The sequence below is a fragment of the Physcomitrium patens genome, chromosome 15 (assembly GCF_059467195.1).
Source record: "Physcomitrium patens ecotype Gransden chromosome 15, ASM5946719v1, whole genome shotgun sequence".
Lineage (NCBI taxonomy): Eukaryota > Viridiplantae > Streptophyta > Bryopsida > Funariales > Funariaceae > Physcomitrium > Physcomitrium patens.
The window spans coordinates 7,301,002-7,445,180 of NC_143424.1; the positions used below are offsets into that span (position 1 = coordinate 7,301,002).

Below are 144,179 nucleotides of genomic sequence, written 5' to 3' on the forward strand. Positions count from 1 at the left end.
AAAATACGTAATTTTGATATTTCTCTCATTCAAATTTTTAAAGATTTGCTTTATTTTCATATTGTTTTTACAAAGTAGTGTCATTGTCCATAGAAATCATCCTAAATTAATTTTTGATATTTTAGAATTTAATAGTTACCAAAGGTATTAAAATTAGTCAAAAAACTACTGCTTAAAGAAAATATACATAACTAATATTTTTTATTAAACTTTATTACACAAAAACTACATAGAATTTTTAAATTTTATTATAGAAGATACTTGGTATTTCTTTGAGAACACTCATTTTAGGTGTAATTTTGTATAATAAGTAATTAAGTTTTATTTTCTTTATAAAAATAACATAATCACAATACACATATCAATATATGTATATATATGTGTGTATATATATATATATATATATATATATATATAATTTTCAATGGCTATTTTTTTGAAACATCTTTTCTACACACAAATAAAAGTTTATACAACTTCAAACTCTTTTAAAGAATAAATCTGTGTGTTCAATATTTTTAACATAATCAAAGATGGTATAGATGGTGGTGATGGAAATGATGTCAGGTCAAGGAAGTGGGGTCGAGGTTAGAAATGGGGTAGGAGATATGGAGCTTGTACTAAAATAAATCATGAGGTAGAAAAGGAGATGTGGCTTTAATGAGTTCCTATTAAAAATATCAAATAATTAGTACTTATAGAAATGTATTTACATATTTTAGAAGTTATGTTTTAAACCAAAAACAATATCTCTAGTTTAAGAAAAATCTTAAGACTTGTTTGTTTATTAATCTTCTTTTAGAATTTAAAATCAAAATTGTAAATGATCAAAGCTAATATTTGTATTGTAGCTACTCTTAGCTTAAATATATGAATAATTTTTTAAAATAAAGAATCAATATGATTTTTCATCTCTAACAATAAATTAAAAATCATAAAACCTTAGATTTGAAATTGATTCTTTAGACAAACATTTGAACAGTTTAAATCTTAAATTAAAATTTAAAAGACATGCTACAAGTTGGTACTTATTGCTACATATCATATCAAAGTCATTAAATATAATAACCCTACTTCATTCAAATTCATCCAAATCAAATATAAATCGATACTATTCTCTCATCTCTCTAAAAAGCACCCACCCGCACACACACACACACATATATATATATATATATATATATGAACATAAAGCTACTAATGATTACATAAAAATTAAAAATAAAATCTTAACAAGTAATGCAAAGAACATATTTGAAATCCATGGTGGCGTGTTTGAACTATCTCATGCGATATTTTCACCTCAAATTATCCTACAAAGTGAAACCTCCATTGCACGGCAGAGGTCCAATCAATACATTAAATGGTATTACACTAGGATGGTTTGGGCAAAATGTGATATTCTGTTTGATGCGGTAGCTTTACTCCTATCCGAGTGTCGATGAGAACTTAGTGGATGACATCAGTATTCTTTTACTATTAACAACATGCCACACCATCCTATTTTTGAAATCATGTTTGTAATACTGTAAGAAGTCCTGGATGGGCTCTAAAATATCCAAACAAAACTAAATAGAGCAGTAAGAGTAAGCTACCAGTGCATACATTACAAGGTTGAGAAGTACTAATAATCAACTATATTATTTTGGGATCTAAGCAGCCAAAGCGAAGCCCAATCGCTGGTTCCCGAAGTCGAACACCGTATGGTAAGCCCCCATGAACACATCTCCAAGAATCCTAATCACGTGCACAGGTTTCACAATTCAATTTTGAAAAATATTCTATATTCGTGAGAGAATAAAGGGAAACGCCTTGCATGAAAAGAAAACAAACGATTGAAGACCGCACTCAATTTTCCGACTTCGTGGCATCCATGATCTAGAAGACATTTACTTTGCTATTCATTCTAACTCCTAAATGTCGTTATTCATAAATACAAATATTTCAATGGAGATGATGCATACCACAACGGTCCAGCTGGTGGTGGAATATCAATTCCAAGGAAACCACTTGTGCATTGCGCATCATCACCTTCGCCCACTTTCAGAACATACTGAAGAAAATCGCGCATCGTCAGCAAAAATGACAACATCCAGTTTGTGGGAAAAGAAAAGAAAATGCGTCATAAGGGAAACTGTGAATTATGATTGTCTTGAACGATATCCAAGTAAGTGAACCACTCTAAGCGGAAATGGCAATACTGGGAATCTTGTGGATCACCTTTACGTTCCTTTTACAAGGTTTCATCTGGCTTTAACATACCTGCTCAGGGGTAAGCTTGAATGTCGTGCCAGAAATGGTGAAACTAACATCCGGCATTGATGATAAACTATTGCAATCCACCATGGATTCTCCATTTGGATTCGGAAGACGTTCACAAAGCTGCAACAAATGACAATGAAGAGGTTGCATATCAAATTGCACAAGTTCTGCACTGTGCTTCATCCGCACCAAGTATCCGTCAATAAATACTGTGTTTGGTGTATTCAGTTTTCAATCATTTAAAATTCAAGAGAACTTTAGGATACTCTGCCTTTCCTGACCTAGTAATATCTGAAATAGATTATTACTATAACAACTTGTATTTTAGATTGATACCTGGTTCAAGTGTTCCTTGATTTGGGCTTGAGTACCATTCTTCCTCAGCTGATTCTGAGCCCAGATGACGACCATCTCGCAGAAGACACACGTTACTCCATTGCCCAAATCATTTTCATGCTTTTCAAGCACACTAGCAATGTTCGGGTTCCTGGAAGAAGAAAATTCAATTATTTTTTTTGACAGTCAGTAATTATGGTTTGAATTAAAAAGAAGTAAAATAAAAACAAACTAGCACTTCTACAGTTCCAGTAACTTCAAGGCGAAAGAAGTAAATAAATTTTCCACCTGTTTGTTCTCTCTTAATAAGGTTAACAAGTTAATAGACTCTAACTGCTTTCTGGAACTGCGTGATGACCCAGAAAGCAAACGAAAACCTTTGCACACACCTTGTTGAGGTTCCTTCCTCTACAAGGCACGCTCCAGCTTTGGCACATATTTTCAATGGAGTAAGAAGCTGCAAGGAAAAAGTGGGAAAGAATCAGCACATACATGAGAAGCACGAATTCCCGCCGATTGGAAATTGAATGAAGTAGTTACGCTTCATGTGCAACTTATAAGTATGCAAAATTACTCAAGTATGAAACAACATACATAACAAGACAACATTCTACTCTAATTCGATAGTTGTTATAGCTAAATGACATTATTTTATCAATCACCTTGGACATGAGCATCTGGATGATGAAATCCGCATATTGGTCAACGACTAACTTGCACTCCCCGCTAATGATGCCTGTAGCACCAATAGCATAATTGATCTCAGCTACGATACCCTATCAGACAACAATCCCAGTACATAAGCACTTATTAGAGACAAATTTTCAAGTGGCATCACTTAGAATAGTAGGCAACATCCATATCTGCATTCAATCGGGAGAGCACCAGTTGTCGCGACCATGAAATACATTTACTTTGGCTCTGGGCAGGAACTAACCGTAGGACCAGCTAACAGAGAAGTTCCGGAATCTGCAATTGCAGCACATCCTCCAGCACAGAATCCTGCAAAGAGATTTAAGATAACTCCTAATCAGATGAGATCTATGGACTATGCACTTGTAGTGATCAGGTCAGATGTTCGATGCGACTCTACATCATAGACCAGAAAATCCAACATTAGAATGATTTGCTACTTGCCTCATACACCATGGACCAAGTGAGTTGTACGTTAAAGATGTATATCGGAGCTATGAAGTACATTTATCAAAAACAGTTACTTTCATGTTATATTACTGGCTCATAGAGAAAGAAAAAGAAAACTCACCAGTGCTCTGTCCATCTAAAAGTACGTCACCCATGTCGAACTGCACCAAGCGCAACGAACACATTTAAGAATCCAAATGTATGTCAATGAGACAATACTGAACTAGGAGCTTACTGTGCACTAAGGAAAGTAGTATTCCAATGAAATCTATGATTTTAAGTTTTCATCTTTCATAGCTAATGATTTCAAACCAGCAGAGACGTCAGTTTAAGAAAAAATGATATGTAAAAATCGTTACAAAATGTACCTGCCAGTATCCTAAACGGGTGACAGGTGTGTACGTGTGGTTGCCTTTAAAATGATGCGGATCCACTCCGCCCAAGACAAGCTCCCCACCTTTCTCTCCTTCTACATCCCGATTCAACCAAAACGAGAATACAGGTTCTTGGACCAGCTTCTGGTACAACATGTTGTACCTAAGGCATGCCACTGAAAAAACTTAAACTGTTGCCACTAAGTCACTTTAACAAAAGAATTATTATAAATACGCATTCAATGTTGTTCACAAAAAAACTCTGAATCATGTCAGACACCTTCCCCTCTTGTAATTCTATGGTCAACAAACAGACTCAGATATTAGAAAATAATTACACTTCCAAGTATCACTCCGTTCTAAAACAAATTAGCTGCATGAACGGAAAGAGTAATGTTAACAACAGGTAAGGCATGACAAGGACCAAAGGACCAGGTCAACACATGACAAGACTGCATTGCTTTAGTGAAGAAGCATGTTACTAAAATCCCCTGAATTTAGCAGTATCTCAAAGAAGAATCAACATGAATGTCAACAATAGAAAGAGTTGCTGATGCGAATCTGTAATTCGTCCCGTATTGGCTCACCACACAGGATTTACGTCATTGACTGAAATCTCTTTAAAGCCTAGACCAAGAATTCCATCCATTTCAGCTGCCAGAAAAGTAACGCCCGGCTCTTTGGTTGCTTCGGCGAACACCTAATTTAATAATTGAAACACAGCACCAGTTATGAAATTGTTTAGTTGACATCCTTCCAGTCCCTATATAAGAGTGATAAAAGCCTAGTACAGGAGCAGAAACCCGAAGCTGAAGAACATAACACGCAGTTGTAAAAGAATTTAGGAAATACTAATGTACCTGTGCTTTAACGGTGAGGTCACCGAGGGTCACATCGTCGATGCTCAAGAAACCTTCCATGGATCCTGTGCCATATTGGATGGCAAATGGTGTACCTATGTAACATCCACCACAAAATGACAACCAGTTACATTTAAAATTTGTATGTATATTCATTTCAGAAACAACCAGCTTTGAAATTTAACCCTCGGTTAAGACATTCTACAAAAAGACCACTGGTACGCAGACCTGAAGTCTTCCACGGCAGGGTAAGTTGCAAAAAGATCCTAACCAGTATCATGCACTAATTGGGAATAATGATAAGCCCAATTCAAGGCCAAAAGTTGTCCCAAATTAGATTAGACCAGGTAACAAGCGCCTGATGGGTACTTCATGTTAAACATCAGCCTTAAAACGCATGACAATCACATGCAGGTGTTCAGGGTTTTAGATTTTTGCCGCCCATCATAAATCAAAAGGAATGTGAAAGCATAAGACGTACCATCCTGTTTGTACGTACTGGACTTTCTTGCCTTGTACCTGTGGTGGAAGAAACACGCCAACTGCAAAATCCACAACGCTGATGTGATTCAACGACAAACAGGCTAATGTAGCCAATCGCCCACTGGGGAAACCAACCGCTACACACACACTGAAACATCCTAAGAGCAGGATCGGTGGTGAGGTACACAGGAATTCAACCTGGTCTGACAACCTCACATGTCTAAGTTGAATCGTTACCCCATCACGAAATTCTAGATACATACAGGTCAGCGCTTATTTTATCTTCATGAACCATGAAACACTCACACGTAAGTGGCGTCACAAACATGTCACCTTCTCAAAGTAACGTAATCGAAAAAGATCATTGTCGAACACGCAACAATTCAATGCGGTCATGGTACGGGTTCGCTAATCACTGCCTGCTAGCCGACGAAATATGTGGTTAACACTTCCATGAAATCGGTGAGAAGAACAGAAATCGGCAATTGAGCGAAATTGTAGCGATGAAATACTGCCATACCGAGAGGTAGCACTTCGCCGACGGAACCCACAAATTCGAGCTGCCGGTATCGAAAACCACAGTGAACTCTTGCTTTGGGGTCCCGATCTCAATCACCCCATAGTACTGCGCGTCCAAGTAATTCACCAGCGCCACTTCATCACCACCACTTCCAACCCCTTGCCCTCGAGTCCCTCCCCGCGCCTGCTGGGCTCGCATCCGCGACGCCCAACTCGCCTTCCTCAATTGTTGAAGACTCCATCGCTGCTGCTTCAACAGCACCCTCCCCTCCCTCGTGGCTGCGTCACTCACCCCCACATACAGCGCCACCACCACCAACAACAACAGCAACCGCACACAACGGCAGCCCCACAACGACGCCATGGACACGACGAAAACACAGTCCCCCCCCCCCCCCCCCCCCCTACTGCGCGTCCATCATGCTCATCCCGCATTCCCCTCGCCGACTTTCCCTTCACGCAAGCAAGCCCCCGTTTCTGCGCCTCGGGCACGCTTCTCCACGCCGACACACGGTTATGGGTATGTACCGTGACTAGTGCGGTGGTGGGTGTTGGCACCCACGGCTTTTGGTGCGGCGGTGGATATGTGTGTGTGGGTGTGATCACGGCGATGGGTGTCTCTGTTCCTCTCACTCACTCCCTCAGTCAGTCAGTTAGAGAAAGGAGGATGCTTGGATAGCCAGTCCCCTGCAATGAATAGGGCAAGACCCATTCTGTCCTTCCTTCCCACTCATCTTTGCAGTTGCTTTCTATGCTCTATCTTCTCACGCAAATGTGGGGAATGTGGGGAATGGGTATGTGGTTTCAAGTCTTGCATAAACCATAACAACAGTGGAAGCATACTATGATACCATGTGTTATGATGAAGTCACTGTTTGTGAATTGATTGCAATCATGGGTACTGATGATGATGCATATGTTTTCCTTATTCTAACAAATCGTGTTTTTCTTGTTGTCTTTTATTGACAAACTAACATCTACTTAATCAAATAAATACGTATGTATGTGCTAATAATTGTGGCACGAATATAAATGAATGAAAAACTCTAAAAGATTTTCCTTCAAATTTTATATTTATATATATATATATATATATATATAATTCTTTAGAAAATATACTTATTTAACTAGATAGATAAACATCCATATTCTTGAAAACAGACCTTGGTTTTTTTTTTAAATGAATAAATGTTATGTCTAATTGTGTTCAAGATTGGTTCTTGAAATAGAATAAGATATATGAATAAATGGATTTCCTATTAAATAATTGCATCAAAGATTATTCATAATTATGAGCTCTTTTATAGTTGACAACTGTATAATAATTTTTTGGCTCATACTAAAATACTATAATTTATTGCTCTTTTTATCAATAATTACAAAAAAATTATTACAACATTGTTACCAAAAGATATAACCATGTTATTAGAAAAAATATATATATTACTTAATATTTGAATTTGTATCTTAAATAGAAAATTACATAATTACATTTTTGGAATAAAAAATATCTACTTTTGGAATAAAAAATATCAACAATCAAGATATGTCTATTATGCTTTTGGTATAGCAATAACCATTGTAACCACAAAAAACTAAGATATAATTCCTATCCACCCTTGTCACAACCATTCTTTTTACCATCATTGCTTCACTACCATTACCACCATTATCTACCAACAAAATCAAAATTATTTGATTTACTAGTACCACTAATTAAAATGGTATTTAAATCAAATCTTCAAATCGTTTATTGCTCCATAAGATCTATCCTTTAGTTAGTTGATTGTTGGATTTTTTAATCTCGTGATTATTGATGTAAGTTCTAATAGTTATTTATGTACATTTTTTTATATTTCTTATTATAAATAATACAATTAATTTATATAAATTCTAGGATATCTTTCATGTAGTGCTATTATTATGTTTTTTGGTGCTACCTTTGTGGCAAGCATCAGAGTTATTATTTTATATTTTTTTGGTTGAAGTTGTCAAATAATAGAATGACCTATAAGTGATGTTGAAGGCTTGTGATTACAATGACTATTTTTTACTATAAAGTGCAATTATATATTACCTTGCAAATAACATAGATGCAATTCAAATGGACACCCAATCAATTAATTTGTTGTATTTTTTTGATAGATAAAATTATTTTGTTAACTAAAATTTTTTCCATTGTTACATTTACAACCTATCTAATGCTTGTTACAATCTTGTTTGCAAACCACATATCCTTAAGCATATCTAAACTTTTCTATGTTTTCTTTTATGTCTTCAAAAAATTTAAGAGACATATGCATTTTTTTTTTATTTCAAAATGAAAATAATGTTAGAATAGAAAAAAATTTTCTTTTCTTATTATAAATATATATATATATATATATATATATATATATATATTCTAATAGTTATCTAGATAATGTAGATAGATAGAAGTAGGTAAAAATAGATTAATTTGATAATATCTTATAGGAAAGCTTAATAGATGTTGTTTCACCTTTATATGTGTAAAACAAATAATCAATTGATAAGCAAATAAATAACATTGTATATTCTTTTTATTCTTTTAATGCATGTATGAAAATATCTTTTAGATATTTTATTTTTTTTTAATTTTTAAACAATTTTTGTAATATTAAAAATTATTAAATATATTTTGTAATATTTGTAATATTTTTCGACTCTTAACTGTTGTTCTAAATATCTTACATGTCTTTGGTATATATATTTTTTTTAAAAGAGAGGTATGTAGGTGTAAATCAATATATATATATATATATATGTACATAGTATTTTATTTTTTTAATACTATGAGAAAATATGTAATTTTTGAATATTCTATTGCTAATAATATTTACATTGAAATAGAATTTTAAAAAAATGAATTTCATCATGCAAAAGGATCTTGATTTGTGACTATTCATAAATAATGTTGGAATTTGTTTTATTTACTTTATAATTAGCACACTATATATTACTATAAAAGTAAAAGATAAAGTTGTATTGTTTCTATAAATAGCATAAAAGAGTAAAATTAAAAATCACAAGTCATATACGTATGTATATATGTATGTATGTATGTATGTATGTATATATGTACAAGAAATATTTAGTCATGAATAGATCATGGAATATTCTATCCTATTCTATTATTTAATTTTTAAGGAATACTGCATGATTTACAATGCAAAAGTTTATAGTTGATTAAATGGATGCAATGATGAATAGTAGAATTTTGTACATGTATAAATAAAATATCTTCAAAAGTAAGAAATGGGAATAAATAAATAAATAAATAAATAAATAAATAAATGAAAATAACACGATATTATTAGTGTACACTTTGATTGATTAATTAATTAATTATGTCTTTTTTTTTTTAATTCAGCTAAAGAATGAAATAACACATATGTATATTTTGGTAATTTATTTCAACTTTAAATAATATTTATTAACAAATTCAATGTATTTGTTCATAAAAATTGATTTCAAATATATTTTCAATGAAAATGTTATAAGCTTGAAATATTATATTACATTTTTCTCAGAAAAAAATAATTCAAAGTATAAGAGAATAATTTGCAAGATGGTCAGTGCGACTAAGATGTTTAAGACAAGATGAGATAAGTTAAAAAATAAATGGAATATATACAGTAGGATTATTTATAGCTCTTCTGCAATCACAGCTATAAATTTTTAAAAAATTACAACATACACAATTTCAAATACCAGAATAATTATAGAAGTCATAATATATTGAGAGAGAGAGAGAGAGATATATGAAATGTATTTCATTACAGTGAAATTTATAATTTAAATGTTGTTGGCTAAATGATATAAAAGATTTACATACAAATGTGTTTACTGGTGACGTTGATCCGATCAAAAATTGAATCGTGCATTTGTTTTCTTATGTTTGATGAACTGTCACCAGTAAAACATATGTTTATGATTTATACACAAAGTTGTAAATTTCAATGCTTAATTGTTTGAAGTAGGACAAAAAAGTCACAAATTACTTTTCCACGTCATGCAAAAAAGATCTTTATACCCCACAATGTTTCCAAAACAATTTCAAAGATCTTGCAAAATCTGCGATATTTCAACGAGTGTGTTGACATTTCAGAAACTAAGGGTCGTGTTGTCGTTATTATTATTATAATTATTTATTTATTTATATACAACATTTGTTTTCTTTCATATGGTTGACGTTTCAGTTGGGGCAATCGAGAGAAAAGGTGACGACATCAAACCCGGCATTCAGATTTCACGGAACCCCACCCTCACCCCCCACGGGAATGAATGAATGGTGATGGGAATAGGGTTCACCATAACAGAACCTATCACCACGCATCAGTTGCAGGAATCTATACTACCACGTCCATTGGCAGATGTCGATGTGGCCACCTGGCCCGCGATTCTCCCTCTCCCCACACTCTCCCCCCTTTGGTAAAAAAAATCCCAGGTCTCGCAGTGGCGCCCATCAACAGGCATCACTTCTCACCGCCCATCGGCAACCGGTGACCGATCCAGCGGGTGGAGGCGGTTACAGGACCACCCCACCAGCCAGCCATGCTCCGACGAGGAAAGGAGGGAGGGAGGAATGGGACACCGATGATTCTGGAAAGGGAGAGGATGAAAGGCGGGTGAGCGGGGCAGGACCCGTGATGAGTCAGTCCCGGCGCAGGAAAGTGGGCCAATGGGGTGGTTGTCCACGAGGGCCTTCGTGAGATGAGGACCCCTGCTTTAGTTTCCTGCAGGCCAGCTGGCAGTGTCCTCTACTCCTTCCACCCGACAAGTGGACTGGCTCTATGTAGGTAATATCCTCCTCCCTCCTGCCACCCGGGCGTAAGCAGCAGGAGGCATTAAAACCCACTTTCAGACCCCATCCATTCACACATTCATCCTTCCATCCATTCTATCCATCCAATGGGGCTACCATGGTGGCATTCTGGCATGGGTGGAGTTTGTCTTGTTTGTCCTGTTCCCCCTATCACCATCATGGGGCCCCTCTTTGTTTTTCACCCACCCCTACATTTCATTTTTGTTTTCACTCCAATGGGGGTTCTAAATATCTTTGTATGATTCTTCTTCTACTTTGCGTGGTGGAGGTCAAAATACTAATGTGTGTGTGTGTGGGAGGGAGGGGATGTCCCCAACTAATGGGCAGCCATGCCCAGCTCTCACACTTTCTCGTTAGGAATAAGGCATTATTCCGCTGGTGGGGACTTTGCAGTGAACATGGGCCAAAAACCATTGACGATATACAACAACAAACCACCCATTTGGTATCTCGTACTTCTCCACAACTCCAATGGGCGAAACCGAACTGATACTGTGCATTCTGGAAGTCCTTATTTAACAACTAATCTAGAAAACACTAACATGCTAAATTAATTATATACAGATATTCCATTTCCATAGCATTGGGTCAGAAGAAAAATAGAAGTGGGTTTTGCATGGATTTTCGAGTTAGTAATGCGAGGCATTTACTTTACTTTACTTTACTTTTATTTTATTTCTAGCCTGAAAAGGGAAACGGGAGAGGTTTATAGAAGGTTTATAGAAGGGTTTATAGAAGGTTTATAGAGGTTTATAGTAGTATTATTTGTTTCCGACCTCCAAGGGCGACGGAATGTTTTTTTTGGGTCTGAACCTCGTTTTTCGTTTACTTTTTAAGTACCGATTCTTGAGGACGAGGATCGCACGTTCCCGCCAGGGCAGAGGTAAGAAAGTAAAAAATAAAAGGTAATGCAAGCGCTGGACGCCATCTGCTGGACGTCGAGAGCCGAAGCGCGGCGGCACTGGTCTCCAAAAGCCTTCCTCGCGTTGCAGCGATTTCCATGGTTCTCATCTCGCTCGGCCTACCGGATCTGTCTCAACTCACTCACTCACTTACTCACTCTTCGTTTGAGTCACTGAGACTCACCTCCTCGCCCTTTGCACCACAACCCATAATTTCTCTTCGCTCGTGTTTGAAGACCTTGCGGAGATTAGTAGTAGGAAGACAGACAGGCAGTGAGTGCGCTTCGGAGGAGGAGGAGGCGGCGCGGTACAAATGATTTGGTGCATGTCTGTGTGCTGATTGAGACCACGTTTGTGCGTGCAGATATTCGTAATACTCGCTGCATTTCTCCGTCGACTGATACAATTATCGTTATTATTGTTTTTCGAAGACTTGTTGAGGAGTGAAGGGGGAGTGTGAGGAGTTTGGAGGAGTGTTCTTTGGCGACTTGGGTGGGAGGATTGTAGGTTTGGCAAGCGGAGTTGATACAGATAATTGGAGGTTTCTGTGGCTCATGAGAGGTTCGTTTGTTGTCGTGAGGACGAGGATGTTGTGTGTTCTCTGACCCAGATTCTTCAACTGCCGTGAACTGGTGGTTACGAGGTCGTAGTGCGGTCAAGATTGCTGGGACTGTAGCGAAGTGGTTGCTTTTTCGAACTGTGAAAGTAGGCGTGGTAGATTGTTCGTCTCAGGCGTTTACAGGCGACCTCAAATCTTTTTTTAGGACAACTTGTTGCAGTGTTCAAGGTCTTTTGGTCCACGATCCTACATGTCAAGCGCTTTGTACAGCCTCGCTTGCGTGAAGGGAGCGTCCTCCCCGTGCACTTCATATGGCTCTCTTGCATGTCAGTCGCAACGCCAGGGAACGAGGACTATCAATGCGGCGGTGGACAACCCCCTGAAGCTGACCAGTTTATCCTCTCCTCGACTATCTTACGCAAGTAATGGAATATTTAATCCTTTGTGTCTTCCCGCAACCAGTAATGGAGTTCCATCAATTCGCGAGGGTCGGTCTCGCCGTCCTTCTTCAGAGTTGTCGCGCCAAGATTCGTATCCACATAGGAGGAGGGGAAGAAGTATTGAACAGCCAGTGCCATCAACCAGTGGGAGGAAGGACGTCTCATATACGAACTCCAGTAGAAGTGCCTCGTTGGGGCTGTTTGTTGAAAGAACAAAGAATGCGATTCTTTGGAGTTCGAAAAGACCCCGTCCCCGTGCAACTGTAATTGAAAAGAAAATCAGGCGCTCTCTGTCTGGTGATATTGAGAAGACTCTTAAGCGTCAAAGAGATCTCACCCAACTCAATCCAGCTCCAGGTTCGTAGTCATGTTTGCACAAGTTGTTGGGCGTGAATTTTGTTCACTTTGTAGAGCTTATGAATCTCACTCACTTGTTAAATATTCTGTGTGTTTGTGTATTAATTGATTGTCATGGTTTCAGGGTCCTTGAAACAAAAAGCGCCCGCGGCACCCGTACCCGCATGGCAACTGTCTTTTCCACACGTTGCTGTTGCAACACTTACGTCTGTTCTCTTTGGCTACCATGTCGGGTGAGTTTGTACATGCACATAGACTAAATAGTAAGTATTTGCTTAGGTGTGGTTTCTGGTGGTTGGTAGCATTATGGATTTGGTGTATTTCTGAAGTTGTAAGCATTTGTGTTACAGGGTCGTGAACGTCCCTCTTCAATATATAGCCAGTGATCTTGGTTTCGCCGGAAGTGCCCTCATTCAAGGTACATATTTCATTCCGACTTTATTTTCCTAATGTGAGCTTGTGGATGTATGAAAATGATTTTTTTCTTCTATGTTATATAAATTGAGCTGAATTTAAATCTTGTTTTGTAATGTGCAGGGCTTGTGGTGAGCATATGCCTTGTTGGTGCATTCATTGGTTGTGCACTGGGCGGTTCTGTTGCTGATAAGTATGGAAGAAGACGAGCTTTTCAACTTAGTACCATTCCTATGATATGTGGTTCCATTGCCAGGTAATTGTTTTTGGACAACTCGTGCATGTTTATGTTTCAGGTAGTATTTACGAAAAAAGTGTTGAGATATATTCAAGCGATGTTCTGGTTAGGTCGTGAATCTTTTCCTTCAGTGCTGCTCAATCATGTTCAATAATTCTGACCAAGTTTCATTTTTTTCGCAGTGCTCTTTCACCAAATGTCTTCTCCATGCTCTTAGGACGGTTTCTCGTTGGAACAGGATTGGGTCTCTCTGGCCCAGTAGCTTCTCTTTATATATCTGAGGTTTGTTTTATGCCCACTTTTCTGGGTTAGGTTGCATAAGAAAATTCGTGGATTTGGGTTGTGTTTGACGAAAGTAGCTCAGAAGCATGCTTGCTTTTTTATCATGCATGTCATTTCAATTTATATCTGTTGAATTCATTGTCTGTATGTTGGTTTTTGTACAGATATCCCCGACTCACGTCAAAGGAACAAATGGCAGTCTTCTACAGATTGCGGGTTGTATTGGAATTCTTGGTGCACTAGTAGCTGGATTGCCTGTTGCGCATGTGGCCGGATGGTACATACCAAACTTGATAATTATGTGCCTAAATCTACAGAAAGAAATATTTCTACGATATGACATTTTACAACACATAATACCTTCGTTAGTTGGCGTCGACGTTGTAGGACTTACAACTTGTAATATCCAATAATAAGTGCTGTGCAATATGTTATGTAATATCTTATCTAACACAATCATAATTCTCGTGTGTAGGTGGAGAGTATGTTTTGCTCTGTCAACCATACCAGCTGTTGTGCTTGCCGTAGCGATGCAATCATGTGCTGAAAGTCCCGAGTGGCTCTTTAAGGTAATGAAACATGTGTTATTTTGACATTCCGCAGATGTCAAGAACGAATTAGTTCTTCTAACGTTTACATCGACAAGTTTGATTCAATTCTTGAATTTACATTTTTCATGTATTGGATGTTTATTTGATAGCATTATGATGCGGATTGTTTGATACTTCCTCTTTTACGCAGCAACGCAAATTGTTCAAAGCAAAGAACGAATTTTCAAGGTTGTGGGGCGCTGAGCACGTGAAAGCTGCCATGGTTGATCTTGCTCGAGGTGAACAACAAAACAAGGGTGGTTCATCTTGGAAGGCTTTGCTTGATCCACGGTATATCAGAGGTACGGTTTGAATTTGTATGAATATCGGAGACTTTTGTCAATCAGGAAATTCGATGTATGATTTTTATTCATGATGATTGATGAGATAATTCATAATTTAGAATAAGCTCTCTGCCCTCATGAAGAGAGTAGTTCTTATGTCAGCAATAATGTGGCTACTAACAAATCGGTTTTGCTTGTACTTGCAGTTGTCACGATTGGGGCAGTACTATTTGCGTTCCAGCAATTTGCTGGCATAAACGCCATTTTCTATTTCTCATCAGCAGTTTTCAAAAGTGCTGGTATTACGTCAGAAGTGGGAGCAAGTGTTGCCGTGGGAGTGGTGAACTTTATAGGTTATCATCAAATACTATTACCAGTGTTATTCTTTTCTGATAAATGGATGTTGCTGTATAGCAGTCCTGCACTCATTGAAGCGTAGATGTTTTGCAGTTGAAATTTAACAAATAGGATTAGATATTATCTTTGATTGCAAGTTTCTTATATTAGTGTTTATTTTGCAGCTTCATGTTTGGCTTGCTACTTGATGGATAAAGTTGGTCGACGTAGTCTTATGATTTATAGTTTCACTGGAATGGTAAGTTCATTCCTCTGTTTATTATGTTGCTGAAATTTGGTGTAGTTGTAAGATTGTGCGGTTTAAAGTTTAATGTATGATTGTACAATTATTTATTTATTGGAATCTTAGTAGATTCCTGAGGGAAGATAGTTTTTTCTCTGTACATTACAGTTTGCACATGTTTGCATCACTCAAATAGTGAATATCACTTCTACTGGCAATGGAAATCTTTTTCGCCAAATTCCAATTCTGATTACGGTACACAGGAATGGTTGTAGTTTCTAAATTACTAAATGAATGCCCATCGTGATGCGTTTAATCTGAAATTTAAGCTTAATTTTTTATTTGCAGAGTTTGGCTATGGCAGCACAAGCAGCTACAGCAACTATACCTGTATTGAGCGCAGCCAAAGGAGCAGTGGCTCTTGTGGGCACTTTAGCGTAAGTTTTCATTAACACTTTTTTGTTCTGAACTGTTCCTCTGCATGTATTTTAAGTTACGCCAGAAGAGTGATGTGTAAATGAAATTTGGATATTGAAATGAAATTTGACAATCTCCTGGGTTTATTTGGATGCAGATTCGTGTTCATGTTTGCATTAGGTGCAGGACCAGTGCCAGCATTAATTTTACCTGAGCTTTTTGCCAATCAAATTCGAGCAAAGGCCTTATCAGTCGCTATGTGTGTTCATTGGGTAAGATTTTGATTTCATACTGTTTTTCTTGGAATTTACTTCGATACCAGCTTTCCTCTGAACTTGAATGTCATTTAGTCTTTGAACTGTATATAACTTAATAATTTGAAATGATGTTTAGTATACTAAGTCAATACAATCTTGAACCTACATACTAACTACTTCAAATTTTGTATTATGCAGGTAGCCAATTTTACAGTCGGATTGACATTTTTATCCTTGTTGAAGAAGTTGGGAACTGGTACCGTATACACCGGCTTCGCAACCATTTGTCTTGCTGCTGCCCTTTTCGTTAATAGATTTATTTTGGAGACAAGGGGTCGGTCACAAGCGGAGATTGAAGCTCTTTTGATGGCAAACATCTAGGCATCGGATCTAAGTGTGACTGGCAGCAAGCACACTTGGATTATTCCTTAAATTTAAATTCTCCTCCTGTTGCAGGAAGTTTCAATACGTTTGGTGAGTTTGATGCACTGCAACTAAATGAAATGGATCAGGGGTATCTGAGAAGTTGAGAGGATCTATAGACTAGTTCAGTATCTCAAAGAGACACACTAAGTCTAGGAGCCTAGTCATTTAGCAATCTCTTACAGATTGACAACCAACTAGAAATTTGTACGACTCGAGATGAGATTTTTTGAATCAATTGTACAGTTTTGAGATGATAGACTGTATTATATCAAGTGGTAAGTAGAGTATTCAAGCGAGTGCAAACAGCTGCAATACAATGTTGTAGCACTTACAAGTTTTGGGTTGGTGTAGATAAACCCAATGAAGAGTAGTGTTATCTATATATTTGGATTCTGAAGATGAACTTTGGTAGAACTTTTGAAAAAATGCTTCTTAGGTTTTACCGAAGCATCTCACTGTAATTTTTGATCTGAAAAATTTGGCACCACGAATGAATTCTAGTGCCAATTCAAGACATGGTGTAATGTGAACAACGACCTCTCTTCAGTTGATTTCTACCAATTACTTATTTAACTTGTGTCATGCAATCATTTAGTATTTACTTCAATGCGATTCCACAAAACAATTTTATTAAAATAATGGTTAACTTTTTCACATGTGTACATTCGCATGTGATGTTTGAATGAGTATTTTTACACAGAATAACTCAACTGATTATGTGTATGTTGTTACATTATTTCAAAACCTCAAATGCTTAAAACAATGATCTTGTGCATTGATGTATTGATTTCTTATAAAGGACTTCTTCTCTTCATAATTTAATCCTAGATGTATACTTCATTTTGCCAAACTTCTAGCAATTTATTGCTCTTAAATTTGTACAATTTTAAATGCATAAAAAATCTTATGCTTACAAGAGATATTATTTTAATTTAAGAAAAAAACATTCAATGTTGGATTGCATCACTGCAAAGAATCTATCTAATAATAAATCTGCAAAATTTGTTAATAATTTCTTAGAATTTATTTGCACCTTAATGCTTCTAATAATTTGTCTATTGCAATAAAATTAGTTGATTTGGAAAACAAGCAAATTATAAATTGATGAATAACAATGTTATTTTGCATTAAATTCAATTTCATTTTTTTTTCTATAAAAGATATGATTTGTGATACAATTATTATTTATTTTAAAATAAAAATATGATAAAATCAAATGTAATATTTCAAAAAACTTGAATATATTTCAAAGTTTTTTTTAAACCAATGAATGTTTTACAATGGTATTAATAAATAAAAATATTAAAGAATTAAATGAAATCAAGATAATTTATTAATTCTAATACAAATGTAATTTTATAGTTATTTTAATAGAATACAAAGTAATTAATAGAAGAAAATTATTAAATATTATTAAATCGTGAATTATTTTTTAATTTTATTTATTTTACCATATTATTTTTTATTTATCAAATCTAGAATAAAATAATAATTCCAACCTTATTAGAATATTATTCAAATTTACAAAATACATTTTGTCAAGGATGCAAATCTCGAAGAAAGAATTCTTCAATACACTTCAGTGTCATTCAAAAGAACTAGAAAGTCATTCAAAGATGATAATATATTGAATTAGAATGGCTATTGCCAAAAACAAGAAGACTAGAGAGTCTTGAAAGTAGACTAAGAACTATAAAGGCATTGACAAGAGTGAGGAAAGCTTCACTCTTGCCTCCATATATACTCTTAATTAAAAGCTATGTGGCAATGTCTTATAAGACCTCCAAAATGTGTTGACTTTGCAGGACATGTATCTTAACTTGCAAGTCAAGTTTTTTATATGTACGCCACATAGTTAACTTGTTCCGCAAGCTACTAACATATAGTTACTTGTTGACCAAGTTTCTATACTATCAATCAATTACAAACACATATAAAGTCAAAACAATGTCAATGAAGCTTTTAGGAAGCTTTTCTAGAAAGTATTATAAAATAAATCTACTTTTATCTACTTCTACTTAATCATATTGATAAATATTAAAATAAATATGTATATCGGTGATATTACCTCCTCTTTTAGGGATGAGTTCCATGAGGAGAGGTCATCATATCTTGAGGAAATTCAAGATGCGGCAAATTGTATTTCCCAAATACTTTGATCTTTGTTTGCTTTGAAGATGGTTGATAGGTCGTCTTAGCCATCAATAGTATTCCATACTAGGATAGAAAGACCATCTTGTTATTTGATTGTTGTTGAGGCCTTCATAACTCTTTTCAAATAAAACATTTGGAACATTATCAAGGGTCATTCCTACGTCTAATAAAATCACCAAATATTGGAAGTTTCTCCTAAAGTCGTGATATCAACCATATTGTATCTTGCCATCTATTTGAAGAAGGATATGTTGTTCTTGAGAATCTTTATCTTGATAACATTGTCTTAAAGGTTGTGACAATTACAATGCCTCATTTGGTAATTTAAGAAGTATAGCTCTTGAGTTGAATCTGTTGGTTGTTGGTTTTCCATCTCCTTAGCGTTACAAATAGACAAAAGTTACAAACAAGAGTAGAAGGTATAATACTTTCTTTCTTAGATCTTATTTCTTTTATAAAAAAGATTTGTTATTCTTCATTTTGGTTTTGATGGATAACATCAATAAAAAGCCTCAACCCTCTTTGCTACATTTATAAGATTCTTTCCTCGTTTCCATGTGTGTTCACTAATATCATATTTATGCAAATTAAAAAGATATTTTAATCTATTTTGGCATTGCTTTAAATCTAAGACTTCTTCCACATCAAATTCTTGATTATTATCCATTTCTATAAGGGAAGTTGGCATTTGTCTTTTTCCAAAGATATTTACTATCTTATATGGTTAAAAAAGAAATATATGGAATACGGGATGGATCTTCATAGATTCTAATAGATGCAATTGATAAGCAATAAAATTGACTTATTGATTAATAGAAAAAGGTCCAAGTCTATGATAGTCCAACTTGTCACAAGGACGAGTGGTCTTGATATTGCAACAAAGTAACTATACCGTGTCACCTATATTGAATTGTGGTTGTTTCTTGCAATAGGCATATGCATTAATCTTTTGTCGTTCTTGATCTTCTTTTAACTACACCTTCATTGTTGTATGTAGCTCTGACAAATGATTTGCCAAATCTTTCACCATAAGATTATCAACTTTTAAAAAGTCAAAAGTATCAAGTTGTGAATGATAACAATAATTGGTAAAAAAAAAAAAAATTTTGAATAGAAAAATATACCAAATTATTATATGCAAACTTTGCCAATGATAAAAGAATTGTCTAATCACCTTGATGATGGTTGATGGTACATCTCAAATATTGCTCCAAAATTTCATTTACCTATACCAGTTGTCCATCAATTTGAGGATGAAGAGCCAAAGAGAGCTTTATATCCACCTTTAAAAACTTGAAAAGGATTTTCCAAAATCTTGATATAAATTGAGTCTTCTTATTTGATATAATATCTTTAGGTAATCTGTGATAGTGATAGATGTTGTTAAAAAAAAACTTAGCCATTTATTTACATGTGATAAATTTTGTATATAGTACAAAATGTGCCATCTTAATAAAACAATCTACTACCAAAAATATAGAATCATACAAACCTGAGATTGAAAGATCTGTGATAAAATCTTTAGAAACAAAAGACTATAGTTGTTTTGAAAAAAGCAATGGCTAAAGAAGTCCATAAGGTCAATGGCGAGGAGTTTTGAATCTTCAAAAAATAACACATGATTATACAAAGTCTTTGATTGCCTTTTATATTTGAGGCCACCAAAAATTTCTTGATAATAATTCCAAAGTCTTATTGTATTCCAAATGTCTAATTGTTAGAAAGTCATGAAGAGCTTGAAAAATACGTAATTATGCCTTGCCTTCTGGAATGTATAATCATCTCTTGAAATAGAGTAGGTTGTTCTTGAACTCAAACTTAGAAGCATCATAAGATTTAAAAGAATTATTCTTGATATCATGAAAAAAAAGATCAAAGAACATATTTCATTGAATTTGCTCAACAAATGTTGAATTAATAATCAATATTAATTTTATTGCTCAAAAGTGAAAATATTTTAGCTTCAAGAAATTTATTCTTTGTTGATCAAAAGATACATCTTCTTCTTTTGGTCCAAGATAAAAACATCTAAAAAGAATGTCTAACAAATCTTATTGTTTTTGAAGTTGATAGGTAATCTTAAAATCAAATCTTGATAAAAGACATGCTCCAACAAATTTGGTGACAATTCAAAACACTTACCATCATAAAATACTTGAGGTTCTTGTCATCTATATACATGGTGATTAAATTCAAGGCACCTTTTAGATAATAACACTATATTTTGAATGAATCCATGATTGTAAAGAATTTTTTGTTGTGGATCTCATAATTAAACTTGATTGTTAAAATTTTTCTAAAATGTAAAGCTTTTATATGGAATTTGTCATCTACTCCCATTTGTGATAATACTGCACTTAAGGCAAAATCTGATGCATCTATTTCCATGAAAAATATCTTAAAAAAGTCAACACAATATAAAATTGGTATAGAAATAAACTCCTTCTTTAAATCATCAAACATTGCTTCAGCTTCTTTATTCCTTTCAAGTTTTCTTTTACAAGTCAAACATGTAAGTAAAGCTATAACTTGAAAAAATTCTTAATAAAGATCTGATAGTAATTGGCAAGCCTAAAAATTATTACACATCTCTTATTATTTTTGAAATCTTCTAATCCATGATAGTTTGGACCTTCTTCAAATCCATTATAAGTCCTTTGTTGAAAATGATATATCCTAAGAAGTCAAATTGAGTAGTATGGAATATATATATTTTTTTAAAATTTGACATATAATCTTGAATCTCAAAATTTTTGTAACACAAAACAAACATAAAGTTCATGCTCTTCTGTATTTTTAGAGTAGATTAAGATGTCTTCTAAATAAAAAATCACAAAATCATTAAGAAATTCACAAAAGACATCATTCATTAGATGTTGAAAAGAAATTGGTACATTTGTGAGTCCAAAAGGCATGATATTATATTCAAAATGTCTATACATGGTTCAAAATGAAGTTTTCTATTCATCTTTTTTTTAATACTTACTAGATTATATGCTATGAAAGTCATGAATCTCGAAGAAATAAAATTCTCAATACACTCTTGTATTATTAAAAGGAACTAGAAAGTCACTCAAAGATGATTTAAGATTAAACTAGAATGGCTATTGCCAAAAATAAGAAGACTAGAAAGACTTGAAACAAGACTAAGGACTAGAAAGGCATTGAAAAGAATGAAGAAGGCTTCACTCTTGCCTCCATAAATAATCTTAACTAGGAGCTACATGGCAATGTCTTTTAAGACCTCTAAAACATGTTGGCTTTGTAAGATATGTATCTTAATTTGTAAGGCAAGTTTTATTTATGTGTGCTATATAATTAGCTTATTTTATAAGCTACCAATATATAGTTAACTTATTAATCAAGTTTCTAATCTATCAATTAATTACAAATACATGCATAGTCAAGCATCATCTATGAAGCTTCTAAGAAGCTTCTCTAAAAGGTCTTATGAAATTAATCTATATTTACCTATTTCTACTTAATCATATAAATAAAATTTGAAATAAATGTATATGTCCGTGACATTACCCTCCCTTCTAGGCATGAGTTCTACGAGGAGCAATCATCATCTTTCATGGATCTTTGTAATTTTTTATCTTGGTTTTGATGGATGTCTTCAATGAAAGGCGCCAACCTTCTTTGTTGTATTTACAATATTCTTTGTTGGCTTTCAAGTGTATTTATTAATATCATATCTACACTAATGAGCAAGATATTCTAACCTATTTTGGTGCCGCCTTGAATCTAAGACTTTTTCTACTTCAAATTCTTAATTATTATCTACTTCTATAAAAAGAGGTGGCATTTGTCTTCTTCCCAAAATATGTATTGTCTTATATGGCTTAAGAAGAGATATATGAAATATAAGGTGGATCTTTATAGATTTTGATAGATGTAATTGATAAGCAACAAGATTTATTTGTTCACAAATAGAAAAAGGTTCCAGCTTATAATAGTCCAACATATCACAAGGATAAGTAATCCTGATATTGTAACAAAGTAATCATATCTTATCATCCATATTGAATTGTAGTTTCTCCTTACAATAAGCATCTGCATTAGTCTTATGTCATTCTTGAACTTCTTTTAATTATGTCTTCATTATTGCATGTAGCTCTAACAAATGATTTACTAAATCTTTTGCTGCAGGATTATCAACTTTTGAAAAGTCAAAAATATCAAGTCGTAGATGATAACTATAACTGGAAAAAAAAGGTATTTATTGAATAGAAAAATGTATCAAATTATTGTATATAAACTCTACCAATAGCAAAAAAATTATCCAATCATCTTGATGATAGTTGATGGTACACCTCAAATACTCCTCCAAAACTTGATTCATCCATTTCGTTTGTCCATCAATTTGAGGATAAAAAGTCAAAAAAAGCTTTACATCCACTTTTAAAATCTTGAATAGGATTTTCTAAAATCTTGATACAAATTGAGTTCTCCTATCTGATATAATATCCTTTGGCAATCCATGATAGCGATAGATATTGTCAATAAAAAGCTTAGCTATTTCTTCACCTGAAATAGATTTTTTACTTAGTAGAAAATACACCATTTTAGTAAAGCAATCTATAATTATAAATATAGAAACATATAAACTTAAATTTGGAAGATCTATAATAAAATCTATAGAAATAAAAGACCATGATTGTTCAGATATAGGTAATGGTTGGAGAAGTCCATAAGATTGATGACAAGGAATTTTTGATCTTGAATAAATTTTATATGATTAGACAAAGTCTTTTACCACCTTTTACATTTGTAGCCTCAAATGTTTTTCAGATATAAGCTCTAAAGTCTTGTTGTATCTAAAATATCTTATTGCTGAAAAGTCATGATAAACTTGAAAAATATATAAATGTGCTTATCTTTCTGAAACATATAGGCATCCTTCAAAATACAATAGGTTGTTTTTGAACTTGAATTTTGAAACATCATGAGACTTAGAAGAAAGATTCTTGATATTATGAACAAGAAGATCAAAGGACATACTTAATTGAATTTATTCAATAAAGATCAAATTAACAATTAATGTTGATTTCATTGCTTGAAGATGAAAATGCTTTGGCTTCAATAGAATTATTTTTCATTGATTAAAAGATACATTTCTTTCTTTTGGTATAAGATAAGAGTGTCTAGAAAGAGCATCTGATAAAACTTATTATTTTCTAGATTGATATGTAATCTTAAAATCAAATCTTGTTAATGACATACTCCAACGAACTTGGCAATGATTCAAAACACGTGTTGATATGAAATACTCAAGGTTCTTCTAATTTGTATATACTATGATTGGATTTGAAGTACTTTTTAAATAATGATGCCATTCTTGAAATGAATCCACAATTGTAAGAAGTTCTTTATCGTTGATCTTATAATTAAACTTGGTTTTTAAAAATTTCGTGGAATAGAAAGCTATTGGATGGAATTTTTCATCTATTTCTATTTGTGACAATACTACATTGAAGGCAAAGTCTGATGCATCTACTTCCTTAAAAAATACCTTGGAAAAGTCGACGCAATACAAAATTGGTGCAGAAGTAAATTCTTTCTTCAAAGTAATAAACTATGCTTTGGATTCTTTATTCCACATAAGTTTGTCTATACAAGTCAAACATGTAAGTGAAGCTATAACTTGAAAAAAGTTTTTGATAAAAATTTGGTAATAATCGACAAAATCCAAAAAATATTGCAAATCTCTTACTGTTCTTAAGATCTTCTAATCTATGATAGTTTGGATCTTCTTTGGATCCATCATAAGGCCTTCATTGGAAATAGTATATCCCAAAAAGTCAACTTAAGTAGTGTGGAATACATACTTTTCTATCTTTACATACAATCTTACATCTTTTAGTTTTTGTAATACACAACAAGCATGAACTTCATGCTCTTCTATGTTCTTAGAATAGATTAAAATATCATCTAAATAATAGTTAATAAAATCATCAAAAAACTCATAAAAGACATCATTTTTTAGATGTTGAAAAGCAAGTGGTGCATCCGTGAGTCCAAAAGGCATGACATTATATTCAAAATATTTATACCTAACTCAAAAAGAAATCTTCCATTTATATCCTTTTTTGATGCGGACTAGGTCATATGCTCTTCATAGATCTATTTTTGTATAGATCTTTACTTGATATAGTTGATCAAGAAGCTCTTAAATCAAAGGTAAAAGATACCTATTCTAGATGGTGATCTTGTTAAGTCCTTGATAATCCACATATCTGTAAAGATCTATTTTTTTTTTTACAAATAAGATAGAAGTGCCGATTAGAGATTTACAATGGCGTATAAAGTTTTTAGTCAAGTTTTAATCAATGTATTTTTTAAATGCAACCAACTCATTTTGTGATAGGCTATAGATTGGTCCAATTGGTGGTTGAATTCGTTCTTGAAGATTAAAGATACAATCATAAGGATGATCCTCTAAAAGAATATTTACATTTTTTTTTTTCAAAAACATATCGAAAATCTTCATACTACTTGATATTTTTCACTATTAGCAATGAGCATGGCATATATAGCAAAAGATGGCCCTTTATTTGTGACATACATGAAAGCTCTCTATCATGAATATACATAGATATTCTAGTAAATACCTTTATAATTAGGTAGGAATAAGTAAAAATAGATAAAAAATACATTAATTTTATAAGACCTTTTAGAGAAGCTTCTTAAAATTTTCATAGATGCTACTTCATATTACATGTATTTGTAGTTGATTAAGATGTTAGAAATTTACTCAACAAGCTAATTATGTATTGGTAGCTTGTAAAACAAGCTAATTTTGTTCGGCACATAATGAAAACTTACCTTACAAGTTTAGATAAGAGTCTTGCAAAGTCAACATGTTTTGGAGGTCCTCTAGGACATTGCCTTGTAGCTCCTACTTAAGAGTATATGTAGAAGCAAGAGTGAAGCCTTCTTCATTCTTATCAATGCCTTTCTAGTCCTTAGTCTTATTTTAGGACTTCCTAGTCTTTTTGTTTTTAGCAATAGCTATTCAAATTTAATATTACATTATCTTTTGAGTGACTTTTTAGTTCTCTTTAGTGACACAAGAGTGTGTTGCAGATTTCCTTTCTTCAAGATTCATATTCTTGATAATTTGATAAGAATGCTAACATATTATTTTTGTCTTGTTTTAGAAGTGAGTGGATTATCCCACTTCTATTGTTGTATTTTGAAGGTTGCAGACTACCTACCTTTAAACAAAAAAATTTATTTACTAATACTGATCTTTTCTTTAAAGAGAGTGGATTATCCTTCTTTTTGGAAATTTTTATTAGAGGTTGCAGATTACCTTCTTCTAATTTAACTTTTTGAATTTATTTGAGTTGTCTATAGAAGGAAAAATTATGGATTCTACTCTCAACAAAAGTGAGAATATATTTGTAACTATTGTAGATCGTCATGAGCTTGTCAACACTGTAAAAGTCAAAATCTTACATATTTCTAACATGAATCATGGAGATACTATGTCTATGCCTATGGAAGAAGTTCAAAGTGTCTAACAAGAAGTTTTACAGTTGAAGGAAGTAAGTAGATCAACCTCATAACCAAATCTAGGGAGTTTTGCTTTCACAAGTATGATAAAGACAAGGATTAGTATGCCTAAGAAGTTTGATGGAACAAGATCAAAATTTCAAGGATTTTTGTAATAAATCAAGCTCTATTAAAGGTTGTATCTTTTTCAATATTATGATGGATTTATTCAAGTCAGATTCATATATACACTTCTATCAAGAAGTGCTCTTTCTTGATTTGTACCTTAAATAGAAAAAGATTCACAATTCCTTTATGATTTGAATTCATTTTTAGAAGTGTTTATAGCAGCATTCAAATAAAGTGATTGAAAAAGAGTAGCAAAGACCAAGCTCTTATTTTTATAGCAAGGATTAGCGTTAGCTACCATATATGTTGTTGAATTTCAAAACCTCACTTGTGACGTGGATTGGAATGACAAAACTCTTATCAATCAATTTTAATATGGATTGAAAGATAATGTTAAAGACTTATTACTAACAATGTCAAAGATAAAATCTTTGAAACAATTTATTGCTCAAGCCATAGCATGTGACAATCGATCATTTGAAAGACATCAAGAACAAAGATATGGTTGAAGAAGAGCAAAACAAATAATAATGGCAACTTCTAATTTTTCAAAAACTTATTTATCAAAGCCAAAACCAATGTAAATTGATATGATACGTTTTAAATCCCTCATAGGGTAAGAAAAGAGTCGATAATGACAAAAGGACTTATGCTTATATTATGGAAATGCTAAACATATTCCTCAACATTATCCAAAAAAAATAACACAATTACAAAATGAGAAGCACGATTGCCAAAGAATGTGTTGGAAATTGAGTTGCTCTTGCTACAGTAGGAGCCATGCGGCTAAAATCATGTGCAACATCTAGCAAAGGTCCTATTCTCTCTTGTGATCCATGGCCTTGTTTTACAATAAAAGTCTGTTTAGGACCAAAAAATCACAAATTCTTAGCTTTAATGGATTCAGGAGCCTCAGCTTATTTTATAGATGAAGACTTTGTCAAAAAATAAGATATATCTTTAGTTAAGAAAATCAAACTTGTGCATGTAGAAGTAATAGATGGACGTTCATTATCTTTTCGGAATGTTACACATGAATTTATTTATGTAGAAGTAGCAATTATTGGTCACAATAATTTAGTAATATTTAATGTGATTAAATTTCCTTATAATTCAATCATTTTAGAATTATCATAGTTAGAAAGATATAACTCTTAGATAGAATGGATTTCATGTAATCTTGATTATTTTCATAGTTTAGTCCAAGGTCCTGCTAGGCAAGTAGAAATCCATAAGTCTAGTATATCCAAACCTTATTAGTAGGTACAAAAGCTTTCATACATGCCACAAATAAAGGGCCATCTTTTGCTATATATGCCACATCCATTGTTGATGGTGAAAAGATATCAAGTACTTATCCTAGCAAGTATGATTTTTTTTAAGATATTTTTGAAAAAGAAAATACAAATATTCCTTTGGAGAATTGTCCTAATGATTGTACTATTGATCTTTAAAAAGAAATTCAACCACCAATTAGACTAATCTATAGTCTATTACAAAATTAATTGGTTGCATTCAAAGAGTAGATTGATGAAATCTTGGCTAAGAATTTTATAGGCTATTAAAAATCTCTAGCCAATGCCCCTATCTTATATGTGAAGAAAAAAGATGGATCTCTACGAATGTATGTAGATTATCAAAGACTTAACAAGATCACCATTAAGAACAAGTATCATCTACCTTTGATTTCAGGATTTCTTGATTGACTAAATGAAGAAAAGATCTATATAAAAATAAATCTATGAGGAGCATACAACATGGTCTGCATAAAAAAAAGATATAAATGGAAGACTACTTTTCAAACTAGGTATGGATATTTTGAATATAATGTGATATCTTTTGGACTTAAAAATATACTATCACAAATTTAGAATATTGATTGGAAATCTAAACAAGAAGCTCAAGAAGAATCGGTAAGAACTAGATTAATCAGATGAATACAAGAACAACAATAGAGAGGTGAGCTAGAGCTCCAAGAGGTGTATTGTCGAGATTGAAGATCCGCTTAGTCTCGGCTCCTATATATACTATAAGCTAGGAAGCTTCTCAAGTAGCTTCCAAAATTTAAGAAGCTTCTCAAACAGCTTCCACAATCTATGAAGTTTTTCAAGCAACTTCCATTAGCTAAGAAGCTCTAAGCAGCTTCTACAAACTACAAAGCTTCTCTAGAATCTTCTAGAATCTTCTACAACTTTCTAATATATGTCCTTGATATTGTTAGGGACATAATCCTTAGATTCTTCTAGAGACAAGTTTCTAGAACCTTCTAGAAGCAAGTCTTTGGAACCTTCTAGAAGCTTCTTAGTTGGTAGAAGATATTAGGGACATAGTCCTTAGAACCTTCTAGAGATAAGTTTCTAGAACCTTCTAGAAGCAAGTCTCTAGAACCTTGTAGAAGCTTTCTAGTTGGTAGAAGTTGCTTGAGAAGCTTCATAAATAGAAGTATATATTGGAATCGAGGTTGAAGAGTTCTTCAGTCTTGACAACACATCTCTTGGAGCTCTAGCTCACCTCTCTGATATTGTTCTCATCTGATTAATCTAGTTCTTGTCAGTTCTTCTTGAACTTCTTGTTAGATCTCGAGTCTGTATTTCTGTATCAGTGATAGTTTGTCGAGACTGCACTCACCTGAGATATCAGAGCTAGTTTCTTCTTTGTTAGAGTGTGGATTACCCCTCTGCTTGGAAGTGTACTAGTATTTTAGAAGTTGCGGATTACCTTCCTCTAAACTGATACTTCTTTTGTTACAATATTGGAGTCTTATTCTTCTTAGAAAGAGTGGATTACCTCTTTTCTTGAAGTTCTTAAGGCATTTTAGAGGTTGCGGAGTACCCTCCTCTAAACCAATATTGTCTTCTTGTAGAGTCATTTCTGTCCTTCTCTTAGAATGGCCGGAGGCCAAGACATTAGTATGACGAAAAGTTCGGAGTCCAAATTGGATGCTATCATGAATGCCCTTGCTACATTATCGCAAAGAACTGCAGAGATTGAAGGAGTCATGGCAAGGCTTCATAATGATAGAGCATCTAGGATGGCACAATCTAGGTTGCACCAGCCTCAAACTTATGCACTTGGAGAAGCAACTTTGCCTCTGGTTCGACAGGCACCGCTGGTTCTACAACATAAGGAGCCTCGAGTTAGCCTTCCGGACAAGTTCGATGGTACACATTCTAAATTTCGAGGATTCCTCAACCAAATCAGGTTGATAACAATTTTACAGCCTAAACGCTATCTAACGGAGGAGTCACGTGTTGGGCTTGTTGGAACCTTACTTACAAGACAAGCTCTATCATAGTTTGCTCCTTTGTTTGAGAAATGATCATCCATACTAAACAAATTTGAAACCTTTTTGGAGGCATTTGTGAAAGCATTTGGTGAACACGACAAGGTTTGATGGGCTACAACAAAGATCCGGTCACTACGACAAGGGATGCGCTCTACATCAGTCTATGCATTGGACTTTAGGCAATTAGCATGCGACATCAATTGGAACGAAGAAGCACTGACGAGTCAATTCTATTGGGATTTAAGGGACGATGTGAAGGATTTGCTGTTAACTCTTTGTGATCCACAAACGCTCAACGAAGCTATTAGCCAAGCTGTGAAGTGCGATAACCGCCTATTTCAACGCCGCTAAGATCAATGTTCAAAACAACATATGATTCGTCACACCCCAACTATATCTACAAGCAGCATGAATTCACATTCAGAGGTAGAAGACATGCAAATTGATGCGATACGTGTCAAATCCCTTACTTTAGAAGAAAAAAAAGCAGCGTATGGAGGAAGGTCTATGCTTGTATTGTGGTGAAGAAGGCCACAAAGTTGAAAACTGCCCCAAGAAATAAAATCGACATATTGTCAAGACTAGGGGTGCGTTTATTCAGGAAAACGAGGATGCCCAGCCACAATAGGAACCGTGCGGCTGGATAGTGAAATATCGCAATAACAACCAGGTTCCTTTCTTTCCGCTCAACCTGCCCTTTATTTTACAATCCCTTTGCTTATTGGCCCTCAGAAACTGAGAACCTTAGCATTATTAGATTCAGGAGCATCTGCTTGTTTCTTAGACGAAGAATTTGTAAAGCATCATAAGATCCCTTTAGTATAAAAATCCAAACCTATTCACGTTGAGGTCATAGATGGGCGACCTTTATTGTCTGGTAGTGTCACCCATGAATCAGAACCTATAGAAGTGACGTTTAAGGGCCATAGTAGTCATATTATTTTCAATATTATTAGAACCCCATCAAATCCTGTTATTCTTGGTCTTTCCTAGTTAGAAAAGCATAACCCATCTATAGATTGGAAGTTGCGGAAGATGACCTTTCCCACAAAACCACCCAAGAGCAAGCCTAGTAGAAAATCCCGAATAGAGAAATCCTTATTTATTGAAGCAAGAGCGTTTATAAGATCGTCCAAAGAAGGCACACCGTTTGTCATTTATGTGGCTCTAACTACCAAGGAAAAGATCTCGACAACAAGTATACCGGAGCAATATAAGGATTTTAAAGACGTGTTTCAAAAGAAAAATACCGACATGCTACCGGAACACAGACCATATGATTGTGCCATAGACTTATAGGAAGGAGCATAACCGCCTTTTGGCCCAATCTATAATCTATTGCAGACGCAGTTGGTAGAATTGCGGAAGTACATTGACGAGAATCTAGCCAAGAACTTCATCTGTCATTCAAAATCGTCAGCTAGAGCATCCATCTTATTTGTGAAGAAGAAAGATAGCTCATTGTAGATGTGCGTGGACTATCAAGGCCTCAACAAGGTAACAAAGAAGAATCGTTATCCATTACCCTTGATTTCTGGTCTCTTAGAACAACTTGGACGTGCAAGGATTTTTACAAAAATTGATTTAAGGGGAGCTTACAATCTCGTACAAATCAAGGAAGGAGATGAGTGGAAGACAGCGTTCCGTAGAAGATATGGCCATTTTGAGTATAATGTCATGCCCTTTGGTCTTACCAATGCTCCAGCAATCTTTCAACATATGATGAATGACATTTTTCGAGTACACCTTGACAATTTTGTTGTCATCTATTTGGATGATATTTTGATATTCTCCAAAAATGAGGAAGAGCATGAAAAGCACGTTCGTTTGGTCTTGGAGAAACTACACGAGCGAGGACTATATGCCAAGTTAAAAAAGTGTTTATTTCACCAAATAGAAATGGAGTTTTTGGGGTTCGTTGCGACTACGGAAGGCTTGAAGATGGACCCCAAGAAGGTGGAAGCAATCATGTCCTTGGAGGTTCCAAAGACGGTGAGAGACGTACAATACTTTCTTGGCTTTGTCAACTTCTATCGGATCTTCATCAAGAATTACTCTCAAGTTGCTGTTTTTCTCTCTCGGTTGATATGCAAGGATAAGCTGGAATGGGGACTTCTAGCGGAGAAGGCGTTTCAAGACCTAAAAATCGCATTTACTATGCCTCCAATCTTGGTACATCCAGACTTTACAAAGGCCTTTTATTTAGAAACTGATGCTTTGGATTTTGCTTTGGGAGCTGTACTTTCACAAATGGGAGAAGACAAGAAGCTCCATCCGGTTGCATTCTATTCTCGAAAGTTCTCTGCTGCTGAAATCAATTATGAGATCCACGATAAGGAACTTCTTGCTATAGTGGATTCTTTCCAAGAATGGCGTCATTTTCTTGAAGGAGCTGCACACCTAGTGACTGTATATACAGTTCACAAGAATTTGGAGTATTTCATGTCGGCTCGAGTTCTAAATCGACGTCAAGCTTGGTGGAGTATGTTGCTATCTAGATTTGATTTTGTTATCACTTATCGACTTAAAAAGCAGCAAGGACTATCTGATGCCTTATTGTGGAGATCGTATCTTGTACCAAAGGCTGGAGAAGCAGCGTTTGATCAACAATATACGACATTGTTGAAGCCAGAGTAATTTTAGCTTTGCGCTACTATTATGCCAATTTATGCTGACTTCCTGAATCAGGTACGTGCCGTAACTATTGAAGATTTAGTAGCCATTGATATTAAGGAGCGTGCCAATGACGAAAAATTCAAGGTGGAGGGAGATCTTTTATACTTTGAGGAGTGATTGTATATTCCAAAAGGACCAAGACGACTCCGAGTTCTTCAATCTCGCCACAATTTTCCAGCTCTGGGACATTTTGGATTCAACAAGACCTTGGAGCTTATTTCTCTAGATTTTTGGTGGCCCCAAATGTGGAAGGATGTGAAAGATTTTTTTCTCTCCTACGACATCTGTTCAAGATCCAAGAATCCTCAGCATTGTTCTAATAGACTCCTACAGCCATTGTCGATTCCACGTCGACCATGGTCTTTAGTTTCCATGGACTTTATCATGGACCTTCCATCATCAAACTCATTTGACAGCATCTTTGTCGTGGTAGATCCGCTTACAAAGATGGCGCACTTTGTTCCTTGCAAGAAGACATTGTCGAGTGAAGTCACAGCAAGGCTCTTTCTCGATAATATGTATCGATATCATGGACTATCAGATGATATCGTATCAGATTGAGGAACCCAGTTCGTATCAAAGTTTTGGAGATCTCTCTTTGAGATACTGAAGGTGGATATCAAGCTTTCTTCGGCTTTTCATCTTCAAACTGACGGCCAAACGGAACGGGTGAACCAAGTCTTGGAACAATACTTATGATGCAGCATCAACTATCAGTAAGACAATTGGACCACATATCTGCCGCTAGCCAAGTTTGCATATAACAACACCCTCTATGCGTCGACTCAATACACACCATTCTTTTTCAAATATGGATATCATCCGAAGCTTGATTTATTGAGTCCATCAATAAATAACAATCTAGCAGCTGAAGGATTTGCGAAACAACTATCAGAGCTTCAAAATACGTTGAAGCTTCAATTACAATCTTCTCAAGAATCCTACAAGGCATCTGCAGATAGATTTCGGAATCAAGCACCTACTTTCAAAATTAGAGATAAAGTATGGCTTCTTCGACGGAATATCAAGACCAAGCGACCATGTGATAAGTTGGACTATCGAAGATTGGGACCATTTATCATCGAGAAGCAAATTAATCCAGTGGCATACTGTCTGAAATTACCGGCTTCTAAGAAGGTACATCCAATCTTTCATGTTTCTCTGTTAGAGCCTTATTGAGAGTCATCTTTTCCTGGAAGAGTACAATGTCTACCACCTAGTATTGAGATCAAGAACCACGAGGAATACGAGGTTGAAAAGGTACTGGATTCACGGCGAAGGTGGGGCAAGTTGGAGTATCTTGTTCATTGGTACGGCTACGACATTAATGAGCGAACGTGGGAGCCAGCTGAAAATCTCGCCAATGCGCCACAAAAGGTACAGGAGTTTCATCAACAACATCCTCATAAACCTAAGCCGGTTCGACGATAGCTTCCTTCTGAAGCTTGCTCACCCAAGAATATAAGAAAGGGAGAGAGCACCACCAAAATTTGTAGTTGATGTAGTTATTTTCTCCAAAATAAAATAGAATTTTTTCAGTAGCCATAGTTTGGTCTTCTGATATGGATAGCCAAGAGATAGATATTATGCTAGTCAGATTATCTCAACCGACTAGCTCACGAAAGCAACCCCGAGATGAAAAACCGCCTATACCACAACGACGACGGAGGATACCAAGTAACCGATCACTGGTGATTGTATTTGAGTACGAGCCTACTTATGATGGTCAGTCAAAAGGCGTGTTTGCAAGACAATTTCATAATGAGGACACAGAAGTTCATGCTTCGTCAGAAGTTGAAGGAGTAGGCCACTACTGTTGGCTTCAAGGACCGATGAAGCACTTGCCTCGTGAACAACAGTTGGAATTCATAGCAGATGTTATGCGACAGATCTTCACTTTCTTGCATTGGTACTGATCAACAACATTGCTTCTCAGAGACCTCAAAGCTAAAGGAGGGGATGATGTTAGGGACATAATCCTTAGAACCTTCTAGAGATAAGTTTCTAGAACCTTCTAGAAGCAAGTCTTTGGAACCTTCTAGAAGCTTCCTAATTGGTAGAAGATATTAGGGATATCTTTAGAATCTTCTAAAGATAAGTTTCTAGAACCTTTTAGAAGCAAGTCTCTAGAACCTTGTAGAAGCTTCTTAGTTGGTAGAAGTTGCTTGAGAAGCTTTCTAAATAGAAGTATATATTAGAATCGAGGTTGAAGAGTTCTTCAGTCTCGACAACACATCTCTTGGAGCTCTAGCTCACCTCTCTAGTGTTGTTCTCATCTGATTAATCTAGTTCTTGCCAGTTCTTCTTGAACTTCTTGTTAGATCTCGAGTTTGTATTTCTGTGTCCGTTATAGTTATCACCCCCCCCCTTTTAGCTTCGAGGTCTCCAAGAAGCACTCCTACTGCGAGTCAATACCAACATAAGAAGTTGAAAATTTGTCACATAGTGTCTGCAATATACTCCAATTATTGTTCGCACGGCAAGTAGTTCATTGGTCCTTGTAACCAACGATAGTGTCTTACGCCTTTGATTTCCAACCCGGTATGAACTTTCGTGTCTTCATTGTAAAAATGTCTTGCAAACACTCCTTCGAAAAGATCACCATAGGCAGGTTCTATTTCAAATTCAATCACTAGCGACCTGTTATTAGATATCCTCCGTCATCTTTGTGATACATGCGGTTCTTCATCTCGAGGTTTTCTTTGTGAGATACTCGGTTGAGAAGACATAACTGGTATGGTATCTATCTCTTAGCTATCCATATTATACCAAAAAATACAAGCACTAAACATGGAAGAATGGGTTAAGGTTACAGATTTATAGTCTCTAACTATATCTTTTAGAGGTTCCTTCTCCCCCTTCTATATAAGGCCAAGGATTAAAAAGCTTCAAGGAGAAAGAACTTCACTGAAAAACTTTCATCAAAAGGGTTTAGGTTTCTGAGCATAGCATCAATGAAACTCATGTACCTTTTGCAATGTATTGATAAGATTTTTCGCTGGTTCCCATGTATACTCATTGATATCATAGCCGCTCCAATATACTAGGTGCTCCAATTTTTCCTACTTACGTTGTAAATCTAGTACCTTTTCCACCTTGTATTCTTCGTAGTTCTCAATTTCAATACTAGGTGGCAAAAATTGCACTCTTTCAGAAAAAGATGACTCTCGAGAAGGCTCCAACAAAAAAACATGAAAGACTAGGTATACCTTCATAGCAGTCGGTAACCCCAGACGGTACACCACTAGATTGATTTGCTTCTGAATGACAAATGGTCCCAATCTTAGGTAGTCCAACTTATCACATTGTGGCTTGGTTTTGATATTCCATTGAAGCAGCCATACTTTATCTCCAATTTTGAAAGTAGGTGCCTCATTCAAAAATTTGTCTATGGTGTCGTATTACTCGTTGTTTTGCTCAGGAATGCACCGGGTACTTAGTTGTAGAAGGTGAGACTATGTTTCACAAATAGCCAAGAAATCCTAATAGGTTTCACAAATGCGAGAAGAATATAATCTGAATTTCAATTCAAAAGTGCTTAAAACACTATTCTTAGTAGTCTTAACCATACATAAATCCCAATTACCTTGTTACTTTCATATTTAAGCAATTTAGATTTTTTCTTGTAAATCCCAATCCTAATTAGTGAGCTTTAACAAGCTGTAACATCCAATCCGACCGTCCACTTGATGTGGAATTTTGCATGCAATTGTCAATTCAAGTCTTCTAAATGCTTAAGAATTTTTAGCCCAATCCAACTTACAGATTATGAGGAAACCTCCAAAAATTGCACCAATGTCACTCAGCCACCAACATGAAAAACGAAGTAGAAATCCCAGCAATGATTTCTCCTTCTCCAACTATTAAATTTGTTTCAAAATTGGTTTTTAGCTTGATATTTAATTCTTCCAACACCATGCCAATTTTCACCTTAATCCGACCAATAGATCTTCAAATATCATAGAAACTCTACCCAACCTCAAACTGCCACCTTCCAAAACCCTCTTGTACTAAAAACTAGATATCTCTAAACCACGCCGTTAGATTATTACAAAATTTTGTATACACTTAGCAGACCCAATAATCCAAAAAATTTCAAATTTTCAACCGTAGATGTCATGCCAATTGTACGAACTAGCCAAAATTTCTAGCCCTAATTATATTATATAAAACCCAAATCACTGATACAAATCCTGACTTTGAACAACAATTGTTAAAAACTCCAAAATCCTCTCAAAACAATCCTTATGTCTTTAGAATGAACTTCAAGCTAGCTCTCAAATCCTACTCTTTGAACTTCGAATGAAATCCTATATTGCCCTAGGTCATCATTTTAGTGGCCAAAGGTCTGATTTCGACCCTATCTCACAAACGGTCAATCCTTGAGTATCAATCTATCCTATCTTAAGGAGTTTTTAGCCCAATCCTACTCTCAACTTAACCCTAGTACCAACTATATTAATTATTTACCTCTTCTAACTCGATTTCATCAATTTATGGTCTTTCTAAAGTAGTAGAAGAGTCTCTATAACCTAGAAGGTAAAATTACTAACTAACCTTCAACCTACTAATTATTAAGATAAGAAAATAACCTAAGAGGCTTTTATAAAAGCCATGTTTAGATGCCTCAAATTATAATTAAACTAAGATAATTAGATATTAATTAGAAATTCAATTTTGATTATAATTTCACTATATAGTCGTATTACATCACGACAACAAATATATATCTATTGTAATTATTACTTAGATAATATAAATAGATAGAAGTAGGTAAAAGTAGATTAATTTCATAATACCTTTAAAAAAAAGCTTCCTGGAAACTTTCTAGATGTTGTTTTGACTTTACATAAGTTTGTAATTAATTGATAGGTTAAAAACTTAGTCAACAAGCTAATCATGTGCCATATGTATTAGTAGCTTGCAGAACAAGCTAAATATGTAGCGCTTATATAGAAATATAAATATAATCTTAAATTATAATAAAATTTTAAAATTAATATAATAAAGCAAAGAATGAATAATATAAGAAATTCTATTCAAATTATATTGAATCATAATAATAATATAAAAATTTAAGTATTTTGTATTTAAAAATAATTTTTGGTATTTTAATAATATATATTTTATTAAAATTAAATCCTTTGGATAATAAAAAAGGATTTTTTTTGAATATTTTAAAATAATTCTAATTTAATATTTTTGTTTAAGTATTAAATTTGAAGTAACTTAATGATTTAAAAAATATTTGTATAGCTAAAAGTATCTTTATGAAACACATACATACACATATAAATAAATCAATATATTTAAAATAGTGGAAACTTCTGCCCTTGGGTACCACAATCTTTGATAGTGCCATCCATAAATTTTGTTATTCATCCATGTTCATTTGTGTTCATCAATATTTAATGAATGAAAAGAATTTTTTATATCTTTATCTTATTCTTTAGTAATTTTATATAATAAATAATATATTTTATTAATATAATATAATTTTAATAAAACTACAACTTATTATACATAATTTTAAAAAAATATATGATTTTTTTATTATTTAATTAAACTTAGATTTAGGAATTTAGGATTTTATAAAGGCATAAAAAACATAACAACCATCTTGTATAATCTCTATTTTTCACTAAAAGGTGCAACACCAAGTTACAACACTCTGCATATTCACTTTTGAAGACCTTCCAAACATCACCATCTAATCAAGTAGATTGTCTCTTTGAAGGGACTCAAAAAAAGTCCCCTCTAAGAATCATCACTAAACCAAGTATATTCAACTTGAGAAGTTCCACATTCTTGTTGTAAAAATATTTGTATGAAAAAGAAAAAATAATAATAAAAATATTGAAAAAAAAGGAAGGAAACAAAGAAAGAATAACAAATAGAAAAAATCTACTACAAAGTCAGATGCTCTACACACACAAAAACATGTACAAAAAAAAAACACTTTTCTCTTGTCTAAGAGAATAATCCACCAAACTACAACATATACAAGAATAGGCAAATTTTATGTACAAGCACAATGAATAATTATGCAAGTATGCATTAACAAAGACTAGCAATGTAGCTATGCCGAAGATAAGCCAAGAAGAGGAGCACTAAGTGATGGAAAGAGTGACAATTAAAGCAACCAAGGTTTCTTCAAATATATTATTAGTATTTTTAAAATATATTATTAGTATTTTTAAAATATATTATTAGTATTTTTAATTTTTTCTTATCAATATGCAAAAGAAATTAAATGAGTAATTACATATGACATAAAGAACAAAGTCAACTCAAGTTATTAATTGGTAAAGAAGTATCAGTTTCTTATATCATATAAATATATAAATTATACAAAAATAAAAAAATTGGTACATAAAAATATATTTTAAAAATATTAAGTAAATATAATAAAATATTTTATAGTATTTAACAAAAAAAATATTTTAATACATCTAAATAGCTAAAAATATCAAAATAACAACTCATAGATGTGGTAGAAATATTAATTTGTACAAATTCGTAGATCAATTATATATATATATATATAATCAACACTTAATATAATAAATTAAGAAGAATTTCGTGGAGAGTTAAAGGAGTTGAATTATTCAAGAAATATATTTTTTTTATATATCTATATAACTTCAAAAAATAAAATAAATAAAATAAATTATAGTAGATTTTTACCAAAATTAAAAATTAAAGTATATTATGTATGTATATGTATATATATTAAAAATATTAATAAAGATTATTTCAAATAATTACTTAACAAGTTTCTAATATGTATGCTAGTTAAAAATGACAAAAATATTTTTTAATGAAATTATTTATGTGAAGTAGCGACATGTTGTGATATCTTATGAATATATGCCATCTTTTAAATGCTATTTATTCTTATAAATAGCTTATGTTTTTTTATAATTACGTGATTTAAATTTTAGTTTCTAATTTGTTGAATTCTAAAAAAATAATATTATATTGTATTGTATTATTAAAAATTATTTAATTTATTATTTATTTTTAAAAATTTATGGTGGTTATAATATAATAATAAAATATTATATTTTATCCTATTATCCAACTTTAGTAATATTTAAATTAATTTTATATTTAATTTTTGTAAATTTTAAATTCAACAAATATACAAAATAATCTTAAAAATTCTAAATTAAAACAAAAAAAGTATAAAGAAATTACTACCAAATTTTTATATTTTTACATTATTATTTTATGATTTTTATATATTTTTTAAAAATTACAAGTTTATATTGATTGGCTTTACATTATACAAATATTTTTGCAAGAAAATGTTAAGATAGTAGGTGGTAGCAAGATCCTTATTTTTATGCATTTTAATTTCTTTTAAAGAATAGCAACAATAACAACAACAACTAGCCATAAAACATGTCCAAATAAAGATATTGAGTTATCAAAAGTCTTGAAATTGATTCCAAATACTAATATTGTATATATCTATCTTTCTATTTATATAAATAGATATATAGAAGAATATTAAATAGATCCATAATTTTACTAAATAGACCCACCTTTGATAAAGAATATAGTAATCATGATGAATATGATTGATTTTTATTAGCTACAAATTGAATAGTAGGGAAATGAATCTAAAAATCAATATAATTTTTCATGATGGTTTTAGTAAAAACTTAGGTCTATTCAACATTCTCCTATGTATGTATATATATATATATATATATATATAGAATGCTAGTTAATAGTTATTGTTGTTGTTGTATTTGTTTGTTTGTTTTTTTTTGTTTTTTTTTTGTTTTCTTTAAAAAAATTGACATGTACAGTGACAAACAAAACCGAGTACAAAATCTGAAGTACCAACTTTCAACAACAATTACAGAAATTTCAATGATTGCTTTATAAATCTGAAAGTTACATGGAATAATACACAGAGTCTTGTACACATGTACAAAGTTGCACATCAAATTGATAACTAAACATCCTTCTACAAAGTCAAATCAACAACTATGTCTTGTACTCAGTATTGTTCAAAGAAAATCTTCAAACTTCAATATTTAGTCCAATAACCTTTTGCTTCCAAAACAGCTGAAATCCTTCTTGGCATATTTTTGTATAGTTTCTCACAATCTTTTGCATCAAAACTAGGGTAAATACTACAAACATTCTCCCACAATTCTTGAACACCTCTTGGCCTTGGAGTGACTTGGCTTAAACGCTGTTTGAGAAGGGCCCAAAAATGTGCCATTGGATTCAAATCTGGAGATTGAGCTGGCCATCGAAGGACCTGAAATGGCTGTGAAGAGAGCCAAAACTGAACACTTTTTGCCGTATATTTGGGATCATTATCATGTTGAAAAACCACCTTAGTAGGATCTAAGTTGTAATTTTGTGTGGTACTTTGCAAGTAGGTTTCTAAATTTTTTTTGTACAAGTATTGCTCCATTCTACCTTCAATTTGATACCAAGCACCCGGCCCAAAAGCAGTCATACAACCCCAAATCATAATTGAACCACCACCATGTTTGACAGTTTGACTAACATGTTTAGGTCCAAGTCGTTCTCCTTCTCTCAACCAACACCAAGACCTACCATCTGAGTTGATTAGGTTAATCTTTGTCTCATCACTGAAAATAACCTGTCTCCAATCATCAACGGTCCAATTTTTGTATTTATGAGCAAAACTCAACCTTGCAAGAACATGTCTTTTGGTAAGTAGAGGCTTCTTTTGTTGCACACAAGCACCCAAACCAGCTTCTCTCAAACCATGCCTCAAGGTGATGTCTGAGAAGTATTTACCTGTTTTTTCTCGAAGTTGTTTTGCAGCTGCACATGCCGTTTTGAGACAACCAGCAGTGACAAGGTGTACACCAAGTCGCTTCTCTTGCTCTCCTAAAACCTTTGGACGTCCTCCTCTTTGCTTTTCTATTTCACCACTAATTTCCCTCCTCAGATGAGCTACTGAAGACTAACTCATTCCAAGTGAGTCTGCAACTTTTCTTGTAGAAACACCACTCCTAAGCTGCACCAATGCTTGGTGCTTCAATGATTCACACAACCGAGGCATAGAGATACAATTGACAAATCAACTTTCACTATAGATAGTACACAACAAGAGCAACACAACAAACAAAAAATGCCCTCAAATCTTGCAACAAGGAGTGTACATTGAAATTTCGAAATTCAGCAAGAAGAAGCAACCAAACCTGAGTACACACATCTGTGTGCTTCTACAACACTTTTCTCATAAACCCTACCTCAAATGATAATGAGATTTTTCATCCATGTAGAGGACTGGATGAATACACACAATAAAAAAGTAATTCTATCAATTGACTTATGTGTCAGTTGCAAGGATCAATGAACTATGAGTGTTCAGATTTTGTACTCGGTTTTGTTTGTCACTGTATGTGATATTTTCAATTGAATAAAATTTCCTTATTTCTAAAATATAAAAAATAATTAGAATTAGAATTTAAAACTTACTATTACTTTATTCATATTAAAATCTTCAAAAATATTTTAAAAAATTCCAATTTTCTTCACTTTTGCAACATCCACTATTTCACTAATACAAACATGTTACTAGATGCTACTTATGATATAATTGCGTGAATTAAAAAAAAAAAAAAAAAAAAAAAAAAAACACACACACACACATACACAATCTACTTAAATAAGAAGTTCCATCCACATTCATCACCTTTGGACCAACAATACAATACAGGCAAACCAAACAGTTTTGAACTTGTCCAAACCCATGAATGGATGATTCTTATCCAGCTGATTGCGAGGTTACATTCATCCACTCACGGATTGATGAATGCATCGGACGGAGTCTAGTAACCATTTCACATCCAGTCACTGCTTTGCGAAGGCTCTGTCACAATTTTGTGAGTGTGTGTGTTTCCACGTCGTCACGCAACAACAATCGGTGCTTTCAATTGCTCATTTAGCAGATCGAGCTGTGAGATTCAATAGCTTCATCTGCCACTGCAAGACAGAGTCCAACAAAGCCTGCACTCTTACCAAGACTCATGAGAAAATCTCATTCATTGAGTCAGATTGAATTGCCCAGCTCTGTGAAGCTCATGGCATTGCCGGCGTGTGAGTCATACTGGTTCTCGTGGATGAGGCTGGATTCATGAGGGAGCTTGCTGTGCACTCCTGAACAGCAATGAATCCACAAGAAAAAAATGTGAAAGGCTTGCATTCAAGGAGGATTGGTATCTAGCAAATTTCAATGATTTATCGATGCACTTGTTGTGTCGACACTACGAACATTCTCATGTATTGACTGCAATGAGTCGAAGAGAGTGGGAGTGTTGAATTCATGTCACTTTGTAGTGTGGTGGGGCATGCACATTGAGTCACATGTTTGAGCTCACAGAAAACACAGTACACAGAAGAAGTTGTTTGAACTCATGGTGATTGACTCGATAATGAAGAGGATTTCGATTTGGGGATTATATTACAAGAATTGACTGAAGAGAAGAAGCCACATGAGGGGGCTAACACGATTGGTTCAACCAACTTGTACACAAAAAACTGTTGTGTCGTCAGTGACGGGCCCATTAGAATGCCCTTGACCAGAATACAAAATTCCTGAAGGTAATTTTCTGACTGCGGTTTATGTATGAGTTAAACTAATGACACACTCTAGCTGGTTTCTATTGCTACAAACGACCTGTCATTGATTCCCGGTCATTGGTCTGACTGCTTTGAGAACATGACGTTTGCTCTAAACCTGCGGGAAGCCAGATTGACTAGACAGGGATCTTCATTCCTTCATCAGGGATCTTGTCCAGTACCGCTGCGTCGCGTTCAGCTTCGCGCTTCCATTTCATGCTCAGGATGACGAAGGCGATGGCCACGAACACCCAGTACATAATGTAAGAGACGAGTGTGCCCACGGTCGCCTCATCGCGCCAGCCCACGATAGCATTCAGAATTTTCCAGATGCCATCCTTCTTGTGGTGGCAGCAATGCAGTTTCCATAAGATTTTTTCGTTTTCGGTGTATTCCTCAAACTCATGCACGGCGCCAGCAAACAGTCCTGCGGCTACAAGGAAAAGGAGCGCAGTAGATCCGACCAGGAACCACTTGAAGTTCATTTTGTTGGAGCCCTTGTACATCAAGTACCCGGCAAAGATCCCGCACAGCGCTCCGACGACTGCGGGAATGGGGATAGCAGTGCCAGAGCCCTCGAGGCCCACTCCGCCGAGGAACACAACTGCTTCGACTCCCTCCCGAAGCACAATGCTCAGGGGCAGAAGGAACAGCGCGTACTTGCTGCGCTTGCTCTGTACCTCACCCTGCTTGTTCAGGGTCTCCACCGTCACCTTGGTGAGCTTCTTCTCCCACTTGGCCCTCCATGTGTCCACGCGAATCATGGAGAATCCCATGATGGTAATCAGCACTACAGCAATGAGCGACAAGATCCCCTCCCAGAGAGGCTCTGAGCTATCCCACGCTTCCTTGGCGACCGTGTAGTATAATGAGATGAATATCGTAGCGATGATCAAGGACAAGACCACTCCAGTCACTACCCCGAGCCATACATGCTTCTTCATCCGCCGCCGCAAGGATGTCTCCTCCACAATATTGTCAATCAGCACCATCATCACTGATAAGATGATTGCCGCCTCCAGCGTCTCCCTGAAGAGGATGAAGAACGCCGGCACATTGAAGAGCTGCACCATCTTGACAAGCTGGAATGATCACACAGAAACACACAAATTGACAGGAATGTGTCGCAGCAGCGCCTCAAGTTCAGCTTAGCTCAACCTCGCCACGACCCACTACTCACTTTCCTCGGGAGGGTGATAAAGGAGGCACTGGTACGTGCGTGCCGGCACTCCGGTACTGTACTCAACTAGGACCTGACGTGACAACTCAGAATGCCTTGGATATCATATGGGAATCCAGCAGTGGACTTATACTAAATCGAGGTTATCCGAAAAGAAGCTTGAAAGTTACTTTTGGAAGCACTTCCTACAGGTTTCTAGGGAGTCCACTTTCCCCATTTTTTGCGGCGCGAACCCAATTAGCGACGTTGACTCAGTGTGGCGAATGGAATGCGTTTATGGCCGGCTTAAGCGTCGGAGAAAGGATATTTGAGACTTGTGTTGGAGAAGAGTATGTTTTCTCGCGAGGTGTGGGATGTGCAACTGGGTGAGGAGCGGTCGGGCACGCGCGGGGAAGCACGGGCGTGTGCCGACTTCATGCTTCGCACACCTAGGAATGTGACTGTCCCTGTGTAAAGACATTATAATAGATGTTTGGCTCACCACCCTTCACCGCCCTAATCTCTCTCTCTATTTCTCTCTCGCGCTCTCTGTCCACTGTTAGGGGGCGCCGTGACCTACTTCCACGCCTTCTTAATCCACCTCCACCACATTCCTTTGTTCATGCAGAGGAGGAACTTACATTCACAATGAACTTCATATCACCAGGGTAAATCTGTTTGGGTAAAGTGACTGTTGGTTCAGAGACTTTCGGATTTACAAATCAGCTCTCTTGGACACTATATTTGATGCGCTCAAAAGATGTTGGCCAAGGTCATCTAGATTTGTGTATCAACCCATGCGAGCATTGTCTGCTAAGCCTGTAATGCCTGATCCTTGTTTGAGATGTCACATGATTAGTAATTCTTTGTCTCCGCTTGAAGATTGCATGGGCTTTTCTAGGAATGATATTTTATTTGCACACGATGGGTTGGTTTATGATATTGCTAACAGAGCCCTTGAAGTTCACGCTGGATTACTTCAGAGGATCTTCAGAACCGGACAAGCTTGCTGACGAAAGGCATCATAACTCTGTTCGCCATCACCGATCCAAGTGAAAGATCAAGAAGAGCCTGGTGAAGATGCGGTGAGTTTTCACTTGAATTTTTTTAACTGCGTGGGTTCGAATAATTTCAATGTGCTTATCACAAACACTGTGCATGACTTGAAGTTTGTAATATCCGAATCTGCGAAGGAGAACAATAGAAAAACTCTTGTATGTTCTTGCGATTTAGTTTTCTATTAAGTTCACACATGCATGTGTGGTTCTTGCGGGCGATCATCTTGATGTGTCTCTCAAGATATTTGTGAATGAAGTTCCAGATCTGTAACGAATGACATAACGAGCGGTCTCGCCGGTGAATTATTTAACTGGAACGGAGCATATCTAATTTACCTAAGTACGGTACTCAAAGTCTTCATGAAGACTCTAACGAGAGAAGCTCTGAACCGTGACGTACACTTGCGAATTCTTCATCGGTGCTCGAATCAGTATTGCGTGTCAACGGACTCGGATTCGGAAACGTGCCGCCTGCAAGTCATGCCCTTCTGTAACACCACCAAGTCACCAGTTCCGAATTCGACAAAGTAGGAATATCAGAACAGGAAGACCTTCACCTCGCGTTGCGAAAAGTTGCACGTCACCTAAGCGTCGTAAGTCCTTGAGAATTAGCTCAGCGAGCAACCTCATCTACGAACAATTTGGCAATTCGTTCAAAGACGCTTATGAACTTCTCACTGCGAGCATCTCGGAAAGAAAGAAAGCTTTGTTTTAAGTGCCTCGCTCGCGTGAATTCTACAATGCAACTTGTGCTCCGAACAGAACCTAAGTATGATTCTTGTGAGAGATACAAATACTATGGGGAAGGCATCGTGAAACCCAAAAAGTAGAATCCTCTCGATAAACCCTCATCTTGAAATGAAAGGCACCCGCAACTTGATTTATGGTCCTGGTGGATGTTTGTGATATACAAGCAAATGTCGAGCTTCTTGGGTCAAGACACTAAAGGATCCTTCTCAATGCGAACGCCCAGCTTCTCATCAACCTTGAACTTCGACGTGCCTCTCCTCGCAATGGCTCTCACCATCCTAGAATCCAGTCTGGCTTTCCGCGGCATATACACTCTACCTGCCTTACTAAGCTGCAAGCCTGTTAGCGGCACGCTTCCCATATGAGCGAGTCTCTTGACTGCAACACTCCGCGACCGATTCGGCGGAGTCGATGTGCAGACTGGGCGAAGTGCTCCGGTTTTGCACCACACAGGACTACACTGATGGACGAACGCTTCTCCGTTCAATATGTGGTCAAATATATGCGTAAGAGCAAGTAAGCATGGGTTTTACAAGGGGTGGCAGAGTCTGTCTAGGACTACTAGGTTGACACAAGCCAGGCAACATTCCTCTTCCCATTTCCTAAATCGGAAAATCCTTCAGAATCTCGTCCTACTGATGAACAACTCAATAGTGACGCATCCACCTAATGCTCCACCGCTTTCTCCACACGGGACTGAATTTTCAGTGTCGATGATAGTCTCCGGTGTCTGTGATATCGAGACTAGTCATGCACTGCTCGCGAGTTCGGTCATTATGAATCCACTGTTAGGGTTGAGGTAGGATCATTGCTTTGAAACTGAATGCAACAACTTGTGGTCTTGATCACTTCGAAATATATTCGTTTCATAGTTCTGTCGTTTTTCTAAAATCTGCAGCAGTCTCCAAGATGTAGTAAATTGCAATGGTATTTTTATTGTTAAGTCTAATTGATTTTACTTAGCATGTTTAATATATACTGAAAATATTTTTTCATCTCTTGAACTAGTTACATAAATAAATATGTACCTTTATAGCTAACATCTGATTGCATACACATCTATAGAAAATACAACAATAAGAATGAAGTTTTGTTGAAAGATTTGGGGAAGCCCTCAAAAAGGTTGATATTTTTGGAGCAATCTTGTATTTATTTTGAATGTAACTTCAATAGTAATTGGAAAGACTTTTTGTTTATTAAATAGTTTCTGAAGTCTCTTTTATGAGGCTTTGGCTGTATAAGATGAAACTTAACTAAACATTTACATATAAGAAAGGTTTTGATTTGCTATCACTTAATCAAATTGTTGGAAATGTTTTTTTAACTATGGTATCCACAATTGCGCGACATTTTAGACTTTTTTTGTGGTATTTTTTTTAAAAGTAAAATTTGCATTAAAAAGAAAGTATTCTTTGAAAATCACATATTTTTAAATGTAAAGTTTATTTTAAAATTAGATCTTCTACAGGTTACAAAATATTTTAAAATAAATTTAAAGATACATGATAAAAATACCTTATGGTAGTGTACAAGTTATAGTTAATGCCAAAAGTACTAATAACTTTAAAAGAGCCAAAAAATCCTCAGTGTGAAATAGGTTTCATCTCCCTTTATATTTGGTTGGCTATAACAATTTAAGTCCTCAAGTAAGTTTGTAAAAGGAGGCATGTAAAAGGAAAAGGAATTGTAAATAAAAGTAAATGAGAAAAAAAAGGGAGTGGGATGGAACACTTCTGAGATAAAGTAGTGTAGTTAGAGTCACAGCAAAAGAGATGGTTTCACATCTGATTTGAATTACTTTATTTGTTTATTTATTTTTTTCTGATAAGTGAACCTGATGTTGGCAACTCCACTGAGTCAACACACTCATTCATCCACTGATGGCACCGGTAAGTGGATGGTACACATTCATCCATAATTCGTACACGAGTACCTTTCGAGAATCCTTGTGCACCGACACGAGGTGCAGGATCAACCATGTTCGGCGTCAAGATTGACGTGAAAAGGGTTCACTAGTGGGTCACTACGATGTGAAGAATATGTAAACATAATTAGAGTTTTGTAGACAGAAGGCTGTCAGTGTGCTGTGCGTGGAGAACGATCTCAGTTCGATCTCATTCCGTGACTGGTTCACTAGCAGGAAGCGGTGGATCTACACCGACACCGATCAATGGATTGGGTTTATTGGGAATGTGTATCAGTGAAGGACCGGATCGCTTCGTGATCAGAACATGCTTCAGACTTGCGATGAACTTTGAAGAATTTCTCAACTTGTGAGATCATAGATATGTTCCTGGGACAATGTGAGATAAGCGTCGTTCGGGGGAGAAACCTGTACTAGTTCGTGAAATGTAAGGGCAGAGTGAGGAAGAGTGTTGAGGAGACGAAGATCATCGATCATGTTCCACTTACGTAGAGACACAACTTGACAACAGCGTGAATCGAAAATGAACCCAATCGGGCTATATGGCGACAGCAAAGGTTCACCGGCGAGGTAGTGAGCTGATAGACCTGTCTTAAATGGAGTTAGGAGTACATAAACAATTTGTTTGGTTTTACTTTACGTGCCCATTTACCTACGATCACCAAGAGCACTAAAGAACGTTGCATCATTGCTCCATTGCTCTTTGTGCGTCAACGTGGACAAGTCTAATGTTCACAGGTTTGTCAAGAACCTGAATCGGTACCCCTTCCCAAGTAGCTGTAGTTGTCGGCAGTTCTGCAAGGGTCTCAATGAGAGATATGTCATCATCCGCTACAGTTGCGAAAACCGAATGCTTGCGAGGCCACTCCACATGGTCTGCCAAGCTAATGAAAAAGTCGGGCCCTCCACCCAACCAACCTACCATGCCTCTTAAAATCGCAGGCGTGTATTCTTTCGGAATTTGTTTGAAAGGAACATGGTGAGCCTCCAGTGTGCCTTGCACAACCGCATATGGCGGACCGGTACTCCTCATCTGGAGTGTAAAGCATTCAAATCATGAGCCTTATCGTAACCTTGCAGGAAGAAACCTCACACTAGAAGCGATTCCACTACGGTTCAAGCACATAAAACTATGAGACATCTTTGCAAGGCTAGGTGCGATCCCTAAACTCGACAAATACCAATGGTTTGATGTAAAACAGGTTCGGACAGTCATTCCACTGAGGTGTCATTTTCTGTTTACCTTGGAATTGTGACCACCGTAAGAATCCCACAGTCCCGCACGTCCCTCCGCACGATAAAAGCGACAGCCTGCGCAGTGGGTCAACTTGGCCAGGTCCAGTATTTGCAGTACCGAGCTTGGTGCACAATCAGGAAGCAACTGCATCCATTTGCCAGTACCTTTATTCGAATAAGAGACAGAGAGGAATGACCAACCACAGATTGACATTCTAGAACATGTTGCTTCAAAGGAATTGTGATGACGCACTCCCCACCCTCTCTGCTTTCTATTATTTTTTTGTGGACTATGAGTTATTACCTTCAAGTGTATGAGTTGTCCGCTCATGGTGCCATTGTCAATTGAGAGCCCCACAACGGCCTGCAACAGGAAGAAGAATGTCCAATTAGATTATTGTGTCCTTCGACGAGCTTGCCGTAAACCGCACACGTTGTGCAGCTATGCCATTCATTGTGATTGACTGCTCGGCAGATCCATCTACACTAATTGGGATTCGAGTGCCTTGAGAGCTCTAAATTGGTAAACCCATTGCATACACACATTTAAATTAAGACGTTCAAAGGTATTCTGTAATGCAGACGTGTTATTTGAAAATTAACTGAAAGTTTAAAAGGGGAGAAATATTATACCATATCCTTGTCGAGCACTAGCCCAGAAGTCCAAGGATTAGATGGGCCCGAGTCATGACTTTCTGGATCGAGAGAATTCTTCTGTCTCTTCAACCAACACTGAAACAGTAACATGAAGCCAACAAACCGACTTTCGTCAGCCATCAAAGAATGGTGCACGGAAGGGCCAACAGTCTTCGCGGAAGACAAGAAACTGGCAATAGGAAAAAAGCAAGATTGATGAAATCGCCCTAAAATACAACCTTGAACCCAAAAAATCACATACTTCAGAAACTTTTTTTCTTTTTTTTTTCTTTTTTTTTCTTTTGTTCAGTAGCCATGAAAAAATTAAAAACTCACGTGTACCGAAAAAGATGAAGAAAGTATTATCTAAATATTAAAAAAACGGCAGGGAGTGGTTCCAGACGATAGGAATCACCTGACGATAGAAGCTCCCACAGTTTGCTTCATCAGCGCAATGTACCCAGGAATCGCACGTTGGATTCGTTTTACAAGCGTTGCAGCATTCTTGCGCCGTATCGAGAAGAAAGTCATTGCCCCAGTTCACAGCATCGCCCCACAACTCCGTGTGCTCTATACCCCTACAGCATCCTGTTCTATTATTGTCTAGATGCTGTCGTGCTACATGCGCAAGAGATGCCTGTGAAAAAAATAGATTGAAGAGTAGGGGGCGAATGAAGAAATACGCTGCCAAGCAGGTGCAGACAGTCAAAAGAAGAATGAGAAAGGATCGCCATCTTCTTTCACCCGCATGCATCCGTCTCGCCATAGCTTCACCACAATTGATCACAGGGACCTGAATCCAATTTCGCACAAAGGAATGTGCCCAGTTTTCTGCTCTGTTTTTGGCACTTAAGCAAAAACGCTCGTGGGTCGCAAGCTACTGGTGCTTTCGTTACAGTTTTCAGTGGCATAAAAGAGCATCTGATGCTTTCCCATGACAAACCTTAGGTGTACGATGCGCTGAGTCCTGAAACTCGAAAAATCAACGTCCCAAATCGCGACTGATCACCACATTGTGAAATTCGCGCGAATGGAGTCAATTCCGTTGTGACTCTGCTCTTATTGTGACTCGATATAGTCAACCTGAATGTGTGGAATCATTCTTTACTTCGAACCTTTCAGCTCGTTGTTTCGAAACCTTTACGTATCCTCGTTCCTGAAATATGTCAGTACGAGAACGTGAGCTTCGTCGTCGGTTGACCAAAACAATCCATGGAATGAACGGCAACAAGGTCTGTAAGACATAACGCGAGAATGGCCCCCAGGGAGATAGAAAGATAAGTAACTCGAAGTAACTGGGAGAGTGCGGCAGATGCATTTCACTGGAAAAAAAAGGGGGGATGAAACTCTCGTAGCTAACCGACCCTCTTTGAAAAATATATATATATATATATATATGAAGATTGACACGAGGGCATTATTTAAATCAACCGGCAGGAACGGCCTTTACCACATACATGAGACTCAGCATCGATCGAATCAGAATGCGCCTCTCATCGACAACAGCCGACAATTTCCAAGGCCTCCAACTGAGAAACAGAAGAGAGGAAGAAAAGACGATCCCATTGGCGATGATAACAACGAGACAGAACGCAGATTGCAGATACAATGAAGACGCGAGAACGCTGACAGACAGACAGCAGCGACGGCACAAGACATGGTATCCCTCAATCCTCCAATCTACCACTCATCACTCGGAAGATCAAAAAACCAGTTTCCGAACGCACCATTCCGGTTCGCAACCTACCAGGTGGGGAAAGCAGAGGACGACCACAAACACGAGATCGAGAAACACCCACGTCGGAAGAGCAGCCAACCCCTTTCACCTCCGCACCCTCCGACCATCTTTTCCTCTAACCGCAAAAAAGCCAGCGGAGACGTGGGTCACGATCATTGACAAACGGCAGCAAAAAAACAAAAACAAAAACAAAAAGTGCCGCACTTGGTGAGTTCACCGCAAAAGCTAATGAGTTAAAAAAAGCTCTACTGCATGACTTCGGTGCCGTCAGCTTTATTACAAACCCAATTCACAAGATCTGCATCGCACTCTCGCTCCGTCCATCCCTTCTGTTGAGCACCAATCTGTTCAAGCCTTCCAGGCCCAAACGAACGATCCACGAGAGTTGCGACACCGATAGGACCAGAGAATTCGCCGTCGGGTTACAGATTATCCCGAAATGACCGAGAGATGAGCCATATTTAGAAACTGCAATTGCAGGTTTGGATTCCGAGGCCCCACACATCGAAGCGGAAGCGGAAGCGGACGAGGTGGTGGCGCAATAGCTACACCCTCCCTCTCTCCCTCCCATCCCTGAATCTAGGGTATATGTTTCTTTCTGCGGTTGTGTTCGATGGATCATGTGGTGTGCTAGCATTTGGTTCGATGCGACGATGCGATCAATTTGCAATTGTGCTCCGCTGCATCGACACTTCCACGCATTCGAAGGAACCTCCTCCTCCGCTTCACCCCACGCCTCCATCTCAGTCGCCCAAGCCAATCGCGCCTTCCTCGCAACCTCCCCCTCGCGAAGCTTCTTGGGCGTTTCGAGTGCGAATTAGGGTAAAGTGTCGGTAAGTTTCTGTGACTTTTTTTTGAGGAATCGTTGTTTATGGGAATGGAAAATCTGTTGAAGTATTGTATCTGCGAAAATGATTTTGTATTATATATATATATATATATATTTATTTATTTATTTATTTATTTTTTTATGTTTTTTATATTTTTGTAAGTGTTTTCGGAATGATTGTGTTATGGATTATGGGGGCAATATCATCGTTGGGGGGTAACTGGAACTAAAGCAAAAGTAGGATTGGTAACTTTTGTGTGAGGATAAAGCGTGGTTAGAGAGAGTTTTATTGGGTATTTATTCAATTATAGTTTATTGATGCAAGATGGAATTGCAATAATTCTTTGAATTATGTATTTTCTTAAATTTAAATAAAATTTAAAGATAAAAATATGAGTATTTAAAATCAAATTGATAGATTACTAAGTGTAAAAATTTAACTATTGTAGGAACTGTCAAATCAATAGTCCAACTTAAATCACAATTTTTGTCTTATTGAAAAAAATAGTTTTAAAACGTATTTTTTCCATGTTTTACCAACTATTATTGGATATTACATATTAATGTTATTGGATATTATATATATTATTACTAAATAAATAATTTTTAATTATATTTATCTTATTTTATCAACTATTAAAATCAAACAACACCACTAATTAAATAACATTTGATGCAATTTATAATATCTTTTATAAGAAAGATTCAGTTTATTTAATAAAATTTAAAATATTGGCAAAATTGAATTCAATTGTTTGACTTTAAATTATATATTAAAGGCAAATAATCCTTAAATCTTTAAAATAGTGCATTTTATAGCAAGAATAATGTGAAGACAATACTTTCTACTTCAATGAATCTTAGTTTTAATTTTTTTCAATTAGTTTTATTAAATTGTCAAAACAGATATTTATACATTATTAAGAACTAGCAGAAACCTATGCCATTGGGCATGAATAAGATGCTTATAGATTGTAAACTAGATGTCTTTTTGCTAAGTAATGATTTCTTGGATTTCAATCAATGAGAAGGCTTTTTTGTCTTTTTAGTCTTATACCTAAGCTTTCTTTATTATACATATGGATATTTTGTGCAAAAAAACAAGAAGTTTTGATTAAAAAAAATAAATCATGTTGTAGATAATAGAATTGTTCAATAATTATGTCAAGATTTAAACAACTTCTAATTAATAATTTACTACGATAAAATATAAAAAGACTTCATAGGACTAAGAATGACTTTAATATTGTTTCTCTATGTTTCATGTAGGAAAGTGAACTTTATGTAAAATACCATCTTTTACATCATTTTTTAACTTTTAAATTTATTTAATAACTATTAAAAACAATTTTTAATATTCAATAAACTATCCTATAAATTTCTTTAAGTTTAGATATATATATATATAACCATATATGTATAATTTTTTTGCAAAACAATCAAAATCATAACTGCATCTTAAAGTCTAGTTTTCAATACATGCAATCTTCACTTCAAAAAAAAATAAATATAGATTGTCTTAAAATAGCATACCATTTTGTCAATTTGATAATCCATACAACATTCTAAATGTGATGAATGCATATAATAGTTAACTTGCATATTATTTTAATAATGTATAAAATAAAAATTATTACATTGTTTCCTATATATATATATATATATATAACAAGGATTGATATGTTGTTTTTTTAGTAAATATCTACACAGATTTAGATCTACAATTTTTATAGAACTTTCTCAAATAATTCAAAGAAATCCGCAGACAAGACTCAGAAATTTTAAGTTGATTAGACACCATCAGTTCTCATATTATATGAACACAACTCAAAATTACTGATAAACATACATTAAAAAAAAAAAAAAAAAAAAAAAAAAAAAAAATTAGAATGAGTTCAATTCAATTTGCTAAACTCTACTATTGATACTTCTTTGTCGTAAACAAAACTTCACTTAAGGAGATTAAATAAGAAAAGCTTCCTCATTTCTTCCTAGTCTTTGGACTAACTTTCATTGTTGCAGAGTGAACAACCTATGAAAAGTGACATTAAGAGAGACACTTGATTGACGCTAGCAGTTACCCTCAGCAAAACTTCGAACTTGTGCTGTTAGTGAGGGATGAGTACCCGTCTTCTTCAAAGATCGGACATGTGTATCCGTAAGACCATCTTCACAAATCTCTCCCAGCTGCCAGCGTGGCCTCAAATCAAGCTGTTCAGTAGACATTGGTCCAGCCTTAGTCAAAATCCCATCAAGTCATAATGATAGTGCTAGTGGTCCAGACCCACCCTTGAAATTCTTTCATGGGACTCAGACATGATAAAGAATCATGACAGTACGCAAAAACATAAGAAAGTGTGATGATGAAACCCACTCCAACATTAAATTTAAAACATACCCAACAATCAGAAGTTTCATCAATCGGGGGAGGAGGCTGTGTCATCCCCCTGTTGTAGTGCTCAATACCTGCCCACGCTACCATCACTCCTGCATGGGAAAGATTTAAGACTTTATTAGCACATGTATCCCTGTACAACTGTTGGCCACGCATAATCAATATATTGCAACCATATGATCTAAGAGTGGATTTGAAACGTGTACGAATTGTGGGAACTGACCGACAAGCCCACAAGACAACTCCTATGTATCCATATTCCTTCTGGAAATAGATTCCTTAATAATGCACCAGCACTCTGATTGGTACTGTGCAAGGAAATCCACATTGATTCTACATCCTGTAAGGAAAAGTAGAAGATACCATTATCGGTGCAGAGGCGAGGCGGGGGACATACAAGGCGAAGCCCAACTTCTTGAGAGATGTAATTCAGTCTGCTCCGAACTAATTGGTTGGAAGCTACGCCTCCTGATACAACCTGCGAAACAAGAAAGGGAAAGTTATACATTTTGTATCATGTATTCAAAGTATGCCAACACCTGGATGAGGAGTGAGAATCACGCTGTTCAACGCAAACGTCATTATAGCACTAACTGGCTTTTATTGGCTCAATGGAGCATATCAAGATTGAGACTGCTCACCAAACACTGCACTGAAGGATTAATTTTCCGTGCCCACTCCAAAGCTCTGCGGCATCTGTCCTCCAGGTGAAGTACAGCAACTCTCTGATTGAAGAATTCCATCGTTTTTTATTACACCTCTCTGATTGGCCTTCTTCATCCACAAAACAGAAAAAATGCAGGAGAATTGACATGAAACAACTACAGAATACAATGACTACTTCACTTCCCGTCGGGGTTAATAGCAAACATCAACTACGTGTGACAAGTTTAGGAGGATCATTTCTTGACTTAAAGCAGTAGATGTATCTGCTACCAATATCCTTGCCTGAAAAGATGCTGCCAGGTCTGCTCGAAGACGGCGGTCTTCAGGGTCTGCCTCTGCTAGCGGCACTTCAGCATTACTGAAATATTCAGATTTGAGGAAAGTCAGATAGTTACTCATGTTCTTATAATTAACTGAACTTGCCTACATTAGTCAAATACAACTATAGACTATATCCATCTCTGATACAAAACAACACGCCACTAATACCCCAGTTGTGGATAGTTAAATAGCGTCTTTACTACTATTTCTGCAGAATCTCTGCGCAAGTTTATTTCATAAATCTAAATTGAACCGATACTTTTCAAGCTTATTCAGGGAAAATCATAGATAACAAGCAATAAGGACTTCTACCCATCACATAGTGTAAATTTCCATATGACTTTTGATAGTAAAGTTCCGTCGATCTGTTGAAATTACGATGCCATTAAGATTACATACATGCTCTTAGAAGCGATGGCCATGCGGACCTGATTCTTGAGGCCAGCATATGAGAAATTACAATTTTGACGGTGTCGCATAGGCACCTGAAGCATTGGGTGCAAGTTGGTGAGGCACAAACATTGTTCAGACCAAGCTACTACAGTATGAACAGATTGAGTGCACGATAAAAGTGAAATGACAACTTAAATTGACCGATTTTCACCAGCAACGTTTGAGAATCAATCTATATTGAAGAACATTCCTCTAAATTTCATGACTTTCGGGCCCTGGATCAGATAAAACATTCTATAAAAGATAATTCCAAGAATACATCAATGAGACGTCAGCGCAGCATCCAATGTCAGCGTGAAGAAACTCACAGAAAAGTTAAAAGCATTAGCATCTCCTTCCAAAGCAAGCTGTTCAAGAGCTGGACCCCCTCCACGTTTTAAGTCCAACCCTAGAAGCCTCGCTGTCTTGTCATACGCCTGCGCCGAATTCAAAGCCAGTGGAGTTTTGATTACCAGTTGCCTGGGGTAAGAAGAACTAGCAACAAATAAAAAAACGCACACACACACACACATATATATATATATATATATATATATATATATATATATATATATATATATATATATATATATATATGTTCAGAGTTATGGGACAGATTCGTAAGCATGAAATAACTATGACATCACTTTGGGTATGGGGTACACGTCAAACGAACTCTTGAGACTCTCGGAAACAAAAACAAAACCGCAACGTCAACTCTACACATATTCCTCCATCTCTATTTCAACGTGAGGGCTTTATCAGAAATCAATTTAATAAAAAGTAAGAAGCATGGTTCAAAAAAACACGATCCACTTTTTCTCACCTCACCAATGGCATCGTCAACTGTGGTGCCCAGCTGTGTATATTGACCAACGTCTTGAGCCAGCAAAAGCAAGTTGTGTCCTCCTATCGCTCATAAGTACGAAGTAGGTGCACAATCAGTTTCTATAAGTTCATCTCTTTCACCTCGAGAGGATGTTATAGTTGCAAGTTAATCTACATTAAGACATCACTGGGCGTACCTGAAACTAAGAGCACCACAAAAGGGAACTCCACTCCTTTTTCTGTCAGCCTACACAAATGAATCCCAGAACTTTAAATTAAGCAACAAAACTTAGAGACATCTCCAAATTAAGACGTTGTCAGAAACTTCTACATTGGAAATTTGAACTATTTAATTTAAAAAGTACTCAAAAGAACCAATTATTCATTAGCATAAAGTACTGGACCTCCTGGCATGTCAAGAGACTTCACAGACAGTTACAAAAAAGCCATATAAAAAGTAAGACCACCTGACAACAAGTGCATGCGCTTCCATGTGATGAACACCAACCATGGGCAGGCGGTGAACCCGTGCTATTTCCCTTGCCTTGCTAACGCCCACTGTAGCCAGTTAACGAACAAAAAAATCGTGATTTATGCAGAAAGGTCAGGTATTCCACGATGATGCTCAAGCCTTCCAATGACTGAGAACTTCAACACATTTAACTTGAACACTTTTATAAATCACTGACTGTTACCCTACAACAAAATAAACTAATAATATGTAAAAATATCCCAAGCACATTGGGACACGGATGTGACCTCGTAGACACATGCTTAATCCTGGACCGATGGTAACGGCCACGGCAGAAAGGTCTCCCTCTTGGACATTTGCTTTCGCAAGAGCTTCTGCCACGACCTGCCACCTCAAAGATTATTTGCACTTCATCCAGATTACACAAAGAATCATTTCACTAACATTGGTATGAATCAAGTGAACACGATCCAACAAGTAATATCCACCAGTACCAATAACTGCCTAATCTCTAAGAGAAAATCATAACTATCAGTGTTTATACTAATAATGAATAAGAAGCATCACACGAAGGACGGCCGAATATAAGGACTGTCACGAATTGAAGTTTTTATCATACCCTATCAATAGCCTTGGCATGGGCATCCTGGGCTAGGTTGGGCACAACTCCACCCCACTGAACTAGCAAGTCCGCCTTCATAGATACAACACCAACGTACGATCAGAATTCGTTATAAAGCTTTGACAAAAGAAAATGGTTCAAAATCTACGCACTATTACACTAAAAACTTTGCCAAATAATCTCCAAATTAAACGAATCATGCAAATAATAAAGCAAAGACAGATAAACCAACTGAAAAAAAACAAAAACAAAAACAAAACAAAACAAAACAAAACGAACCAAAACAGAAAGAGAAGGCGAAACAAAGCCCAGGGCTCAGCACTGTTATGATCCACCTGCGATGCAAGTGCTTCCCCAAGAATGCGACCATCTGTAGTGACCTGCAACATTTCAGACAGGTAAAGGAGGTCGAAGATTCTATAAGAAATCTTGATACCGCAAAGGGTGAGTTATCTCAATGAAAACCAACCTAGTGAAAAAATTTACCAAATAAGACATATTCAAGGTGACACAACTGAGATGCCGCCTATTAGACAGCGGTAAGTGGGGCTACAGAATGGGCAAGAGCTCCTGCAGACTACGCTTCAAAATGACGTGTTTTAAATTGACCTCAATTCAATCCTGCTGAACAACAAAATTTGCCAAGGGATTACATGTTGTCCTAAACCCTAAACCCTAGAAGCGAATTCTCCCCTCATCAATTGCGCAATAACGATACAAGCGATTCAATCAATTCACTCATAGAGACCTTAAGAACCTAACCCACTGCTTCTTCATCGATGAGCCCTGTCATTTTTTTTCAGACGCTACCCGACTAAAACAAAGCCTCAAAACAGAATGGCAGGGAAGAGAGGAGATGATGCATTACCACGGCCGCACCGGTGTCGTCACAGCTAGTCTCGATGCCCAATACAAGCCCTCCTCCACGCTCTCCCTCGCCAACAGCTCCATGCAATGCCCGCACTCGCAGTGCCGACCCTGAGCACCGGCATTGTAATCTGGCCACATTCGCACTCCGACTCAAGCTACCACAAACAGAGATGACACTTCTCAATCCTCCAGCACCGAATACCATCGCTGCAGGCCGAGGCCACGCAGCAGCTTGAAACACGAGTCTCCTGTGAACCATTCCCACTGGCAAGGCCATGCCTGAATCACCAAGCTTCCTCGTCCACTACTTCTATCAATCCTACAATCTCAGCATCAGCTTCACCACCGCCATCAACTCCACAAAATCTACGACACAGCCAAACCTAATTCCCAATTCCACGATCAGCACCAACGAGATTTCATTGCATTGTGTGCATTGTCCATAGCCACGAGTCTCTGGGAAGCCCTAACTCGGTTTCCCCTGCTTCCAAACTCATCGTCACCGAATTTCGACCTCGAATTGCGTCGACTGTATGAGTTTGGACGAAACCACAAATTCAGAGTGAAAACTGCGATTGAGTGCGGCAACAATCCCGCATCACAGCTTCAGAAATTCTGCGGCGCTGTTTTTGGTTTCGCTGCATCAACTTTTGCGAGGACTCTTTGGTTGGCTTCGTTTGGCTGTTGCTCGCCCTTGCGATAAGCTTCTCGTCGCAAAAAAGTGCATTTTACTTTAAGTTTATTTGTCATGTTTTTTAAATCAGTGTTTATAAAAATATACTAAGAATAAGAGTAATCATTGTACTATTTATCTTCGTTTTTCTGTGTTTTAATTATATGTTATTGGAATGTGAATCTAATTTTTGTAGTTTTTACTTTTTGTTGTGTACTATTAGTGGTTTGTAGATGTAAGAATGAATTTTGGAAATAAAATAAAACAAAACAAAGCAAAAACTTATTGTGAATGTGTAAAATTTTGAAACAAAAGTTTGAATGATTACTCAATCTTGAAATTTTATCTTAGTCTCTCTCTATATATATGTATATATATACATATATATATATATATATATATATATATACTATAAATATAAAAATATATATGCTTTTCCAACACAATTGTGATCTTCTACTATTTGTAGTGCTAATGTCTCCATTATTTTATTAACACATTGGTTCTTTTTAAACAATAGACATTGTCACAAACATACATATTTACTCCAATAATTACTTAGATACTATGAATACATAAAAGTAAGTTAATTTGATGATATCTTGTACGAAAGTTTCCTAGAAGCTTCATGGATGTGGTTTCACCTTTGTACATGTCTATAGGTCATTAGAAGGTTATAAAATTAGCCAATAAGTAAGCCATGTGTCACACAAGTTGATAGCTTGTGATATAAGCTAATAATGTGGCACATATGTAGGAAACTTGCCTTGTGAGTTAAGATACATGTCTTATAAATTGGACACATATTGGAGGTCTTATAAAATGTCGTCATGTAGCTTCTAATTAGATAGTATATATAGAGACAAGAATAAACTTTTCTTCACTCTTGTCAATGTTTTTCTAGTCTTTAGTCTTATTTCAAGTTTCAATATTATATTAGTTTTGAATAAATATCTATTCTTTTACAATTACACAAGAATGTATTGGATTTTTGATTTGTCAAAATTAATTTCCTTGACAAACACCAATATCTTCATTATCTCACTAACACGATTTTTTTTTTTTTTTTTGTTTTTTTTCTAACTAAAATAAAGCCATAATGGCTTATTGAACAAAAGTAGTTACAAGATTACTTTTGTTCAATAAGCCATTATGCTTTCGCTAAAATTAAGTTAATCTTAATAATAAAATCGAATTTGTATTTTTATGTATAAAATTCAGTAAGCATAATCTTTTTTTCTTTTTTCTTTTTTTTTTTTCTTATCTAGATCTTTAAAAACTAAAACATTATATTTTTACAACATCAAAGCAATTAACACTTTGTGTATATCTATATTATAAATAAGTCATAAATCACTTAAAAGATAATAAAATAAAATAAAGTAAGAAGATTGTTAGAAAGACATCTCCCTTTTATTTTCTAGATTATTTCTCTCCTTCCATCTCCCTCCCTTTTCCATGCTACACCAAGAATACACCATTGCAATAAGTTTTTCAATAAGTTGGACAGTAATAAAGTTGAAAGATACAAAAAGAATAACAAAAAAAATAGTAATTCACAATACTACCATACCAGCAATACAAAGCCAAATCAAACCAAATAAATAAATAAATAAAAGTGTTCACATCAGAATTCCACTAAGCAGATATTATTATTTTAAATTAATATATATATATATATATATATAGAAATTTTTTATTATTAATATTAATCTATTATATGTTTTTGTTTTTATTTTTATTTTTCTTTTTTGATGTTTTTTTTTTTTTTTTTTTTTTTTAATTTCTTTTAGCTTTATTAGTATCTTACTTCTTGAAAAACTTGTAGTAGTAATATATTATTGGTATTACATGAGAGAGGTGTCTATATAGTAAAAATGAGGTGTCTACATATTAAAAGAGAGATGTTGATATAGAAAAAAGAGGGTATTAATATAGAAGTTTCTAAAAATAACTGTTTTAATTCAAAATTATAGTCTAGCACCATCAAGGATCATATTGAAATATATAATTATAAGAAATTTAATTCTTTTAAATATTGTAATAATATAGGAATTAATCATTTTTATTCTTGGTTTTTAAATCTAAAGAAAAGCCATAACCAATCTTTATTCTTTGCATCAAAAAACAACTTAAACCAAATTGACTAAAAACAATTATTTCAATTCTACAAATACTTTTAGAATTGTATTTTTTTTTAATATCAAACATATCTTGTTGATATAATTTTATAATTTTTATAATTTTTCTCTTATTATACATGCATTATCAAAATAGTATTAACAATCTAGTATTTATATGTTTAATCAATTACTACAACAAGCAATTAATAAAACAAATTAGTTGTCCAATATTTATTATAATTAGTAATCTCAAAATATTTTTTACTTCTATTTAAAATATATTTCATGTAAAATCGTGTCTTAAAATTTGTACATTTTATTATTCAATTACTACCAAAGATTATATAATATAACACAATTAAATCCATTTATACCACTATCAACCTATAGAAATGCTACACTTGCATATTTTTTAAAAATATAATCAAATTCTATGTAATATAAAAGATAAAAGAGATTCTATTATATATAAATTTTAGAACCTTATTTAAGTAGCAAAATTGCAATTTAATTGGAAATTATATGTTTGATATTATAAGTTTCATTAATAAAAGAATATTTTTCAAATTTTCAAATTTTTAAAAATAAAAATAAAAAAATCATAAAAACTTACATATATTTATTTTTTATTTTTATTGTTTTGTTATCATGGACATACATATTTACTGTAATATATACCTATATGATTAAGTAGAAGTAGAAAAAAGTAGATTTATTTCATAACATTTTTCAAACTAGCTGCTTCGAAGCTTCATAGATGTTGTTTTGACTTTACATGTGTTTGTAATTGATTGGTTGGTTAGAAACTTGGTTAATAAGTTAACTACAAATTCATTAATCATGTTTATATTTTTTTATGTGTATTTCAAAAATACACATATTTTTAATTCTTAACATTAAGAGACATGCAACATTTACAAGATTGTAGATCATTCACTAATTTATATATATATTTATATTTTTCTACTATCACTAATAATAATTTGATATTTTCATCCACACTTTTACTATATTTATTCCTTGGGTACTACTTGAGAATTTCAACATCCTTGCCTAATTTGTTTAATGTCCCAAATTAACACTTACATATTTTAAATTTAACTACCATGTAAATGATGGGCTGTTGGAAACCAATCATGCTGCCTAGAAAAGGATGTTACTATGAGCAATGGCCAACAATTGTTCATTGATGAACATCTTGGATAGACACATTTAGCATGAGTTGAAGATGTTGCTTTGTATACAACTAATAACCAAGACCATGCATTTGCAACAACCATAGCATGCTCAAGGGCACAAAACTAGTTGGCCTATGCTATCAAGCATTGCATGATGGGTGGAAATAGTAAAAGTGTGGGTAGAAATATCAATTCTCTACTGGTATTCACAATTGTTAAATAGATTTTGCCATTTGCATCTTTCTATTTTAAAAATAATAGATTGTTATGGAATTTTTATTTTACATGGTATAAACAATTTATAATACTTTAGTTAAAATTTTGCATTCTTTTTTTAGTATGAATAGCTGAATTGTGTATTAAATTGTGATCAGACAAATCATTGGTTCAAGTAATTTTCAAGTAATAAAATCCATAGTATTATCAAACTTTGAATTACAAAAATAAGCAACGCTTGTGTGTTCGTTAATTGTATGAAAACAAAGTCATATTGATGATTCTTAATTCCTTATTCATGAAACTAGATGGAAAACATGTATAGGTTCAGTACACTAGTTAGGTTGACAAAGTGAGACGACTGCATTCAGAAAGATCATTGCAACAGCATGTTGCCTTTGAGTGAGGCATTCACATACCAAATCATTTCTGAACACTGTACCCTTTGATAAAGATTAATGATGCAATCAATGGAATTCACACAGTGCCTACTTATCTAAACACACAAATCCAAAAGAGTGAAAATCTGGGAATCAAGTTCCTGCCTTGAATTCGCACCCCATTGGGTAAAGAAAGCAGCCAGGCAGGAGAACCGAGGAAAAAATGCCACCTGCCCTCAATATTCGTCTGTACAAACAAATGTTAACTACTAAAACCCTTGACTCCCCAGCTCCCTCTACTTATGGACTGGCAACTGAATCTCCTAATTATACAAATCGTCTTCATCAGCTGCAGCTGCAGCAAACGCAGACTCTCCACCTACAGCAGCACTGGCAGTGGTTCCAGGAGCTGTGGCAGGTCGGTCTGGGAAACGGAACTCTGAACCGAAGCCTCTAGACTGTTGCAACGTTTGGGCAAAAGCTTGGTACTTGCGGATGTCGGCATCACTCACACTCCTGCGAGCGAATTTCATAGACTCCTCAAAGTGAGCAGCTTTAATCTCTGACACTTCATCAGTCTCGTCTTCTTCCATTGCTTCAGGATTCTCTGCCCTCTTCTTTTCCTTCTCAATATCCTGCACAGAAAAAACAGGGATCCAAGTTCGTTAAGCAACTGCTCTCAGGGAGATGCGTCGAACACAAGAGTCCGACTCATTCTCAGCTCCCTCACTCCTAACATCACATGTAGGAACAATAACATGCAAAAGGAAGTGAAACGAAAGAGCTCCAAGATAATTTTCAGCGTACGAACCTTCTCAATATTTTCACGGATTGCATATTTGCAAGCTCGCTGACAAATCTCGGTAATATCAGCACCACTGAAACCCTGAGTGTGACGGGCAAGAGCCTCCAGGTCGACTTCCTTAGCAATAGGTGATTTGCGCAAGCATGCTTGAAAAATCCGAAGCCTGGAAGCTTCATCGGGGAGTGGGATGTAGATCAGCTGGTCCAATCGTCCTGGTCGCAGCAGGGCAGAATCGATGATATCAGGCCGGTTAGTAGCGCCGATAATGAAGACCGTTTTCTTAGCATTCATGCCGTCCATCTCTGTGAGCAGCTGGTTGAGCACACGATCTGCTGCACCACCAGCGTCACCGCCGCTGCCTCCTCTTTGAGTAGCAATAGAGTCGAGTTCGTCAAAGAAGAGCACACAAGGAGCTGAACCTCGGGCCTTGTCAAAGATTTCGCGGACATTAGCCTCGCTCTCTCCAAACCACATGGTCAAAAGCTCAGGACCTTTGACACTGATGAAATTGGCTTGGCACTCGTTAGCAATAGCCTTTGCGAGCATCGTCTTACCACATCCAGGTGGTCCATAAAAGAGCACTCCCTTGGAAGGTGACATACCAAACTTCTCGAACTTCTCTGGATGCTCCACAGGATATTGCACAGTCTGTAAAAAAAAAAAAAACAAGGTCAGCGAAGTGCACAAATAGCTTAACTTCAACATATGGGAGGTGGATACAACCAATGAAGGCAAGAGCTTTTAAGAAGAAAGAAAGAAAAAAACGACAACTGAGGAAAGAATATACCTCTTGGAGCTCCCGCTTGACGTTATCGAGACCACCGACATCTTCCCAGGTGACATTGGGCACCTCCACAACCGTCTCTCGAAGTGCAGAAGGATTGCTTGTACCCAGTGCAGTTTGGAAGTGCTCATTTGTGACCGCCATGGAATTGAGAATTTCAGCATCAATGGAATCCTCCTCTAAGTCAATAACATCCATTTTCTCCCTGATACACTGGAGAGCTGCTTCGGTAGCCAAAGCTGCAAGATCTGCTCCGACAAAACCATGTGTCTCCTTTGCGACTTTCTCGAGATCAACATCTTCAGCTAGCTTCATGTTTTTGCTATGAATACGCAACACCTCCAAACGGCCTACTTCGTCGGGGACTCCAATGTCGATTTCGCGATCGAATCGGCCAAATCTACGTAGGGCAGGATCTATACTGTTGGGGCGGTTGGTGGCGCCCATCACAATGACATGCGCACGGGACTTCAAACCATCCATCAGTGTTAACAACTGAGACACAATTCTCCGCTCAACCTCTCCTTGAGTCTTCTCCCTCTTAGGAGCAATAGAATCAATCTCATCAATGAAAATAATGGCTGGCGCATTCTTTTCGGCCTCCTCAAAAGCTTTCCTGAGGTTGCTCTCACTCTCTCCCGCCAGCTTTGACATAATCTCAGGCCCGTTGATGAGAAAGAAAAAAGCTCCAGTTTCATTCGCCACAGCTCTTGCAATGAGAGTCTTTCCAGATCCAGGAGGACCAAAAAGAAGGATTCCTTTCGGTGGCTTCACTCCAATAGACTTGAAGAGCTGGGGGTGGCGTAAGGGAAGTTCAACAAGCTCTCTGATCTGTGCCATCTGGCGACGGACTCCTCCAACATCATCGTACCCGACCTCATTTAGGCGTTCTTCATCTTCCCGCTTCACAGGCTCGCCCTCGCAGAATATTTCAGTGTCGGGTGCCACTATACAGTATTCAGCTGGGTCAGTCTCAATGACTTTGAACTCTATGCTCCTCATCCCTCCGCGAACGAGGAACAGGTCTCCTTTCCGTACTGGTCGGTATGCCTCCATAAAGTAAGCTGCAAACATGAACAAAATGTAAGACTTGTCAGTGTAGCAAAGCAGCAGATACAATTCTCCGACTCGTTAGCAATTTTTGAACTTGCAAAGAACTCATCCCAAAACCACCAAAACAAGGTGGAATATGTGTAGAGAAAGAATAGCCGCTTAAACTGTTCGTACGTTTAAGATACGCATCAAAGATGTTGCCGGTAACACCCTCAACTGAATCGTCCAAAGGTAAAACGTGAATGCGCTTTCCATACTTCACGTCAGCACACTGGTGCACAGAGACGACATCGCCAAGGCGCACGCGAAGGTTGGCTCGAACGACCTTGTTCATCCGGATTTTTGGCTCCTCGCAAGTCTCATCCGCCAACACAATGCAAACGGTGTCCTTCCGTTTCTTGCCTTTGATGAGCACTGTGTCACCTCTAAAGAGCTGCAATTTGTCCATCGTCTCTGTGTTGAGAGCAACAACAGAGTTGTCATCGTTCACTGCCTCATCAACAACCAAGCGGTTGGTAGCCTTTTTCCGCTCAAGAATTGCAGTTGTGAAGTCCCTCTTTGTCCCTTTCCTGCGATCAGCACATCGAAATACTAAACAGTAAGAAAACAATGGTAATAAGGCAAATCGTCGCTTAGAAGCTTCCACAAACTCTCAGAGACCCCATGAGAATGCGGCAACACAAATGGAACAAAAACACAGAAGCCTTTCTGTGAATCCAACATGAAACCAACAAAATATTGGTTCCTTCCCTGACGCACTTTTAATATCTCTGCATTCATAACTCTATACAATGGGGGGGGGACCCCTAAGTCCTCAAACGGACCAAAGGAGAAAAAATTCAAGGTGCCGAACCATGTGAACCTCCGCCCTGTCGTAGCCCTAACCCTAAAACTAATTTCCACGAACAAGAACTCTGATCCAAAGAACTGCAACCCTGAAACAGATTATTGACGAGACGCCGTGTTTTCCTAAAAGGTGAAGCCACGACTTCCTAGATAAACACAAATACATCGCAAGAAAACAGACCACAATTACGACCTGACACTGAAACATCTCTTCATCCACTGTGAAAAAAGCGCTGATTACGTGCACTGACCAAAGAACTAACCCGAAGAATCCCCACACACGTGCGCCTCCATGTAGAATAGTATGAAATTGCAGCATGCACGGCGTCTGTGAAACCAAACCTATAATACAATCTTGCACAGCATTCGTCCACGCGATCGAAGTGCACACCGCAACAAGAAACTAATCTACATCCTCAACCGACAACAAAAAGACATGAAACAAAACAACTGCAACATACCCTTCCGGAGCTGGAGGAACATCCTCAGACTTCGTGCCAGATCCAGAAGCGGCCATCTTTGCACAACCTCTCGGTCTCCACTGCCCTCTTCGTAAATTCCAACCCCGTCTTCTCTCGCAACCTGCACCTCACTCACAAGAAAATCCGATTCTCAAATTCTAAACCACCCAAACCCTCTCCGAACTCCTAAGATTCTCCTACTCTTCACTAATCTGTTAACCAAGCCAGTAGCGTCAAGTGGTTTCCCAACTCTTAAAAAATAAATTGCTCTCAATGCAGGTATTCAAGACCGTTATATAGCCTAGCATTCCACTCACAAGTTGCAAGCTACAAGTAAAGTGAAGATCTGGAAGCTGCTGCACCGCCTTCTGACCTTCTAACGCACAAACTAGATATTGAATCTTGCCTTCCAGTCGGTTCCAAGAGATTAAGTCGACTCAAACGAGTGAGTTCGGCAGTTGCGTGGTCTGTAAGGCCTCCTTCGACCTTGTTGAATGTAACCCGTTTCGGAACGAAGGTCAGGTTGCAGGCCACCGAGAGCTCTCAGCTACAAGAGCAACACACCCTCCGAAACTGGGGTGAAGCTTCTCTTGTCCTACACCCCATTTCTCTTTTGCTTCATGGTTGTTTTTCCCCTACTACTGCCTATCTTTCTCTTTGTTTACCGGTACTTCCCGTCACATTTGATGATCGGGTACCTTGCTCAGAGCATCTCCACAGTTAACCGTGTAATCTTCCTGATACCGCGATTCTGGCCACCACGACGAAGTATTGATGGAATAGCACCAGAACTCTAGGTCGTACCTTCCCTTAGGTCCATCATCTACGCCCAGTTTCTCCACCTTTTTTTAGCGCGGATGACAAACACAAAGTACGAATGCTCGCACACACTTTCATGAAGTGACATTATTGATCCCTCTTAACAGGATTGAAAGAGTCCATATATTCTCCTAGAATGCGATGTGCCAAAGTAGGTCTTCCGTCACCCCCTAATAAAATCAACGTAAACGAAAACGAAAAAAGATTAAACAAAATCAAACAGCAACGAGCTAAAGGAAAACAAACAAAACAAACGACATGAAACAAAAACTATGCCATGAGCAGGAAACCATGGAGTAAGCTCCACATCAAACCGAGCTCTAAACACGGGAATTCAGTCGGTTTCAAGGTACTCACGTGGACATGCTCAGGCATAGTCATGTTCGCTACCTTGACAAAAGAAAGAAAAGAAAAGAAAATTCTCAAACATTCCTTCGAATCATACAAAATAATCAACTTCGATTGGTGTTTGTTCAGGAACGGTAAGCAAGCTGCAATGATTTTCCTCAAGATATTTTTATTCTTCTGGCGAGATATCCTTCGTGTGTGTGTGTGTGTGTGAGTGAGAGAAAAATATATACATGTATGTAATAAACGATATAAATCCGAGAGTGGAAACTGCCGTTGCAAGCAGCTCAGACGCACATGCAACACGGTTACTCCAGAGCATCGGGGGAACTTCAACAAGAAGTGATGCCATCCTTTGGCATCTTAATGTGGCATTCCGCCTTACACCCCTCCTCTTCTTCATCCTCCCTTCCACTTCATTCAGGTTCTAAACCAGAAACGGTGCGCAGGCCTTTGTTCTGACGGAACCACGCGATCCTGGTTGGCATCGACCCAAGCCATAGACTCACTAACGTGCGTGAAACTCGATGGGGACCATTACTAGGGTTCTGTTGACGACAACGACGACGACGAGGTTAACGTTCCATCGCAACCATGCAAAGCTTACACTAATACAACCACGCAGCCTCGTTCACACTCGTTGAGGGTCTGATTTTAGCCACAACCCTGTTTACACGAGGAGTACATATGGACAGGACCATCCTCGTGGGTTGTCCTTTACTTGGGAGGGGATGTGTTGAGGGGATGTGCCCTTTGCCTATTGAGTCAGGTTTAGAACTTAACTTTGTTTGTGTTCATAGTGAAAAGGATATTTCAGTACAATTAATAAAATGTGGCATCTCGACCTGTGACCATATTATTGTTGTTATTTGTTGCTATTTTTTCTATGGTGAAGGAAAACTGAGTGTCTTCAATGATGTTCTTCACAAATCAAAATATGGGTACCGTCATTTGGTTATCAATTCTGAATTAGAATTCTTTTTGTGAGGAATGTTGTTGTTGTTGTTGTTGTTGTTGTTATGATTATTATTATTATTATTGTTGTTGTTAATACTGATCTTCGTTTTTTGCATTATGAAATATATTCATCAAAAATTTATTTTTGGTATAAAATTACGTGTAAGTTAGTTGAATATGTGTATTTATAGGTGATTTATTTTTACTTACTTTAAACAAATAATGCTTCTCCAAAAGAAATAATAATAATAATGAGAACACATAACTATGATATTATGAACTAATTTTGTTGAATAGTATTAAAAATGTGAGATTGTAATTAATAATATTCAACTTATGATTTGTTAATCTTTATTTATCTAAATTAGCCATTTTAGAGTTGGGTAGTTTTGCATTACTTCATAAATGAAAATATGATATTAAAACTACAGAATGTTTAAGAAATGGATTGCAAATTATGTGTAGGTGTATATTTCTACATTTGGTCATATAATGTCAAATGATTTTTTGTGGTAAACTTAGATAACAATTTTTGCTAGAAATATAAATAAAACCAAATCACTGATCTCATTTAATGATATTACCCTCTTTATTCTATCTAAACTTGCATAAATTCATTACAAACTAAATAAAAAGTAAATTTACGATTGTTTTATTATATATATATATATATAACAAAAAGCCTTGAAAATGTTCTAAAAGATTTATTGTTTGGTTTTTTCAACCTAATCTAAAACACAATCTCATGTTAGGATTATTTTTGCTAGGCTTGTATATGTTTGCAATATTATATATATATATATATATATGCATTATGTTGGCAAATGTAACGACAGAAAGAAAGAATTAAATTAAAACTGATCAAAGCCAATATATATCACTAAGTAATTTTATCCAATAATTAATGTACTCAAATGAATCAATTGATTTTAGTTATACAATCTAAGCATCACCATTTATTTATTTATTTATTTATTTATTTTATTTCTATGTATTGCCGGATCTTAATGAAGTAAATTTCGAAAACAACAAAATTAGCTTTGAGTGTATACTAGTGTCACCTACAGGAATTTGTGCACTTGCTTAATCTACCAAAAGCTGTACTAAATATCTTTTGTTAATACTTTGGGATTCATTAATATGCTTGAAATTCTTAATTAAGTTTTGGTAGAAGACACTAGTGTGTTTTAAAATTTGAGATTAGTTGTAAAGATAGTATTATTCTTTGGTGTATGCACCAAATTTAAATCCAATTAAAAGAAATAATAATAATAATAATAATAATAATAAAAACACCTTCATACACTTTTGTAGTCACTGTTTACTCTAGAATAATCAACATCATATTTCAAAATATATTTCTATGTAGCTTTTCAGATATTATACTTTTCATACACCATATATTTGATATTAAACTAACCAAGTAAAATGGTTCATTTTTATAAAACAATCAATGGGACTAAAGATCACAAATCTTTGCAAGTTATGCATATCTTTATTCAAATGTTTTAACAATATTATATTGGATCAATCCCACAAGGTTTATATAATCCTCAGAAAAAACTAGAAGAATTTAAGAAAATAAAAAATTGATGTATACATAAAAAATAAGAGAGGGTAAAATGTTTCTGAACTGAATGCATGAGGTCTTAGGTAATTATACAATATTACCATAGTATAGAGTATCCTTTGCCCAAACTATTACTACTACTATTGATTCTTGTCTATGTGTCTCTAATTTTTTGCTAGATGTTGCTAGATAGTTAGCTACATAATTCAATAGATAATAGAAATATTGAATTATTACCATAAAATAGACCTAGTTGGAGCAAAAAATATCATGCAATAGAGGTTATTGAGTTATTGGATATTAACTTATAAAGGGATCATCGAATACAACAAATATTTGAATTATCTAATCAATCATATACCACATCAATACACTATGTATTTTTTTTGTTTGATATTATCTTCTATTGCGTTGTTCATGTGTTAAAAAAAAATAAAACTAATAACTAAGTATGGTTTTTTTCATTGTGCATTGTGCTAGTAAATCAAGCTATTAATTTGATTTCTAATTATCTTAGCTTTCTTCTTTTTAAACAAAATAAAATGTACACAAAAGCATTTAGAGATATCATGTCTAATTATTTATATATTTTCTTTTTATGTATATTATGTTTTAGTTTCTTTGAAATAATAAATTGTATTGAATACATGAAAAATTTAAAATAAACAAAATCACCATTTTTGTTTTTCTAGAATCATAATTGTGTAGAAAATAAATATAAGAAACATTTAATTTGAATATAAAAAGAATAAATTAATATATCTTGTGCATTGATAAAATTACTTGTCAACCAACAATCAAGACCATTGATAACAAACCTACCTAATAAATTACAAAAAATATATTGACTTTATTACAAATCCATATGTTGGTATTGACTAATTGTCCACGAGATACATTTCACAGTCAAGTTTGAATTTATATATATAGATAAATTTATTTATAAAAGAAAATGGTGCCTGTATGTTCAGTAAAATCAGTGATTGGCTGTGGTTAATATATGTGTGTTAACTGTGTGTGTAAAAAATATGTGTGTTGACTGTGGCCAGCTCTCTGTATGCTTTTCCTATATCACAATGCAACCCTAATTTTATTCTATTTTTATCATAATCTCCTTCAAGGCATTAACACAAAACTCAAGATTATATATATATATATATATATATATATATATGCGTGTGTGTGTATGTATTGTTATTCTGTATTAAATATTGATTTCTAGGATTTATTTTGAAAACATCTAACTTTTATCTAAATTTTGAAAACATTTTTTTAAGAAATAAAATCATAAAATGTATGATCTTTTAAATCACTTCATAACCAAAATTATTGTTTAAAATATAATATTATGTAAAATAATTTTGCATATAGTGTTTGTGAAAAGAAAGAAATAAGACAAAATAATTTATTGCATTATACTATAGAATGTTAGTCAAAGATGTAGTTGGTTTCTACTCATCTTTGTAATAACCTTGTAGCAGAGCAATGCTATACAACATCGTCGTTTGACATGTGATTTGATTGAAGAAACAATTTACAATCGTTGAAGGCAAAGACTGTTTGCTAGCTAAATGGGAAAATATGAATTGTAGATCTACTGCAAATATTGCATATTAAAAAATAATTCATTAGCTAAATGACTTTGACAATCATTTAGCTTGAGGAATAGATTTCTCTTATATATATATATATATATATATATATATATATATGGTACAATAATTATGAAAGAAATAGATTTTTTTAATCATAATAATTTTATCTTGCATATGATATGAATAATTATAATCGTTCAATTCAACTCATAGAAAAGTAAAATAAAAAAAATATGTTTTATTAACATATTCTTTATTAAATTGAATCTAAATACCAATTTGAAAACATTATTTTATATTAAAAAATGATATTAAATTACTTCAAATCAATTCAAAGATAATGTGTGTTGATTCAATTTTTTAGAACTTCTAACATCAGATATTTAATGAATTAAGATACAATTTCAAAATGATTCTATAACTCAAAGACATCTTACATGCAAAAAATTATTACATTGTGTTTATGTATGCATGTAGGTATATGCATATATACAAAGAAATATAATTCACAATTATACATGAATATGAGAACATGTGAAAGTATCAATCTTATTATTAGTTCATTGAAGAAGTTATTAAACATACATAAGTTTTGTTTTGTAATGTTGCTGCTAATACAAATTATGGAATGATGTATTACAAATCCATGAAAAGCTTTAGATCAATGACGATTTCTTCTTTTTAAGGATCCTGTACTACAAATATTTGGTCTCCCAAATTAAATAGTTTTTAAAAATAAAATAAGAAGTATATTTTATACATTGCACACTGATGTTATGCATCATATATTCATCCATCAAGGTTATAAGTTAAGTGGGGTATATCTATATCAGCATTTAATATATTAAATTTGGTGGTTTTATATACTTTTAAAAACACATTCTAAGTTGTAATGAATTAATTATGGTTTAATTTAGATTGGTTAACTGACATAATTTGATTATTTTGAGTTAATCAACACATTGTTTTTTCATACATGACATTTCAAAATCACAACAGTTAAAAGTCGTAAAGCATTCTACACCAACAACTAAAGAAATTAAGAGAAAGAATTATGTAACAATTTTTTCAATGCAATTTGAACATATAACTAAGACTATATTCTTTGCTTTAAATTGTAACGTCTAATTATATTTCACGACAAAATATAGGAGATAAGAAATTTGGAAGCTTCAAGGGTGATAAGTCCAGGGGAATTTTATCATGAAAAATATTCACAATGAAAAGAACTCAAAACGTATTTCAAGCATCAGAGAGTATGTAAAGTAGACATACGGTAGTTTTGATACGATATGTAGTAAACAAATTTTTCTGAGACGAAACCTTGAAGGATCAAGATCTGAAAGGGGACGTGGAATCGAGGGAATAAGAGGGTGGGACGTGGGACGTGAGACCCGGGAAAGGGGGGGGTTCAGGAGCTGGGACGCAGGCGAGAGACTGACTCTTTGAGACGACAAACTCTGGCTTTCTTCGTTCGAGGCGTCGAGGGCGATGGCGGATACCTGCAGCCCCCGTAGGTCTCCCTGAGCCATTTGCATTGCCCTCTCCTCGGCTGCGCTCAGCCTCCCTCCCTTGAATGTTACATCGTTCTCCCTTTCTTAGACTTCTCTGTCTCTTAGCCTCGTTTCTGGTTGCTCTTTTCGTCTTATAGAGGTCAGTATTGAAAGGTTCGTGGTTGTAACCGTTTTTGGTGTAATTTCTTGCGGTCGTTGGCTGGTGTTGATGATTTAGATGTGTGAGAGAACATCTTAAGTGGTATTGTCGAGTTTGTTTAGAAGACTTTTAGTGTTACGTTATAGAGGAGGAATTTTTTGTCAGTTTGTTGTCCACGAGCGATTAGGATTGGGGGGGGGGGTGTGTGTGTGTGTGTGTGAAGTTAAAGAGGGAGTTGGAGGTCACTGGATTGGATTAGTCCTTTCGATGTGAGTTTGTAAAGTGGCAGAGAATGCTTGATGTGACGAATACGGGCGTAGAACGGGAGGAGAATATTTTCGACATCTTGGAGGCTGATCAGGTTCTTGAGTCTTCGTCGAGGAAATTTAAGCATCTGGAGACTGATCAGAGTCTTGATTCGACTTTTAAGGAATCCGAACCTTAGAAGAAGACAAAGCAGGTGTGAGAATTGGTAGTACCGACCCTTTTTCATTGAGTTCGTGCTCGCAACTCAATCGTTCTCCTCAAAGTATATTGCTGTGGGCTTCTTTCCTCTAGTAGGTCTAGGATTAATTCTTGTTTCTAAGCCGTTCAGAGTTCAAGGCTCTTATATACGTGGAAAATTCAGTTCATGCATGAAAACACGTAATGTCAACTTGTCACACGCTCTCGTGCGCGCGCTCACACAAGTAAGCAACCACAAAAATGCAATTCATGAAAAATGCTCAAAACTTGTGTCCGCTACCGAAGTTTTAAGTTATCATGTGTTGGATTCCATTCTATTTGTCGAAAATATCAAATTGTACTGATTGACACAAATTCTGAACTTTGTGCATGTGTCTCATCTTATGTGTAAAAATAACGCCTTGTGAGTAGACTTGATTCTGATTGTCTCCTAGCTTATATTTTCATTATCGGAATTGAATTTCACGTCCGCGAGTAGTCGATATTGTAACGCGGTTAGGCTAACAATTTGAATTTTTAGTGGAACTGTCTAGTTAAGTGGACGTTTGTGTTAGGAATAGCTTCTAAGAGCCGCATATTGCCACAGAGAACGTGCAAGTGGTTTAAAAGGTCTTCATTTGTACGGAGTTTGCGCTTAACTTCACACAAGGTGTCAGGTTTAGATCTGATGAATTTTGGAGAGGGGAAATTTAGTCGATGTGTGGCATGTGTAGAATTAATAACATTAGCAGGGTGTACCTGAATTATCCGAAGTGCTGTTGTGAATGATAAGTGGGTGAATCTGACGTGATGGTGTACCGTCATATGCAGGCAGGTAGTTTCAGAGAAGAGATGGCACCTCGCAGTTCTAACGTAAGCAATATTTCCTCTCTTTGTTGTTTACAAAACGGACAACGTTAGAATTGGCCGCACTTTTATACTGATTTTGTGGTGCTCCTCTTATATATAGATACAACGATGTTTCAGGCGAGTGCGATTGATATTTCCAATTTATATTAGATGTGGAGTTTTGTGACTGTTTAATCCTTTCATATATTATCTTCCTTTACTCTAAGAATTTGTGAACATGCTTATCTAGGGTTTAATCACTGAAAACTGAACTACAGTTTCTGGATTCATGTGATGCTACTATTCAGAATCCAGATTCGTTAGTGACTTTCGTCAAGTGCCTTGTGCAATCAAGTACCTTAGTAACGGCTTACCGTAGTAGCGGGTGTTTCACACTCATGTTTCGAGCGTAGTTGTTGTATTGGATCACTTGTGTTGGAAGCATGCCACAGAATGATAATGTTATTTGCTACAGTGGCAGAATTTAAAGGCGTCTAAGTTACGGGATCCTCTTGTAAACATTTTGAAGCTAAAGTATAATATCAATTGTAGTGGACATTGTTTGCGGCTCCGCTTCTGTCCTCTTTAGGAGCGCAACGCCGATCAGTTCTTTTCATCCTTTGGATGTTTTATGCTAGAAATAACGTCTTTGTGAGCTTCCTTTCTTCAGGTTATTGACGAGTATGTTGCCGTTGAGGAACTTCATGCATTAAGTCCAAAAGATATGAGCTCACTTTTACAGGAAGAAGAGTCTCTTGTACTAAAACTAAGCTCTGCAAAAGGCGTAATACTAACAGTGAGCTCTCTCGTTCGATCATCTTAACGATGCTGATAGTTTTGGAGCATTTATCTCATTTCTTATAGATTCTTGATCTCTTTCCGGTGTTGTCGTCTGGATTCTAGGATGATAGTTCTCTCGTAGTGAATCTGTATCTACGGGATGAACTTGTAAAGGAAAAAGAATCATTTTACTAAATTGAGCTTATCACCACTGGGGACACGTGAATGATTATAGCTTAATATCATGCACCTTTTGCTAATAACATAGTTAATTGAATGAGCATCAACGCAACAATCATCTAACAACAATTAATGCATAATGTCAAAGATACTCTGAAGTCTAGTTGAGGTCATTAGTCGTCAGGTTAATCGTGTTTGATTATGAACAAGATGATAAACACCCATTGGGACATCCTATCTCTGAATTTTCAAAATGTTGTTTGCTTGATTAATGGACTGGTTGCAGGTGGATATAGAAAAGCTAGCCAGTTGCCTCCCATTGCACCTCATGGCATGTGTTGCTTCCAGTGGAATCGAGCCACGGCTGCGATACTGGCTACGTTCTGTCCGCTTACTTCACACATTGAGTTCCTTGGCTCATGGTTACCCTAAACTTGCTCAGGTGTGCTATCTGAATGCAACTTTACATATTAACAAGTATTAATGTCATTGGTTTGGAACCTTTATTATTCTAGATGTGTTCTATGGATTCTGGTAGATGCCCAATTTTTTTCAAAGTCCTTCCTACAGAGTTTTCAAGGGAGTTGTCCATTATTTAAATAGTTCTTCAGAGTTTTGTATTTTGTAATTGCTTTTGTGATCTCGTGTTTTGAGAATGGTTCCAGATTTATGTAGCACAGAAAAACTTCGTTAATCGGTCAATTCTGAGTGTGAATTAGATGCATCATTGGGTCAATAGCTGCGTGACTTACATTTAGCCTATTCTGACTTCCAGTAGTGCTTTACAGCTTCCCCTGTTATTTAGTTACAGTGCATCTCATTGATCGTGTATCTGGATAAGCCTTTATAGCTCAGGGTGTAGACTGCACTCTTTTGGTGGTTTTGTAGGTACTGCTACAGGACGTGAAGATAAGGATGCAGATTCTTGATCTTGTCACCTACATGCTTGTTGTTTTAGCTAATATGGAGCAGGTTAGTAATATTGTCTTGTTTCCCATCTCTCGAATTTTAAAATTAATTTGTTTTTATGACTACGTTTTTTTTCACTTTCATTTATTTTCTATCTTGTTATTAGGTTTCTTTTATCAAGTACGAAAATTTTGGCGACCTAAGATATTTTTGGGTGTCCTTCTAATACCTTGGCAAAGCATCACCGAGTTTTCCTTCGTGATGCATTTAATCTGGTGGAAGTGATCATGTTAAAAGGGCTAGGCACAATGTTCTTTTTGGTAGACGTTCTGATATATGTGTTTCAATTTTTATGTCATGTTTTAGTGGCTTGGTATGTGTACAGGAGGGTCGAGGTGGGGGCTTCATAGCGGTGCTTCATGCTGCATCAGTGGCTTGCAGTCTGTACCTGTTAATGGCTTTTATCAGCCATGATTGGTTAGATATTGCTCATGTCCTTCTTGCTCATCCAAAGGTACTGGTATACTTTGTAATTTGGGCTGCCGTTTTGTGTCTTTTGTGTTGAATATTTTTGGAGTGTAACTGGAAGAGTGCGTAAATGTTTTTCTTGCCGGCGCAAGGGCTAGGATTCCCATATCATTTTAATTGAATGGCAACAAACAAGTCTTTGTAATTTACAGTTTTGTTTTGTTTTTATGAATTTTTCAAAGCAATTAAGGGTGGTTAGGGATTGACAACTGATACATAATCCATCATATACACGAAACGATAAAGATCTACCTGCTTTAATACCCTTTTAGTGTGGGTTCTTAAGCTACATTATATTGTAAGTATCATTAGAGTCCGTTCTTTCTCTTAGAATTTTGTGTTTTACAATACTTCCATTTCGGATGGATTGCGATCAGGTCGACGTCTTCATGGATGCCGCCTTTGATGTTGTCAAACGAGATATTGTGTTGCTTCAAGTGAAATTGCGCTCTCTGAATACAAAGCTCTCTGCAAAGAAGACCACATTTGAATCTGCCGAACGCGTTGCTCAAGTTACTGCATTGCACTGCGAGGCATCATTACAAGTCCTTCAACATCTTTGTGTTACACCAAATTTTAGAGATCAAGTACTTAGTCACAAGGTCAGTTTCACTCTAAACTTTGGAGCTAAGTTCTGCCAGTACAAATGGTTATGTTGATTTTGAACGCAATAGCGTTCCTCTCTATCCTGCTTTTTGGTCTAACCGGCAGCTGGTTTTACCTCATTCTGTTTTGGAAAGCGTGGTTGCTTTTCCTTTTTATCAGTTTACTGTTCTCGAATTTCTTGCACGAAGGGTGCTCAGTGCTTCGCTCTCTTCTGAACTGTGACAGGAGCTCTGCAAAAACGGTGGCATCTTGAAATTAGTTTTGGCAGTATTGAGGCTGCAACTTCCGCCTGTATTTTCCAACTCCAAGTCTTTAAGAGCGACTTTCTCTCGTTCTAAAGCCAAAGCTTTGGTAATGGTAAGTATTTGTGAAAAGGGATTTGTGTGCGGATTGCTAGTTCCTGCTATGTCCTTTCTCTATCGTAGTCTTTGTTGGCGTTTATTTTGGCACATAATGTGAGGATTGTAAATGTTGATATGTCCTCATTAGATAACACGCCTCGCAGACTGAGTTGCCTATTTGTTCATATGATTTGTTTTAATTTTTTTCTTTCTCTGATAGGTTATTATTAACCCTTCTCTAGAGGTAGTTTAGCAGTCATTTCCTAAGTTGTAGCCTTGTCCTGTTATCGGAGATTAGTATCTGAATGTCCTTTTATGCTGTGTCAGATGCTGAAATTCTGTGAATCAGAACAGTGTTCATTCTTGGATGAAGTAGCTGCTGAACCACATGCCATGCAGCTTGCGGAGCATGTTGCATATGAGGTGAGCAGTTCGCATCTCTGAGTAATCTATCATGTCACACCATAGGCTTGCAATGTGAGTAAAGTCTTAAAAACTTATATGAGATCAGCTTCAATTTCTTTCTCTAACAACCAGAAGAAGTTGTTTAAAGTCACGTTTGTCATATAATTAACTGAAGTGCCTGAAGCGAATAATTTGAGGGTATCCTTTGAGATCGTATGCTTGCTGATTCAAAGTATTCTATATATTTTTATTTGCAGGTACTTTTGCTAGTGAAAGGTGCTTTGCTGGAGGATCCAAGACTTATTGAAGATGAAGAAGAGGAAAAGAAGAATCCTATGGGGTTGATGCATATAACTTCATTGCGCCTAGCTGACATCTTTTCTGATGACTCGAATTTTCGCAACTTGGTGATGGACCAGATTGTGCGTGAATGCTTTATAAGCTTATCTTCTGACAGATGCTTTTGCTTTCGCAGGATCAAACTGTTGGTCAGTGTGAGAGAGGTCCTTGATTGGGATTTTTGTTCTTCACTGGACTTGCAGGCTTCAATCTGCCCAAAAAGTCTGGAATTGCATTGTTTTCCATGGATGTGTGAAAGAGTAATAATTTGACATATGCTTTTTGTTTGCGCAGGCTCCTGATTTGGCATCTGTATTAGCAGTTCATCCGACTAAGTTTCAAGAACGCTGGTGTGGAGGTCCTGTAGCTCGAGAGTTGGCAGTAGGAGAGCAGGATGCATCATTAATATTCGACCCATTTGAAGCTGCTGGAGAAGCAATGGCAGCGGCTGCTAAGGTTGTTGGTGCGTGTGTTCCTATCCAGGAAGAGCCTTGCAATCCCCCTGACTTCCAGATCATACCTTTGGTAGCCAGTGCTCATCAGACTCGGGCCGCCCTGTTGGTGAAATTATTTGCTAACTTTTTCTGTTTTAATGCCGAGGTCTGCCCAGGTATATTTTCATCTGAATTTATATTGTATTATATTTTCTTTTCATTTTTCCTTTTTGGTGCAATTCATATCCTTAGATTGCATCATATCTTATTCTATTGATTAGCTCAGACAAGAGTTTTACTGCCTTATGCATGTGAAGGTTTTTCCTCATTCTATGGCCTATCTATGTTTTTATAGAAGTGCATGCTGAGTGTCTTTGATCTTGGAGGCGCTTTGAAGAGGCTGGGTCGTAAACTGCTTTTTAAATCTTAATAACTATGATTACTAGTTTTTTCTCATACCGTAATATTTCTTGCAATTCAGTTGTGGCTAGCATTTGCTTGCTGTTCCACGACTGTCTTAGTAGCTCTATCGTCTTGCATTTCTTGTTGATTCTATAATGTGTTCAGTTCTCATGGTACGTAGATTGATTTGATGTTATATCGCATCACTGAAGATAATACTTGTTCATGCAGCTGATGAGAAGGACCGGTTCATGCACACATTCTTGCGGTGTCTTCGTGAAGGGCCTTTAGATCTATCTCACCCCTTATTTTTTCTAACTTTTGAGCGGACAGCCGTGCGAATCTGTGAGAATCTTCGTAAGCTTCTATCCATGACTCTACGACATTTACTATTTTCAATCCCTAATCTTTACACGAGATGCTGGATTGATTTCCCGAACAAATCGTTTAAATGGCTCAGGAGCTTATGTTGCATTTAGGACAATATTCTGTCGTTAGCCTTGGTATTTGAGCATGTATATTCTAGAGCACTTTTTGTTTGTGGGCAAGCACTGGCGAATGATGTGATGGTCTCGACTTGTGACGAACCGAACAGATGTTTGATTTTCACATCCTTTCATACACCACTTGGAGCCTTTCGACTTATAATTTGATGTGTCTATGGCAGATACACTGTATGACTATGTCCTGACCTTGACATCAGATACTGTAGTGGATGATGATCTTGTTCTTGTCAGGTAAAATTGGTTCCGAAATGTCTTTCGATGTATTTACCTTCCGTGATTATTGCGGTTAAGGTTATATGTGCCCAATTTTAATTAGCTCTATTATTATTTAGTGCTCTTGAATGGAAGTTCATTAGTTCTTGAGATGGCTATGAACTTGTTTGCCAACTTTAAACGTGCAGTATTTCAAGAAAAATGAGATTGTACTTCATCAGATAAATCTCTCATTTTCCCGTTACTGTCGATTGTAAGCGTCTTCCGCCCCTTAGTTATTTCTAACTCTCTGCACTGGTTTTTACGCAGTGACTTTGCAGAGGCTCTCCATCTTCAGATCTGCCCGTCTTCTGGTAGTGTTGCGGTATGTTCTACTTTACTGAAACATCATCTTCCCCTTTGTACGTGTCGTACGACATAACATGTTATTGGAAACTGAATCATTAATTCGTCCACAGTCCATTAAAAACACAGACGTTAAAAAGTTACCACAAAAATTACTCTTGTTAACAGGATCTCGTAATTCTGTTAACCTTCTTTTGGTAGCTCATAAAATACACCAAATTCTTGCTGAACATGGTTCTTGTAGTTGATTACTCGGGGCAGCTATGTGCTGAGTCAATCGTAGGCTGTGGATCTGCATCAGAGACAAGATCAGATGAATTATCTTAGGTGTTCCAAGTTCGTCAACAACCCAGAAGTTTGAATTGACACATGTAAGGAGGCTAGAACCAAGGCTTAACTTACTAAAATCACCTAATTTCTAATGTTAGCTTTCTTAAATCCAACCTGAATGCCCGGTTAGGGAATAAAAGAATAATAACATGTTCCATACTTAGTGCCTTTTGAGATGCACACTTAAATTGAAGTCTTGTTGTGAGTGAGCAGGATGCTCCATTGTTGAGCTTTGTTCGTGATGGGCATGAACAAAAGCTGTTACAATGGAAGAATGAGAGAGAGCAATCTGAACGCTGGAAGCGGTTGGATCAGTCTAGGCAGTCTGGCAATGACGAAGTGGGTGCAACTGAGGGTGCATTGCAGGCGTCAAATGAGTCCGAGAAGATCGAGGTGGACGCACTATCCAAGGTAAATTGTGTAGGTTATGTTCTTAGATTTACAGCTGAACTTCAATGGGTACTTTGTACCGTTCAGCATCGACACAACAACTTAATGATCACAGCAAGGAAACGATTTACACTTTCTTTTTAGTAATAAGAGTACGTACTCCAGAGCATATGCACACCAGAGACAGTGATACAGATGATTGAGTCTCATCAAAGATTTTCATTACAAAGGACTTCCCCACCATCACTGCGCCTAAAATTCCTGATTTTTGTTTTTTTATCACTAACGTACCGACATTATTTGTGTTCATCATTTATTGTGTAGTATGCGCCACATTCATACTTTTAATGAACGAGCATACGTCTGCAACAGGATAACAAGAGGGCTGGTCTTTCCGTAGTGGAATGAACTGCTTTTTACTGTCAGCAGAGGAAACGTTGGTATTTACAGAATTTTCCTGGTCCTTAAAAGTTGCCTGCGGAAATTGAACGCAGTCTGTTCAATAAATGCTAGAATGGACGTCATGCTGGGTGCGCCTACTGAAGTTCGACCTTGTGGGTCATTCGTTAGGTGGAGGAAGTTCCACATACTTCAGGAGAAGCTACTGGGCATAATATAGAAACCACTCCAACTGCAACAGCGGTGATGAAGACGGAGGATGTGAAAGAGGATTCCGTTCAGCGTGATGGAACTGCCCAGAGTGATGTCATTGCCTTCCAGCGCGTCTCAACAAAGTTGGAGACCCATAAAATTGAGATTAAGTCTGCAACTATGGTGGTAAAAGAAGAGGTAGAATCTAGAAGCGCCAATGTCACAGAACGAGAGGACATAGGAAGAGGGGAACAAGAAAGTGGAGGGGTGACTTTTGGTGGAATGGGGACTCCGGCAACGAGGAATAGTAGGGATCGTGAGCCCTACAGTAGCGAACATGGGGATGAATCTCAGCCCAAGAAACGGAAGAGGAACATTATGAGCGATAAACAAGTTAGTGTAATGGAAGCGGCTCTTCAATTTGAACCAGAAATGCAGCGTAGTCCAAAGTTGATCCAGCAATGGACTAATCATCTAAATTCAATCGTAAGTTCGTTAACGTAAAATTCAATCGCTTTCGCTTTTGTTTTTCTTCTAATTGTTTTTGGTTTTAACACTCGTATCGACTGCTACAAGTTGTTGAAATAGGATGCTGACATTGGAAACTTGTAATCATTTGTCTTGCATTTTCACTTTTTGAGAGAAATGGTGATGATTGTCTAATCTATGTCAGGGACCGGAGGTAGCGTATCATCAGCTAAAGAATTGGTATGTCATTGGATGGCACATTTGCTCAGTTTGAGTCTGAAGTTAGTCTCCTCCGAATTTTCACCTGAGATGAAAGTTCATTTGTTCTTTCTTTTATCGTTTAACTCCTTATACGTCGAGACAATGTCACAGGGCAGCATCTCTGAATGGTGTAAAAAGTTGAAAACATTGACTTGCTGGGGTTCTCAAATTACGGTTGAAGCTCCCTTGTGCGTTTTGGACCTCATGGTTCTGAAAGCATGGCCATATAGTATCTGATAGACCCAGAAACTGACGAGTGAAAGATTGTGCATGCGCCTTTTCCTGATATTATCTAATTCATCAGATTCTCCTGAAGAATGTGATTGAGACGGCGATCAATTAACCCTTCATCTCATACTGTAGTAGTCATGTTAAAACATTCGTGGGTTTGTTGCATTAAATTACATCCTTTTTACTCCGCAGTGTTGTGGTTTGTATTGATTGAAAGTTGGTGAGCTTGGCGTGTGGCAGGCTGAACAACCGGAAAGCCCGTATCGCCAGACAAGAGCGTGAAAAGCAGCGTCAAGAAGAAGGGGATGCCCTCATGACTCGACCTGAAAAGTCTCTCCCCGCTCGATCTGTCGCCTCCGATGACATGGATAGTCCTGCAGAGACCTCACCGCGGTTGAAATATGACGATATAGATCAAGGAGAGGTTATTCCCTTAAAGTTGTCCCTTCAAGTTTCTAGAACACCCTCAAATGCTGGCAGTGAAGGTGAGCCACACAATTCTAGTAACAGTTTGGTAAGAAAGTGGAAGGGTGGTGATTATGTGAGCTTGCGGAGTAAGAGCGGTAAAGACATGGCTGTAGGAATTGTTCTCCAAGTAGAAGGCTCCTGGCAGGGACATAGTCTAGAGGAGGAAAGCTTGTGCCTAGTTCAAGTGTCGGATCTTAAGGTAGACAGGACCTCGAAACTCCCGTTCCCTTCATCAACGACAGGCTCTTCATTTGAAGAAGCTGAAACCGTACTTGGTAAAACCCTTGTTACCTGGGACGTCGACCACATGTGCATGGTGACAAATATGTCTACACCACCGCTCGTAAAAGTAGTAAATTCTACGTCGTGAACCTGCAGATTGACATCCTTTTTGTACATGCCTTTGTGTACATGACATGTGCATATTTAATAGACTCAGTTTTGGAACGGACACTAGTACACGAGTTTATGCTACTCAGACGCACACAACCTTCTGATGCACCAGCGGTAATTAAGCTGGTTCACTCTCTCTAATCAGAGACCGTTTTTATTCTAATTTACTAGTTCAATCTCTTTCTGTTTGATTCGTTGACTCTTTTCTAGTGGTAGATGTGAAACATTCCTCTACTCTTTTCTTAAGCATTAATGGTAGTGGATATGTCATTAGCGGTTTTATATTGTACTTCTCAAGTCCTATAAAAGTGTAGGACTTGCTTCTGCTAGTGCTCAAATCCTCATAGCATGTGGACTTGATCCCAAGTTTTAGTGACCAAGCTTACGATCAAAAGCCACATGCTATGTGAATTAGAGCATAATATTGAGCATGACATGCACTGTGAGAAACCTGTTCCTGGGCAGCGAGGGGCATTTGCTCAAGTTTCACCAATTGCGTTGAAAACCAGCTCAGTGAAAAGCGGGCGTCGATGATTTCATGATTAACCAGTTTCTAAACCTACATTTAATCCAACACTAAATCTAATGACTTAAAATACCTTTACATAGAAACAAACCTTGAAACACTAAAGTTGCAGTTATGTGACAAAGTTGGGGCACATGGGTGGATCATTTGGTGTGAACTAGTGAAGCAGCATAATGTTAGGACCGATTCCGACCTCATTAGCACCAATTTCATGGTCTCACTAGACGCAGAAAACAAAAAACAAAATCAGTTTGTAGAAGACAACAATGTTGATGGAAGTATGCTCCCAACAGGAAGCAATGGATTGTTGGTCATTTCCAGCATTGTACAAGTGGATACGTTGATACGCTGGTACTCATGTGGGCAGTAGCTTGTTTGGTGTGAGCATGTGAGGCAGTGGGACAGACCCAACGGAAAGAATCAAAAGCCGAAGCGGAGCAGGTTCCAACAGAACGGAAGGAGAGGAGGAGAGGGAAGCTCTGGAAAAAATTTGGACCATTTCTCGATTTGTGCGTGTCATCCTTGCGCAGGGGCCATGCTAATCTTCTCTGTATCGTTCCAATTTTATCAGATGTCTCCGAAGAGACGCAATCTTTACGATCACTACCGCTGTATATTTCTACACTCTTGTGCCACGCCATCCCTTATGGGCTCTCTATCGCTCGCCAGCATTCATTCGTGCATGCGGCATCGGTCTTGCCATCACGTCGGCATGCTCCACGATGAGAAGGTGTCGATTGTGCACAGAATGCAGTGTGGTGTTCCCACAACCAAAATCCGAGACCTGGGTTTGTTTCAACATTCGAAATCTGGGTTCGACGTAGAGCGAGGTGGCCAGAGCAGACGTTAGATAATAGTATGTACAGTTGTCGCCTTCCCCTCAATGGTTTGCATCGATGAAAAGACCTTCGAGGATGAGACACCACAAACAACTAGTGTAACAACAGGCAGATGATGGACAATGTGCGTAGAATGCTGGCGAGCGATAGAGAGCCCATAAGGGATGGCGTGGCACAAGAGTGTAGAAATATACAGCGGTAGTGATCGTAAAGATTGCGTCTCTTCGGAGACATCTGATAAAATTGGAACGATACAGAGAAGATTAGCATGGCCCCTGCGCAAGGATGACACGCACAAATCGAGAAATGGTCCAAATTTTTTCCAGAGCTTCCCTCTCCTCCTCTCCTTCCGTTCTGTTGGAACCTGCTCCGCTTCGGCTTTTGATTCTTTCCGTTGGGTCTGTCCCACTGCCTCACATGCTCACACCAAACAAGCTACTGCCCACATGAGTACCAGCGTATCAACGTATCCACTTGTACAATGCTGGAAATGACCAACAATCCATTGCTTCCTGTTGGGAGCATACTTCCATCAACATTGTTGTCTTCTACAAACTGATTTTGTTTTTTGTTTTCTGCGTCTAGTGAGACCATGAAATTGGTGCTAATGAGGTCGGAATCGGTCCTAACATTATGCTGCTTCACTAGTTCACACCAAATGATCCACCCATGTGCCCCAACTTTGTCACATAACTGCAACTTTAGTGTTTCAAGGTTTGTTTCTATGTAAAGGTATTTTAAGTCATTAGATTTAGTGTTGGATTAAATGTAGGTTTAGAAACTGGTTAATCATGAAATCATCGACGCCCGCTTTTCACTGAGCTGGTTTTCAACGCAATTGGTGAAACTTGAGCAAATGCCCCTCGCTGCCCAGGAACAGGTTTCTCACAGTGCATGTCATGCTCAATATTATGCTCTAATTCACATATGCTCAAATGCTCAACTCGAGAGAGGCATAGCTTATTTATTTATCTTGTTTTTCTTCTGGTTTTGGAAGAAACGACAATTGTTAAGGTTGACTGTATAGTTTGGACCATGTTGGTGAGGAATTTAGTCTTGAGAAAGTGGTATATGTTATCTTGAGTATATTGACAGTGTTTAATTTCATTCAACTATGTGCTTGACATGTAGGAGGTTAAATTAAGTCCAAGTTATGCTACTTTTAGCAGTGCATGTTGTTTTAGTAAGGATGGCTGCATAGGACTATGTAAGAGATGTTTTTTGAACTTTTATTTAATTGATTAGGTTTTTTGGATAAGGTTAATTAAACACAAATTCAATATTCAAATATTTTGTAAAGCATTCTTTAATTCCAAATTCAAGAAGCATTTTGTTGAATTTTTCCTTGCCATTGAACCAATTATGTAATTTGAAGTTTATTCAGATATATAAAGAACAATTATGAGGATATAACTTATTTCAAATTTTATTCTATAAATACAAATTCTGTGATATTTTCTAAAAAACTAATAAGAGACAAAAATTCTTCCTAAGTTGTATACTTTGGTATGATAAACTTACAACTACAAGCACATTACATATGATCATCCCTAGATACTTACATCATTAGATACTTACATCCCTAGATTTGAAAAAGATGTTTATTTTTATCACTGAAAAAACCAACAATGATAACATCATTCTAGCTTTTCTATAGTACTAGTAATTAATCACATCCTCTTCATCAACTTTATCTCATAATATGATTTCTGAGATTAGCAAGAATATTAATTGATTTTGGACCAGATTTTTATTATATATTTTATAAAAAATATATGCTATGACCATTCTTTCAATAATACATTCACCACTATAACTTGGCACCATGGTCTTTGTCATTTAAATATTTTATCCATTTGCTCCATGCAATATTAAACCAATATTATATAATTTTTTTCTATTAAAATCCAAAATTTTAACATATAAAGGTTACATCTTTGAGAAACATTTTAGATTATTATATCCTACAACATGAGTTATTCAAGCTATAGAATTATTAACTCTTGTACACAAAGACCCCATAGTTCCATGATGATCTAAACCTCTAGTAGTGCACTTCTTTTCTTTATATTAATAAAGACTTATTTTTTTTTATACTTACATTTATTTTTACAAAAAAAAGAAGTATAATTGGTTTGATCATGTTTTATTTAATATATAAATAATTATTGAAAACTATGCCAACAAAAAATCCTTCTTCTTCTATTTTTACAACAATGGTAAATTTACTTAAATGTACTATTATAAATTTTGTATGAAGCTTGGCATTTGATGCCACTTTACAAAGTTCCAGAATCCAATATAAATTTAAGTTAATGAACATAAAATCCACTTGGCTTCAAAAGATAGTATTTATACTATATTAATATTAGATGATTAATTCCAACAGAGATGTTATTTTTATAAGAAAAACACATATTACTTAAACCATAAATTCATTTTTAAACAATTGTATCTTTGTCATTCTACTCTAATTCTATTAAATTCTACCTTGACTATAATAGTAAAAACTTTTAAATTTTGCAACCTAAGTTACACAAACTATTCTAAAAATAAATTATAACTGCTTTTGATACCTTGTAAAATTACATCTACAAAGAGGATTTATACATACAAGTATTATAGAAAAAAACTAGCCAAATGTATATATCTAATTTTTTTTATTAAAAATATTTTGTAATACTTATTTAATATACTATTAAAAGCTCAAAAATCTTTAAAATTTAAAAACCATATAACTCTTTAGTCTTAAAATAAATTGCATATTAAAACAAGGACATAATTTATAAGACAATACATGATCTTAATAAGATAATTTTGTAGTAGAATCTAAGTGCACAATTCTCACTGTAATTTGACAAATTTATTTTTTGATACAATCTCTTCTTTTATAATTTTCTTCTATGTTTTTGAGATTGTCTTGTTTCTTCTGAAAATGTTGAGCAATTTATTTATTTTTCTATAACATAAATTCAAATGTTCTTGCTGATATTGGGTCTTTTCTTATTTCGTAAGAAACTTAAATTTCACATTATCAATTTGCATTTCTTTTACTTTTAATTGTACATGCTGTAAGATTGTAGCTAACACAACAATATTTTAAAACCAACAGAGTATAATTTCAAAAATTATATGAAAAAAACCGAAAAAATATATTTTAATTTCATTAAAAACTAATTTTTATTTAGTAAATAAATACTAAAAATGAATTCAAGAATAGTTTCTTGAGGTCACATTTTAATTTGATATATTTAATAATATTCATCTTTATGTCAATTCTTAGCATCTTTATTAGTTAATTATTGATCTTTAAATTAATTAGTTAATTTTTTGCTACTTAATTCAAATTTATTGCTACTTAACTACTAAAATTGCATCTTTCTTTCTAAATGTATATCAAATTTTTTCCACAAATTCATGTAATTTATAGGATATTATTTTTTTTTATTGATGTAAAACCAAGAAAACCAAGGTAAAACTAGTTTTATTGAGTAATGTTTTAATAAACTTGACTTAATATGTTGAAATTGGATAATGTTGTATATAAAGTTTATAAATAAATTACACCTAATTGATAAATCCAAAAAAAAATTAAACTATCATTATTAAATTCTTTAAAATAAACTCTTTTATTTTTTAAATATATATCTCTATATTTTCACTAATAAAAAAAATCTAAAATATAATAATTATTAAAAAGACTCCTATTATATTTATATCTTTATATCTTTTTATTCTAAGTTTGGTTATGGTACTAAATAAAGTAGAACTGTCAGAAGCAAAACATTCTTATTTGTTCTTTTATTTGTATTCTAAAATTAGAATTTTAAAATTTAATTTTATAGAAAAAATAACTATAAGATCTTTTGCTTCTTTATAAGAAATCAAACTAAGTAAGTACAAGATAAAAAAAAAAATAAAGATGTAAAGACAATACAAGTTTAAAGAAAGATAATCTATAACTTTTGGAGTTCTTTGATACTTGCAAAAGATTTGGTAATTTGATCTTTATTACAAAAGATTAAGCTTGATATTACAAATATTAGTCTTATAAAAAACATCAAAGACATTAATCTAGAAAAAATATTTTAAAAAATTATATGAATAATTAACTAAAAAAAGAAGAAAGAAAGAAGACATATATATATATATATATATATATATATATATTTGTAAAAACTAGAAGGTATTAGAATGGACATTATTATGTATAAAATTTTAGAAAATCTTAAACCAAGACTTAAATCTAGAAAGACATTAATAAGATTAAGGATGGCATTAATCTTACCTATATGCATACTTCTTAATGAGAATATTATATAGGGATTCCTTAATAATTGCAAGACTTGTTAGCTAATTTTTTAAATTATAAAATAATTCTGTAGTAAAATTTTTAAAATAATATTTTTCGAAGATGTTATTTTTGCCGCATTACATACATATAGATCCAATCTATAAATAAAAAAATTCTCTCATACTTCTTAAAAAAGATATTATCTACTTAATACACTTCTACTAACTTTGGTTTACTTCTACTTATATAAATGGCATATATATCTATAATATTATATCCACTTATAGAAACTGATTTTAAACAAAACAAAATCGATTTATTTCACAAATTAATAAAGTGTAATATTCTCTAAATGATATTTTTAAATTTTTTATTAAAAAAAATATAAAACTATACAAAAATATATTTAAAAAATATACAAGTCAAGTTATGAATGACTTATATTTTATTTTATTGATTTCATATATTTGTATCTACTATAAAAGTTCAAATTGGTTTTCTTAGATGATTCAAAGAATGTCGTGTTGAAAAATATAATGAAGAATTCATAATACTTTATACTTAGTTCATCACAAACTAAAAAAATTAAATTCTATTATGAGTAATATATGTGAATATATTTATTTACTCAAATAAAAAATATGCTAATCCACATCAAAGTTTTACAACATCTCTACTAAATATACATTTTTTGAAATTACATAAAAATATGTAAGAAAATATGTTGAAAAATGATTAATAAATATTGTAAATTTTTAGTAAATAACAAGCTATAATATAAAAATTTAGTAATAAAATAGAATTTTATGACGAAAATTCTTTAAAAAAAGAATAATTCTATATATTAAGCCAATAGATATGAAGTTAAATTTAAAAAATATATATTTTTTATTTTAGAAATGTTATTCTAAAAATAATAATAAGATTAATGATTATATGAATACATGTTATCTTATTTAAATATACAACATAATAACATAAATAATGTGATGTGAAAAAAAAAATTTAATTTCAAAATAATGATAATGGTAAAATCTTCTATATAATCTAATAAATAGCTATAATAAAAATTAATATTTAATATTTAATATTTTTATTTATGTGTATGACACATTTTTAAAAAACCATCATTTGTACAACCAAATCTTTACATATACACATTTGTTACAATGATAGTAGGTTATGATATTTTAAGACTTTAGTTTCAATGAGTATACAATTTTTTTTATCACTATTTATAATTTTTTGTTTTGACTCAAATCAAGTTCTTGTCATAATAATCATGCAAGTGTATGTTGTAAATATTACAATTTATTCTTGCATAAAATGTTGTATATATTTAATCTTTTAAGCTTCACAATTATATGTATAGTTTTTTTTGGTTTTAAATTTTTTTCTTTAATATTCCAACATTATGTTCAATCTTCATTTTCATAGACTCTTCACAAGTATTTTGAAATATGCTCCTCCATAATATTTAGTTAAACAAGAATTAAATTATTTTTATAAATTTGTTTTCAGAAACATGTGATTATTATGAGTATATCTTTAAAGCCTTGTGCATGCATTATTTATTTAAGATAATTGTAAAAGAATGAAAAGGTTTGTTGAATAAAACCAAGTTTTTGTGTTATTATAATTTTCATTGTATTATGTAGCTCAATAAACTAGAACTATGAGTATATCATTTATGGCACTTTCTATCCAAGTTAATCTACTGAAATAAAATTAGATTGTAAAAAATACAATGTTTAAAAATCAATATATGGTATTTGGAAATGACTTCACTGTTCTTTTTAATAAAAATTAATTAGATAATTAATTGATTGCAACCATAACCATGTTTGTGAAGAAATGTAGCACTGTTATTAAAAATTCCCAATGTTTCAACAATGTCAAGACGTTTCATTAACACAACAAAACTTTATTTTTTTGCATCATCCCCACCATTTGCTACCCCTTATTTCATACACACTATAGCAATTCCACAATTGTTTTTCAAAAATTTGAAAAATTAAGATTTGTTGCAACACTTTACAAACAACAAGAAGATTTATGCAACACATCTGCACTCATACATGTTCCTCATGTGGACTTGAAAAAGGATGTAAACCATTTTTTTTTGTTTTTTATAATGAATCACGAGGAATGCACAGACATGATGAGTTATTTGTTGACTTCCTCATTCCACATAGAATGAAATTCCTCTTGAGAAATAACCCAAGTGTTTCTGTAAAATCGTGTGTCTACAGAGTGTGTGAATCACAGATACTTACTCGCTTTTCGCTACAGGCTAATGGACAGATAGGAGGGAATCCAGCCAGCGTGCATGTGATTTCCACACAACCAGAGGTACCTCTCTGTGCAGCTGCTGTACCGCACCCTGCAAAAACCTACGTCTCTGACACTGCCAATCTCACAAGCTCAAAGGCTTCTCTGACTTTGCCAACGAAATAACTTGGGTTGGATCCTCCCCGACTGGTACCTCTTTAACTCTGAGTGGCGACATGGAGAATGTGATGCGTCTATCCTCCTCGAGTCAAGCTGGCGTTACCTGCATCCTGCTACACGACTCCATTGGAGTAGGAGAAGACAGACCAACACATCAGCCCGTGGAGGAATCAGCAAGGTTGAGAACCATTCCAGGGATGAATCTCTTACGACCTACTGATGCAAACGAAGTGGAGGGTGGATATGAGATTGCAACCTCCCGGGGCTGTGTGCCAACGATCATGTTTGTTGCTTGAAAGTGGCAGGCACTGTCACTCGTACCTCTACCGACGTTTTGAAAGTCGGGTATGTCGCAATAAAACAACACCGATGAGAAACGGCTCCTGAAGCTCATCTCTTGATTGGAACAGGGGCGGAACTCGTCTAAAAAAGCCACTTGTCGCAAACCTTCAATAGATGAGTACATCTCCTAGGAATGATCAGTCGACTTGCGAGGGTTTGGAGTGAAGCGAAACCCCACGAAACTCTAATGTTGTGTGAAGAGCGTGAGGATTGGCATTTTTGTTCCGCTCATGATCTGTTTGCTATCGATACTTATTAAATTGGAATGGATTGTCAGAATTACACTCACCAGGGAGGAAGTATAACAGGTTGAAATTCCCAAGGCTGCCAGTTATTGATTTGAGGCTTGCTGAAGAGAGTTTTATCCTGTGTTACCTTGGATACATGATAATTTCTTCGTAGTTTTCCAAGTAGGAGTCCCCTCTGCCTGCATCTAGGAGTTTCTTATGGTTAGTTTCTCTGCATTGAATCTTATGTGCCATGGGGCTGTTATCTTAAACGTTTCAGCTTCAGTCATGTTCCGTGATATATTTTCCTTTTCAGCCTCTAAGTCCTCTATTTCTATATCACTAAAGTCTTCGTAACTGGTGTAGTTTGGAAACTCCGTGTTCCTAAGAGCATGATTCAAACCCTGGTTCTTCATCAAATCAATCACTTGATCCTGGTCTTTACACTTGTACTCCAAGGGTTGCACGATGAAGAACTTCTCATTTTCGTCGCTCTCTTTCACGTCGAGAGATTGAAACTTGAAGAATTTGTGCGAGCTGTCATCCTGATCTCCAGGTTGCAATGAGTGAATATCTAACTGCAAAAGATGCTCGTGTTCGACCCCAACACGATTATCCCCAACCTCAGAATCAAGAAACACATTTTCGTCGGCTGCTTCACAGAAATCCTTCAACTTCGTATTTCCCAAGTCCTCGAAGTTGTCATGGGCTTTTTCTATGGGTATAGTCTCAACACCCGCACTGTCATTCGTTGTCACATTAGATTTGAAGCTCCCAATTGTTCCTCCAGTTCTTTTGATGTCCACAGCTTGTATTGAATGGACACTGCAATCCTCCCTCTCATAACTGGGCGTTTTATAACTCTGCCAAGCAAGACAATGCAGACCCTCGTCTGCCACTTCCAAGAGTTCCTGTTTCAGCAAGGGTATCAAATGACCATGCACATTCCAAACACAATAAGCAGCGGCCGCAACACTCAAAAACTGGTTGTACAAAAAGTGGCCGATGAACAACACCTTGAAATTACACACAAGCATCAAAACTGTGGAGAGAGAAAGAGAGATACAGTAACGCAGACTTATATTCAGTTCAAATAATCTTAATAAGAGGTGGTTCAAAGAACAAAGAAGTGTTTCGAGCCAGGTCATAGAGGATGGATACACATCCAGTTTCTACATTGACGCTGTTGGTAGACCTTTATTATGCCACCAATACCTCAGGCCAGTCTAATAACAACCAACTAGCGGTCAAGAAGACCACAAGCATGGTCTTTTCTCTACCACTACCTTCAATTGTAAATTGTTCAGTAGGTACGCACTATCTTTGTATTTTCACACTACGTTGTTCAGGAGGTCGACACCACCTTCTACTGGTCCAACCACAGGCTATGCATTTCCCGGATCTTACCTATAAACATCATCATTCCCAACTAGAAGACTAGTTGACACTAGAGAGGGCGACGTGGTTAGTAGGGTACGAAAATTGATTCAATCAACTCTTGAAGTGGTGCGAGCTCCTTTTTGTCAATCAACGAAAACTCCTGAATAACAAGAAAATTACGACAGTTAGATTACTGAATACCGAATTCCGTAACGACCATCAAACTTTTAAATGATGTATCATAACAACGCCGAGCAAATGGAACAGGGGTAACCGGTATTACATGAGTGAAAAGGATAAAGTGCTTGAAGCAGGTGTTCAGATGGGCCTCTTCTTTGAGACTGACAATCTTCTGAAAGTGAGAGTGGTATATATGTGCATAAACCCGGAACAATCTCTTGAAAATAGTCTTTACAACTTCCCTGAAATTTACAGGAAACGGAGCCCCTGCAGTGCCAAATCAAGCGGAACATATTACAAAAGAATAATCCTCATGCTTAGATCAATTTTGAGATTCTAGATTTACAAGCTCTCGGGAGCTCCATTAACTCGCAATTCCTATATAAAATAATTAACTGCTGAGAATCAGCAATAGGAAGCCAAACCATATGCACTGCGAACAAATAAGCCAGCACAACACTCATTCGTGAAGGTGGAAAAGAGATGTTATCCCCAGCCTAGCTCTGCATCCCTTCATTGAACTTTCCGATGGTTCTATTCATATGCATACAATTAATCATAAAAAGATGTGAATCACTAAAAACAATGGTATCTGGAAAAGTAGGTAGACCTATTTTTTGTGGAAATATGGCTTCATCGTCAAGCTGTCCTTCGATCCAGTCCATTAGATACTCCACATACTTCGGTGCTGAAACTTCCAAAGGTTTCTTTATCGTGACCCCATCAGCCCATCGATACTCGTACCTGCGCCCCAAAAACGTTGCGCTTATCGTACTAAAAGAGACACTAGCTCCCAAACAGGAGATTCGAAACTTCACCTCTACATTACTGTTTTGAAACTTTGGTAAACATTAAGCATCCTCTTCACGAATACCATGAATTGTGGCCACAACCAGGTCTAAAATTTCTTTCATAGTACGAGGCACTGCGTCTACGATGGTAGAGTCACTTAAATTGCACTTCAACCCATACACCTCGAAAATAGACAATCAGGTATATGAGAGATAGGATTGTAACCATTTCAGGGTTTAATTGAGCACCAAAATTATCTACTAAAATGGAGCCGAGAACACAAAAATGAATGACGAGTAAATATATAAATCACTTCTTGTTGCGAAAGGGTGAATAGAGTAGTACTTGGGTCCTGCGGACATAGTAGGACAGTTCTCAGGTGTGCAGAACTCGGTCAATGTTCCATAGAGTAGATTCACCTGGTTGAAAAAATCCACGGCTGCCCCACAGCGAGTTGCAACAGAATGAGAAATGGCAAATTTCGTCACAGAAAAGGGTCGAAATAAAAAATCGGAACAATGGTATACCCCTGACAACCTTTTCTCAGGGAAGAAAGCTTGAAGCAGACACTATTAAATCAGCATTCGTAACATGCAACTATCTCCTTCAACAAAGTAGCACAAATCCCAGACTTCGTCGGTTATCTTTGATTTTCTGTTCTTTTCTTTTCTTCTCAAAATGGCTTGACATTTAGAATTCCAAAAGTGCTTGAAAGTTGAAAGTCACCCATCTGATGCCACGAAAATAAGTACGACCTTGATCGTGAGCCTAACGCGGCTACCATTAGAGGGAAATTCGGGATAGCTAAAACTTACTATTAACAGCCAACCACTCGTAGAGATCTTCGCCAGGAGGTAGGCGCACGGCCTCTCGTAAGTTTCCACTTCCAAGAGTCGCATCAATGTGCTTGCGCAGGGCAGCACCCTGCAAGTCACCGCCCAAAAACACTCAGCAATTGGGCCACTCCAGTCCCTCGAATCAATCACAACCCCGACAAGATCACATTGAAAGCCCATTAATCTTTCGTACCTTACTCCCTGAAGGAGTGCTCTTCTTCGGGCGGAACGTGCGCTGATTCCTACATTCCCCAAAAACAGCACCATCAGTAATCCCCAATCCACCGCAAAAATCCCCACCCTAACCACCCCAACCACCCCAAACATCTCATCAACCCTAAATCAACGCAAATCACTCCAAAACCCACAAGGAGAACACCAATCTCGCAACATCCAAACCCAAATCTGACCCGCACCTGCCCAGCCCAAAGAGACTCATGGCTTTGAGAGCAGCCGTGTCTACCCCACGTCTAATTTGATCCCTTCGCTGCAGCTGCGTCTTTTCCGGCCTTCCTCTGCTCTATCTCACAACCCCTCCCTTCCCACTCTCCCTCCCTATCTCCCACTCTCTCTACACAATTTAATCACACTACCGGCCAGCACCCCTCCGTCGAATCTAATCCAAAACTTCCACACTTTCTTCCTCTCCTTAATGATCTTCTTCTGCCCCCCTACTCCTCTACTACCACCTCTCCTACAACAGCACCCAGGTCCTGCTGCTGTTCAGATCTCCGGCGGCACCAGAAAAACCGGGCACCGCGACAAATTCATAGAGACGGAGGAGGCGCGTTGCGTGGAATCTGGGTGCAAACACGGCCCACCTATGACACTATCCCTCTCCTCCCGTCGCCTCCCGTCCCGTCCCGTCCCACCCCAAGTGCCTTTCCTCGCTGCTTCCCTCCACTGCAGTTTCCGAAACACACAGAAACTGCAACAATAACAACAACAACAACAAGGGAGGGGGCTGGCCAGTAGCAACAAGGAAGGACGAGAGAAGATCAAGTAGCGGTAATGGTGTAATGGGGGTCCTGGTCTTTCCCTTCCCCTTCCTAGTGCTGCTTTTGGTGGTCGTGGGTCCTCCCTTTTCCCTTCTCTTCCTTCTCCTCCTTCTTCCTCTTCTGGTGCAATGTGTGGGGATGGCCCACTCCCTTCCCCACTTCTCTCGGCCCCCTTTACTTTACTTATTTACTCACTCACTCACTCACTTCCCTTTCCCCTTCCCCTTCTCCCGCAATCACAGCAGGGCCACGCTGGAATGATCTCCCCTCCTCCTCCTCCTCTGATCCCCCCCCCCACCACGACAATGCTAGTCAGTGAGGTTTCCTGGAAAATGCACCCCACCCCCGCTACCCAACACCCCTACTACCCTACACCCCGTAAACATACATACCCACCCATCCGGGGAATTGGTCAAAGAGAGCATTAAGGGAAGGAAGGAACGAAGGAACGAAGGCAGGGCCAGCTTTGTCCCTTTGCCTGCCCTACTCTACTCTACTCTACTGTGATTGCGGGTGAAGGGGAAAGAAGGACATGGAGCCAGAAGAAAAAGATTTCTTTGCTTGCTCTTTCTCTCTCTCGCTCCATGTCCTTCTTCTACTTGTTCCTTTTTACTAGTTCTCGTGTTGACTTGGAGGAAATGGCCTTTCATGGGGTTTCTAATGTTGGATGGTGATGGTGTTTTCCGTTTGAATGGTTTTTGTATCATGACTGTTGCCCATCTTTTTCTTTCTATTGTCTAGGGATGATTATTATTATTGTTGTTTTGCATGTTTCTTTTTGTTTTGTTTTTTTTATAACAAGGTTTGTTAGCAACTATGGCCACTTCTGTGGTCTGTGTCCTTGTTTGACATGTTTCATATAATGTCTTCTTTTAGTTGAATGTCACTTTCTTTTATTATTGTTTTTATTTTATATCCTTATTGAAACTGTCTTCCTTGTTTTAAGATTGAAATAAGATTGAAAGGCACATATATTAAGGTGGATAAGTCAGTACAATAGACTCTAAAGAGATAAAGTTAGATTCTATTATTAATGCTCTTGATGTTATGGACATATATTTACTATAATTATTACCTAGATGATGTGAATAGGTAGAAATAGGTAAAAGTATATTAATTTCATAATATCTTTTAGAGTAACTTCCTAAAAGCTTCATGGACGCTGTTTTAACTTTACATATGTTTATACTTGATTGGTAGGTTAGAAACTTGATTAATAAATTAACCACGTGCCACACATGTTGGTAGCTTGCGGAACAAGCTAACTATGTGGTGCCCACATAGAAAAATTACCTTGCAAGTTAAGATACGTGTTATGCAAAGTCAATACGTTTTTGAAGATCCTATAGAATGTCGCCACATAGCTTCTAGGTAGATAGTATATATAGAGGTAAGAATGAAGCCTTCTTCACTCTTGTCAACTCCTTTCTTGCTTCTAATCTAGTTTCAAGGGTCTCTATTTTTCTTGTCTTTTGGTAGTAGCCATTTTAGTTTCTTTTTTAATATACATATTTAGTTATTTCTATTTTGTCATCTTTCTTTGAGAAAAGTCTCACTTATTTATTTATTTTTATCAAGTTCTTGTCTTTGGAAGATTGATAAGAATACACTTACAATATCAGAGCTTTGTCTAATCTTGATTAAGAATAGATTATCCTTTTCTCTTGATAAGACATAAGCGTATTAGAAGTTGTAGATTATCCTATTCTAAACTGATATTGTTTTTAGTATTTTCTTTGTTCTCAAGTCTTCTCTTCTATTTGTCTTGAGCGATATTAGACATCTTCTCTTTTCTAAGTATTATCATGGCAGAACTTGCTAAAATGAAGAATGCAATGGCATAAATGCAAGAACAATTGAGGGAGTTAATGCTTGCAATGCATCAACTCAATTTACCACCACAAAGAACAATAAGATTGGCAAGAAGTGAAGATATAGAAATGATTGGAGGTCCTTCAATATCTGCACCAAATCATGTCCCTTCTCCTAAGGTGGAATATCCTTCCAATGTTAGAGAACCAAGAATTATCCTATCCAAGAAGTTTGATGGCATCAGATTAAAGTTTAGAGGATTTATCAATCAAGTACAACTTATGATTGAACTTCAACTCCAAAGCTATCTAACTCCACGATCACAAGTTAGATTCATTGGTATGCTTCTTTCACGTTCAACATTATCATGGTTTTTATCTTTTCTTGAACGACGAGATTCAATATTGGATAAAGTGGAGGCTTTTTTGGTAAAGTTTTGATCCATGTACGGAGAACATGATGCAATTCATGTTGCAACCAATGAAATTTGTATTTTATGACAAGACAATCGATTAATAACATTGTATGCTTCGCAATTTTGACAACTTGCAACTGATATCAAGTGGGATGATACTGCACTTATTAGCCAATTTCTCTATAGATTATGATATGAGGTAAAAAAATTAATGATGAACTTACTTGATCTTCAAACATTGAGTCAAGCAATTGACTTTGTTGTCAAGTGCGACAATCTTCTTTTTGAATTTTGATCTGAGAATCGTATAAGTGGACATCAACGTTACTACAATTCAATGGCAATTCTAACATGTCTTCAACACATACATTTGGAAGTAGAAGATATATAAATTGATGTGATATATTTTTAAACCTCTTATTGAGCAAGAAAAAACTCATCGTCGTCACAAAGGATTGTGCTTATATTATGAAGAACCTAAGCACACTACTTAACATTATGCAAAGAAGCGATGCAACCACTAAATAAGAAATACGGCTATCAAAGAAGATAGTATGTCAGAAAACGAGTTTGTCTAGCTACAATAGGAACTGTGTGGTTGGAACCTTGTATAATATCTAGTGAAGGTCCTATTCTCTCCTTCAAACATTCTCTTTGTTTTACGATAAATATTTTAGAACCTAAACATCACAAAGCCTCTGCTTTATTAGATTTAGGAGTCTCAGCATGTTTCTTAGATGAAGAATTTGTTAAAAGACATAACATACTTTTAGTAAAGAAACTAGACCTGTTCATGTAGGAGTCATAGATGGTCGTCCATTGTCTTCAGGAGATGTTACTCATGAAACCCTTCTTATAGAAGTAGCAACTAATGGTCATAGTAGCTTTGTAATATTTAATATCATTAGATCTCTTTCTAATCCAGTCATTTTAAGTTTATCATGGTTAGAAAAATATAACCCTAAAATAGATTGGACTTCTGGTAGTCTTGATTTTTCTGAAAGTATAACTAAGAGTATAGTTAATCAGATAGAAAGTCATTAGTCTAGTACAATTAAACCTATATTTGTAGGTGCAAGAACTTTCTTGCATGCTGCAAAAGAAGAATCACCTTGTGTCATTTATGCTGCATTTGTTTCTACTAGTGGAAAGACTTGAAGTGGCATTCGAAGCCAATATTAAGATTTTCAAGATGTATTTGAGAAGAAAAATGCACATATCCTTCTAGGACATCATTCCTATGACTGCTCAATTGATATTTAAGAAGGAGCACAACTGCCATTTAGACCAATCTATAGTTTATCATAAAATGAGTTGACTGAACTCAAAGAGTATATTGAAGAGAATTTGGCCAAGAACTTCATATGTCATTCCAAATTTCTAGCAGGAGCTCTAATTTTATTTGTGAAGAAAAAAGATGGATCATTGCGATGTCGTATTATAACACGACTATATGGTAAAAGATGATAATATGGATCTTATAATAGAAGTGCGAAGTTAAGAGAAAAGGTAGAAAAATATGGATAAAAGATAGGAAGGTAGTAAAACTTTTAGTAGTAATGCTGCCCTTTTAAAAAAAATAGCTTCTACTTATTTTGTAGGGCCAAAAATAAGGCAAAATAAGGTAGATTGGAAAACTAAATGATATAAACATCTTTAGAAAGAAGTTAAGAGTAAATTCTAGTAAAAATTACTAAAAAAAACCTAGATGTTGATATCCGGAGAGGGCCAGTTATGAACCAGGGTCGAAATCAGACCCTGAGGCACAAAACTAGGTCTCGACGACGACTTCCGGACTCTTTGGCAGATTGGAAAATCAAGTTTGATAGAAGATTGAATAGGATTTCTATGGATGTTGATTTTGGGTGATTTGGATCTGTATTGACTTTGTAATAGCTTTGCAAAGTCAAGGTTTGTTTCGGATGACTTGGATTTTATGAAATAAAATAGGATTTATGTTTTGGGTGATTTCAAGAGTTTTGTAATAGATCTATGGGTGAAATTTTGTGGATTTATGGTTTTAGTTGTGTTTAATATGTGTCGCGAATTTGAGCTTGATCTAATGATTAAATTGAGGGATATTGAGGTTTAAGTGGATCAAGGTCTCAGAAAGTAGAATTATAGGTCTAATAGGGATTTTTAAGATTTCGTGCAATCTACTAGTTGGATTGGAATGAAACTTATGTGAGAGGATATTAGACTTGTTTTTTTTATGTGTATTAGAATTTTTAAATCAATCAAACGGTGTAAAGAAGAGATATTGGCTCTGGAAGATTAGCATTAAGATTGGAGAAGGAAGCCGGTCAATACCCGAGCACATTTTTGAAGTTATCGTCAATTTGGTAACTCCGATCTTTTTCAATTTTTTTGTGCTTATTTTGAACTTAGTTTTTAAGAAGTATATAAAATTTGAATTAAGATCAACGGTTTATTTATTAGTCATTGAAGTTTAAATTTGTTCTAGGAATTACTAGGGTTTGGTTTAGGGTTTGGTTAGGGTTTGGTTAGGTTTTGGTTTAGGATTTGGTTTAAGGTTTGATTAGGGTTTGGATTAGGGTTTGATTTAGGGTTTAGGATTTAGGATTTGGATTAGGGTTTGTTTTAGGATTAGGGTTTGGTTAGGGTTTGATTTAGGGTTTAGGATTTGGATTAGGATTTGATTAGGATTTTTTTAGGGTTTATTTAGAATTTAGGATTTGATTAGGATTTGATTTAGGATTTAATTAGGATTTTATTTAGGATTTAGGATTTGATTAGGGTTTGGTTTAGGATTTAGTTAGGGTTTTATTTAGGATTTAGGATTTGGTTAGGATTTGGTTTAAGATTTAAGGTTTGTATTAGGATTTGGTTTAGGGTTTGGTTAGGGTTTGATTTAGGGTTTGGTTTAGGATTTGATTTGGGTTTGGTTTAAGATTTGTTTAGGATTTGATGTAGGGTTTAGGATTTTATTAGGATTTAAGATTTAATTAGATTTGGCCTGAAATTTGAATGAAGTTCAATAGGATTTTAACTAAAATTAAATTAAGATTGAGTTGAGATGTATTTGAATGATAATTGTGATCGTTCTAATATTTTTTTATGAATTCTTATTGTTTGTTAGAAATTTCTTTGAAGTTTTTTTTGAAATTGATTAAGCTTGCTTAATATTATTATGGTCTAATTAGAGCATTATTAATATTTTATTAGAATTAAGATTTTGTTATTATAATTTCCATTCTTCCTTCCACAGCTAGGTGCTCAGAGCATTCTCAAGTAAGACTTCACGTAATACGATAGCGGATGTGTGTTAATTATCGAGGATTCAACAAAATCACCATTAAGAACAAGTATTCGCTATCTTTGATATCAGGACTCCTTGATCAATTGAATCAAGCTAAGATCTATACAAAAATAGATCTACAAGGAGTATACAATCTGATATACATCAAAGAAGGAGATGAATGGAAGATTGCATTTCTAACAAGGTGTATACATTTCGAATACAATGTCATGCCTTTTGGTCTTACAAATATATCAATAACATTCTAACATCTAATGAATGATGTCTTTCAGGAGTTTTTAGATGATTTTTTTGTCTGTTACCTAGACAACATCTTAATCTATTTTAAGAACATAGAAGAACATTAACTTTATATTCGTCGTGTGTTACAAAAACTAAGAGATGCAGGACTCTATGCCAAGATAAAAAAGTATGTATTTCACACTAGCCAAGTTGATTTTTTAGGATACATCATTTCAAATGATGGACTTATGATGGATCCTAAGAAAGTTCAAGCTATTATGGATTCGAAGATCTCAAAAACTATAAGGAATGTCCAATATTTTTGAGATTTGTAAACTACTATTGAATCTTCATCAAAGACTTCTATCAAATTGTAGCTCTACTTACACGTTTGACTTGTAAAGGTAAATATCAATGGAATCAAGAAGCGGAAGTAGCATTTGAAGCTTTGAAGATAGCCTTTGAAGTTATCTTCAAACTATCTTCAAAGACTTGAAGATAGTTATCTGCATCAATCTTGTAAAATTTTGAAGATAGTTTCTTCACCAATCTTCTTTCGTGTCAATTTTTCTAAGCCATTTTTAATGGGAACAGATGCATCAAACTTTGCTTTGAATGTCGTATTTTTATAAATAAGAACAGATGATAAATTTCACCTAATAGCTTTTCATTCCAAAAAATTTTCAGCAACTGAGATCAATTACGTGATTCACGACAAAGAACTTCTTGCAATCATGGATTCATTTCAAGAATGGTGCCATTATCTAGAAGGTGCTCCTAGTCAAGTCACTATATATATGGATCACAAGAACCTTGAATATTTTATGTCAACATGTATTTTTAATCATTGCTAAATCCATTGAAATATGTCTTTATCAAGATTTGAATTCAAGATTTTTTATGGTCTAGAAAAACAACAAGGTATGTCAAATGCATTTTTTAGACGATCTTACCTTGTACCAAAGGAAGGAGATGCTACTTTTGATTAACAATGGACAATTGTCTTAAAGCCAAAGCATCTTCATCTTTGAGCAATGAAATCAACACTAATTGTTGATTCAACTTTCATTAAGCAAGTTGAGTCAAGTATGTCTTTTGATCCTCTTATTCGTGATGTTAAGGAAAATCCTTCAAAGTCTCATAATACTTTTAAGTTTGAATTCAAGAACAATCTATTATATATTGAGAGATGCTTATATGTTCCAGAAGATGAAGCTCGATTACGTGTTCTTCAAGCTTGTCATGACTTTTCAATAGTAGGACATTTTGGATATAGTAAAACTTTGGAATTAATATCTAGGAATTTTTGGTGGCCCCAAATGTAGAAGGTAGTCAAAGATTTTGTTTAATCTTGTGATGTTTACTCAAGATCAAAAACTCCTCGCCATCAATCTTATGGACTTTTTCAACCATTATCCATTCAAGAACAACCATGGTCTTCTATTTTTATAGATTTCATCATGTATCTTTCAATCTCACGTTCTTATGATTCTATATTCATGATAGAAGATCGTTTTACCAAGATGGTACATTTTGTACCATGTATAAAATCTATCACAGGTAAAGATATAGCTAAGCTTTTTTTTGACAATATCTATCGCTATCATAGATTATCCAAGGATATTATATCAGATAGGGAAACTCAATTTGTATCAAGATTTTGGCGGACTCTTTTGAAGATTCTAAAAGTAGATATAAAACTATTTTCGACATTCCATCCTCAAATTGATGGACAAACAAAGTGTGCTAATCAAGTTTTGGAGCACCATTTAAGATGTACCATCAACTACCAATAAGATGATTGGACAACGCTTTTGTCATTCGTAGAATTTGTTTATAATAACATGGTATATTCTTCTATAAAACAAACACCTTTCTTTGTCAATTATGGTTATCATCTATGACTTGATACTTTTGACTTTTCAAAAGCTGATAATCTTGTGGCAAAAGATTTGGTAAATCATTTGTCAGAGCTACATGCAACAATAAAGGCGCAATCAAAAGAAGCTCAAAAACAACAAAAGATCAATGCAAATGTTTATCGAAAGGAACAACCACCATTCCATATAGGTGACAAGGTATGATTACTTCATCTTAATATCAAGACCACTCGTTCTTGTGATAAGTTGGACTATCAAAGGCTTGGACCATTTTCTATTTCTACACAAATCAATCCAGTTGCATATCATTTACACCTACCGGAGTCAATAAAAATCTATCTAATATTCCACGTGTCTCTTCTTGAATAATACAAGACAATGGACATATCAAGAAGAAGACAAGCTCCACCTCTTCCTATAAAAGTAGATAATAATGAAGAGTTTGAAGTGGAAGAAGTTCTAGATTCAAGGTGACACTAAAATAAATTAGAATATCTTGTCCATTGATACGGATATGATATTAATGAATGCACATGGGAGCTAGTAAAGAATCTTGCAAATTCAGGAAAGGGGACAGAGACTTTTCATCGATGACATCCATCAAAATCAAGATAAAAACCTTCCTTATAAAAGAAACAAGATCTAGGCAAGATAACATTCTACTTTCAATCCTTATTTGTAGCTTCTTTGTAGTTGTGACACTAAGGAGATGGAGAACCAACAACCAGCGAATTCGTCTTAACAGCCTTAGTTTGCTGACATATCGGATGAGACATTATAATTGTCACAACCTTCAACACGACACAATCGAGATGAAGATCCTCAAGAATGACATATTTTTTCTTCAAATAGATGGTGAGATACAACACATTTGGTATCACGACCTTGGAAGGGACTCTCAATGTTTGGTGATTTTACTAAAGGTAGGAACAACTCCTAACAGTGTTCCAAATATTTTATTTGAAGGAAGTTATGAAGGCCTTAACAACGATTAAATAACTCGTGGTCTTTCCGCCGTGGTATGGGACACTATCGATGGTTGAGAGGCCCTAGCAATCATCTTTGAAGAAAACAAAGATCAAAGTATGTGGCAAATAAAATTTGCCACATGTTAGACTTCCTGGACATATGATCACTGCTCCTCGTAGAACTCATCCTTAGAAGGAGGGATAATATCATGGACATATATTTACTGTAATTGTTATCTAGATAATGTGAATAGGTAGAAGTAAGTAAAAGTAGATTAATTTCATAATATCTTCTAGAAAAGCTTTCTAGAAGCTTTATAGAAGTTGCTTTGACTTTACATATATTTATACTTAATTTATAGGTTAGAAACTTGGTCAACAAGTTAATCACATGTCGCATATATTGATAGCTTATGAAACAAACTAATTATGTGGCATTGACATAGAAAACTTGCCTTACAAGTTAAGATATGTGTTGTACAAAGTCAATACATTTTTGGAGGTCCTACAAAACATTACCACATAGCTCCTAGGTAGATAGTATATATAGAAGTAAGAATGAAGTCTTCTTCACTCTTCTCAACTCCTTTCTTGCTTCTAGTCTAGTTTTAAGGATCTCTAGTTTTCTTGTCTTTTGGCAGTAGCCATTCTAGTTTCTTTCTTAATATACATATTTAGTTATTTCTATTTTTTCATCTTTATTTGAAAAAAGTCTCACTTGTTTATTTATTTTTATCTAGTTCTTATCTTTGACACTTCAAGCATTGAAGATTAGGATGGAGACTTTATTAAAGCAAAATGAAGAAATATATATAACGATACTTAATGGTCAAGTGGTTGGAGTGCCTCAACCACCACATCAAATTACAATAGATGTTCTAAATTCTCAAACGACTATGTCTACTTCAAACATGGGAGGTGCATCCAATCAAGGCTATGAGCTAACAACAATAACAACAAAAGAGCCAAGGATTAGTCTTCTGGAAAAGTTTGATGGTACCCGCTTAAAATTTTGTAGCATTGTAAATCAATTACAACTTATCACCTTGCTTTAACTTCAACAATATTCTATTGAATCATCTCATATTGGTTTGGTTGGAACCTTGCTCTTGAGTCGAGCTTTATCATGGTTTGCCTCATTATTTGAAAATAATTCTCCTATATTACATAATTTTGAAGCATTTGTAGAAGCATTTGGTGAACATAATAAGATTTATTCTTAAACAACTAAAATTCAAAGCCTTTGATAAGGAACGTGCTCTATATCAACGTATGCCTCAAATTTTTGACAATTAGCATGTGAAATAAATTGGAGAGAAGATGCATTGATGAACCAATTTTATTAGAGATTAAGAAATGATATCAAGGACTTATTGTTGTATATGTCAGATCCTGTAACACACAATGAAGCCATTAGTTGTTAGAGACATAGTCCTTAGAACCTTCTAGAGACAAGCTTCTAGAATCTTCTAGAAGCAAGTCTTTGGAACCTTTTAGAAGCTTCTTAGTTGGTAGAAGATGTTAGGGACATAGTCCTTAGAACCTTCTAGAGATAAGTTTCTAGAACCTTCTAGAAGCAAGTCTCTGGAACCTTCTAGAAGCTTCTTAGTTGGTAGAAGTTGCTTGAGAAGCTTCCTAAATAGGAGTATATATTAGAATCGAGGCTGAAGATTTCTTCAGTCTCGACAACACATCTCTTGGAGCTCTAGCTCACCTCTCTGGTGTTGTTCTTGTATTCATCTAATTAATCTAGTTCTTGCCAGTTCTTCTTGAACTTCTTGGTAGATATCAAGTCTGTATTCTGTGTCTTTGACAGTTTGTCGAGACTTCATTCACCTCAAATATCAGAGCTAGTTTCTTCTTTGTTAGAGTGTGGATTACTCCTCTGCTTGGAAGTGTACTAGCACTTTAGAGGTTGCGGATTACCCTCTTCTAAACTGATACTTCTTTTATTATAATATTGGAGTCTTATTCTTCTTGGAGAGAGTGGATTACCCCTTTTCTTGAAGCTCTTAAGGCATTTTAGAGGTTGCAGAGTATCTTCCTCTAAACCAATATTGTCTTCTTGTAGAGTCATTTCTGTCCTTCTCTTAGAATGGTCGGGGGCCAAGACATTAGTATGAGGGAAAGTTCAAAGTCCAAGTTAGATGCTATCATGAATGCCCTCGCTACGTTATCGCAAAGAACTACAGAGATTGAAGGAGTCGTGGCAAAGCTTCATAATGATGGAGTATCAGGGATGGCACAATCTAGGTTGTACCAGCCTCAAACTTCTACACTTAGAGAAGCAACTTTGCCTCAGGTTCGACAAGCACCGCTGGTTCTACAACATAAGGAACCCCGAGTTAGCCTTCCGGACAAGTTCGATGGTACACGTTCCAAGTTTCGAGGATTCGTCAATCAAATCAGGTTGATAACAATTTTACAGCCTGAACGCTATCTAACGGAGGAGTCACGTGTTGGACTTGTTGGAACCTTATTTACAAGACAAGCTCTATCATGGTTTGCTCCTTTGTTTGAGAAACGATCGTCCATACTAAACAACTTTGAAACCTTTTTGGAGGCATTTGCGAAAGCATTTGGTGAACATGACAAGGTTCGATGGGCTATAACAAAGATCCGGTCACTATGACAAGGGATGCATTCTACATCAGTCTATGCATCGGACTTCACGCAATTAGCATGCGACATCAATTGGCATGAAGAAGCGTTGATGAGTCAATTCTATTGGGGTTTAAGGGACGATGTGAAGGATTTACTGTTAACTCTTCTTGATCCGCAAACGCTCAACGAAGCTATTAGCCAAGCTATGAAGTGCGATAATCGCCTACTCCAACGTCGCCAAGACCAATGTTCAAGACAACATACGGTTCGCCACACCCCAACTATGTCGGCAAGCAGCGTGAATTCACATTCAGAGGTAGAAGACATGCAAATTGATGCGGTACGTGTCAAATCTCTTACTCTAGAAGAAAAAAAGCGGCGTATGGAAGAAGGTCTATGCTTGTATTGCGGTGAAGAAGGCCACAAAGTTGGAAACTGCCCAAGAAGCAAAATCGACGTATTATCAAGACTAGGGGTACATTTATTTAGGAAAATGAGGATGCTCAGCTACAATAGGAACCGTGCGGGTAGACAGTGAAATATCGCAACAACAACCAGGTTCCTTTCTTTCCGCTCAACCTGCCCTTTATTTTAGAATCCTTTTGCTTATTGGCCCTCAGAAACTGAGAACCTTAGCATTATTAGATTCAGGAGCATCTGCTTGTTTCTTAGACGAAGAATTTGCAAAGCATCATAAGATCCCTTTAGTACAAAAATCCAAACTTGTTCACGTTGAGGTCATAGATGGACGACCTTTATTGTCTGGTAGTATCACCCATGAATCAGAACCTATAGAAGTGATGTTTAAGGACCATAGTAGTCATATTATTTTCAATATTATTAGAACCCCATCAAATCCTGTTATTCTTGGTCTTTCCTAGTTGGAAAAGCATAACCCATCCATAGATTGGAAGTTGCGGAAGATGACCTTTCCCACAAAACCACCCAAGAGCAAGCCTAGTAAAAAACCCCGAATAGAGAAATCCTTATTTATTGAAGTAAGAGCGTTTATAAGATTGTCCAAGGGAGGCACACCGTTTGTCATTTATGCGGCTCCAACTACAGGGGAGAAGATCTCAAGAGCAAGTATACCGGAGCAATATAAGGATTTTAAAGACGTGTTTCAAAAGAAAAATGCCGACATGCTATCGGAACATAGACCATATGATTGCGCCATAGACTTACAAGAAGGAGCACAACTGTCTTTTGGCCCAATCTACAATCTATCGCAGATGGAGTTGGCAGAGTTGCAGAAGTACATCGACGAGAATCTAGCCAAGAACTTCATCCGTCATTCAAAATCGTCAGATGGAGCACCCATCTTATTTGTGAAGAAGAAAGATGGCTCGTTGCGGATGTGCGTGGACTATTGAGGCCTCAACAAGGTAACAAAGAAGAATTGTTATCCATTACCCTTGATTTCTGGTCTCTTAGAACAACTTGGACGTGCAAGGATCTTTACAAAAATTGATCTAAAGAGAGCTTACAACCTCGTACGAATCAAGAAAGGAGATGAGTAGAAGATAGTGTTCCGTACAAGGTATGGCCATTTTGAATATAATGTCATGCCCTTTGGTCTTACTAATGCTCGAGCGATCTTTCAACATATGATGAATGACATTTTCCGAGAGTACCTTGACGATTTTGTTGTCATCTATTTGGATGATATTTTGATATTCTCCAAAAATGAGAAAGAGCATGAAAAACACGTTTGTTTGGTATTGGAGAAACTACGCGAGCGAGGACTATATGCCAAGTTGGAGAAGTGTTTATTTCACCAAATAGAGATGGAGTTTCTAGGATTTGTTGCGACTACGGAAGGCTTGAAGATGGACCCCAAGAAGGTGGAAGCAATCGTGTCCTGGGAGGTTCCGAAGACGGTTAGAGACGTACAATGCTTTCTTGGTTTTGCCAACTTCTATCGGATCTTTATCAAGAATTACTCTCAAGTTGTTGCTCCTCTCACTCGGTTGACATGCAAGGATAAGCTGGAATGGGGACCTCTAGCAGAGAAGGCGTTTCAAAACCTGAAGACCGCATTTACTACGGCTCTAATCTTGGTACATCTAGACTTTACAAAGGCCTTCTATTTAAAAACTGATGCTTTGGATTTTGCTTTGGGAGCTGTACTTTCACAAATGGGAGAAGACAAGAAGCTCCATCCGATTGCATTCTATTCTTGAAAGTTCTCTGCTGCTGAAATCAATTATGAGATCCACGATAAGGAACTTCTTGCTATAGTGGATTCTTTCCAAGAATGGCGTCACTTTCTTGAAGGAGCTGCACATCCAGTGATCGTATACACAAATCATAAGAATTTGGAGTATTTCATGTCGGCTCGAGTTCTAAATCGACGTCAAGCTCGATGGAGTATGTTGCTATCTAGGTTCCATTTTATTATCACTTATCGACCTGGAAAGCAGCAAGGACTATCTGATGCCTTATCGAGGAGATCGTATCTTGTACCAAAGGCTGGAGAAGCAGCGTTTGATCAACAATATACGATATTGTTGAAGCCAGAGCAATTTTAGCTTTGCGCTACTATTATGCCAATTGATGCTGACTTCCTGAATCAGGTACGTGCCATAACTATTGAAGATTCAGTAGCCATTGATATTAAGCAGCGTGCCAATGACGACAAGTTCAAGGTAGAGGGAGATCTTTTATACTTTGAAGAGTAGTTATATATCCCAAAAGGACCAGCACGACTCCGAGTTCTTCAATCTCGCCACGATTTTCTAGCTGCGGGACATTTTGGATTCAACAAGACCTTGGAGCTTATTTCTCGAGATTTTTGGTGGCCCCAAATGTGGAAGGATGTGAAAGATTTTATCCTCTCCTGCGACATCTGTTCAAGATCCAAGAATCCTCGGCATTGCCCTTATGGACTCCTACAGCCATTGCCGATTCCACATCGACCATGGTCTTCAATTTCCATGGACTTCATCACGGACCTGCCATTATTGAACTCATTTGACAGTATCTTTGTCGTAATAGATCGGCTTACAAAAATGGCACACTTTGTCCTTTGCAAGAAGACATCGTCCAGTGAAGTCACAACAAGGCTCTTTCTCGATAATGTGTATCGATATCATAGACTACTAGATGATATCGTATTAGATCGAGGAACCCAGTTCGTATCAAAGTTTTGGAGATCTCTCTTTGAGATACTGAAGGTGGATATCAAGCTTTCTTCGACTTTTCATCCTCAAACTGGCAATCAAACGGAACGGGTGAACCAAGTCTTGGAACAATACTTACGATGCAGCATCAACTATCAGGAAGACGATTGGACCACATATCTGCCGCTAGCCAAGTTTGCATATAACAACACCCTCCATGTGTCGACTTAATACACACCATTCTTTTCCAACTATGGGTATCATCCAAAGCTTGATTTATTAAGTCCATCAACAAATAACAATCCAGCAGCTGAAGGATTTGCGAAACAACTATCAGAGCTTCAAAATACGTTGAAGCTTCAATTACAATCTGCTCAAGAATCCTACAAGGCGTCTGCAGATAGATTTCGAAATCAAGCACCTACTTTCAAAATTGGAGATAAAGCATGGCTTCTTCGACGGAATATCAAGACCAAGCGACCATGTGATAAGTTGGACTATCGAAGATTGGGACCATTTATCATCCAAAAGTAAATCAATCCAGTGGCGTACTATTTGGAATTACCGGCTTCTATGAAGGTACATGCAGTCTTTCATGTTTCTTTGTTGGAGCCTTATCGAGAGTCATCTTTTCCTGGAAGAGTGCAATGTCCGCCACCTAGTATTGAGATCGAGAACCACGAGGAATACGAGGTTGAAAAGGTGCTGGATTCTCGACGAAGGTGGGGCAAGTTGGAGTATCTTGTTCATTGGTGTGGCTATGACATTAATGAGCGAACGTGGGAGCCAGCTGAAAATCTCAATAATGCGCTGCAAAAGGTACAGGAGTTTCATCAACAACATCCTCATAAACCTAAGTCGGTTCGACAATAACTTCCTTCTGAAGCTTGCTCACCCAAGAATATAAGAAAGGGAGAGAGCACCACCAAAATTTGTAGTTGATGTAGTTATTTTCTCCAAGATAAAATAGAATTTTTTCAGTAGCCATAGTTTGGTCTTCTGATATGGATAGCCAAGAGATAGATACTATGCCAGTCACATTATCTCAACCAACTAGTTCACAAAGGCGACCCCGAGATGAAGAACCACCTGCACCACGACGACGACGGAGGATACCAAGTAACCGATCACTGGTGATTGTATTTGAGTCCGAGCCTGCTTACGATGGCCAACCAGAGGGCATATTTACAGGATAATTTCACAATGAAGACACGGAAGTTCATGCTTGGTCAGAAGTTGAAGGAGTGGGCCACTACCATTGGTTTCAAGGGCCGATGAACCACTTACCTCGTGAACAACAGTTGGAGTTCATAGCAGACGTTATGCGATAGATCTTCATTTTCTTGCATTGGTACTCATTGACAACAACATTGCTTCTCAGAGACCTCGAAGCTAAAGGAGGGGGTGATGTTAGGGACATAGTCCTTAGAACCTTCTAGAGACAAGTTTCCTAGTTGGTAGAAGATGTTAGAGACATAGTCCTTAAAACCTTCTAGAGATAAGTTTCTAGAACCTTCTAGAAGCAAGTCTCTGGAACCTTCTAGAAGCTTCCTAGTTGGTAGAAGTTGCTTGAGAAGCTTCCTAAATAGGAGTATATATTGGAATTGAGGCTGAAGAGTTCTTCAGTCTCGACAACACATCTCTTGGAGCTCTAGCTCACCTCTCTGGTGTTGTTCTTGTATTCATCTGATTAATCTAGTTCTTGCCAGTTCTTCTTGAACTTCTTGGTAGATATCAAGTTCGTATTCTGTGTCCGTGACATTAGTCAAGCTGTGAAGTGCGATAACTATTTATTTAAGTGATGATAAGATAAATATTCTTCAATTATGCCACATGTATACACTAATTATTCTGCAGCTTCTTCACTACCAAATTCTAATGAGCAGTTGGAAGCAGAAGATATGCTTATTGGTATAGTTTGCTTCAAACCTCTTTTTGAGTAAAAAAAAAAAAAAAAAAAAAATATCAAAGGGAACTTGGCCTATACTAATATTGTGGAAAACCTAGCCATAAGGTTAATAATTATTTAGAGAAATGCCATTGTACATATTGAATGAGGAGTGCGGCCACAATATCAAATACATTGCAGGAAAACGAGGGTGTCCAACCACAATAGGGATCATGCAGCTAGATTTTTCACTATTATAAACCAAAAAAGATCTTGTACTCTCTGCTAGCCCTTCTTGTTGTTTTACTATACCTATATGGTTAGGAGTCACAAAACAAGATTGTCATGTATTACTTGACTTGGGAGCCTCTATATATTTTATTGACAAAGAATTTTCTAGATCATACAAAATTTGTACGGTCAAAAAATCCAAAGCTGTACATATAGAAGTAATAGATGGTCGACCTTTATCCTTTGAAGATATCACTCATGAAAAAATTCTATAAGAAATAACCTTTGACAATCATAGCAGCCAAGTAGTATTCAACGTCATTAAATAACAAATGAGTGCTGTCATTTTAGGACTTTTATGGCTTGAAAAATACAATCTATGAATACATTAGATATCACAAAAGTTAGAATTTTTTCTGATAGATCATAGAACCCCTAGATCTATGAAAAAGCTTCTAATACGTGACAAGCCAAAACTTAAATAATATTTATTTATTGAAGCTAGAGCATTTATAAAGGTGGCAAAACAAAGTACTTCGTTTGCCATCTATGCAAATTCACAATTGGAACTTCTAGTTGTGAATTTGGACTTATGAATGCTCCAATCATATTCCAATACTTAATAAATGATATATTTTATAAATATCTTGATGACTTTGTTGTGATCTATTTAGATGATATTTTGATCTTTTCTAAGAATCTGGTATCGGGGTAGAGAGAATTTGCCTCAAGAAAGCGCTGGGATTCTAGTTGTCACTAAACATTCAATCAAGCTTCAAAATAAAGGAAGACCTAAGTTTATATATAAATTTTCCCTTTTGAGCAATTACACCAAATACACAAGCCTCGAGTAACCAACAACACCCAAAATATGATAAAATCCTCTAAAACCTTGTATATCCTTATGTGGAAATTTTCTCGAACTTCACCACCTCATATCTCCTAATCCGACTGTCCAAACAAACTCAAATTTTACATGAGGTATTAATGTATTCTTATTAACTTCTACAACAAATTTCAACTGCAAATTCGTTGTGGATCTTGAGATCTTGAAAATCCTAACAGTCACTTCAAACCCTTGTCTTTATACACCTGCATGCAATTTTCTTCATATCTCACAAAATATAAGGTCAAATGCTACGAAATCTATATGTATAGCTTTTTAATACAAAATTTTATATTTTCCAAAAAATTTTGAACCAAAAATTTGTCCAAAAATTCAAGTTATGACTCCAACCATTACTATAAACAAAACCACTCACTTACTTCCTTTGATTTGGAAGCACCGCCTTCAACTCCTTATAAATCCTTTACATGAACTCAAAAAACAACAATTCTTTCATAAAAGATGTAGGCCTTAAAATTTCCGTTTTAGCCGCACCTTTCGAGCTTCAAAAGCTACTGTACAACTCCTTGTATCCTCAAAAGAGTAACAATATGTCTTAAATTAATACCTTAACTTTGAACACCTATATCTTCCTCACAAAGACTTGAAATCACACAAATTCTTCTCCCAAATTATACCCAAAATCCTAAACTTGCTGACCGTAGCCTCCAAAGCTTGAATGACTTCGAAAAAAAAACCCTAATCCCTAATAAGGCCTTGGGCAGCCTCCTTGAAGTCCTTAGGACATGGTCTTCGACCAATAGGAATGAAGTTTCCCATTCCTTGCCTTCATCCAACCAAGTCTTGCTTTCATCCCTCCCAATAAGCCTCCTATTAGTTAAAAATTTCTTCTTTAGGCTCTAATCTCCTCTCAAGGCTTTATACTAAACATTTAGGTCTTACAATTGTTTTAAATGCTACAATAAAAAAAGATACAATTCAAAATAAAGTTTCTTAAATCTACTCTATTTAAATTAATCTATTAACCATTCTAACATACATCTAGATTTATTAACATATAATATACTTTAACTAATTTTTACATACTATAAGCTTTTATAGTACGACATCGGAAGACCACAAAAAACATGTCTGTCTTATGTTGAAAAAACTACGAAGTGCTAGGCTATATGCAAAACTGGAGAAGTGTGTATTTCATGCACCTCAAGTCAAATTTTTTGGATATATTATTTCCAACAAAGGCCTTTTTATGGATCCAAAGAAGGTATAAGCAATTATAAATTGGGCAAAGCTAAAAATTGTATGTAATGTCCAATGCTTTCTTAGATTTACAAACTTTTATAGGATTTTTGTTAAGAATTATTCCAAGATTGCTGCTCTACAGACGCGGTTGATATGCAAAGACAAACTACATTGGAGCCTCAAAGTAGAGAAAACTTTTCAAAGCTTAAAAGATACTTTTACAACAGCTCTAATTTTGAAGGCACCTCTCATCAAGTGATTGTATATACAAATCATAAGAATCTTGAATACTTCATGTCAACCCAAATATTAAACCATCACTAAGCATGTTAGAATATATCTTTATCATAATTTAACTTTTGCATTACATAGCGACTCGAGAGCCAATAAGGATTATCAAATGCATTATCAAGATATTCTTACATTGAATCAAAAGAAGGTAAGGCAGCATATGATCAACAATGGGCAACCTAGTTAAAACCTGAGCAATTTTATCTTCAAGCAACCAATATATCAATGCCTATGGATTTATCATTTCTTGATGAAATTCATAAAGCCTCAAATACCGACCTTCTTATTTTTAATATCAAATGATTTACTAACAACCTTCTAGAAAAGTCTTCTAAATTCAAGTGTGAAGACAACTTTTTCTTCTTTGAAGAATGTTTGTTCATTCTTGAAGGACCAACTCGCCTATACATTCTTCAAATATGCCATGACTTCCCTGCAACTAGACATTTCAGATTGAACAAGACCTTAGAACTTCTATCTAGAGACTTTTGGTGGCCTAAAATAAAGAAGGATGTTAAGAAATTTGTACTATCATGTCATACTTGTTCAAGGTCAAAGAACCCTCTACATCAGCTATATGGACTTCTTCAACTCCTTCTTATTCCAAGACAACCAGGGTCATCTATTTCTATAGATTTCATTATAAATCTCCCACCATCAAATTCATTTGACACTAACTTAGTAGTTGTTGATCAATTGACCAAGATGACATTTTTTTATATCTTGCAAGAAATCAATTTTTGGTGAAGAGATAGCAAGACTTTTTATTGAGAATGTCTAACATTACTACGGTGTCGTATTATGTGTTGTCTTGTTCGGGAATACACTAGGTATCTGGCTGTGGAAGGTATAGTTGCTTTTACAAATAACAAAGAAATCATAATAGATTTTATCCATGTATGAAGAATATAATTGAAATATCAATTTTCAAGTATTTAAAAACACTCCTCATAGTCATTTTAACCATACAATATTCCAATTGCTTTATTTCTTTTATAATTAAGTTGTTTTTGTTTTTCTTAACAAGCCTTAACCCTAGCCAGTGAGCTTTGACAAGCTGTAACTTTTGATCCAACCATCCACTTAGTGTGAAATTTTGCACCTAAATACTAGTATAAGCCTTCTATATGCTCAAAAAATTTCAGCCCAACCCAACTTACAGATTGCAAGAAAATGCCCAAAAACCGCACTGATGACACTCAGCCACAACCTTGAAATTTGATGTAGAAACTCCAGAAGTGATTTCTCCTTTGTCAACCGTTAACTCTAGCTCAAAATTGAATAGCCGCTTGATCTCCAAATCTTCTATTACCAAGCCAAAAATTACGTCGATTCAACTAGTAGATCTTCAGATATCACAAAAATCCTATCCAATCCTAGACTGCCAACTTCCAACAACCCTTTGTACTAAAATCCAGATATCTCTTGATTGCATTGTTAGATTAACACAAATTTTTGTATACACTTAGCACACCCAACTATCCAGACAATACCAAATTTTGACCCATAGATGCTACACGACTTGCACAAACCGATTGAGAATGCAAACCATCAATGTTTTATATAAAATCCGAAACACCAAAATAAACACTGAATTTGAGCAGTAATTGCTCTCCCCTCACAAACCCTAATGAAACCAAACTAGTGACCTTGAAAAGAGCTTGAAGCTAGCTCTTCGATCCAAAAACCCAATCTGAAAAAAACCCCTGTATTTTGCCCTAGGTGGCCGTTTTAGTGGCTGGAGGTCGGATTTCGACCCTGTCTCATATCCGGCCGACCTCCGGATATCAATCTAATCTATCCTAGTGGTTTTATAGCCCGATCCTACCCTCAACTTAACCCTAGTATCAACCATGCTAATAAATTATCCTTTTTATTCTTTCTTTACCATTTTATGGCCTTTCTAAGGCAATAAAAAAGTTACTATAGCCTAGAAGGTAAAATTACTAACTAGTTTTTATCTACTAGCTATTAAGTGAAGAAAATAGGATTAGAGGCTTTTATAAAAGCCTTGTAAAATATATTGAATGCTTGTTGAACCATGATAATAGAATATTAATTAAAATATCATTTTTTTGTCATATTTTCACCATATAGTCGTGTCACAACACGACAACGGGTTGCCACATGACATCATGTCAAATTGTGGGCCACAATTTGTATCAAGGTTTTGGAAGGCACTTTTTAAGATTCTTAAGATTGACATCAATCTTTCTTTTGCCTTCTACCCTCAAATTGATGGCCAGATGGAGTAGGTTAAGCAAATTCTTGAGCAATATTTGATGTGCACCATCAACTATAAACAAGACGATTGGACTTCCTACTTGTCGTTGGTGGAGGTTGTATATAACAACACAATCTATACATCTGCATAGCAACCACTACCATTCTATTCAAACTATGGTCATCATCCAAAGTTGGATATGATAGAGCCTTCTAAGTCGACAAATCCAACAACACAAGAATTTGCTATGAAGATGGCCAAACTTCAAGCAACCATGAAGACTTACTTAGAAAGGGTTAAACAATGTTATAAGCTACTGATAGATGAATTGAAGAAGGAACATCTTTCATTCTAAGTTGGTAACAAAGTATGGCTTCTTTGGTGCAATATAAAAACCAATAGGTTATGTGATAAGTTAGATTACTAAAAATTGGGACCATTTGTGATTTAGAAACAAATTAATTACATAACTTATTGCTTTGATTTATCTTCATCTTTGAAGATTCATCTAGTTTTTTATGTTTCACTTTTGGAAAGGTATAAAGAATTGAACATATCAAGTCAAAGACAACCATTACTTCCTATGGTTGAAATTAATGATCATGTTGAATTTGATGTAGAAGAGATATTAGATTCTAGGATAAGACATAAAAGGCTTGAATATCTGATCAATTGGTACAGATATGATATCAACAATTGCACGTGGAAACCAACTGGCAATCTTGTAGATGCACAAATGAAAATTTGAAGGTTCTATCAAAGATATCTATCCAGACTAAAAGTGGCAAAATGAAGAATAGTAGCTTAGTAAGATGGCTTCACTATGAAGATTTTTAGTTCTTGGCCTCATAAAGAAGGAGACGAGGCAATCTTTGAAGAAACAATTGTTGTCAAATGTTTAGAATAGTATAAGTCAGTAGTTTGAGTTCATGACCATAGCTGTTTATATTCTTTTGATCTTATCTACTTTATATGATATATATAGTCAAGAGATAGATGCCTTGCTAGTCATTTCATCTCAAGTAAGTAGCTCGTAGAGATGATCCGAAGATGAAGAGCTACCTGAACTACAAAGACATTGGAAGATACCTAATAATAGGTCATTGATAATTATATTTGAGGTAGAACCTACCTATGAAGGACGTCAAAAAGGAGTGTTTGTAAGATAATTCCATAATGAAGATATCAAAGTTCATGCTTAGTCACAAGTTGAAGGCTTGGGGCACTATCAATGATTACAAAGGCTTATGAATTATTTACCTTACAAAAAACAACTAGAATATATAGCGGAGACCATGCGATAGATCTTCAACTTCTTATGTATATACTACCCAAAACGAATGCGAGAGAGAATGATAGTCGTTGTTGCCTTAAAAAATATATATATATATATATTCTTTGACTTTTATATCTATGGACTTAGGATTCTTTGGCATCTAACTTACTACAAGAATATCCTATGGTCCTTGGATGCATTGGCATTTTACTAACCACAAGAATATCCTCTGCTAAATATTAATTATTCTTATTTAGTCCTCAAATATTTTTTAATTGATACTTTATCTTCTTGACTTTGACTGTAAGCCCTTAATTTTGTCTTGTATAGTGACTCAAAAACTTGTTTCAATATTCACATATTTTGAAAAGAATGGCATATTACAAATGAATTGTAGTGAATAATGACACATGGTTTGTATAGCAAATAAAATAATTTTTTATAGCTACCAAATGAGCTTATGTTGAAAAAAATCTATTAGGTAATTGTGGAGCTATGACCAATCTAGTTTGAAATATTATTAAAATATTTTTTTGAATGTAGAATCGAATTACATATCAGTACTTTGTAGGACCTCTTTTGGCCTTGATAACTACTTCTAACTTCCTAGGCATACTTTCTGTTAACTTTTGGTAGAAAATTGCTTTAATATTATTCTATTTTGTAGCTATTTTTTTTTCATAATTTCCAAACTCCCTTTGTTTTTATCTTCCAAGTGTTGAACTAACATTTGAAGTGCTTCCAAAGGTATTATATAGAATTAAGATTAAAAGACTAAACCATCCAATCCATTACTTTAATGCCATGATGATCAAACTACTTCCATATTAGTTTTGAGTTATGCTTGGAATCATTATCTTGCTAAAAAAATCACCACTTTATTAGAAATGTTAGATTTTTCAATGCTGGAGAGCAAGTTTTTTTCAAAAATTTTCACAAATTTCTTCGCATCTATCCTTCCAACTCCATTTTAACTCATACAACTTCATATCATTATATTTCTACCCTCATACTTAATTATTTCTTAGATCTTTTTATCAAGCAAGGACTGATTGTTTTGTTTTTACACCCACTTTTTATCATTTGACTAAAATTTGTTGATTTTTATTTCATCTAACCAAATAACCTTCTTCCAACTCTTTATAGTTCATTCTTTGTACTTCAAAGCAAAATCCAAGTGTTTTTTCTAATAGAAAATAGATAATAGTGGCTTTTTTTTTCTTCACCATGGCTTTCATATTCTATTTTTTGAAAGATTTTTGAGAATGAAAAAGAGTAGAGGTGATGTTGTCTTGGAGAGAGCGGGAAATGGGTTTCATAGTTCTTCAAGGAATTATCAAGGAGACAAGAATACAACAAAGAAATATGTCAAGATTAAAAATTAAGAATGAGATTGATAGCAAAAGTGGTTCCAAAGACTCCTATTTATACTATAATGAAGGTTACAAAAGTCTATGGTATTTTCTATGGAAGTTTTTAAAAGTCTTAAGAAGCTTTTAGAAGTCTAAAGAGGCTTTTAGAAGCCTATAGAACTTTCTAAAAGTTTATAAAAGATTCTATAAGTATTTAAAAGGTTCTAAAAATTTATAAAAGATTCTAGAAGGTCTTAAAATGTGGTAATTTAGAATATATCCAAGCTAAAAATTATTATTAAGAATAGTGATTTTATAGCCATTAATAAGTATTAATGATGTCATTAGATTAGTAATAATATTTTCATAGTAAATTTGATGATAATAGAGTGCTATAATGTTGAGTAATTGATAGAATCCAAAAATTAGATATTACACTCAAAAAATTATTTTAATACTACTCCAAATTAGATTGATTATAGCTCCACAATTATCTAATAGATTCTTTTTAATCTAGGCTCATTTGGTAGCTTTAAAGGAATACTTTATTTATTATATAAACTATGTGTCATTATTCACTATAATTCATCTATAATATACCATTCTTTCTAAAATATGTCAATATTAAAATAAGTTTTTGGTCATTGTATCCATAGGATGTCTTTTCTATGTATTAAAAATCAATTTTTTAATCATTAATAATTTACTTAGGGTAATATCATCTATAAGATAATTTATTTTATTTTCACCTTTATTTACTTACTTTAATATTTATACTTTGCTATTGATCAAAGGCTTTCAATCCTAATATCTTTGTCAACATGTGATATCTATTTTTTATTAGTATTTTTGTCAGCAAATCAACAAGTATGTCTTCCGTTCCACAATATTTTATATCAATCACTTCCATTTCAATCTTCTCTTTTTATAAAGTGATGTTGAATATCAATGTGTTTGATTTTTGAATGATGCTTTGAATTCTTTACAAAAACAAGACATCTTTAATTATCACACTCTATTAGAATTTCTTCTATTTGGACTATTTTAATATCTTCAAAAAATTGTCTTAATGATATTGCTTCTATTACACCATGGCTTACTATCATATATTCCAATTCCATCATTGTCCTTATAATTATTGGTTGTATCTTATAATTCCATGAAATAGCTCCCATTCCAATAAATAATATATACCTTGTTATTAATCTTCTATCATTTGCATCTCCAACTCAATCTACATTATAATAACCATATAAAGTAATGTTATCATCTCTAAAGCATATTTTGAAGTGAAAAGTATCTGTTAAATACCTCATGATTCTTTTAATAGCTGCTCAATAGATTGTTTCAATCTTTGACATGTATTGGTTCATAATACTCACCTCATATATAAGATCTACCTTTATACCAACCATTGCATTTATAATATTGAGTCCATTGCTGTTTTGTATAGAATAGCTTGTATTTGACATTCAACTTCAACAAACTCTTCATTTGTGAGCTTCATGAACTTCAAATTGGCATCCAAAGGTATTCCAATAGATTGATATTCTTCCATATTAAATCAATTCAACACCTCTTCAATGTATTTATTTTGACTTATTGTAATAGTCTTCATAGCATAATTTTTTACAAATTCCATTCTTAAATAATAGTGAAGCTTTTTCAAATCACTCATTTTATATTTTTTTATAACTTTACCTTTAATAAATCTATTATTTTTAAAGTATTGATTAAGATGATTAAATTATCAATATAAAGGATGACAATCAATAAGAATTCATTTGATTACATTACATTCATAGAATAATTAGCCTTACTCCTTACAAATTTTTTCTTCATAAAGAATATATCAATACATTGATATAATAATCTTGGTATTTTTTTGAGCTTATACAAGAATTTTTTCAATTTAAAAACAAGGCATTATTTTTCTTTTTCAAAAAATCTTTGAATTTGATCCATGTAGATGTCTTCTTTTAAGTTTTTATTTAAGAATCAAAATACCAAAAACTTATGAATATCCTTTAATAATTTATTTAACCTTATATTTCACAAAATCTTCCATTGTATCTCTTTTGGTTCTAAATACCCACTTATAATCAATTAAAGATTGATTTAATAGATGTTGAATCAATTTCCATATTTCATTATCTATGACTGATTTGTATTCTTTTTTCATAACATTCTCCTATTTCATAGCATTCATAAACTTCATTGCATTATACAAACTCAATGGATCAATAAAGACTATAATATTGGCATATTTTTTACTTATTTAAAAAAAGAAGTAATTCTTTCATCATTTATCAAGTTGTTTTCTATCTTTCATAGAATATTTCCTTTCAGTTGATGAAGATTCACCTTCATACACTCCAAGGTCACTTGTAATCTTCTTTCTTCTTAAAATTTGTTTCTTCACATTTAAAGGTTAATACTTTTCATCATTATCATCATCTTTAATATCTTGATTGTCTTCATTACTAGTTTTGGCAACTGTAGATATACTTTGATCTACCTTCTTTGACTCTTCATCTTCATTTGTATTTCTACCATCTTCATTGTCATTATTATTATTATTATTATTATTATTATTATTTTTTTTTCTTTATTAAAATTAAAGATGTGTTTACAAACACACCATTATTTCTACTTGAATATATTTCCAAGTACTCACAAGCACTCTTATATTTTAAAAATTCTAAATCACAACTCTTGATGATCTTCTTGATTTCTGCATATATTAATATATATATGCCTTAATACCTTCACAATATCCAATCAACACATATTTTATACCTTTTGCATCAAATTTGAATCTCATACAATTTAGTACTTTTGCATAAGCAATGCATCCAAAAATCCTCATATGTGAAATACAAGGTTTCTTGCTGCTCGAAGCTTCTTGTGGAGTCATTGATGTGAATGCACTTGTAAGGCACCTATTCCTTGTATATATTGTATTAATAATAACTTTTACCTAATATTCATGTCTAAAATTTTGTACATAAAGCATATTCCTTATCATTTCCATAATCATATGATTTTTTCTTCCAACAACTCTATTTTGTTATAGAATATAAGGAGTAGAAGTTTTTCTTATAATACCTTGTATCTTCAAAAATTCATTAAAATGCTTTAAAAAATACTCACTTCCATTGTTTGTGTATATCACTTTGATCTTATACTTACATTGTTTCTTCACAAATGCCTTAAATTCCTTAAACCTTGAAAAACATTCATTCTTAGTTTTAAGTATATAAAGTTATATTTTTTTTAAAAGATCATCAATAAATATGAAAAAATATCTTGTTGCTCCAATTGATGGTATCTTCATTGATCCACAATCATCAAAATCCATAATTTTTAATAATTTTCTAACATAAGTTACAATTCTTCTTGGAAATGAAACCTTTTATTGTTTGCCTTAGATATAATCTTCATAAGTAAGTGTCATAGCATTGTAGCTAAATTGACCAAGATCTAATCCATTTACAATGGATTAGAGTTCTTTCATGCTTTTGACATTTAAATGACTAAATCATTGATGCCAAATTGTTAACTTATTTTAATCATGTAAAAAATCAGCAAATATTACCACTTCAATTCCATTCACCTTCTTATAATTGATGAAGTAGAAATTTCCATTTCTAAGGCCTTTGATAATATGTTGTCCATCCAATGTCTATATAAAACATCCATTTATGTCAAATTGAACCTTATAACCATGTGACATAAGTTTATTTACTGAAAAGAGATTTTTCTTTATCTTAGGGACATATAAGACTTTTTTTTAATTTAATCTTTTTGATTTAGTTCTTTGCAACAATCTCTACTACAATAGAACCAATTTCAATGATTTGCACCATGCCATCATCCATCAATCAAATTTTTATTACAAAAATTGCTTCATAAGTATTAAATAAATATTTGTATGGTATCATGTATTCAGTAGCACCTGAATCTATAATCCACTTAGACATGGTAGCAATAGAGATTCCTTCACTTGCGTTAAAAGTATAATCATCTCCACCAAATTTATCATAAGTATTGATTGTATTCTCTTTATTTCTTTTTTTAGCTTTGTAGAATTTTTTTATGAAGTGATATAATTTTTTTATAAATGTAGTAGTTTTTTATATTATATTTTAAATTATTATATTAATAAAATAGCTATTTTTTTATCTTAAAAATAGAGTCATATTTCTACTTTATAGTTTTTTTTTCATCTTAGTCACTTCATGGATAAGACTTGATGTGACATTGTTCTTTGGAGGATCTTCACTTTTATTAAGAATATTTCAAAGATCCAATAAAGCCAACAAAAGTTTTATTTTCTTCTTCTAATGGTAAAAGTTGTTACTTCTAAACTTTTCAATTAATCTCAAATTCTCACCCTCATTTAAGGCCATGTCTATGGAAGAAATGTATTAAAAAAAATCAAGAAAATAGAAGATAGAGCTTTCAAAATCAATAAGAAGATATTATTGTTTTAAAGACCTAAAATGCCATCTTATTAAGCATATGAATCTTGAAGTAAGAAAACCTTGAAATATTCTTGTGTCACTCAAAAAGACTAAAAAATCACTTAAAGATGACAATATATTGAACTTGAATGGTTATTGCAAAGAAAAAAGAAGATTAAAAAGTCTTGAAATAAGATTAAAGACTTTAAAGGTGTTGATAAGAGTGAAGAAGTTTTCGCTCTTATTTCTATACATACTCTTAACTAGGAGCTTTATAGCAATATCCTATAGAAACTCTAAAACGTGTTAACTTTGTAAGATACCTATTTAAACTTGCAAGGCAAGTTTCCTATATGTATGCCATATAATTAGTTCATTCTACTAGCTATCAATATGTGATTAATTTGTTGACCAAGTTTCTAATATACTAATTGACTACAAAATATATGTAAAGTCAAACAGCCTTTATAAAGCTTTTAAGTAATTTCTTTAGAAAATTTATGAAATAAATCTATTTTCATCTACTTCTAATTAATCATATAGGTAAATATTAGAATAAATATGTATGTTTATGACTATATCTCCCTTTCTAGGAATGAGTTCCATAAAGAGCAATCATCAAATATTGAAGAAATCTAAGATTCTCTAAATTTTGTTTGTGACATACTTTGATCTTTGTTTTCTTCTAAGTTGGTTGATAGGTCCTTTCACCTATTGATATTTTTTCATATCAAATCAAAAAGACAACCCTATTATTTGATTGTTGTTGAGGCTTTTGTAATTTTTTTCAAATAAAACATTTTGAACATCGTCAAAAATCATTCTTATATCTATTAAAATCATCAAACATTAAAAGTTACTTCTAAGATTGTGATACTAAATATATTATATATTGCTATTTATTTGAATAATGATATGTTATTTTTTGAGATTTTTATCTCAATTTTGTCATCTTTAAAATTGTGCCAATCGCAATATTTCATTTGGTAAGTCACCAAGTAATAACTCTTGAGTTGAATGTATTGGTTGTTGATCCTCCATCTCATTAGTATTACAAACATACAAAAGTTACAAATAAGAATAGAAGATAAAATTTTATCTTCTCTGAATCTTATTTCTTTTATAGTAAAGATTTGATATTTTTTATCTTGATTTTGATAGATGTTGAAAAAACTCAATCTCATTTATTGTATTTGCAAGATTCTTTGTTGGCTTCCATGTGAGTTCACTAATATCATATCCATATTAATGAACAATATATTCTAATCTATTTTGGTGCCACCTTGAATCTAAGACTTCTTCTACCTTGAACTATTGATTTTTATCCATTTTTATAGGAAGAAGTGGCATTTGTCTTCTTTCCAAGATATTCACTATCTTATATGGCTTAAGAAGAAAGATGTAAAATACAAGATAGATTTTTATAGACTCCAATAGATGTAATTGATAAGCAACAAGATTAATTTGTTTATAAATAAAAAAATACCTAAGACTACAATAGTCTAATTTGTTACAAAGATGAGTAGTCTTAATATTGTGATAAAGTAATCATATCTTATCATCCATATTGAATTATGGTTGTTCTTTGCAATAGGCATGGTAATGTTCTTATGTTATTCTTAATCTTCCTTTAATAGCACCTTTATTGTTGCTTGTGGCTTTAACAAATTATTTGCCAAATCTTTTTCTTCAAGATTATTAACTTTTGAGAAGTCAAAAGTATAGAGTTATAGATGATAATTATAATTGAAAAAGAAAGATATTTATTAAGTAGAAAAATGTATCAAATTATTATATACAAACTCTTCTAATAGCAAAAGAGTTTTCTAATCATCTTGATGATAGTTGATAATATACCTCAAATATTGCTAAAATATTTAATTCATCTATTTTTTTTATTCACTAATTTAAGGATATTTAATTTAAGAGAGCTTTATATCTATCTTTAGAATCTTAAAAAAGATTCTTTAAAATCTTAATACAAATTGACTCCTTCTATCTAATATAATATCTTTAGGCAATTCATAATAGCAATAGATGTTGTCAAAAAAAAAGGTTAGATATTTTTTTTACTTATAATACAACTTATATATGATAAAAAAAATTTCATTTAAGTAAAATAATTTACTATCATAAGTATAAAATCATATGAACTTAAGACTAAAAGATATGTGATAAAATCCATAGAAATGAAAGTCCATAGTTGTTTTAGAATAGGTTATGGCTAGAGAAGTCTATAAGGTCAATGACAAGGAGTTTTTGATCTTGAACAAATATCACATGATTGTACAAAGTCTTTAATTACCTTTTACATTTGAGGCTACTAAAAATCTCTTGATATTAGCTCCAAAGTCTTATTATATCCAAAATGTCCAGATATTGAAAAGTCATGACGAATTTGAAGAATATGTAATTGTACTTTATCTTTTAGAATATAAAATTTTCCTTCAAAATAGAGTAGATTATTATTGAATATAAACTTGGAAGTATCATGAGACTTCAAAGAATAATTCTTGTTATCATAAATAAGCAGATCAAAGGACATACTTGATTGAATTTCCTTGACAAAGATTGAATCAACAGTTAGTATTAATTTTATTGCTTGAAGATGAAAAAGCTTTAACTTTAAGAGGATTATTTTTTGTTGATCAAAAGCTATGTCTCCTTCTTTTGATGCAAGATAAGAACATCTAAAAAGAGCATTTGATAAATCTTATTGTTTTTTAAATTGATAAGTGATCTTAAAATCAAATCTTAATAAAGACATGCTCCAATGGGCTTGGCAAAAATTTAAAACACATGCTAACATGAAGCACTCAAAGTTCTTATCATCTATATATATGGTGACTAGACTAGAAGCGCCTTCTAGATAATGATACCATTTTTAAAATGAATTTATAATTACAAAAAAACTTTTTCTTACAGATTTCATAATTAATGTTGATTATTGAAAATTTCCTAAAATAAAAAACTATAGGGTGGAGGTTGATATCTACTTCCATTTGTGACAAAACGATATCTATAGCTAAATTTGATGTGTCTATTTTCATAAAAAATACCTTCAAATAATTGACACAATATAAGATTGGTATAAAAATAAATGCTATCTTTAAAACTTCAAAAGATTCTTTAATTTCTTTGCTCCACTTAAGTTTATCATTACATGTTAAGCATATAAAAAGAGCCATAATTTGAGATTTTTTTTTTAAAGATCAAATAATAAATTAACAAATTCTAAAAAATATTGCACATCTTTGACTATTTTCAGGATCTTCTAATCTATGATAGTTTGAATCTTCTTAAGATCCATCATAAGACCATTATTTGAAATGATGTATTGGAGGAAGTCAACTTGAGTAGTGTACAATACATACCTTTTTATCTTGGCATATAATCCTGCATCTCTTAATTTTTTCAACACACTACAAATACAAAATTCATATTTTTCTATATTCTTAGAGTAGAACAATATGTTGTCTAAATAACAAAAAATAAATTTTTTAAGAAACTTGCAAAAAATATCATTCATTAAATATTGAAATATAATTGAAAAATTTGTGAGTCTAAAAGATATGACATTATATTCAAAATATTTGTATTTGATTCAAAACACAATTTGCTATTCATCTCTTTTTCTAATGCATACCAAATTGTATGATCCTCATAGATCTATTTTTATATAAATCTTTGCTTTTTTCAATTGATCAATAAATCTTGAAATTAAAGATAAAAGGTACCTATTTTTTTATGGTGATCTTGTTGAGTCTTTCATAGTCCAATTATATCTGTAGAGATCCATATTTTTTCTTCTTAAATAAGATAGGAGCCCTAATTAGAAATTTAAAATGGTATATAATTTTTATCAATGTATTCATTGAGTACAGCCAACTTATTTTGTAATAGGCTATAGATTGGTCCAAATGATGACTAAGCTCCTTTTTGAAGATTAATGGAACAATCATAAAGATGATACTTTGAAAAAATATCTGCATTCTTCTTTTCAAAGACATCTTAATAATCTAGATATTGACTTAGAATGCCACTTGAAATCTTTTCTCAATTAATAATAAATGTGGCATATATAACAAAAGTTGATCCTTCTTTTGTAGCATATATGAAAGTTTTTGCACCTACTATTAATGGTTTGGACATATTAGTATTTTGATGTAATACGACTAATAAATGAAAGAGAGAAAAAAATATTATATTATAGAAGATCTTATTTTAAAAAATTATAATAAATTACCTTAAAAATATAGATAATAGTTGAAAAGATAGTAAAACTAAAGGATATTAATATTGTTTTTTTGCAAAATAAGCTTCTACTTACTTTGTAGGACCATAAATAAGGCAAAATAAAGTAGATTAGAAAATCAAATGATATGTGCATATATGAGAGGGAGCTAAGAGTATATTTTAGCAAATTTTACTTCAAAAAGCTAAAAATTGATACATAAAAAGGATCAATTGTCAACTTAGATCAAAATCAAATCCTACGGCACAAAACCGTGCACCTACAATGACTTTAGGATTCTTTGATAGATCAAAGAATAGAATTTGAGAATAGACTTAAAAAAAAAAATTTAGGCATTGATTTCATATCATTTGAATCAATATTAAGATTTTGAGAGATTTTCAAAGTTAATAATGTTTTTGATGGAGTTAGGATTTGAAAAATAAAATATGTAAAAAAAATTTAGGATTTCTTGAGTAGTTTGGTGTGTGTATAGGTGAAATTTAGGAAATATATTGGTGTGCTAGTTATAAATGTATATACAAATTTTGAAGCTAATGAAACAGTTAGATTGAAGTATATAAAGGTTTTTGTAGATTGATATCTTAGAAATTGGAATTTAAAGGTGAGTAAGTATTTTTAAGATCTTCAATAATATGTCAATTGGATTGAATTTTTATATATATATATATATATATATATATATATATATATTGATACTAGACTTAGTTTTTAATATTTAGGTGAAATTTGAATATAATTTAATAGTTTAAAAAAGAGATATTAGTGCTAGAAGTTTAGCATTTAAATTAGAGTAAGAGGTTGCTAATACCCAATTTGATTATCTTGCATTTCTTTCAATTAGTAAGTATAATCAATTTCATATTTCTTCTGCTTGTTTTTAACTAAGACATTAAAAAGTATGCAAATTTTGAGTTAATATCAATAATTTGATCATTAGTTGTTGATGTTCGATTTTGCTCCAAGATTTATTAAGGGTTTATTTAAGATCTAGGATTTGATTAAGGTTTGATTTAGGATTTGGTCTAAGCTTTGTTTAAGATTAGAATTTGCTTAGGATTTGGTTTAAAACTTGTCTAGGATTTATTTAGGATTTAGGATTTTATTAGGATTTCATTAGAATTTTATCTAAGGTTTTATTAAGGTTTAATTAAGATTTCAATTAGGATTTAATTTAAAATTTTATTAAGATTCAATTAGAATTTTAATTAAAATTATATTAGATTTTTTTATTTTTAATATTTTTTTAAGATTCTTTGTGTTTCTATTGTGACTTCTTTTAAATTTATTTTGATAGGTTAAAGTTTAATTGAGTTATTAGAGATTACTTAAAGTTTGTTTAAGGATCTATTAGACAGTAGAATTATTGTTGCATTGTTACTTACGTTCTATAGCTAGGTGCTTGATATATTATCAAGCCAAAATATATATAATATAACATTTGTCTTATAGATTTTTACTTGTATAGAAAAATATTTGGCTAAACTATAGAAGAAATTTAGATTTCAAGAAATCTAGTCTATCTAAGAATTATACCTTTTTAACCATAATAATCCTAAAATAATTACGTTAAAAGGAGATCTAATTATATTAATTATTATTAAACTATTATGACTACTGATTGTTATTTTTATAAAATAATTTCATATGTAATATCTCCAAAAGACAATAAATGACTATCTATTACTTCTGCATGTAAAAATTTGATTTTTTTAACTAAGGATATATCTTATTTTTTGACAAAGTCTTTGTCTATAAATTAAGCGGAGGCTCCTAAATCCAACAAGGCTAATACTTTGTAATTTTTTAATTCTAAAAATTTCTATTATAAAATAAGGTGAAGAATCTAAAAAGAAAATGTGATTTTTATTAGGTGTCGAATAAGATTCTAGCCATATGATTCCTATTATAGTTATAATGACTCATTTTCTAAGACATCGTCTTCTTTGGCAACCATGTTCTTTATTTTATGATTGTATTGCTTCTTTAGACAATATTGAGCACTGTACTTGGATACTTCATAAAATAGGTACAAATCTTTTTGGCAACAATGATTCTTTTTTTACTCAATAAGAAGTTTAGTATACATCATATCAATTTGCATTGGATTTGGCCTTGTTGAATAAGTTTCTAAGAACTTAGGAGTTGCCATCATTACTTGACTTATTCTTTTCTAGCTAAATCTTTATTCTTGATGTCTTTTAAATAATCAATTGTTGCATGCAATGGCTTGAGCAATGAATTATTTAAAAGATTTTGCTTTTAGTATTGTCAATAATAAATCTTTGATGTTGTTATTTAATCTATATCAAAATTGATTGATAAGGATTTTGTCATTCCAATCTAGATCATAAGTGAGATTTTGGAATTCAACTGCATATATGATGGCTGATTGAGATCCTTGTTATAAAGTTAAAAGCTTGGTCTTTGCTATTCTTTTTTTATCAGTTTTTTTAAATGTGGTTATAAATATTTTTAAGAATGAATTAAAATTATAAAAGAGACATGAAATATTTTCTATTAAAGGTACAAACCAATAGAGAGTACCTCTAGATAAAAGTATATCTATGGTTTCAACTTGAGTAAATCTATTAGGATATTGGAATAGATGCAACCTTAAGTTGAGCTTGACTTATTGTAAAAATCCTCAAAATTTTGATCTTTTTCTATCAAACTTCTTAGATATACTAATCCTTATCTCCATTGTACTTGTAGAAGCAAAATTTTTTAAATTTGGTTGTAAGGTCGATCAATTTTCTTCCTTCAACTATATAACTTCTTAATATAGACTCTAAACTTCTTCCATAGGTATAGGATTAGTATTTCTTTAGTTGGCACTAATGATGTGTGAAATTTCTATCCAAAGAGTATTAATAAGTTTATAAAGATTTTCAATAGTTATAAATCTATTTTGACTTCCACTAAGAGTAATATCTATAATATTTCTTTTTATAAATAATTCAAATAGATTCAAAAAGTTAAATTAGTAGAAGATAATCTGCAATCTCATATGTCAAATGAAAATTTCTACAAAGAGGAATAATCCACTTTTTTAAAAGAAAAAATCAATATTAGAAAATTAAATAGTTTGTTTAAAAGTGGATAATTTATAACCTTCAAAATATAATAATAGAAATTAAGTAATTTACTCACTTCTAAAACAAAACAAAAATCATGAGTTAGGACTCTTATCAAATTATCAAAGATATGAATCTTAAAGATAGAAAACCTTGATACACTCTTGTTTCACTTAAAAAGATTAAAAAATTATTCAAAGATGGCAATATATTGAATTAGAATGACTCTTAGCAAAAAAATAAGAAGACTAAAAAATCTTGAAATAAAATCAAAGATTAAAAAGGCATTGGAAAAGTGAAGAAAGATTCATTCTTGCATTTATATATACTCATAATTAAAAACAACGTGGCAATGTTCTATAAGATCTCTAAAATATGTTGACTTTGTAAAATATGTATTTTAACTTACAAGACAAGTTTTCTATTTTTGTGCCACATAATTAACTTATTCCATTGTCGTGATATAATACAACTTTTGAATAAAAGAAAGAAAAATATTATATTATAAAACCTCCTATATTAAAATATTATAGAAAATATCTTAGAAAATAAATAATAGTCAAAAAGATAATAAAACTAAAAGATACTATTATTGTGTTTTTATGAAATAGGCTTCTACTTTCTTTGTAGGACCATAAATGAGGCAAAAAAAATCATATTGGGGAATAAAATAATATAGGCACATGTAAGAGAGAATTAAGAATAGATTTTAGCAAAATTTACCTCAAGAAGCCAAAAATTGATGATTGAAGAGGATTGGTTGTCAATCTGGATCAATTTCAAATCCACAGGCACAAAACCATGCACCTTTAATGACTCCAAGAATCTTTAATAGATTAAAGAGTGAAATTTGAGAAAAAACTTGATAGGATTTCTATAAGCATTGGTTTTGTATTATTTGAATTTGTAATGACTTTATAGGAGCTTTACAAGTTCAATGTTTTTTTGGATGACTTAGATTGTTATAAAATAAAATAGAAGTGATGTTTTGAGTAATTTTGGGAGTTTTGTAATAGATCTATAAGTGAAATTTTGTAGGTTGGTGGATATAGTTGTGCTTAATGTGTATTATGAATTTAAGATTGATAGAATAATTAGATCAAAGTATGTAAATTTTTTTGTGGATTGAGATCTCTAAAATTAGAATTTAAAGGTTAGTGAGTATTTTTAAGATCTTTAGTGATTTTTTGATTGAATTGAATTGAAACATTTTTTTGTGGAGACTAGACTTTATTTTCAATAATTTAAGTAAATTTTGAAAGAAAATCAATAATTCAAATGAGAGATTTTGGTTCTAGAAGTTCAACATTTAGATTGGAATAGGAGGCTAGCTAATATTTAAGCAAATTTTAGGATTTTTCTTTTATTTGGTAATTGAAATTATCTTCAAATTTTTTGTACTTATTTTTAATTAAGAGTTTAAAAGGTATGTAAATTTTTAAGTAAGATCAATGGTTTAATTAATAGATATTGAGGTTGTAATCTGTGTAAAGATTGGATTGAATTTATTTAGGGCTTAGGATTTGTCTAGGATTTGGTTTAGAATTTGGTTTAGGATTTAGGATTTATTTAAGATTTAATTTAGAATTTAAGATTGATTTATGATTTATTTAAAGCTAAGAATATGTCTAAGATTTATTTAAGGCTTAAGATTTGTATAGGATTTATTCAGGACTTAGGATTTAGGATATGTTTAGGATTTGATTTAAGGTTTTAGATTTTTTTAGAGTTTGATTTAGGATTTAGAATTTTTTTAAGGCTTAAAATTTAGGATTTGTGTAAGGTTTGATTTAGGATTTAAGTTTTGTCAAGGATTTAGTTTAGAATTTAGGATTTATTTAGGACTTAAGATTTAAGATTTATTTAGGACTTAGTATTTAGGATTTATCTAGGATTTTTTTATAATTTAGGATTTATTTAGATCTTAGAACTTAAGATTTATCTATGATTTGATTTAAGATATAGGATTTATTTAAGACTTAGGATTTATCTAAGGTTTGGTTTAGGACTTAAGATTTAAGGATTAATTAAGTTTTGACATAAAATTTAGTTAAGATCTATTAGAATTTTAATTAGGATAAAAATAGGATTTTATTAAAATTTATTTAAGACTATTCAAGATTTTTTTATATTTCTTTTGTAATTTCTTTAAAATTTATTTTGGATTTGATTAAAGCTCCATTAGCACTATTAAGATTTAATTGAAGTTTATTTAAGATTCTATTAGAATTATTAGGATCTTATTGTTGCAATTTTTTTTCTATCTTCCATAGCCAAGTACTTAATGCATTTTCAAATAAGACTTCATATAATTCAATCCATAAGCTATCAATTTGTGATAAACTTGTTTATCGAATTTCTAACATACTAATTAACTAAAAATACATATAAAGTCAAAATAACATCTATGAAAATTCCAAAAAGCTTTTCTAAAAAATATTATAAAATAAATCTATTTTTATCTACTTCTACTTAATCATATAGGTAAATATTAGAATAAATATATAAGTTTGCAACACATCTTTGTTAGCAAACATGTGATTTCACTCCTTAAGCACTCTCAACTTTACTTATAAGACTTCTTACAAGTCTTATATTTTATCTAAATCTCTTACATAAGCTTTACTATTTTTTAATCATCTTTAATTTCACATAACTCTTTCTATCACTATAAGAGAATCTTATAAAAACTTAAGCACATGAAAGCACAATGTTAATGTATCAATGATATAACTCACTAAAGAAATATAAAACTAGTATTTTAAAACATTATTCTAAAGTGTCTAACAATCTTCAAGATCATGAATACACTTAACAATAAGTAAGAATAAAACTACATCAACAACTAGATGCAAAATAAAATTAAATGATACTAAATTCTAATATCAATAACAACCATAAGATCTATTTTTTACAATAGAAAAAACCTCAAAGAAATTCAAAATTCACAACTAAAGATGAGTGGATCTATAACCTATTGAAAAAAAAAAAAAAAAAAAAAAAAAAAAAGAAAAAAAAAAAAAAAACTTTAAAGTTAAAATACATAGTAACAATAAAGTTGCACATAAAGAAAGTATGGAGTAATATGACTCTCACTTCTAATATCCATTACTTATAGATAGTGGTTGTTGCCTTAAAAGTCAACTTCCACTCTTTGACTTTTATACACATGGTTTTAGGTTTATTTTGCATCTAACTTATGATAAGTATATTCTATAATCCTTGGATTCTTTGGTATTTCACTTATAGGATATCTTATGCCAAATACTAATTATTTTTACCTAAAATTTAAATATTTCTTAATTAATATTTTATCTTCTTAACTTTATTTCTTAGAAAAATAGGATTGGATTTTCTAAGGTCTAAAATCTTACCAAATCCATAACAACAAAGATCTTGATACACGTAAGACCAAGCATTGTAGAAAAAAATTAGTAGTTATTAAATGGAATAGAACATGAAAGACAAGACTCAATAAAATAAAATAGAATCAAATAGAATCAAATTAGAAAATCAAATTTTATTGAGAAAAAGAATTTGAAACCAAACTTAACTGAATGTTTCAAATGGCTTCAACTAATTTTATTTATACTTTGTCTTACTATCTTAGAACTTTTTAGAATTTTCTTAATGGTGGATCCTATGAAGCTATAAGGTGGAGCTTATTATTTTAAAGATAGGCTCTACCATAATAACTACCTTAAGCCTTTTTAGAAGGTTCTATAGTAGATTCCATATGAATCACTATCCTAATCTCAATTCTAAAAACTTTCCAAAAATAATTCTAATTACACATCTCTATGTGTAAATAATACAAATATCCTATCTATGCCCTATTAGAACTAATCTCCTTCCACTAATGCAAAACATCATCATTTTACTCCCAATGGTATTTTCAAATGGTTTCTTGACAATGAGTGAGGTTTTATATAGGTTTCTACATTACATCATAGATACGATAACCTTTCTAGAAGACTTTGTACTGAAGTTGCAGATGTCCATTACCATGACAAAGATAGGAATGCTCCAAAATATTGTCCACTTCATACTCTTATTGGTCATCAATTACAACTGGTAGTGATAATAGTAGTATTTGGTGTTGATTTGGAAAGCACCTTAGTTTAATATATAATTCTTTAAGTTATAAAACATGAAAGATAGAATGAATTCAAATATGCGGCAAAAGCTCAAAGCAATATGCAATATCAAAAATTATTACAAAAATGTAGAAATATCCAAGCCATTGAGGTATTAGCTTATGAACTTGAGTTGATGTAGTAAGTGGAAGGTTGGCATTGGAGAATAATACCTAGTTACCTTCTCGAAAGGTCTTATATTGCCGATGGTTATTTACATATTACTTCTATTGATTTTATGCAGTAGGGAGACAATATCATACTTCTTGCAAGGCCAAACTAAGTCATTGTATAAACTCCTTTGTTGTCAAATTTTTGGTGTCGATGGTACTATATCTAGTTGTTAGTATAATAGGATGTTGATTGGTGTTAAGAAAGAATGATAAATGACTAATATTTGCTTAAATATTATCATTATAAAAAAACTCTAAAAGCATCATATATTCATCTTAGTCATTACAATAAACTACTACAAATGCCCATAGCATTTCTCTAGGATTCAATTTGCATATTCTATTTGGCCATCTATTTGAAGATAAAAGGCCATAGACATGCCAAGTTATGTACCTAGTAGCTTAAACAAGGCTTGTCAAAAATTCCCCATGAAGCACGGTGTCGTATTACGTGTTGTCTTGCTCAGGAATGCACTGGGCACCTAGTTGAAGAAGCTGAGGTTGTATTTCACAAACATCCAAAAAATCCTAACAAGTTTCATCCATGTTAGAAGAATACAATTCAAATTCTAATTCAAAAATATTAAAAAAAACTCTTTTTAATAGCCTCAATCATACATAAACCTCAATTATCTTGTTACTTTCATATTTAAGCAATTTAGATTTTTTTTATCAGCCCCAATCCTAATTAGTGAGTTTTAACAAGTTGTAACTTCTAATTTGTTTGTCAAATTGATGTATAATTTTTCATGCAATTTTCAATATAAGTCTTCTATATGCTCAAGAATTTTCAATCCAATCCATCTTACAAATTGTGAAAAAACTTCCAAAAAGTGCACTGATGGCATTCGGCCACCAACTTGAAAAGTGAAGCAAAAATCCCAGCAGTGATTTTTCTTTCTCCAACCGTTAACTTTGACTCAAAATTGGTATCCACCTTGATCTTCAAGTCCTTCAACACTATGCCAAATTTCACCTTGATCTAATTAGTAAATCTCCAGATATCATAGAAATCCTACCAACTCCCAACTCCCAACTTCTAAAATCCTCTTGTGCTAAAAATCAGATATCTCTAAACCATGCCGTTACATTATCACAAATTTTTTTATATACTTAGCACACCTAATAATCCAAATAGTATCAAATTTTGAATCATAGATGTTACACCAATTGCACAAACTAACTAGAATTACTAGCCCTAGTTATATTATATAAAATCCAAATCACTAATATAAATTGTGATTTTAAATAACAATTGCCAAGTCTTCAAAAATCCTACAAAAACAATTCATATGCTTTTAAAAAGAAATTCAAGCTAGCTCTCAAATCCTTATCTCCGATCTTTGAATAAAACCCTTATTTGTCCTAGGCTGTTGTTTTAGTGACCAAAGATCTAATTTCGACCTAGCCTCACAAATGGTCGATCCCTAGATATGAATCTAATCTATCCTAAGGATTTTTCAGCCAAATCCTACCCTCAACTTGATCCTACTATGAACCATATCAACCATTTATCTCTTCTATCATGATTTTAATAACTTATGGCCTTTTTAAGGTAATAAAAAAGTTTTTATATTTTAGAAGGTAAATTATTAATTAACTTTTATCTACTTGCTATTAAGACTAGAAAATAGGCTAAGAAACTTTCATAAAAGCCTTATTAAAATATTTTGAATTCTTGTTGAATTAATATAATAGAGTGTTAATTAAAAAACCAATTTTAGTCATATTTTTACCATATAAACATGTCACAACATGACAATGGATCCTAATCTAAAATGATGACATGAAGTAATCCATGGTGATAAAAGGTAGTGTCAAAGATGACTCTTGCAAGTATTGGGGCATTAATATCAAAGCGCACTACGACTAAGTGAAGTTGCTTTAAAAATTGGTCCACAAAGTCAACAATTGCAATGCAATTTTTGAAGCATCTTGTGAGTGTAAAATTCCACCCCTCAATCCAAATTACAAAATGGCCTCAATTAAGAATTGTTTGTAATGGGTGATGTGAAGTGGAAGTAACAAACAACAAGAACTAAAGAAGAATAACACAAAACAAGTGAAACAAGTGTAATCAAGCAATTGTACACTACAAAACGAGTCACAGTCTGTTCACTAGATTCTCATCCAATAAAAAGTAAAAAGTAAAAATAAAAATTATATTTTTAGAAAGGCAATTTTTATCTTTCCAATGATTTAAAAAACATATAAATCCGAGTTACTATGAGTAAGTTATGAAGGATTGAAAATAACAAGTAACAAATGAAAAGTTAAGAGAAAAAAATTTTATCTCAAGGATAACTTGTTAATAGATCAAGGGTTCGAACCTCACCAAGGTTCACATGTAGTCTATATGGGTTGCCTAAAGAGGCCTTGAGGCCTTAGTCTTATCTTTCTACCTACATCTAAGGTGCTACAATCCATGTGGGAATTGTGCACCTCCCTTCTCACAAGGACTATACTAGCTGCTGGTCCTCCTATTTTCTACTAGTAGAATTAATATTTTTACATTTTTGACTACACCATGGTGTTCAAAAACATCCAATTAGCCTGGAAACATTGTGTGGCCTTCAAACCTTACTCCGTTTCTTCATAATGGCTCCCCAAGTGATAAAACTCAATTTTACCAAGGACTTGAAAATTATCCTAAAAATTCATAGAAAATTCTAAATAAATTCTAAATAAATTCTAAAAATTCCTATAATATTTCTATAATTCTAATATCCATTTAAAGTTATAATTCCCTATATTTATGATTTTTTTATAGTGATAAAAATCAATTTGAATCTACTGAAAATTCTAAATAATTTCTATAATTTTTCTATAATATTAATAGTAATTTAAGGATATAATTTCTTATATTTTTGATTTTTTATAATAATAGAATCAAATTAAATCTACTATAAATTCTACTTTCTATATAAATAAGTAAAAAGACATGAAGTTCTTTCTCATGCTTCTTTTAACTACTAACTAAAATTTATAGTTTTTGTATAAGTAATACATATAGATATAAGATCAATATAAATACTGATTTTAGTAACTAATCCTTACTCCTCAATAATAAGTAAAAATACTAAACCAACTAAAATAATTGCCTCCAAGACTTACTAAGACTCCATTTCTTCTCCACTAATACTATTCTTTTTTATTTAACATCTTCTAAGTACATCTTTACCTAATAATTGTAATTTTGGCACTCTATATGCATTCTTTTGTCCTAAAAAAATTAGTGATTCAATCTGATGACTCACACATCTGCCGCAAATATGGAATGAAATCTATAGTCACATGCTCTCAATATGCCATAGATAGTGGAATTGACTGCAATATCCTAGGAGATGCTGTATTGTATGCTTTATTATATTAGCATGATTCATAAAAATATACAAAAGCTTGAACATCACAATCCAAATTTACTCAAAACCATGTCCTTGAGATCCGTTCTAGAGTCATCTCATACCCTACATGTCCAAATATTAGAATGTCATATCTTTTTTAAAGTATGCATGTCTATAAATTATCAAATTGACTCATTAGTTGTTTTAGAATAAAAAGATGCATTTAAAGTGCTTAGAATCGTAATATATGGTGAATAGTATAGAAATATTTAGACAAATAGAAAATTAAAATGTTAGTTGTAAAATTGGAGTCTTAGTAAGTCTTGGAGGCAATTATCTTAGTTGGTTTAGTATTTTTTATTTATTATTGAATAATAAAGGATATTTACTAAGGTCAATATTTATATTGTCCTTCTATCTTTACATATTACTTATTTTAAAAAAATTATAAATATTAGTTAATAATTAAAAGAAGCATGAGAAAGAATCTCATGTCTATTTAGTTATTTACATAAAAAGTAGAATTTATAGTGGATTTAAATTGAATTTTTACTATAAAAAATCATCAAGATAGGAAATTATAGCTTCAAAATGATTTTAATACTATAAAAATATTACATAAATTTTTAGAATTTATTTAGAATTTATTTAGAATATTTTAGGAATTTTTAGAACAATTTTCAAGACTTTGGTAAAAATGAGTTTTACCACTTCAAAAGCCATTATGATGAAATGGAATAAGTTTTGAAGGCTAAACAAGGTTTTTTAGGCTAATTGGATGTTTTTTAATTCTATATTGAAGTCAAAAATACAAAATTATTGGATTTACTAGTAGAAAAAGGAGGACCAGCAACTAGTATAGTACTTGTAAAAAAGGAGGTACACAAGTTCCATATGGGTTGTAACACCTTGAAGGTAGTTAGGAAGATAAGACTAAAGCCTTGTGGCCTCTCTTAGAGACCCATATACACTACTTATGAGCCTTGGTGAGGCTCAAACTATTAATCTCTTAAGTAAATTATCCTTGAGATAAAAATTATTTATTTAACTTTTTATTTATTTATAATTATTTTTAAACCTTCATAATTTATTCATATTAATTTGAATTTATATGTTTCTTATACCATTGAAAAGATTAAAAAATCAAAATTTTAATTTTTTACTTTTTATTAGATAAAAACTTAATAAACAGACTATGACTAGTTTTGTAGTATACAACTGCTTGATTGAACTTGTTTCACTTTTTATTTGTATTTTGTTTCTTTTTTTCATGTTCTTGCTACTTCTACTTTACATCACCATTTACAAGAAATTATTAATTGAAGCCATCTTGTAATGGGGATGAAGAGTGAAGTTTACACACATTTTGGTGCGTTTGCTGAGAAATGGTGCTTTTAATGATATCTATGAATGTGAAATTGCTTGTTGTGATTGATCTTTCTTGGTTTTATTTCATGAGCAATTTAAATATTTATTCATCATTGATAATTTTTTTACATCTCTTTCTTATTTGTGAAAGCAAAGCATTTTAAATTTTCACATTATAAGATAGTTAACAATTTTAATGTTGAATTGAATGTGGATTGCTCTCAGGTTTTTATTAATCTGTTTTTAAGTGTTGCTTCATTTGGTTTGAAACTTTTTGAGGTTGTGTATCTTATTTTTTTCTTTTCAAAAAGCTATCATATATTCAAATTGGAGTTGATTTGAATTTTAAGTGAATTTTAGATTAGAAAGAGGTTAACTACCTTGGTAGTTTTATATACCCCTTGTTTGGAAAGGCATTTCTTAGTGCTTGGTGATTATTTTACTATGGAAATTTTTGAGGACAAGAACCTTGAAGTTAAATTTGTAGTGATGAAAAATTCAATGCTATTAAATCAAAATTGAATTTGTGGCGATTTCTGAAGTGGAGAGAGGTTGTTGCCATGAGCGGAATACAATTAAAGTTAGTGATTTCTATCTATTCTATCATTTACATTTTGGATTTTATGTTATATTTTTTAAAAAATTGTTAAAAATATTCTTCTTAATTATAATAAAATATATATAAATAAATAAATAAATAAAATAAAATAAAATAAAATAAATCAAAATCAAAATCAAAATCAAATTAATAATAATAAATTAAAATTAAAATAGAAATAATAATAATAATTTTAAGTTAAAATAATTTTCTAATTAATTAAAAGAAACTAAAATTAATTAATAATTTAAATTTAATCTAAACTTTTATTTTACTTTTATTTTTACTTTTATTTTCACTTTTATTTTTATTTTTATTTTTTCTTTTACTTGTCTTTTTATATTTTTCATTTAATTTTTACTCTTTCTTTTATTTACTAATATTATTTTTTTATGTATATGATAAATTTTATGTATTGAGATAAATTGAATATATTATTTTTTTATTTTTTTTATTTTTTTTATATAATATTGCTATTTCTAATCTTAGGTAATATTTGATTATTTAATTGTTAGTATTAATATTACTTGGCAGTTTTCTTAAGTTGATTATTAGTTTCAAAAGTACAAGAGGTGGAGCTTGTCTTCAAGATTTCACCACTCTTCTTTCTTGTAATTTTTCCAGTTGAAGGCCCTTCTCTAGTGGTAGGGAGATTTAATCACTCCCTCCACTTCTCATATCATTTCTTTTCATCTTTGTAATTTCCCATTTGAGCATTTTTTTCCAATGGTAGGAAAATTTAATCACTTCTTCTATCCTTCATATTTCTTCTATTTATAAAAATAGTATAGAAAGAGCTTAAAAAGAATTCAAGAGAATTCTTCATCAACAAAAGAAGAAAAAATTCAAAAAGAAGGAATAAGTAAAAAAGTTAGATAAAAAGAATTCAACAAAAAAAAATAAAAAAATAAAAATAAAAAATAAAAAGAAGAGTGAAGACCAATAAGTTCAAATTATAATCTAAGGTAAATATCTTTTCAACAAAATTTATTTAGTTTTAAATTTATTTTGCTAATACAGATTGTAGTTTATGGAGAAGGAACATAAAAAGTAAGAAGAAAAGCATTAATAGCTTGAAAATAAGTAAATCCTTGAATCTTGTCAATTTTTTTTTTTTTGAAATTTTAGAGAATTGCTTGAATATAAGGAGTGGGAGCTAAGAATCAAAGGATAGAATCTAGGAAGAATATGTAAGAAGAGATAAATTTCTAAACCTTCTTATAGATTTTATTTCTTTAAGATCAATAAAGCCTTAGAATCCTTTTCTGCTTATTTAAAAAATTAGTTAGTTTAAATCGGATAGGAAGAAGTCCATATTAAAATTCTTTAAAGCATGTTAGATTGGCTAGAGATGTAAGTAGGTGAATCTTTCTTCAATGTGGTGTAATTGTTTTACAAAGAAATTTTTTTATCTAATAAATAAGTATTATTAACTATTATAGTAGGTAATTTCTTAACTATCTTATTGTGAAAAGGCAAAAAAAAAAAAGAGCTTG

At 34.0% G+C, this 144,179-nt stretch overlaps 8 protein-coding genes, 1 long non-coding RNA gene and 2 other non-coding genes across 24 annotated transcripts; 4 read left to right on the plus strand and 7 right to left on the minus strand.

The window, feature by feature from the left end:
• Positions 1-1,308: 1,308 nt before the first annotated feature.
• LOC112292013 (cyprosin) lies at positions 1,309-6,449 on the minus strand. The gene is made up of 13 exons (XM_024540085.3): positions 5,979-6,449; positions 5,457-5,517; positions 4,976-5,070; positions 4,703-4,815; positions 4,110-4,278; positions 3,863-3,902; positions 3,536-3,600; positions 3,261-3,374; positions 2,988-3,055; positions 2,599-2,749; positions 2,263-2,382; positions 1,965-2,053; positions 1,309-1,737 (listed from the first exon to the last, which is right to left on the minus strand). Exons 1-13 carry the CDS (start codon positions 6,339-6,341, stop codon positions 1,653-1,655), a joined length of 1,533 nt encoding a protein of 510 aa, XP_024395853.1. The 5' UTR covers positions 6,342-6,449; the 3' UTR covers positions 1,309-1,652.
• Positions 6,450-11,835: 5,386 nt separating this feature from the next.
• LOC112292688 (putative plastidic glucose transporter 2) lies at positions 11,836-17,083 on the plus strand. Its single transcript, XM_024541433.3, has 13 exons — positions 11,836-13,081; positions 13,206-13,314; positions 13,432-13,499; positions 13,619-13,751; positions 13,916-14,015; positions 14,180-14,292; positions 14,491-14,584; positions 14,757-14,907; positions 15,096-15,242; positions 15,411-15,484; positions 15,818-15,906; positions 16,044-16,158; positions 16,342-17,083. The coding sequence occupies exons 1-13, from the start codon at positions 12,535-12,537 to the stop codon at positions 16,522-16,524; spliced, it is 1,923 nt and encodes a 640-aa protein (XP_024397201.1). The 5' UTR covers positions 11,836-12,534; the 3' UTR covers positions 16,525-17,083.
• Positions 17,084-43,074: 25,991 nt separating this feature from the next.
• Positions 43,075-44,010, minus strand: LOC112292110 (high affinity iron permease 1). Its single transcript, XM_024540263.1, has one exon. It carries the CDS (start codon positions 44,008-44,010, stop codon positions 43,075-43,077), a length of 936 nt encoding a protein of 311 aa, XP_024396031.1.
• Positions 44,011-44,446: 436 nt separating this feature from the next.
• LOC112292038 (uncharacterized) lies at positions 44,447-45,866 on the plus strand. The gene is made up of 2 exons (XR_002972591.3): positions 44,447-45,181; positions 45,418-45,866. It is a non-coding gene; the product is annotated as an uncharacterized LOC112292038 (long non-coding RNA).
• A 2,477-nt stretch (positions 45,867-48,343) lies between these two features.
• LOC112292037 (uncharacterized) lies at positions 48,344-51,859 on the minus strand. 3 transcript variants are annotated; one of them, XM_024540133.3, is made up of 7 exons: positions 51,723-51,859; positions 51,448-51,553; positions 50,116-50,856; positions 49,698-49,796; positions 49,369-49,428; positions 49,072-49,209; positions 48,344-48,861 (listed from the first exon to the last, which is right to left on the minus strand). In XM_024540133.3, exons 3-7 carry the CDS (start codon positions 50,464-50,466, stop codon positions 48,514-48,516), a joined length of 996 nt encoding a protein of 331 aa, XP_024395901.1. In that variant the 5' UTR covers positions 50,467-50,856; positions 51,448-51,553; positions 51,723-51,859; the 3' UTR covers positions 48,344-48,513. The 3 variants fall into 3 exon arrangements, with proteins under 3 accessions (XP_024395901.1, XP_024395899.1, XP_024395896.1); XM_024540131.3 differs by lacking the exon at positions 51,723-51,859 and adding an exon at positions 51,158-51,229 and having other exon boundaries at positions 51,448-51,669; XM_024540128.3 differs by lacking the exons at positions 51,448-51,553; positions 51,723-51,859 and adding an exon at positions 51,158-51,392.
• Positions 51,860-54,161: 2,302 nt separating this feature from the next.
• On the minus strand, positions 54,162-59,541 carry LOC112292018 (putative tRNA N6-adenosine threonylcarbamoyltransferase, mitochondrial). The gene is made up of 14 exons (XM_024540096.3): positions 58,872-59,541; positions 58,339-58,383; positions 58,001-58,075; positions 57,669-57,765; positions 57,377-57,467; positions 57,107-57,156; positions 56,908-56,990; positions 56,411-56,518; positions 56,049-56,134; positions 55,611-55,686; positions 55,304-55,387; positions 55,026-55,140; positions 54,666-54,754; positions 54,162-54,478 (listed from the first exon to the last, which is right to left on the minus strand). Exons 1-14 carry the CDS (start codon positions 59,148-59,150, stop codon positions 54,338-54,340), a joined length of 1,419 nt encoding a protein of 472 aa, XP_024395864.1. The 5' UTR covers positions 59,151-59,541; the 3' UTR covers positions 54,162-54,337.
• Positions 59,542-63,577: 4,036 nt separating this feature from the next.
• Positions 63,578-68,964, minus strand: LOC112292443 (cell division control protein 48 homolog A). 5 transcript variants are annotated; one of them, XM_024540937.3, is made up of 7 exons: positions 68,569-68,964; positions 67,710-68,381; positions 67,393-67,513; positions 66,260-66,654; positions 65,036-66,096; positions 64,255-64,896; positions 63,578-64,078 (listed from the first exon to the last, which is right to left on the minus strand). In XM_024540937.3, the coding sequence occupies exons 3-7, from the start codon at positions 67,446-67,448 to the stop codon at positions 63,767-63,769; spliced, it is 2,466 nt and encodes an 821-aa protein (XP_024396705.1). In that variant the 5' UTR covers positions 67,449-67,513; positions 67,710-68,381; positions 68,569-68,964; the 3' UTR covers positions 63,578-63,766. The 5 variants fall into 5 exon arrangements, with proteins under 5 accessions (XP_024396705.1, XP_090112468.1, XP_024396704.1 ...); XM_090256342.1 differs by having other exon boundaries at positions 67,799-68,381; positions 68,793-68,963; XM_024540936.3 differs by having other exon boundaries at positions 67,799-68,381; positions 68,569-68,963.
• Positions 68,965-74,118: 5,154 nt separating this feature from the next.
• LOC112292730 (nodulin homeobox) lies at positions 74,119-84,938 on the plus strand. 8 transcript variants are annotated; one of them, XM_024541507.3, is made up of 19 exons: positions 74,122-74,794; positions 74,930-75,023; positions 75,610-75,651; positions 76,298-76,423; positions 76,874-77,029; positions 77,476-77,559; positions 77,882-78,010; positions 78,402-78,626; positions 78,856-78,987; positions 79,299-79,394; positions 79,634-79,798; positions 80,010-80,178; positions 80,783-80,908; positions 81,219-81,288; positions 81,580-81,634; positions 82,159-82,356; positions 82,906-83,412; positions 83,600-83,634; positions 84,127-84,938. In XM_024541507.3, the coding sequence occupies exons 2-19, from the start codon at positions 74,970-74,972 to the stop codon at positions 84,722-84,724; spliced, it is 2,967 nt and encodes a 988-aa protein (XP_024397275.1). In that variant the 5' UTR covers positions 74,122-74,794; positions 74,930-74,969; the 3' UTR covers positions 84,725-84,938. The 8 variants fall into 8 exon arrangements, with proteins under 8 accessions (XP_024397279.1, XP_024397275.1, XP_024397271.1 ...); XM_024541503.3 differs by having other exon boundaries at positions 74,123-74,794; positions 80,010-80,325; XM_024541511.3 differs by lacking the exon at positions 83,600-83,634 and having other exon boundaries at positions 74,119-74,794; positions 80,010-80,325.
• Positions 84,939-85,757: 819 nt separating this feature from the next.
• LOC112292944 (U6 spliceosomal RNA) lies at positions 85,758-85,860 on the minus strand. The gene has a single exon (XR_002972863.1). It is a non-coding gene; the product is annotated as a U6 spliceosomal RNA (small nuclear RNA).
• A 470-nt stretch (positions 85,861-86,330) lies between these two features.
• On the plus strand, positions 86,331-86,433 carry LOC112292945 (U6 spliceosomal RNA). Its single transcript, XR_002972864.1, has one exon. It is a non-coding gene; the product is annotated as a U6 spliceosomal RNA (small nuclear RNA).
• Positions 86,434-94,489: 8,056 nt separating this feature from the next.
• On the minus strand, positions 94,490-97,255 carry LOC112292793 (MOB kinase activator-like 1A). The gene is made up of 7 exons (XM_024541615.3): positions 97,031-97,255; positions 96,808-96,856; positions 96,594-96,702; positions 96,124-96,217; positions 95,597-95,730; positions 95,090-95,253; positions 94,490-94,966 (listed from the first exon to the last, which is right to left on the minus strand). Exons 1-7 carry the CDS (start codon positions 97,051-97,053, stop codon positions 94,892-94,894), a joined length of 648 nt encoding a protein of 215 aa, XP_024397383.1. The 5' UTR covers positions 97,054-97,255; the 3' UTR covers positions 94,490-94,891.
• Positions 97,256-144,179: the final 46,924 nt, after the last annotated feature.

Excerpts from the sequence above, each read along its gene's own strand:
- LOC112292013 (XM_024540085.3), bottom strand. The coding sequence starts at position 6,341 with ATGGCGTCGTTGTGGGGCTGCCGTTGTGTGCGGTTGCTGTTGTTGTTG. Across the intron at positions 3,056-3,260 it reads TCCAGATGCTCATGTCCAAG|CTTCTTACTCCATTGAAAAT; the intron begins GTGATTGATAAA and ends TTTTCCTTGCAG. Across the intron at positions 2,383-2,598 it reads TCAAGGAACACTTGAACCAG|CTTTGTGAACGTCTTCCGAA; the intron begins GTATCAATCTAA and ends CATTTGTTGCAG.
- LOC112292688 (XM_024541433.3), top strand. The coding sequence starts at position 12,535 with ATGTCAAGCGCTTTGTACAGCCTCGCTTGCGTGAAGGGAGCGTCCTCC. Across the intron at positions 13,752-13,915 it reads ATATGTGGTTCCATTGCCAG|TGCTCTTTCACCAAATGTCT; the intron begins GTAATTGTTTTT and ends TTTTTTTCGCAG. Across the intron at positions 14,293-14,490 it reads GTTGCGCATGTGGCCGGATG|GTGGAGAGTATGTTTTGCTC; the intron begins GTACATACCAAA and ends TCTCGTGTGTAG.
- LOC112292110 (XM_024540263.1), bottom strand. The coding sequence starts at position 44,010 with ATGGTGCAGCTCTTCAATGTGCCGGCGTTCTTCATCCTCTTCAGGGAG.
- LOC112292037 (XM_024540133.3), bottom strand. The coding sequence starts at position 50,466 with ATGGCGAGACGGATGCATGCGGGTGAAAGAAGATGGCGATCCTTTCTC. Across the intron at positions 49,210-49,368 it reads GACAACTCATACACTTGAAG|TTGCTTCCTGATTGTGCACC; the intron begins GTAATAACTCAT and ends AAATGGATGCAG. Across the intron at positions 48,862-49,071 it reads ACGGTGGTCACAATTCCAAG|ATGAGGAGTACCGGTCCGCC; the intron begins GTAAACAGAAAA and ends TTTACACTCCAG.
- LOC112292018 (XM_024540096.3), bottom strand. The coding sequence starts at position 59,150 with ATGGCCTTGCCAGTGGGAATGGTTCACAGGAGACTCGTGTTTCAAGCT. Across the intron at positions 56,519-56,907 it reads TTGACGATGCCATTGGTGAG|GCGTATGACAAGACAGCGAG; the intron begins GTGAGAAAAAGT and ends AATTCGGCGCAG. Across the intron at positions 55,388-55,610 it reads ACCTGGCAGCATCTTTTCAG|AGAGTTGCTGTACTTCACCT; the intron begins GCAAGGATATTG and ends TTCTTCAATCAG.
- LOC112292443 (XM_024540937.3), bottom strand. The coding sequence starts at position 67,448 with ATGGCCGCTTCTGGATCTGGCACGAAGTCTGAGGATGTTCCTCCAGCT. Across the intron at positions 66,655-67,392 it reads GTTCCTCCAGCTCCGGAAGG|GAAAGGGACAAAGAGGGACT; the intron begins GTATGTTGCAGT and ends TGCTGATCGCAG. Across the intron at positions 64,897-65,035 it reads TCAAGCGGGAGCTCCAAGAG|ACTGTGCAATATCCTGTGGA; the intron begins GTATATTCTTTC and ends TTTTTTTTACAG.
- LOC112292730 (XM_024541503.3), top strand. The coding sequence starts at position 74,970 with ATGAAAACACGTAATGTCAACTTGTCACACGCTCTCGTGCGCGCGCTC. Across the intron at positions 81,635-82,158 it reads CGTCTTCTGGTAGTGTTGCG|GATGCTCCATTGTTGAGCTT; the intron begins GTATGTTCTACT and ends GTGAGTGAGCAG. Across the intron at positions 83,635-84,126 it reads TATCATCAGCTAAAGAATTG|GCTGAACAACCGGAAAGCCC; the intron begins GTATGTCATTGG and ends GGCGTGTGGCAG.
- LOC112292793 (XM_024541615.3), bottom strand. The coding sequence starts at position 97,053 with ATGAGTCTCTTTGGGCTGGGCAG. Across the intron at positions 96,218-96,593 it reads CGAGTGGTTGGCTGTTAATA|CCGTGGATTTTTTCAACCAG; the intron begins GTAAGTTTTAGC and ends GCTGTGGGGCAG. Across the intron at positions 95,731-96,123 it reads ACTATGTCCGCAGGACCCAA|GTACGAGTATCGATGGGCTG; the intron begins GTACTACTCTAT and ends TTTGGGGCGCAG.